The sequence below is a fragment of the Aethalodelphis obliquidens genome, unplaced genomic scaffold, assembly GCF_003676395.1.
Source record: "Aethalodelphis obliquidens isolate GAN/ISIS:26980383/991018 unplaced genomic scaffold, ASM367639v1 scaffold66, whole genome shotgun sequence".
NCBI classification, from domain to species: Eukaryota; Metazoa; Chordata; class Mammalia; order Artiodactyla; family Delphinidae; genus Aethalodelphis; species Aethalodelphis obliquidens.
The window spans coordinates 2,331,110-2,445,737 of NW_020838010.1; the positions used below are offsets into that span (position 1 = coordinate 2,331,110).

Below are 114,628 nucleotides of genomic sequence, written 5' to 3' on the forward strand. Positions count from 1 at the left end.
AAAAAAAAAAAAAAAAAAAAAAAAAAAAAAAAAAAAAAGACTTTGGCTAGTCAGTGCTCACTTTACAGGGCCAGCCCAGGGGCTAGACAGTCCCCGGGGCTAAAGCACTACACGATGTCTGGGAGAATCCTGATCCATGGCACCTACAGCTGCAGCCTCATTCCCCCTACCTTGCCCCCCAAAATCCTTCCATATTCATATAAGAGGGCAGTACCACCTCCTCTAGGAGAAGTAAAGTCATGTTTTAAGTTGGTACCTTTCTCTGAAACTTCCCTCAGGCTTTGCCTCTTTCTAGAAGTCTTAAAAGTTCAGCTTTTGACTGAACCTTGCCACCAGTAGAAGATGATATTTCATGTCTCCTCCTCCACTGCCATGTCTAGAAAAAGGGATTAGAAACTCAGTTCGAGGAGATTGAAAGGCAACTTGAGCCTTTTCTGCATCCTCTTGAACAGCGTTAGTATAGTAAATAGACCACCCTGAGGCTGAGAGAAGTGAGCTTCTGTGAAGAGAGTAGTAGTCCAAGGGCGCTTTGACTGAAGATTGAGGGAAAATGCTGGGAAGAGCTTGTGACTCAGATTCGGGGTGAGCTGATAATGGAAAAATTAAATATTAGTGAGAAAGGTATCAAATTATACCTTAGGCATTTCTTTCTTTAAAAAGGTTTGTTCTAAAAGAATTAACTGCTTTACTGGCTGATATGTTTGGGTTCAGCTGTTTTAATAAAGAGATTATTTTTTATAATAAAAGAGAGGAAAAGCTTGCTTAACTATTTTAAACATGCCTGTGACTTAAGCCTTATTGCTTCGGTCCATGTGACTGTGGCAATCCACTGCCAATAACCCCTTGAAAGTAGGAAAACTAAAAGAATAAAGTAAAAGCAAATGTTCAAAGGGATTTAGTTTAAGAGCAGGGGTAGGGGCTTGAAAGGCAGGGTGGACAGGGGAAGGGAGGGAAAGTACCAAACTGTAAGGGAATTGCTCAAGTCAATCTACGACCGCTATATCTTTTACCCTAACAATATCTCTTACATCTCTTCCCTCATGTTGAGAATGTGACCCTGAGGCCCAGTGAGATACTCACCTAGCAAGGACAATTCAATTGTGTTGCCTAGATTCTCCTTACTTAGACAAGAAAAGAGATCATGACAGTTTTGGAAAGATTTTGAGTAATAAGCAATCAGAAAACAAAGGAACTTCTTCTTAGCCCTCAGTTATCCAAACAACACAGTTAACCAGACTCTTCTCCCCCCTCCTCTTCCCTATGCATTCCAGCCAACTGAGGTCACAGTGCACTAGGATTCAGATGTATGTTTGCTAGAAGATGTTTTTTCCTGGCACTAATCTCACAGCATCTGAGTTGTAAATTGTGCTCATTAAATACTTTCTAGAGATTCAAACGAAATGAAAAAGAAAACAAAGTGCCTCCTACTTTTTTTCTGTGAAAACAGAGAGCTTCTTATCTTAGTCCAAGTAGGGTCTGCTCTTTTAGAATGACTAAACTTGGAGGTGGTTCTCTGCCCTTCCTTAGGGTTCACATCCATTGTAGTATACATTCAAATGGCCTTTGGGTGATAGCTGTGTAGTGAGCGAAGCTTATTAAAGTTACTTCCCAGGGGCCCCCTTACAGTGGAATTAGGCTTGAATAACCCTAGACATTGGTCATCATCCTCAGAGGTATAGTCATTCACTAATTTCTTGCCCAGGCAGAACAATTTGTTGAACTGGAGTGAGCTTTTCCATTGCCTCACCAAGAGAAGATGCCAATCTTGGAGCCATTTGCTCCTGGGTGGGAGAAAGAGAAAACAGTAAGTATACCTTCTCCATCCTAGGCCTTTCACAGGATTTCAATATGAATGATTCCAAGCCCTGCAACATCATGCTACTCCACCAGCAGTTTGCAAATTGCTAAACTCTCCTGGGTTGTTGAACAAATAAACATTATTACATTTGTCAGGATTCCATAATTACAATCGCATAATGTTGCTATTTACAAGGTTTTTACAGATTTAACAAAAAAAAAAAAGAGGAGGCACATTAATATATAGGTAATTCTCAACTTCCTAATGAGATGTGTCCTAAACATTTATAAGTCAATGACTTGGAGTTTGGAATGCCTTGCTGCATAGAAACTGTGTTACATATGTGGTGGTCAGGTTTCTAGGCCAGTACACAAAAGGCTGATTTAACCCACATGAAGCAGAGTTATATTAGCCCTCTGGCTGAGGTCCTAGGTCCTGAGAGCAGAAGGCAAAGCATTCTTTCTTCCCATTCTTTGGGTCCAAGGAAAACCCAAAGCAAAAGTTTTAAAGTAGAGGAATCTAAACTGACTTTTCCACCCTCATACTTGTTTCACCCTTCACACATCTCCTAGGGATCCATTGCTCGTGTCTTGTCCCAAGCCTTCCACTATAATCCTTCATTCTTCAAAACTGCCAACTTCGGGCTTCCCTGGTGGCACAGTGGTTGAGAGTCCGCCGCCGATGCAGGGGACACGGGTTCGTGCCCTGGTCCGGGAAGATCCCGCATGCCGCGGAGCGGCTGCGCCCGTGAGCCATGGGCGCTGAGCCTGCGCGTCCAGAGCCTGTGCTCCGCAGCGGGAGAGGCCACGGCGGGGAGAGGCCTGCGTACCGCAAAAAAAAAAAAAAAAAAAAAACCTGCCAACTTCTTCTTTTCTCCTAGTCCTGATGAAAATGAAACTTCCCAGTCCTCCTGAGCATCTAGCTCAGTTCACCTTCATTATGATATTAGTGATGAATCGCCCCTTACCCTCCAAAATGTATATCTGTGGTTGGAAGAGGAGGCTTATGAACCCCAGTTGGTGAAATTTAAGGGAAAGTAACAACCTCTAGGAAGTTTTAGGAAGTGGTAGATATTGGAGGACAGGAGGAAGAAGCTACTAGGTAGGCAGCAGGGTGCAGCCTGAAAGGCAAGCCCTGCAGTCACTTCGCCAAAGCTATACCCCCTTTCACAGTATCTTTCCTTCCTCCTTGTCTGACACCACAATGCTCTCTCAAGGTTTCAAGTGTCTCCTCAATGGCTTCCATGGTAGCGGCAGTGCGTGTGAGGCATTCCTAGATCTTGTGGGTATTTTATAAGTTGAGTCTATCTCACTAAGAGTCAGCCTGAAACTTCATAGAAAGTTGGAAACATTCTGGAATAGGTGGTGTTAGTCGGTGGCATCAACATAGGACATTTAATGAAAGGTAAGTGAGATGTCTGGGAGTTCTTGGATTTAGGTCAAGCCTTCTGAAATTTGTTAAGGGGGCTCTTTTTTGAGGACTTTTGTGATTTGTACAGCCTGCCAACGCCATTGTGGTCAATTAACACGCTGGTTAGAGCACAAGTGCTGATGAGGCCAGGATCAGAGGTCAAATCCACTTTGGGGCCAAATGGCTTCAATCCGTTCCACAGATGCACAGCCCACGGAATCTTGCCCTCTATCAAGGGGATTCAGATGAGTGAGTGTAAATGGCCTCAGCTACATCCATCTCCAGTGCTGGGAAAGCGCTACCAAGCACACAACCAATGACGGCGAGTCAGCTGCAGTGTTTTCTGCTGCAAACTCCAACACATTCTTAGGAATGGATAGGTTCTTGTATGGTACCTCCAATGCCTGTGCCACCCTGCCAGAGGGAAAACCCTTCAAGAGCTTCCAAACCCTTTCCTGCTGTGAGAGAGAGACAGAGACAGAGGCAGAGACCGAGACTGACTGTGTGCTGTGTGTCTTGGGTGTTTCCTTCCCCACAGGAAAGAATGTCTTGGAGACTGGATGAATGTATGTCCCAGTTGATCATCTGCTTATATTGGTTAGGAGGAAAGAACAGAGCCGGGTCCCAGGTGGCAGGGGGCCGCAGGGCAGCCACATGTTCAGTACAGAAGCTTTCTGAAGCATAAATGTTACGACACATAGAGGGTACCTGTGATAGTCACAGAAATGAGGATGCATTGGGTTTTCTTAGGAGAAAAGCAGTCATCGAGAGCTGACAAAGTCAACAAAGGCTAGTGGAAATGTAGGAAGAATGTGGATGCCTTTGGTAGCTGCTGTTGGAATTGTGATTATTCTGGAACATGTTAAAAAGACAAGGGAGCAGGAGTGTGTGGAGATGCCCTAATGTTTACTTTAGAATCGTGTGATTTCCACGGATATGTGGAGAGAGCAATGGGTCTGAGGGTCAGTGTCTCCATGAAAGAGAGAATAAGAAAGCAAGATAAAGAAGAGAAAAGATACTGACAGGAGCCCAATAAAGCAATGGATTCCTCAGAAATAAATACATGGGGAGAATTCTTGATAATTAGGCCGTTGTTGCTGCTTCTAGTAGGGGAGGAGGGATGAGGGAAATTGTCCTGAATTCAAGCCAGGCAGTCAAGGAGTTGCCAGGCAGAAGCAACGGGGCAGGGCCTGCAGAGGAAATGACATAAGCATCCCCTCGAAGATGATCTTGCCAATAAATCCTGGGAAAAGGGGGTCGTTGCAATATTGCTGTGTGGCTTAAATAGAGGTGAGTCTCTGAAGACCAGAGGTGGCCCACCGTGAGGCCCAAGTGCTCACGATGAGACAGATGGGCGCACCTGCCTGATAACTGGATAACAAGGCCAGCCTCATTAACATTCAAATACGTTATCAGTGAAGAGGTGAAGATCTCTCTAAGGCCGGGGCAGCTGACCTCCCTCAGATGCAGCTTGCTCTGCAACAGGCCTCCCCACAAGGTTTTTGCACAACTCAGTGGAGCTTGGAAATTCACCAACTCCATCACACTCTGCCAACAGAATGTAGGCTGAGACTGGCATCCATGCCAAAGGGAGCCCCAGCTTTGAATATCTGGCCAGTTCCTGGGCTCTGTTCTCCTGCTGGCCATTACCTTACGGCTTGTTTCTCACCAGCTGCTTTTCTGCTTTTCTTCTTTGGAAGGCTGCGATCTCCACTGGTTGCAGGCCATGGCCCACTTGCCTGCGGGGCAGGAGAGACACAAAAATAGTTAACGAAGAGAGTGTGGCAGAGAGGGGCATGGGACGATGCTAACTAAGTGTGATCTCCACTTACCCATCTTTGCCCACTGGTGGAGGCACGGGAAGGGGCTTCGTGAAGCCTTTTTTTCCAACCAGCCAGAAGGTCTCTTCTGTGCCTTTGCCCTTATTATAGAAAATACGGAAACTCTTAAACGTGCTATAACCAATTTTCCTAAAGAAGTCCTTCTGTTCAATAGGGCGCAAACATTCTGTTTGGCTCAGAAACTGCCTCTGCTTTCCCCTTATCACCACTCGCTGGAGTCTTCCTTCCTACACGGCTTCTTTGCCATATATACCTAAGGCTCAGACAAGCTCCATAAGCTGCCACAGAGGCCAGATGAAAAGCGAACAGCATTTCAAGCTGTCATCCAGATGTTTTGTCTACCCGCTGACACGCAGCTCCATCTTTGGGAATACGTGGACGTTCCGCTTCATAGCAACCAAACATCTGTACATTCAATCAAAGATTCCGTTTGTCATTTTTGCCACGGTCTTTTGGAATTAGGCAACCCATTGTCTTTTGTATCTAGAGTACATACATTCAGAGTCCACCTCCATCCCCAACACTCCACCATCCAATGGCTCTCACAAAACCCAAAAAGGGAATAGAAATGGAAAGCACGCCGTGCAACTTTGATCTTAAGCCCAGGGCATCCTGGCTGCTTTGAGAAGTCTGCATTTCTGCAATGTTCTTTTCTTCCTGCCAAGGGAGTCTTACAGAGAGAGACCCCAGGGAGGCCTCCACCTACAGCCCCATTAGTTGACTGTCAAGAACCACAGGTCTGAGAAGAGGAAGGGAATGTAAACTCAAGTTCATTGCCCCAGAGCCTGAGTGATGACCTCAGAAGAGCCAAATTTTCTGCCTCTGCGCTGTCCTCCCCTCTTTCCAATCAACCCTCCTCAACAACATGGTTCTCTCTCCTCCTTTCAATTCTCTTTTCTCTGTCCTGTCATTTCCCCCAATCCGTAAGGAAAAAATGTGTTTACTAAGACTGAGAAAAGTAATGGGATGTGTTTCCAACTCAATCTGAAATATGGTCTCACTCTCGGCAGATCTCATTTGGAACAGTTCTAAATAGTTTAACTTAGAAATTCCAATTAGGTTTGCCCCCCTTTAAATATCAAATCCATTATTCTCTATTTTACATCACATATATCCATCCCTTGACAATCACGACAACAACCATAATAAAAATTAGCACATTTAACTGGAGAATCTCAAAGCGTTCGCAAATATTTCGTTCAAGGCTCTGAACGAGCCCTCCATGAGGCAAGTAGGAAGAGAATACCACAACAGCCCAACCTCCATGAACAGGCAGCCAACCCACCCTAAACCTAAACCTCAAATAATTGGACTGTTTGGGGCCACTCTGTTTTCAGAAGAAGTGAGCAACTTGAAAATATGCTCCCATCACTCATTCTTACATTTATTCCACCCTCGTTGTGTCAGGGCTGGGAATACAGAGATGGCTCTGTCCTTAAGGAGCTCACAGTGTAATTAAATAAAAACAATTATCACGGGCTTCCCTGGTGGCGCAGTGGTTGAGAGTCCGCCTGCTGATGCAGGGGACGTGGGTTCGTGCCCCGGTCTGGGAGGATCCCACATGCCGCGGAGCGGCTGGGCCCGTGAGCCATGGCTGCTGAGCCTGCGCGTCCGGAGCCTGTGCTCCGCAACGGGAGAGGCCACAACAGTGAGAGGCCCGCGTACCACAAAAAACAAAAAAAAAACAAAACCCCCCCCCCCCAATTATCAGGCCATGTCTTGGGCCCTAAACAGAAGCACAACTCTTCTGCTTCCTCAGCTCTTTATTTTCCTCACAGAACCTAGTACAGTGTCTCGTACAGAACAGGTGCTCAGTAAATAGACTGTTCCATTAACTGGCACTCTCGTTCCTTGAGTGCCTGGAATACTCAAGGTGTCGTTGGACCTCATTTTGGTAAAACATACTCTCAAAACTTGACCCCAACCCCCAACCATAGTTGACTGTTTTTCTTGAGCTCTAGGGGCTATGAGGACAGTATGCCAATCCCCAAGGGAGATCTGCAGATGCCAGGATTGTCTAGATATTTGGGTGAGTCCTGGGACATACTGGCATGCCAAAACCAATGGTTGCAAAATAGGATGGAAGTGTTATGGACTCAGGCAAGCTTCCAAATCAAAGAGTATGCTGGGGAGCTCCAGGGGCTCTCTGAGGTTTTGGAGCCCATCCAGGAGAATTCTTAGAATCCTAGCTCTCTGTTTACCCACCCTACTTTCAAAAGTCTGCTGAAGGGAGGTGGGGGGGGGAACAAGTATGTAACAACTGAAGCCTAAGGCGAACTCTCTGACTCAGTATCAATCCCTAGGCAGTCCCAGAGACCTCCCAAATAATAGCACCTTACTTTGGCCTGACACTTTTAAGATACTTTGGCACTCCTGTCTTATTTAATCCTCACAAAAACTGTGGAAACTAGGTTTATTATTAACCTCATTCTGCAAATGGGGTCCCTGAGGTTTATGGTGATAAAATGACTTGTCAATAAGCAGGCATAGCTGGGACTTGAACCCAACCCTACTAGACTACAAATTTTCTTTATTTATTTTTTACTATGACTTTGCTATATTTTATTGAGGTATAATTGACATACAACATTATATTAGTTTCATGTGTACAACATAAGGATTCGATATTTGTATATATTGTGAAATGATCACAACAAGAAGTCTAGTTAACATCTTAAGACTCCAAATTTTAAGTGTTCTTCCCTCTACACCATATAGCTTTTCCAACACACTGGAGTCAAGGGGCAGGTCTAGAGGCCAAAAAGCAACTGCAGGGAATTTTAAAGCTTGTGATTAATGATCTGCCTGATAATCACAGGTCAGAAGAGGCCTCCATGTTGAGAAATGGAAGCACAGAGAAGATGAAGTTACTTGTCCAATGTCACATATTGAGTCATTGATGGGACAAGAATTATGGACCAGACCTTCTGACCTTCATGACTCTGTCAATACAACCTCATTACTTCTTAGCTCAGTTGCTGGTGTGTAAATGTCCACCTCTGGCAAGGACAACAGAAACCAGCTAAGAACAACCATTTGGGGAAATCTTTTCAGAATGTAAAGCTACCTAAGAGGCCCTGGCAAATATATGTGATAAGCCTAGATATATACAAAGTCTCAGCAAGGAGCTTCAAACTTGTTAGGAAAACAGTAACTGAAACAGGACTCATTCATGTAAGAGAAGAGGTAATAAGATGACTTATCGCCAGGCCATTAGGAGAAAAATATTGAAAAAAGCAGAAATGGCCCGTTAAGCACTGATGATTCTGTGCCAGTATAGTACAAGGGGAGGTCGGAGTGGGCAGGGGAACAGATTCCCAGAGAGTATGAGCTTCTTGTCTCTAAATGTGTCCTCCTCTAAGCTTCCTCATTTTGGTCTCTTTCTTTGTACCCCCCTCCCATCCAATTACTCAACTTCTCTGTGTTCTCCTCTCTCAGCCAATCCAATCCACATCTTTGATCCCACTAAAAGAAACAACTTAAAGCGTCATCACTCCAGTGAAGGAAATGGGATGGGGGGTAAAGGGGGGAAGAGTGTTGTTGTTACTGGATCCAAGCCTTGAGCTGAAGAGAAGAGGCTCTGATGGAGGAATTTTAAGCATCAGCCAGCTGGAAGGAGAGGATGTTTTTGGCCATCAGCTTTGAAATCACACCTGGCTGGCCATCAAATGTAGTCCTTCTGACCCAGGCACTAGAGCGATTCTTGCTTTCCAGCAACACGGTGTGGATGGGGGAGGGGGGCCGGGTGGTGGTGGAAATGTTAAATCAGAATTTCTAAAGTGTGCTGGTGATGTCGTCTTATTGGGGATATATTGCATGCCCTCAAGGGACAAGGAATCTTCTGTCCCCAAGTCCCTACTAGTTAATAGCCAATACCTGCCTCTGGTGGGGAGGCAGAGGTACAGAGCCAGAAAAGATCTCCCCTCCTCTCCCTTCCTTTCTGTGGGTCTTACTTCCTGTCCTTATCCTTCTTTTCATTGGCCCTTCCTTTCCCCTGGGGCACCCTCTCTTCTTCTCTCTCAGTATCTCCCTCTCGATCTCTCTTCCTCAGGAGGTCTCTGCCACCCCAATAACCAAGGCCTGACACGGCCTTAGGGGAAGCCTCTCCCAGCCCCTCCCCCCAAATTCCCTGGGGTAGGGGAAACTGTGAAGTTGCAAAGGGCCCTTCTGAAGCAGTCCTGCTTTTGTATGTGAACCACCCAAAGATGTGATTGCTCCTGACTGGTATTTAGGGGGCAATAAAAACCATGGGGATGGGGGTCTATTTTTCCTTTTCAGTTTCAAAAGTGGCACCTCCTCAGCTCTTAAATTCTCTCTTAAATGAGGGAATCTGTGTCTAGTAATACAGGCAGGCAAGTGCTTCAGGAAGCCAAGCCACCTTCGTCCTCTTCTGCTGAGAAATGTCCAAATATACAGAGGGATCACAAACGCCTTGGGTGATTTGATTCATTGCCTAAGTAATATCGTCCCCCACATCCTATCTTTGCATTCTCTGCAGAGGTGGGAAAGAAACCTCTGTCCCCTAATAAGTGACCCATCCCCCCTGCTAGAAGATATTAAGGATCTATTGGAAGGGACAATCTAGGACTAGCCATTAAGGGAATTAATTGATCAACTAGAATCAGGCCTTCCAATCTTTGACTTCTGAAATCCTTTTATATGTAAATTGCCACTATTTGGGGTAGGCATGCAAATGACAGAAACAAATTGTGCATCACTCAGTGCCCGGATTTTGCTTTGCCTAAGAATAATCACTGAGGAAATAATTTTCATGGACAGTGGTATCATAGAAAGACTACTGAATGGGAAGTCAGGCTTCCTGGGTTATGGCCTGACTCTGCTATCAACTGACTATATGACCCTGATCAAATTACTTCACCTTTTTGGGCCTTGGCTCTTCATCTGAAAATGGAGTTAAATTATCAAATCTCTAGAGTTTCTTACAGTTGGGACGACCAGGGGCCCTGGGGTACCCAGAGGAAGATGAAAAGAATCCAGTGGAAATGGTGAAAAAAGAAAAAGGAATATTACTATAATCCTGAATCCCAGATCAAGTGATAGTCCTAACAGAGAAAAGGCACTATAAAATGTTTGTCTTTCATCAGAACTGACTGGTCCCTGGGGAAAGACATAAAGCCTCTCTGTAAACAGGGGGTCAATGTTGTGGATGAAAAATCAGAAAGGAGAGCCACCAAGCAGATGGACAGAAAACCCAAACTCCCCAATACTGTAGCACTGCCACATACTAAATGAAATGGAAGTTAGAAAATGTAAATAATAGTGCCGCTCACTGAAATGCCAAATTCTGGGCAATTTTTTAAGAGAGAAAAATGCAACTCCTAGTCAGAAAAATGCAGAGGGATTTTAACGATCCTTCTCACTGTAGCCATATTTTAAAGGAATGAAAGGTGAGGCAAAAAGGAACAATCTTTTGGGAACCAGAAATGGAGCTGGAAATTCGGCCCAAATTATAGTCAGACACCCAGGTAAACTCTTTCAGCAGACCATGACCTCTCCAGGAGCAGGCGTGTCCAAGTGGTTTGACTCAAAAAACAAAAGGACATTATACCTTGAGCTCTGTCCTTCCTCGAAGCTCCACTTCATAGCCTTCACTCAGGGTTCGAAGAATTGTCACCGTGCTGTGACTGACGTGAATGCGATAAGCTGTAAAAGCAAGAGAGGCATGACTTTGGATCTTTTCAGGTAAAATCAGTGAGAAAAATATTAATGTAATAAATGCCCCCACTTCTAAATGAACTAGACCCTAAGCAAAGTCCCTGAGAGAGAGAGAGAGAGAGAGAGAGAGAGAGAGAGAGAGCTTTAGTTAGAGTTTCACAGGAGGAGGGGACGGAGATGGATGGCCTTTCTCACCAGGCAAAACACCAAATAAAACATTAGCTGTAGCACCTATCAGCCTCCTAGACTCTATCTCAGATGAAAGACCATGCAATAGAAAGGTGTTCATTCAACTTGAGGTTTGAGATGAAGAAAAAAGCAACCACTACTTTGCTCTTAGCTGAAGCGTGACCTCCTCTGAGGGAAGTTAAGCTTCAGCAGCTACTCTCACAGGCTGCTGCTGGATCTGAACCCCCAAGGTCTGCCCATCCTACTTAAGAGGCAAAAGGGTGTCTCTTCCATATACATCCATCCAACTGTCTTTCAGTATTGCTGAACTTAAAACATCAGTGAGAAATGTACCAAGACCTCTGCCAACATTCTGTGGTGACTACATCTATAGCTGTCCTTTGGGTGGGTGGCTCTAGCTGTGTACACACATGAATGGATTATTTTCCAACTAATAATCCCAACTTAGGATGAGAGCTTTATATGAGGAACTATGACTAAAACTTCTTTTTAGAAATTAAGTGTAATTCTTTGGTGAAGAACATTTAACTGAGGTAGGATCCTTAACTGTCCTGAAAACTGTCATCCTGTGAAGTAAGACCTTGTTCAAGTTTTGTTCAAGAAAAGTCCAAGGCAGTCTCACACACATTTGAGAAAGTAATTCTTTTAGAATCTGAGTACAATCTGAGTAGCAAGTCATGGCTGAAAAGAACTGCAAGAAATTTATGCTGTGTTCTACAATGACTTTCCTTCTCTTGACAGCTCAGTATCGTTTGTATCTTCCGCACTACCTCATGGTCACCCAAAACCTCTGCTCCGAAAAGGTTGTCCCATCCTTAAAATTCAGCTAGTGTGTCCCGAGCCAGCCCTATGTGTGACATTCCACTAGCATCTTGTTGTGAGGGAACATTTCAGTAGAATAATCCTACTGATGGGGAACACACAGCTCAATACAGAGAGATGGCTCATGCCAACCACCATCCAGTTGTGTGGCAAGGAAGGTCACTCCAGGGCTGGGTTACTAGTCGCTTCCACTCCAGAATCAGTAGATTCAACTGAGCATAAAGGAGGTATTGATGAGATTGATTTTTAAAAAAAATAGACCTATGACACGTCCTAGTCTCATATCCAACATGAAGTTAGTCTACCTCTTTACAGATCTTCACTCAGGAGTGGCGCTTTAATGTCCTATTTCAGTCAGTCATTAGCTTCCAGAAAAGCACTCTAACCAGTTCCTGTAGTGCAGAGACCACATACGTATGCTTCTTTGTATCCCTCACAATGCCTTCCTTGCATAGTCAGTGCTTAATACACACTGCTGTGCATGGTTCACTCCATTTGCTCCTTGCTAGCTGATCCCTGGACGAGGTGCTGCCGGAATCTGAAAATTCACTTTCTGCTCTCAACTCTGTATTTCCAACGTGAAATGTGTGGAGTGAGTTTCCCTGGTGCAGACCAGAACATGACTTCAGCGTTCTCCAAGCTTACATCAGTCCAGAGCACTGTGCCAAATCTGCATTGCGTTTCCATGATCAATTTCACTTCATCTCGGGTTGCACTTCCAGAGCAAAGTTATATGCGTGCGGCAGTTCCTGGATGACTTCTTCCATGGCCTCTGCCATATCTGTGGAGTTCGAAGACTTTCCCAGATGTCAGAAAATGTATTCTGACAACAGCTTCTAAGTTCCATGCTGCCTCCTTCATCATGGCTGCACAGGCTAGATTGACTAAGACTGGACCCGTTGTGCAAGGCTGTTTCCACACATGAGTGATGAGGCGGGGGGGTCACGCAGGGCACCACCCACTGTGATATAGGCCACCATCATCAGGGACTTGTTTACGTATATTGCTGAAGTTTGAGAAGAGCTTGTCTTGCTTAGTAGCTGCCACAGCCAGGGATGCTAAGGGCTTAAGTGGGTTTTTTTTAATGTAAAATCCATGAAAACTATATATAGAATCTATTGTGGTTCTTGATGCTTTTTTTATACTAGCTGGAACAAATCGCTTTGCTCAACCATAACATAGGTAAAGCACATTTTGATTCTGACATTGCCTTAATAGTAGCAGGAAATAACCAAGGAAGAGTTGCCAGCGGCGCACAAGTGACTTAATGGTTTGTACAGTTTTCTTCTCAGAGAAGTAGGGAGAAGTGGTATCTTTGATACCATGCCTGTTTTGATAGAAAGAAGCTAAGAGTTTTATATACAGGCAAGTTGAAATTAATTATTTCAGAATTCCAAGCTCCTTAGATTGAGGGATTATTGCTAGCTAAATTTGAGGGCACTATTGGATGAAGCCAGAACTCCTGGGGTCGTAACGAGTTCAAAAAGAGGACTAGAGCAGCAAACAGAAGCTGGCTGAGAGACAGTTGACTCTGGGTGTGTCTCCACAAACTAGCTGAAAAACTGAAAAATGTCAGTCCCTTACCTATTTCCTTTTTCAATATGACGCTCCCAAACCTACCGGGTTGGCCAATTTGTTCCTTTACCCAAAGGATTTTTTTGAGTTGTTTTGATCAAATTGTCTGGCTGTTTCAGCGTCACCTAGCTACAGCTTCACGTCTAGAACAACATCATGTTCAATCCAACATCACCCCCTGCTGGTTTGTCATTAGAGACCAAAATAATGTGTGTTAAATCTTCAACTTCTCAAGTTATCTTTGATTTTTCTTTGAAACAGTAAAACATCTCTCTGCTCTCTTTCCCCTCTCTTTTTTAAGAAAATATTTTTTCTTTTTTTTTTTTACTTGGCTATGCCGGGTCTTAGTTGTGGCTTGGGCGGTTTTTAGTGGCGGCACGTGGGATCTTTAGTTGAGGCACGTGGGATCTTTAGTTGCGGCATGTGGGATCTTTAGTTGCGGCACGTGGGATCTAGTTCCCTGACCAGGGATCGAACCCGGGCCCCCTGCATTGGGAGCGCGGAGTCTTAATCACTGGACCACCAGGGAAGTCCCTCTTTCTCCTCTCTTGACGAAGAATCACTTTGTCAGTAGCAGGAGGTTACCATCCCATCCATCCCTCTAGAAGTACTCACGTAACCCTGTCGATTCCATCCGAGAAGCTGTGTTCACAGTGTCTCCAAATAAGCAGTATCTGGGCATGGTGAGGCCCACCACTCCAGCAGCAACCGGCCCTATGGAGTAGCAGGCAATTGGGAGTATAGTCAACAGGTATGCATCCAATGCTAATAGAGGAACACTGCCAAGGGAAGGAATGCAGCTGCATAAAAGAATAAAGTTGCCACTAAATAGCTCTGGGCATCTGAAGGAAGTCTTACAGTGAGTAATGAACTCTTTGCCCTACCAGAAAGCAAATTTATAATGATGAAGAAATGATTACCCTTCTGATTTATACCTTTGTTCCAAGTAACAGTTACACCCAAGATGCTTATATCTGTCAACAGGGACAAATAAGCATTAAACCCAATCAGAAAAGCCAGGGCAGGGATTCAGGATCCAAACATGTTTGTTGCAAGGGAAAAAATGTGACTCTTTCTCGTGCCTTAGGGTTGGAAGGAGGGATCTCACAGGGCTGTCTCACAAATTGTGTCTATAAAGAGAATTATTGCTAAGACAGTTGGAAAATCTGAAAAGAAGTAGAGTTGACATTCAATTATTTGTGTTAGAGGCATGGAAGAGTAGTATATAAAGACAATCTGAGAATATTTTCTATTTGCCCTTAGAATGGGTTTTGTTCTTGCATTTTAGTACGATCATGTTAAGTGTCCAGAGAGTGAACATTACTTGAAAAAATCTCGGCAACCCTACTGAAAACCTAGTTCAAGATGATCTAGAAATTTCTCCACCTTCACCTTTCTGGTCTCTGTTCTATGTGAAAAGTGTTCAGCATTATCTTTTTGCTGTTTCCTGAATTAGAGAAAATAATTAAGTGTTTTTGCTTCAAAAAGTTCTTTCTGAACATTCATTTTTAAGAATAAAAGTTATGTTTCTCCTTTTAATTCATTTCTCACCCATTAAGAAGCATTCATTAAGCCCTGAGCTAGGCACCAAGGGGAATAAAAAATGTAGCACATGGTCTCAGTTCTCCAGGAGTTTATAATCTAATTGAAGAAAAGAGACTACCAAACTGGAAGCAATTAAGCAACAACCCAAGACAATGTATGGCTGAGGCAAGATAAATGGCACAGGCAGAAGTGCTCTAATAGTTTAGAAAATGGGGGAGGGGTTGCTTATTAAGACCTGGTTCAGTCAAAAATGGCCCAGTGAAGAAGGTAAGGTAGGGTAAGGTTTGTGGCTGGGACTGAGCATGGAATTTTGGGAAGCTCTTAGAGAAAGCAGTCTGCTTAGTTCATGTGCCTAAGGAGAAACTAGAGACAAGGTTGGCTATTGGGTTGTACAAGATGGCAGACCTTGAATCGTTAGAGAAGTTTGAGCAGGGAATTACATGATGAAAATCCTTTTTCTTTTTCTTTCTCAGGTCAGTGTATAGAATGCATCGAAAGGGGAGAAAGTAAAACCAGGGAAAACCGTTAAGTGTAATAACAGTAATTCAAGCACAAGGTTGTAAGTACTGGAAAGGAGGTGATGATGGACGGAGGGCAAGAAGGAGTGACAAAAGAGAGACATTATCAAAGGAGAAGTGTTGACTGTCTGATTGACAACCGTGAGGAAATTGGCATGGGCTTATGAGCTTACACTGGTTTGTGGGAAAAGATGACTTGAAGCTTTAGATATGCAGAATTTGAAGTAATGGTGACTCGTCCAAGAAGAGATGTGCTGAGGGGGGTTGTTGATGTGAAACTGAAGCACAAATGGGAGATGAAGGCTTTCCTTTAAAAGAAAAATACTGAACACCTGCTGTGTGCTAAGCATTCAGGATACAAAAATGAGTAAGATCTGGTTCCTGCCATCAAGGAGCTTACAGTCTAATGGAAGGACAGGCAAGCAAACACAGATGTGGTGATGACCATGAGAAGGATGGATAGAAAGAAGCAAGAGTGGAAGCAAGAAGATGCTATTGCAGTGATCCAGGCAAGAGATGCTGGTGGCCCAGACTTAAGCAGTGAGAGTCAAGAAGAGAAAGACAGAATCAAGAAATACTGAAAAGGTAAAACGTTTAAGACTTAGTAATTGGTTGAATGGTGAAGGTCAGGGTGAGGGAGGAGTCGAGGAGGATGACTCTCAAGACTAACTGGAATAACTAAGTGAATGGTGGTGACACCAACTGAAATAGAAAATAAGTACAGGAAGAGGAGGCTGTTTATGTGGGAAGAAAATCATTCTGTTTTGGATCTGTTGAGTCTGAAGTCTGTGTGGAACATTCAAGTGGAAATGTCAGTAGCAAGTCTGCTATACAGGGCTGACGCTTAAGGGAGAAGACCGGTGCTGAAGTTGTAGAGTTGGAAGTCATCAGCACACGAGTGGTAGCTAAACTCTAGACATGGATGAGATGACCCAGAAGAGCATATAAGGGGAGAGAAACAGTGGATGAAAGACAGAACCCTGAGGCATATCAATATTTAAGGGACAGATAAAGACAGAAGAGATTATCAGACAATGGTAGAAATGAAAGCCAGATTGGAGTGGGTTGAGAAATGAATTCGAGGTCAGGACATACAGAGAGCAAGGAGATCACAGCTCAGAGCTTTGCAGAAAATGTGGGAGCAGTTAGAGAGCAGGGATTGCTAAGAGAGCCAGTAAATGAAATGGAGAAGAAGAATTCAGAGACTGAGGAGGAGGTCATAAAAGCCAATTGAGGGAGAATCGTCAAGAATATCAAACGCTGCAGAGGTAAGGGCAGACTAAGACCAGGAAAAGTGGTAGGGCTAAAGCCAGATTGCAAAGGGGTTAAAGAGGCAATGGATAGTGAAGAAATGGCCTGATAAATGTCAATCATTCTTCTACAAAATTTGGTAGGAAAGGGATGAAAATGATGGGAGAAGAAAAGGAACCTAGAAGAACAAAGCAAAGATAAAGAGGAGGGGAGCAAGAGGCTAGTAGGTGAGAGACCTGTGAAGATACCTATGAATGTGAAGATAGGTGGAAAGGGTACGATGAAGGGGAGTCCTGAAGATGTTCAAGCACGTGAAGAGGCGTGTGGGAGAAGAATACTCCAGGAGTTGAGATTTTAACGAATTAAAGCAATTATCCTAAATACCACATGTGCAGGTTGGTCTTGTATCATAGTCAAACATGGAACTGTTGGCTCTAACAGGAAAGGTAGACTGGAAGGGTATGGTACCTAGAACAAGGGTGGCCACCCACTGGGGTAGGGCAGGTGCTGGGAAGAGAGTAAACTTGGGGAGACATAAAGGAATGATGTAGCACTAGACACCTGGATAATCCAGCTGCCAATAATCAGGGGAGAGCTACCCTCTTCCTCCCGTTTCTAGCCTTCCCTTGAGGTACATGGGAATGTCTTCTCTTGCTTCAGCTGCTGGTTGTTACCTGAGTGCAGGCCTATTCGAATCCGGACTGGCACCTCTGGCATGTGCCGCATCTTGAAGGTACCCACGGAGCTGAGGATATCTAGGGACATGTTTGCAATCTCGGCTGCATGCCTCATGCCATTCCTCTTTGGGAGGCCTGAGGCCACCATGTAAGCATCTCCAATGGTCTCTACCTGGAGATCAGGGGAGATAGAATTAGCAAGTAAATAACGTGTGTGTGTGTGTGTGTGTGTGTGTGTGTGTGTGTGTGTGTGTTTTCACAGAGCTTAAAGGGTATGATGGAGGCCAAGTGTTCTTCTTGTAAAGTGAGGAAGCCAGAGAGAGGCTGTCACTGCTTCACAGTCCTGCCTGTACATTAGAATCACTTAAGGAGCTTCACTTAAAAAATACTGATGTCTAGGTCCCATACCTGTAGATTCTGTAGTTACTTCTCAGGTCCCTGTCTGACCCTAGAGAATTACCAGGCTCCAAATAATTCACCTAGGAGAAGGTGCTTTCCCAGCAAGCATTTCTCTAGATGATTTCGGGTCAGTAAGCTAGAACAGCCTTAAGGAAAGTATAGGGAAAAGGAAAGGAAGGAGGTGAACGATTCTGTTCCTTCTGCTTTGCCTCACTAATATGATGGAGTTAGTTTTGCAGTCTCCTTGGGTGTGAGAACTCAGTCTTTTCCCACCAGCTCCCTCCTCCTGTCCTACTGCCACCTCTCAAAGGAGCAGCAATAGTAGCCCTCAGTTGCTTTGCAGGGGCAGTTAGAGCTGGACCCCTGTAAATAAAGGCAAATGAATCTGTGCTCGTCTTCCCCACAGAAGTGTACTCACTCTTTTAGGTGATTAGTAAGGTGAAACTTTTCAGGTAAATCCGAAAGATAAGTAAGCTGAAGGGACTTCTATGAAATGTGCCTGTCAGACTCTGCTAGTACAAGTTTGGATCCAGTTAAAATCTATGTTCTCCTAAAGAACTGAACTCACAGATTGCCATAGTTAAGAGCATGAAATTCTGAAGTCATACAGCCTCGTTCAGAATTCCAGATGCACCATTTACAAACTGTGTGGCTTTAGTCACGTAATTTAACCTCTCTGTGCTTCAGTATCCTTACCTGTAAAACAGGGATAATGACAGCACCTACCTCCTAGAATTTTCTAAGTACTAAATGATATCAAAGCACTTAAAACCTGTCTGGTGGATAATAAGCGCAAGCCATTAGCACCACCGCCATCATTATCACCACATCATCATCGTCAAACTGACGTGTCTTGAAACAAGTCATAGGATTGTGCCTATGACTCAGCTCCAGAGACAATATCGTAATTGGCAATAGGCCCCTCATCATGACTTCCCATATGGCCAATAACAGCGATCCTTTGCACCTATAGTACTTTGTACCTCAGGATGCTTCCATTCAGGGCCTTCTATACCTGGTGCAATTTGAGAAAAGGATCCCTGCTCTCAGATAAGCATGCCTGCCTGCACAGAGGAAGGCAACAGTACAATGCAAATACTATATGGGAGGGAGAAACTCACTGGCGGGCCATTATCATTGACTGGTGGTTGACACTTCAGCTTTAATGAGTCAGTCATCCAGGAGCCCCCAGGAATATGGATGAGAAAGTTAGAAAGGCAGGGAGCACGGGCACTGTTTGGCCTTGGTGTGAGACTGCTGTGGTGAACTGTGGGTTGTATAAACCAGCATAAGGACACAGAAAGGGAAGAGAAGGTATAGAAAGGGGTCTGGTTGAGACGGAGTGGTAGTAGGAGAACTGAAACTGAAAACAAATCACTAACTTCATAATTCTGCAGCAGCCTTCTTCCTTCCATTTCAGATTATCAAGTGCCAGGGGAGGTGACTCCAATTTTACAGGTAAGGAAAATGAAAACACAAACGGTTTTGGTAACTCGCTGCTGGTTCAATTTTTATTTCCTTTGCACTGTGTTGTTTTGATTAAAAATGACTGAAAACTTAGATTCCATTTTTGGATTTATATAGCCCGACTCTGTCCTGAAAACAGCCCACTAGCTTCTTACTGCAGCCGTGAAGTATCAAAATACCTAACAATCTCATTCCCAAGACCCCCAACAATTGTCTGAACAGTATCAGCTGGATTGATTAAACCAGTGGCTGTGTTACTGCCCACACTGAGTCATCTTTGATTTTAGTTTCAACTGAATTAGCTTCCAGTGATTTGTTTTTCTCTTCAGGCTGCTTGAGTTCAACAAGTTAAGACAGGTAGTCTGATTCCATGGATTTTTCCTCCACCGTGGTTTCCATGTGTGCTTCTTGATTAGTTTGCAGGTCCTGCTGATTGACAGGTATGATGTCTATTTCTGAGCCCTATTTAGGCAGCTTGGCCTAGCCCCGAGGCTCTCTACTTGACCTGAAAGGGCCCTGTCTAATCTGAGATAAACACACTGCCCTGTGTGTGATTTGAGAGTTGGAACATTTCAGACTACTGTGAAGGATCCAATGAATGGAGCTACTCATTCTCCAGCTCTACCTGGGTTCCTGGGACAGAGGAGCTGTCTAAAGTGTGGGATGCCTGGGGCATCTTTCTCCATCAATAAAACAAGTAACCATGTTGCAGACGTGGAAACGTTCCTATGTAGCTATGAGACTTTTAGTCATTTTCTGCCTAGAGACAGGACAGCACATACAATCAAGGGTAAAGAAGCATGGCACTGAAATGAGTGAATGCAGTCATCTGTTCTGTACTCATCTTCTGCAACCTTTGAAAGGAAGAGTGGAAACTGACAGGCTGGAGGGGTGGGGGGAAGTGGAAGCAGTAGGTTGCAACCTCACAATTAATCACTTCCCAAGACCTCAGACCACTAGGTGGGCTTTAGGTTACCCTACAGCAATCCCAGAGAGCCTCAGGTCCAATAGCTCCTTGACATGTATAATGCCAGAGTTCCCTCCTGTATAAAAACGGTACCTAAAGGAGGAAACCAAGTTTTAACAGCACGTATTAGATGTACACAAACTTTACCAGGATGAACTCTGTCATAGTCATCAACTATGGGCCAGACACCAGTACTTTCTGTATCCCCTTCCGTGTCTGCACTGTGGGTACTTAGAAACTGAAGTGCAATAATGCTTTTTGGCCCCAACCTCTCCTTAGTCCCAGTTCTAGAAAATAGCTCAAAAGAAATCTGACTGGCAATCTCTTGCCGGGTTGAGATTGTTGTTTTGGAAAGTGTGAAATTCTATGCATTCTATTTGGCCTTCATTTCCAATGGGAGACCAATGGAAGTAGTGTACTATTTACATTTTAATTCCTAAATAACAGCATTCAATACAATTGCATCCTTCCTTCCATTTTGGAGTACACATAAGTGAGCCTCATATCAAAATTTCTCTCTGGAATATACTGCTCTGCTAAGTAACGTACCTTGTATACATCATGACTGCCAATGATGGCATCAAAGAGCGTGTACAGGTCATTGAGAAGATCCACCACCTCGATGGGCTCACTCATGGCTGAGATGGTAGTGAAGCCCACAATGTCACTGAAGTACAAGGTGACCAAGTCAAAGCCCTCAGGTTCAACCGTGCAGCCCTTTTTGAGGGATTCAGCAACTGATCTGAAAACAGACACAGCTATTCCTCAGAGGACACAGGTCTCCCTCCAGGCCACACAAAACATCTGCTAGAACACAACTTCTCCAAAAATCACTACCAAGTAAGTGATAAGGAAGAAAATGTCACCTGGATGCAAACACTCATTCTTTCATCTCTTTTACAAATAGATATTGAGTGCTTACAATGTGCCAGGCACTGTGACAGGTGCTGGGATGCAGCATTGAGCAGAGAGCCCTGATCTGTACCTTTGTGGAGTTTTTTTCAACTCTCTATCCTTCCTCAGTTCCCTCGCCCCAACTCCACCCCACATGAGGGGGAAATGTTCCCAGGCAGCTGCCTTTGCATGAGACTAGCTTCCCCAATTATCTCCTCGAAGATCATGTTACAACATGATAAGGTGCCTTGGAAATTTTGGAAATTGTAGCAACACATAAGGCTTTCACCTAAGGAAGGAAAAACATAGAAAAACAACACTGCTACTTTCCTCTAGGAGCTAAAAAATCTGCCTCCTTTTAATTGGTCAACTTCCAGGCAAAGTCATGAAGTGACACATAGAAAAACCGAGGCATCAAAAACTTAAATGACTAGCATTATCCACAAGCAGTAGAAAATTAGGAAGTGCGCTCTGCCCCCTTGGCTTTCCAATTCTTCTTTGATTTGAAGGTGTGACTCAAACCTACTGGGAGTAGAGAGTGTACAGGACAGGGGGAGGGAGCAGTTAGTTGATGGGTAATTTTTTTCTATTTTTAATAGAACACATTGTTACAAGCATTCACACCCCTCAGGTGTTCACACGTACGGTGGTAGCATCTGTGTTAGAAGCTTTTCCGTCTTCTGTTTTTCAATTTCCAGCTCTTCAGTCCGCTCCCGGATCAAATCTTCCAGGTTGTTAGAATATTGCTCCAGCATCCGAAGCATAGAGTCAATAATATTAGTCTTCTTCCCTTTATTGAAAGTTTTAAACTGGAAGTAAACAGAAAGAGGAGCCAGGGAATTCTTACTTCTTAAACTTAGAGATGATGGAACAGGACCCCCTTATCATAAACCCCTTCCTCTAAAATGAAAAGGCAGGAGAGGTGACCCCAGGTATAAAGAGGAAAAGTCACTACCCACCCTTATTGTCACCCTGGCCCACTCACAGGGCTCTTCTTCCCTGAGTAGTTCTTCCCCTACCCTTCTGGTTCTTTCAAGTCTAAGCAAAGGTGCTCTCCAGGCAGGATCCTTCAGTTCTGAGATGCTAGCACCTGAATAGTTAGCCACTTCAAAGGCACCAGGATTTGGTCTTGAGCTCAGGCCAGTTGTGAGTGGGGTCAGGGGAAGAGGGCAGGGAGTGGTTTTTTTGTTTGTTTGTTTTTGTTTTTTGCGGTACGCGGGCCTCTCACTGCCGTGGCCTCTCCCGTTGCAGAGCACAGGCTCCGGACGCGCAGGCTCAGCAGCCATGGCTCACGGGCCCAGCCGCTCCGCGGCACGCAGGATCCTCCCGGACCGGGGCACGAACCCGTGTCCCCTGCATCGGCAGGCGGACTCTCAACCACTGCGCCACCAGGGAGGCCCAGGGAGTGTTCTTTTACTCTTCTAGATCATCAACCTACAAAATCATCCTTATCTTCTAATGCTACCATGTTGCCAGTTCTCGGACAGTGGGAGGTTCTTTGACCTCTTAAATACGACCCAAGCTCGACGTGGTAAGATCTACCCCTATTTCTTAGCATGGGGTCCAAGAATAATGGTGTCTCCTGGCCTTCATGTCAGTCAGGGTCATGTAGAAATTCAACTGGTCTTGCCCCTGGTCCTTTAGAGGTGGCTACATGCCACAGATTTTTAATAAGCCCTCCCGGGACCCTGTTCATTTACAGAGACAAGGAGCTTGGCATAGCATTGGAATCACGAGGGGTAACCCCTCCTTATTGCTGTATTCAGCATGCAAAATGCTGGGCTGACAACAAGGGAAGACTGGTGGTAATTTTGCTCAGCACATGCCTAGGAATCTGTCCCAATGAACCCTTTTATACAGCTGAGCCACACGTGCTCTATATAGCACTCAATGTCCCAAGGCTAACACTAGGAGTTTCCTTCTTCGCCTGGTCCAGATCTAGGTGTCCACCACGGTCCTACAGTAGCCAGCTCAGATGCTTTGGGCGCCCCCTATTGCCTAACCCAGGGAGCCTCCCTCTCTTCCTCTTCCCATTTCAGTTTTATTAGCTGCAGGGAGTTGGGAGGCTACCCTTGTCTTTCAGACAGTCCAAACTTCCACTGAAGCATTTCAGTGAGGGCAGCTCCAAGCAATCTTGTTTGAAGGTCGTATGATGTGCACTCGTTCTATCTATCACCGGCTTCTCTGCTGCCTTCTGAAATAACATCTCTAGCATCAACACCAGGGCAAATGCTTTTTCTCCTGCCTCATGGTAAGTTTTCAGAAATTTGACCTTCATGGTCCTTTGCCTTTTCCATACTATTGAGTACCTGTTTGAGTGTCCTCAAAAAACTCAGCCGGGCTAATGGAGGCATTGTTACCTGGGGACACGGATGACTTCATATTCAGGGCCCCTCAGGCTTTCAATCCAAGTCTTTCTTTTTTCCGCCTCAGATACCTGCCACTCACAAAGCATCTCGGTGCTGTACCCTAGCCAGGCTCCAAAGCCTCTCCGCCAGAGCTGACACAGCACTCCCAGAGAGCACCCTCAGCTTCGGTATCCTGTAGCTTGAACAAATCCCTCAACAGCGTGCTCCAACAGAGGAACCACACCCTAGCAGGGCTCCCTTAGCAGGGCTCTCTCTGTCTGCTCCCCATTTCCCCCTTTTAATCCCCAACTCTAGGGAAGGCGTCAACCTCTTTAGAAACTCAGTATCTTAAGGAGAGAGCTTATCACTTTTCGTGCACTCCATTGCCTCAAGTCATTCCCCAGAAACCTGAGGAATCCCCTGCTCTTGTACTCCACATTTGCACTTCCTTCCATCTGGAACACTGTTTCAAACACCCCATATTTTCCCTGACCCTCCAAAAGCAATCTGGCTTCACTTAAATGGGATACTCATCAGAGTTCTCTGGAATTTCCAAAGCAAAGGGGGCTCTACGAGGATTCCCATCTAGTCCAGGATACATCTATTCCATCTTCTAATGGTCTCAATGCCATTGTCCTGCAAGTGCCTAGTGGCTCAACTCCATCTTTGAAAGGTCAGTTAGATCGGATTGTGGATGGTCTGGAACAGAGGTTCATCAGATAAAGAGCACAAAAACCTATCCTTGTGCTCTTGGAGGATGTGCTGGGGATGCTCCAGCACCAAAGGCCTTCAGATAGCCAATTCCACGCTTCTTCCCCAAGACGAACGCCTTTTTCTCTTGCAAGAGGTTCCACAGTGTGATGACACCCCACGGAGTTCATTTTAGGTGGGCTGGTTTCAGTACGGCTTCTGGGCTGTGAGTGTTAAGATTCACGGAGTCCTTACCTGGTTAAATATTTCATCGAAAGTTGGCCGCTGTTCTGCAGCCTCAGCCCAGCACTGCTTCATCAGCTGGAGACATTCTGGAGGGGCGTGCTCGGGAGGAACCACTGGTCTGTAGACAGGAGGAGGCTTCTTAAGTCTTTCTATGATTTCTGTCCAGAAGCAAGAAGAAAAAGGTCTACAGATTGTGGGGAAAGCACCAAGATTCGGCAAAGATAATTGAGTTTTAGCCAAGAATAGGGTTGGTCAGGAGAAATTACAAAAAGGCAATGTCTTTTGCTTTCTCCTTAGGTGGCCTGAATATAAATTGTATCTGAACAAAGCTACATCAATCAATGGAGGAAGGACTGAGAAACTAATCAATTGAGCTATTGGTATCATTTAAGCACAGCTTTATTCTGCTTCTGCTAGATATTATTTATGTTTTCATTGAAGTATAGTTGATTTACAATGTGTTAATTTCTGGTGTATGGCAAAATGATTCAGTTTATATATATGTGTGTGTGTGTGTGTGTGTGTGTGTGTATATATACACATATATATATTCTTTTCCATATTCTTTTTAATTATGGTTTATTACAGGATATTTAATATAGTTCCCTGTGCTATACATTAGGACCTCGTTGTTTATCCATTGTTTCAATGATCTGGCTCCTTTCACCCACCCCCAAATCATCTAAGCCTCTCAGTCTCTACAGTAGACCCAATTAGCCCCCGCTGAAGGCCCAGGCCCAGCCCAGTTCCGGGCTATGGGTCCTGCCTGGCCCCTAAGGTAAGGGAATTAAGAACTCCAGTAAAGGGACTTCCCTGGTGGTGCAGTGGTTAAGAATCCACCTGCCAACACAGGGCACATGGGTTCGATCCCTGGTCCGGGAAGATCTCACATTCCGCGGAGCAACTAAGCCCACGTGCCACGACTACTGAAGCCTGTGTGCCTAGAGTCCGTGCTCCACAACAAGAGAAGCCACCGCAATGAGAAGCCCGCACACCGCAACGAAGAGTAGTCCCCGCTCGCCGCAACTAGAGAAAGCCCGCGCACAGCAATGAAGACCCAACACAGCCAAAAATAAATAAATAAATAATAAATTAAAAAAAAAAACCTCCAGTAAATAGTTCAGGGCCCCATTGGGATCCTTCTGGCTGCTGGTACTTGAACCCCACTTTCAGTGGAACATTAACTGTGTATCAGACTATGGGCCGAGCACTTTGCATGGTCTCTCTGCTTCCAGCCTCGCCTTCAACAAACCATTCTGAAAACATGGATTTGGCCGTGTCACTTTTTTGCTTAACATCCCTTCATGGATTTTTATTACCCACAGGATAAAATCCAAGCCCCGACTATCTCTTCGGCTTCTTTTTTTTTTTTTTTTTTTTTTTTTTGGTTGAAGAAAGATTTTACTGCACATAGAAGTTGGAGCTTCCATTTTCAAATTTAATGTCCCACATTTCTCGGAATAGCTTTATTATTTATTAATTTTTACTGGTGTATAGTTGCTTCAGCTCATTTCTTACCCCTAGTCCCCTCTCCACACCCTTGACTTTAACATCCTCATCGTGAACCAAACCTTGCTTCCACCACCAGTGTGCCTTTCCCACCCCTGCCTTGGCTGTAACACTCCAACAGCACTGCTTTATACCATTATAAGTGTCCCCTTGCCTCCATGAAAGAATTTCAGTTGTTGCCTCTGACTTCTCAGCTCCTTGTGACACCACACCTTCTGCTCTGTTAACCCAGGTTGGCCCACACCAGTAATGGTTTCTCCATCACATCTCTCACCCTGCCCCCAGTGCAATAGACTCCATGGACGTCGACCCCTTGGAGTGCAACCGCCCCATCCAACTCTCTGGTAGAGGGAGTCCCTTTCTGAGAACACCAACGAGTGAAATAGGTCACCTCTCTGCTTAGGCCCAGCATGATTTAGGTCCTCAAGGAGCTCACAGTTTAAATGGGAGGATAAACAATGACCAGCAATATAAGTGCTCTAGCAGATATATGCACAGGAAAACACAGAGGGGACACCTGACCCACACTGAAAAGGTCAGAGAAGGTTTCCCAGTGGAGGTGACATGAGCTGGATGAGGCAAGGTGGGGAGAAGGTAGGGGCAACACGTGTGGAGGCGCAGAGGTGGGAGGTAGTGATTTCAGGGCACTGCCAGTCACGTGCCTTAGCTGGAGTATGGGGAGTGACAGAAGATAAGCCTAGAGAGGTGGCTAGGGACCAGATTGTGAAGGGCCTTGTACCTCATGTGAGGAGACTGGGCTTCATTTAACTTGTGATGAGGAACTGTTGGGGGGTTCTAAGTAGAGGAGTGAACTAAAACTCCGAGTGGGGCAAGAGACAACTAAGTATTTTAGGTTTGGTTTGGTTTGATTTTGCAGTTTTTAAATCTTTTATTTTGAAATAAATTTAGACTTCCAGAAAAGTTGTAAAAATAGTACAATAATTGCCTATATATCCTTCACTCGGTTTCCCCCTAATGTTAGCAAATTATTATTTTTTTCTTTTTTGGCCATGCCATGTGGCATGTGGGATCTTAATTCCCCGACCAGGGACTGAACCCATGCCCCCTGCAGTGGAAGCGTGGAGTCTTAACCACTGGACCACCAGGGATGTCCCCGAATGTTAGCAACTTATAAAACTGCAGTACAAAGGAAGTTAATATTGGTACAATACTATTACTAATCTAGAGTCTTTATTTGAATTTCATCAATTTCCCCCTAACGTCCTTTTTCTTTTTTTCTTTTTTTAACATCTTTATTGGGGTATAATTGCTTTACAATGGTGTGTTAGTTTCTGCTTTATAACAAAGTGAATCAGTTATACATATACATATGTTCCCATATCTCTTCCCTCTTGCGTCTCCCTCCCTCCCACCCTCCCTATCCCACCCCTCCAGGCTGTCACAAAGCACCAAGCCAATATCCCTGTGCCATGAGGCTGCTTCCCACTAGCTATCTACCTTACTACGTTTGTTAGTGTGTATATGTCCATGACTCTCTCTCGCCCTGTCACAGCTCACCCTTCCCCCTCCCCATAACCTCAAGTCCGTTCTCTAGGAGGTCTGCGTCTTTATTCCTGCCTTACCCCTAGGTTCTTCATGACATTTTTTTTTCTTAAATTCCATATATATAACGTCCTTTTTCTGTTTCACAATCCAATTCAAGATCCCATATCGTACTTAATTGTTATGTCTCAGTCTCCTCCAATCTGTGATGGTTCCTCATTCCTTCCCTGTCTTTCAGGACTTTGACACTTTTGATGAGTACTGGCCAGTTATCTTGCAGAATGCCTCTCAGTTGGGGTGTGTCTGATGTTTTCTCATGGTTAGATTGAGGTTATGCATTTTGGGGCAAGAATACCACGAGGGTGGTATTGAGCCCTTCTCAGTGCATCATGGCAGGGGTACATGATGTTGATGTACCTTGATCACTTGGTTAAGGTGGTGTCTGCAGGATCCTCCACTAATAAACTTACTCTTTTTCCATTTGTAATTAGTAAATATCTAGTGATTTCATACTTTTAGAATACGTAAACATCCTGCTTCCCCTCAAATTTTGCCTGGTAGCCAAAGATTCTGATGGGAGATAAGGATGAAAGACTATGGCATGTCACAGGGAAAGAATGGGAGGACTTTTGACATCCAGGAGCATCACTGAGGGGGCACTGAAATGTCTGGCAGGGGGTGTCTCAAAGGAGTAGTAGGGGGCTGCTAAAAAAAGGACTAACGTAAGTCCTGTAGGCCCTTGGCTTATGTCACAGTTTGGAAAACGACCAGCTTCTTGGGTGAGGGTTATTTCTTCCAAATGCCTAAAGCTGTCTGGCTCCAAGTCCCACCTGCACGCAACAAGGGCTGCTTGCAGACCAGTGGGCAGTTAGCACAAACACGGAATCGTGTTCACTCTTCTGGCTTATCGCAGCAGCCTGGGTTGGCCTGATGATCTGGGTCATGGTGGGCTCCTGGTACCCTTTTCTCACCTCCCGCTTACCTTTGGCAGGCAGATCCATCATGCAGAATGGGGTGCCCCGGACCATCACTTCTTGCATGATGATGGCAAAGCTGTAGACGTCTCCTGCAAAAGAACGTAACCTGCTGCCCCTCGGGGCTCTCAACAGTTCAGGGGCCATCCACAGCAACTCTGAAAAGAAAGCATTGTGTAATGAATACAGGGCGGATTAACTGACAGCATCTGCAATGCCCTCGAGGGCTCCAAGGGTGCTGTTTCATTGACTGCTTTATATTGGTATTAAGACAGACTGGCATGCTAGTGCCTCCGCGCCCCCCCTCCCCCTGGAGTCTGCATTTATGAATCTAAGGAATTACTCTCAGAGAAAGCATACTACTTTCCCCACACCAGGACCACGCAGGCAGACACAGCGGAGGTGTGGGGAAGGGCAAAGAAGCTCGAAATAAAAAAACTATCTGGTGCTGACTTTCTTGCTCTCTTGAGCCTGCAAGTAGCAGTTGGCAGGCTTCCAGGGAAAGGCGAGTGCCCTGCCCGACTGGTTGCCATGGATTTGCTGTGTGCTGAGATCTATATGTGTCTGATAATTTGACTGTGCTGGGGCTCGAGGAGTCATAAGTTGCTTTCTCCAGGTCTTATCTAAGAGGATTAGAGGATCCCTAAGTCTCCTCTGTTCCTTGCAGAGCAAAAGGGTGCAGCAATTCCTTCAACTCAGTTCTGCAAATATTTATTGAGGATTTACTATGTACCAGGCACTGTGCTAACGACAGGGGCAGTGCCAGAGATGAATTAGACCTTGCCTTTGCCCTTGCAGAGTTCACAGACCAGTGGGCAAGACACACACGTGTACCCCTAACTGCAATACAACAGAGATAGTGATGAGGGCCACTATATAGTGTAAGGAAATGAATCTATTAAAAGCCACTATTGAGAACCCACTGTGTGCTCTGCTGCATTTCAGACCCGAACAGGGAAAAAAAGATATTATCTCTGCTTTCAGAGAGTTATGGCAGAGACTCAGAAATTTGGGGCGAGGGCCCCTTAAGCAATATATAAAGAAATACCAGTTAATAATATAAATTGAGTAGTCAAAAATTGGAGGGAATGCTTCATATTGAAACATATGAAATTCCATTTCTGTAGATCAAAAATGGTTCAATATTGGCAATTCCATGAGGTTCAAGCTAATAAAAAAACTGAGCTGATCAAATTAATCCAGGAAGGCTTCCCGGAAAAGTTAAAGGAGCTTGTTAAGAAGGTCAAGGATGCAGTTTCCTAGAGCCGACGACAGGGTAAGGGCTTTGCAGGGAGAAAGAACAGTATGTGCAAAAGAACAAGAGGTAGAAAGGAGCAAATTGTGGATGGGGGTGCTGGTAAGCAGATTAGCTTGGCTGAAGAGAAGGGCTCTGTTAAGGAATAATGAGAAATGAGAAATGGGGTTGATGAAGTGGGGGAGGGAGGGTGGCTGGAAGAATGAGGGCAGAAGGTGAGAGGCCCTGAGAGCCAAATGAAGGCATTTGGAGCGAATACAAAAGGCAGTAGGGGTGCTGGAGCTGGAGAGGGATTTGATGAAAGCCGTGTTCGGGAAGATTAATCTGGCAACCTGCACAAACTGGATTGAAGAAGGAGAGAGGCTGGAATCAGGGAGACCGGCTAGGAAGCTATTACAGTAAGAGCCAGAGGCGAGGTGAAAGGGGCCTGAATGGGGGCAGGGGCGACGGCAGCAGGATGGGGAACGAGATATATAGGTAGGCTACAATGGACAGGGAAGGGACAGGGCTGGGGACAGGCTCAATATGCTCTTCCGAGGGGACAGAGGTAGAGTAAACAGCAGGTTGATGTCCAGATAGGGAGGCTGGAAAAGAGTGCCTCCTGAGGGTGAAGGTGGCATGCGGAAAGCGCTGGCTAACTTTTCATCTTCTCAAATTTGGGGTATTGGGAAGGGAGCCCAAAGGACAGGTCCTATGAAGCAAGAAGGAGGATAAAAGGTCAGAGATGATTTTGGTTTGTTAGCGAAATCCAGGAAAGAGAAACTCACCCTGGAAATTCTTACTTTGAGGCAACTCTGATCAAAATGGTGGAACAGGGAATTCTAGCCTCACCCCGAATCACATACTCATCTCTCTTTGCCCTCCAGGTGTCCTCAGCCTTTGTCCCCCAACTCGCCTGCCCCACCACCCCTGTGAGTCTCTGATACGCTCACTATAGTGGTTTTGCCCTTCTATCTCCTCACCTAGGAGAACTGATATTTGCAAATAAAGCCAAAAAGATTGAATAACACTTTAGTCAAAGGAATACATTTCTGACCATGGGATTTCAGGCATACGGTTTTGGGGGGAGGGAAAATGGTATGCAGCTGCTTCTTCCTGGCATCCTCTCTCCCTGCACATTTAAAAGCACAAGAAGGAAAAAAAAAAGCACAAGAAGGGAAAAGAGGACATGACTCTCTGGTAAAAAGCTGGGTTATTAAATACAATCACTACCAAACAGTATTTTCAGAGAGCACTTACATGTATGTTGTTAATGGCTAAAATGAGGCTTTATCCGCACTATACTTATGTAATTGAGAGTGGGCAGTAATGAATACACTTACAACCTGCCCCCATTTCCCATTCCCACTCCAGAGCCAAGTAAGAGCCACTACCTACCATTAGACTTGAACTCTCAGGAAAAAAAAAAAAACTAGAAAAATCACTTTGGCTTGTTTTGTGTTTGCTGGAGCTACTACTAACTCTTGAGCCCTGCTATGGTGATAAAATCAACCTTGGAGAGCCAGTGTGGTGTGGTACAAGAGAACACATGATGGAAGTCAAGAGACCTGGGTTCACAATCTCAACTTGGTCACTGATCAGCTCACCTTTCTGAACCTCAGTTTCCCCATCCATAAAATGGAAATTGAACCAGATGATCTCCAAGGGCCTTCCAATTATAAGATTCTATTAGCCCTGTCGTCTAAGGCAGGGAGCCTCAAATTTCTTTATTTTATTTTATTTCATCCATTCATTGATTCAACAAACATTTACTCCACCAAGTACTGTGAAAGGCACCGAGGGAGGCAAACCTGTTTCTCACCTTCACAAAACTTACAGTTTGGGGAGGGAGAGAAGACAGCTAATTAAACATGTAATACCAACAAAATGTGGTATTACAACAAAGTTCAAAGCCTTAAAGGATCATAAAGAGGAGAATTTAGCCAAGCCTAAGGGGTCATGGAAAGTCTCTTGAATCAGTGGTATTTAAGTTGAGCCCTGTGGGAGGAGGAGAATCTAGCCAGACTCAGATGAGTGGGTAACAGAGTAGGAAGGGAAGAGTGTCCCAAGCAATGGGCACAGCATGCGTGAAGTTCTGGAAGTAAGAGAGAGCCTGGTGCAAATAAACAACTGGAAGGCAGTCAGCATTGCTGGAGCACAGAGACAGAGGAGGGAGTGGTCAAGCACAAGAGGTCCTCACGGCCCAGACCATGAAGGGCTTGTAAGCCACGTAAGAGAGTTTGAACTTTATCCTAAGAGCAATGGGAAGCCATTCAATGAATTTTGGCACCGTTGTAACATGATCAGATTTGCAGTTTAGGAAACTCCCTCTGGCTGCAGTGTGCAAAGAATGGACTGAGCATCCAGATTGCCCTTGCAATTTGGAGAATGGAATGAAACGTTAAGAGGGAGAAACAGGGAAAGAGACAGACACAGTCCACCAAAAATAAAATAAAATAAAATAAAAATAAAAATAGGGCTTCCCTGGTGGCGCAGTGGTTGGGAGTCCGCCTGCCGATGCAGGGGACACGGGTTCGTGCCCTGGTCCAGGAAGATTCCACATGCCGCGGAGCGGCTGGGCCCGTGAGCCATGGCCGCTGAGCCTGCGCGTTCGGAGCCTGTGCTCTGCAACGGGAGAGGCCACAAGAGTGAGAGGCCCACATACCGCAAAAAAATAATAATAATAAAAAATTTAAAAAATAAATAAATAAAAATAAAAAACACCCACTGCAGCTAGCTTTCCTCACTCTGAAACCAGAGCTTCTTAAGTTTGAAAGTAGCCAACCTGTGAATTCAATGGAATTCTGGGAAGCTGGACATTGTGTTTTATCTTTTATAGATGAGTAATTTTGACAGGAAGCTAAGTACCTCCCACTCTACAGCGGTCGTCCCAACATCCTAGCACTAACACCAGGCAACTACTCCAAGCTTTCAAATTGGGATTAGCCAAATAATAACCATACAACTAAGTGGTCAACAAGAACAGGCCCACAGAGAGAAACAGACGAAGAGAGAGACAGAGACAGAGAGAGACAGAGAAACAGAGACCCAGAGGAAGACAATAGCACCTGTTGCTATTGTGATTACCATGAGCTGCAAGTCCTTCAAAGCATGGATGGGCAGAGAAAGAGGAAATTGTTACTAAATGTTTTAATTTAGCTGCTAAGTGGCTGCACGATTCGGGCAAATCTTGAGACTCAGGTGTCTCATCTGTTAAATGAGCAAGTTGGACCGGATGACTCCCTAAAATTTCGTATTCCACTAGCTTTGTAAAGCTCAAAGATGATGCCACTGATGACTGGACTGTGTCTCTATCCGTGCATGTGTCTCTCTGTGTCCTGCACTCTTCATTTCTCCTATAAAGTCAGCAATTTTAAAGCTTATAACACCAAAGATCATTTTAAGAATATGAGTATATGTTTTCATTTTGCATCTCTCCCTCTCTGTGTCTCTTCTGGGTTGTCTGTTTCTCTGTGTTTTTGTGTCATTATTTCTCTTCTTCCCCCTTGCAATACCGGTTAAAACTTTTAATGTGCAAACTTCCTATATGTATTTAACCCTATTCATTTTCTCTCCTTACTCTTTCTCTTTCTTCCTCCCTCCCTTCCATCAATTCATTCCCTCATAGTTCTCAATCACCCACTCCCAAGCCCCATCTCAGGTTTCTATTTCTTTGATCTGTTATGACCTCTACAGGCATTGTTTGGTGTTGCCACACGTGCACTAAATAGAAGACAAAAACACAAAGTGGACATTACAGGCATGCCTACTGATTTACTAGAAGGCCATAGTTCGGTCTGAAGCCATCCCACACAACCCACAGAGCATTTACTTGCTGCCGACCCCCCCCTTGCTTCTTTCTCTCTGACAGAGACAGTGAGGGTAGGCTCTAGTGACATCCCATTCCAGAATGGGCTTTGTGGGAGTCCAGCTACCAAATTACCTTCCATTCAATCTGACAAGTATTTATTGAGCACCTACTGTGTGCCTAGTGCTCAGCAAGTTCCTCCAGGGACACCTGGGGTCTCCACACAATATAACCTAATCCTGCCACAGCAGGAACTCAACATTATTGCACTGGCTTTGTTCAGAAGGCTTGGCTGCGCTGAGATTACAGCCTGCAGACTTCATTCAACTCCTTTGGCTTGGAAATGAGGCTGCTTTTCAACAAAAGTGGGGAGTTGAATCAGCCTGAGGCTTTAATTCAGGGCATGTTCTCATTTGAACTTTGGAGTTACCTTGTGTGCATCAGAAGGGTACAATACATCGCTTACCTTCCGCAGAAGGTTCCTCTTGGGAGAGTCTTAGCGTTTCCAAGATGTCATTAAAGCCATAATCTGTCACTTTGAGTACAAAGCGCCCATCTACCACACAGTTCCGAGACTTCAGCCTCCCATGAGCAAACTCTCTGTGATGTAAGTACTTCATGCCCTGCAGATGATACAAACAGGATTTATTTAGCAACTTATTTAACTATTTGGGGCTTTTAGAACCACTTTCTGAGATTGTTAATGGCATGAGCTATTATGATCTAGAATTCAGCCTTTTTCTCTTACACGCAGGCAAAGCAAAACTCTGACAACAAGAATCGTTTCCAGGTCCCTTCTAGCGCTAAAATTTTACATTTTGATGAAGAATCATATCTTGTGGGCATAAAGAACTGTGTGTTATTGGAAGATTTATTGACATTTCAAACACAGATAGATCTACACATATATAATTGTCAAGAATTTGAAGATTCTGATTTTCCCCCAAAAGGTCTAGCCAAACTCTCATCTACTACTGGCAGGAATGGAAATTGGTACAGCCTTTTGGGTGGGTAATTTGGAAATAGCTATCAAAATGGAAAGTATGCGTACCCTGTGACCTAGGGATTCTACTTCTCCAAGGAAATGCTTGCACATGTGCACATACACAAGAATGCTCCTTGCAGCTCTGCTTTATATTATATAATTGGATGTATAATAAATATCGAGAAGGGACGTCCAAATTGTGGTACATCCAACCTATGGAATATTCTGCAACAATTAAAAATAATAAGATCAATTTGTATGTACCGATAGGGGACCATATCTAAGCCATAAAGTAAGTGAAAAGGAGTAAGTTGCAGAACTATGTGACAGTATGTATTTTAAACAACAAACAAAATCTATAATGTATGTAAATACACGAAAAATGAATTGCAAGGCTAATCACCAAATTGTCAACAGTGATTAATTTGGGGGGAAGATATGAAGGAGGATTGAGTAATTGTCAGTATTTTCCCAATATATTTATATCACTTGATTTCTAAATTTAATTGAATGCATTATTTTTATAATTAGAAATGTCTTATTTTTATAATTTATATAAAATATATTAAAATTATATAAAATATATACAATTTATTTTTTATATATTTTTAATTAAAAATAGACAATAAAAAAGAAAGCTGAAAGCAAGAAAGCTGATACTGACTGCTACAGTTTGCTTGGCAACCTTATATGACATTCAAATGTGATCTACCAGGACTTTACCAGATGGGTTTAATCATTCACATATAAATACATCCATTTTCTAGTGCAGTCATCTCGGGACTGTTTATGCTGAGCCCTTTTAAGTATCTGGCTCTACTTTGCCACCTGACACCCCTTTGTATGTGTATGCTTTACATCTTGCACCCTAGGAAATTCTGTAGTCCCCAGTACTTCCAAGCAGAGTCTATAGTGGGGGAGATTTCTCCCTAGGTGTCTAATGCTTAGGTTTCATTCATCACGGGTCTGAGAGGACTCATTTAGAGGACTCTCCCTTAACTCACGGGACTTTGCTTACAGAGTGAGTGGAAAGAGTATTAGAATAGGAATTAAGAGATTTAGATTCTATTATTAGCTCTGCCACTTAATAGACAGCTGGTAAATGTTTATTGAGTATCTACTATGTGTGGTAGACACTATATAACAAAAACCTCATTTAGTTTCTCTGAGCCTCTGTAAAAGGAGGATAATCACACTTCTTTTATAGAAAATTGGAATGAGATTATGTCTATAAAGCTACCTTGAAAAGAGTTAGGCCACAATACAAGGGTCAAGACTGTGATTAATATGCAGGAAGCTCAATGACTATTGGCTATCCAAATCAGCCCACTACAAGTGCACACAGACACAATTTTCATATCACTCTAGGGAGTTCATAGACTCCACTGAAGCCCATCCATGGACCCATCTGTGAACCCCGTTGGCTGTTAATAGTCCTTGCCTCTGAGAATGGAGGTGCTGCCTGGTAGAACCGATGGTCTTTTGGCTTTCTGGTCATGCTGAGTTCCACATCTATACCTATGGTATAGACCTATGCAAAGACCCATCACCTAGTTCTAGACTGAACCACCTTTTAGAACGTGAAAGCCAGGAGATGGGGCTAAGCAGAACCAAAGAGCCTGGGAATGAGCACTTTCCCACATCCAGAAGGCAGAGAAATGGGATGGAAGAAAGGATTGCTTAAGGCAGAAGAGTGCTCAATAGCTATAGGAAGTAAAGACAAAAATCTGGCCCTCAAACGGGAGCAGGTGAGGAGCAAGCAAACTCTTTCTGTATCAGGACCTTATAACAGATATGGACAAAAGGGCTATGAGAAGAAGTGAGGGCAGACACAGGGAAGGAAAGTGGAGGAGTAAGAGCATCATAATGATCCAAGGCAAGTGAAACATCCCAAAATATTGAAGTTCTAATCTACAGGGAAAATCCTGGATTTTCAGTCTTTCCATTAACCTTGATGAGATCCAGCAGGAGTGATGATTTAAACATCCAATCTAGTTTCACATCCTGATTTGTCAGTATGTCTTCCAGGCTCCTTCGGGAACAGAATTCTGTCACAATGGCAAACATCCCCGAATCATAGAAGAAGCCCACTAAAGGGTTAATATTCTCATGACGTAGGTCCTTCATCTGGAAACAGAGGGAGAGAAGAGAGTCACAGCTGTTCTGTCTCAATTGGAGCTGGGGCCTTCTTCCTGATTCTTTAGGGACACTGTGGAGTGGAGCTCAGTGACCCAGGAATACTAAAGAGGTTAGTACAGTAAGAGGTTGAATAGATTGTCTTTCCGTGAATATTCATCTATGCAGCATCTATTAAAATAAATAGCTTACATAAACATCAGGCCAAAGCTTACAAAATTTGTTTCAGAAGAAACACTTCGAATTTTGACTACATTTTACCTTTGTATCCATTCATTTTTTTCCACTAATGTGAGAAGCATTTAGTGTGTCTCAACAATGTCCAAGGCATTGGACTGCATGCTAGTGATATAGAGATAAACAAAATGAAATCAATATCCTGAAAGAGCTCACATTTAAAGAAGGGTGATAGACAAACAAACTGACAGCTGTATTTCCCTGTGAAGTGGTTTCTTATGGGAGAATGGGATGCTGGTAGAGTTCAGATGGTAAGTATCTAATTCAGTCTGGGAGATCTGGCTTCCCTGAGGAGGTAATGTCTAGACCATCATGAAGCGCAAGTAAGAGCTGACCATGTGAAGGTGACATGGTGGGAGGGGTTGAGAGTGAGAGCATGTTATGCTGAGGAAATTGCAACAGGTTTAGGGTGGCCAGAACACAGTGCAGAGGAAAGAATATGAGACACAAGGCTGAAGAGATAGGCTTCCCTGGTGGCGCAGTGGTTAAGAATCCGCCTGCCAATGCAGGAGACAAGGGTTCAAGACCTGGTCCGGGAAGATTCCACATGCCACGGAGCAACTAAGCCCGTGAGCCACAACTACTAAGCCTGCGCTCTGGAGCCCATGTGCCACAACTATTGAGCCCACGTGCCACAACTACTGAAACCCGTGCACCTAGAGGCTGTGCTCTGCAACAAGAGAAGCCACCGCAATGAGAAGTCTGCACACCACAACAAAGAGTAGCCCCCACTCAAGACAACTAAAGAAAGCCCGTGTGCAGCAATGAAGACCCAACACAGCCAAAAATAAATAAATAAATTTATAAAAGGCTGGAGAGTTAGACAGGCGCCACATCCTGTGCAGCTTTGAAAACCGTGCTATAGAATTCGAAATTAATATTACGGTCACTCAATAATTGTTATCTATTATTATTACTTTTTAATGGGGGATGAGAGAGAAAAGGGCTCCATTTTTGCTTCTAGATTTCTACTTGGATTCCTGGATAGATGGCAGTGATATACATCAATATAAGAAATTCAGGGATGTTTTAGTAGTGGATATGTTGGTGCCCCACCTATATCCCCTTTACAGTGCATCCTGCAGCTGCTGTAAATGTTGGCTGGTAACTCACAGTCGCTCCATTCTCTGGAAAATTGTCCTAGAGGCTAAGCCAAAGGGGAGCTATCTTACTTGAAAGGTTAGGGCCCACCCACAGACCTCTGCTAATGATTGACTGACTGGGAAAGGTACAAAAGTTCAACTCCCTCACCTCAAAGTGGAACTCATGGTATAACTTGTGCTCCAGTATTTCTCCCATAAAATCATACTGAAGCTAGTCTCAAGCTGAGATCACATACTTGCCGAGCTTTTGCTTCTGCCTTATCCTGCATCCTCACTCCTTTTCTCTTGAGAGCATTCTCTCAATGAGTAATTTGAACAAGAATCTCCATCTCAGGCTCCGCTTTTAGAGAATCTGACCTAAGACAGTGGGAAAGCAAATTCTGGGTGATGGGGGCAGCTGATTAATTCAGTTTGAGACACATTAAGAATGAGGTGCCTGTGGAACATCAAGGTGGAACTATTCCAAGGAGATAGTGTGTTCTAGCTAAATAGACTTGGGAATTGTAAGCATGTAGATGGTAGATGAAATTAATGGGAGTGAATGAGATAACCCAAGGGAAGCATATAAAATAAAAAGAAAAGCGGGGGGTGAATATCAACATTTAAAAGATGGGAAAAGGAAGAACATCCTGCATAAAGACTTAGAAATGAGGCTAGAGAAGTGGAGAAAGGCTTATTTAGAACAACATTATGAACACCACAGGAAGAGTTTCAGGGAAGTGAGGTAAATACCAGAAGGAATTTCAGGAAAATGTGATAAATACTAGAGAGGTCAGGTAAGATGAAGACAGCTACACCTAGACACATCATAATTAAACTCCTAAAATCTAAACTTATGCAGGCAGTCAGAGAATATACAAAAACCTCTTCATGATTAAAAAAAAAATTCACAGAAAATCAGAAGTCAAAGGGACATGTGTGAAAAAACCTTCAGGTAACATCAAACCCAAGAGTAAAACATTAAATTCTTTTCCTCTAGAGTCAAGAGCAAGACAAGGATGTCTTCCTTCACCATTTCTACTCAATATTGTATAATAGCATCAAAACATTGATGAGAAAAGTTAAAGAAAACTTAAATAAATGAAGATCTATACCACATTAATGGACTGGAAGGTTCAGTATTGTTAAGATGTCCATTTTCCCTAAATTGATTTATAAATTCATATAACCCCCTATGAAAAATTCCAGAAGGCTTTATTGAAGTAATGAACAAGTTTATTCAAGAACTTATTGAAAATTAAAATAAACTACCCTATCCAAAACAATCTTGAAAAAGAACAATTTGCAGGAGCTTATACCACTTAACTATAGGAGTTACTCTGGAGCTGTGATAATCAAGATAGCGTGATATTGGCAGTAGGGTACACTAATGAGTTAGTGAAACAGAGTACAGAGTCTAAAAATATACCCACACATATATAGTCAGTTAACTTTTCACCAAGTTGAAAAGTTAATTAAGTGGAGAAAGGAAAGGCTTTTTAAAATAATTGTTACTGGAACACTGGATATCGCTATGAAAAAAAAATTAACCATGACCACTATCTCAGTCCATACATAAAAACTAATTCAAAATGGATCATAATCCTAAATCTAAAATCTTGGAATTGGCAAAGATTTTCAAGCCGCAAAATAAAATCATAAATTGGATTTCCTCAAAATTAAAAATTTTGCTCATCAAAACCATTAAACAAACAATCCACAGACTGAGAAAAAATATTGTAAAACATATATCTGACCAAAGGAAGGTTATATAAAGAACGTCTACATTTCAACAATTAAAAGGCAAAACCCTCAATTTTTTTAAATGGGAAAAAATGTGAACAGACAATTCACAAAAGAAGATATACAAATGAATTATAAACACATGAAAAGATGCTCAATAACATTAGTCATCAAGAAAATGCAAATTAAAACCACAATAAGATAACATTTTATACACCGTAGAAAGGCAAATATCAAAAAGACAAATGTTGCTGAGAATTTAAAGCAATTGGAACTTTTGTACATTTCTGACAGGAGTGTAAAATATTGTAACCAATTTGGAGACCTGTTTGGATGTTTCATATAAAGTTATACGTACATCTACTCTATGACTCAGTTTGTCTATTCTTAAGCATTTACCGAAGAGAAGTGAAAATACATGTTCACAAAAATATCAATACTTGGACAAAAATGTTTATAGTTGCCTATGAAGAAATACTCAACATACTAATCATCAGAGAAGTGCAAATCAAAATGGCAATATGATATCATCTCCCACCCATTAGGGTGGTTACTATAAATTAAAAAAAAATAACCAGATAATCACAAGTGTTGACAAGGATGTGGAGAAATTAGAACTCTTGTGTATTGTTGGTAGGATTGTAAAATGATGCAACTGCTATGGAAAACAGTATGGAGGTTCCTCAAAAAATTAAAAATAGAACTACAATATGATCCAGAAATTCCACTCCTGGGTATATATCCAAAGAATTGAAAGCAGGATCTCAGAGAGATATTTGCACACCCATATTCATAGCAACCCAAATGTCCATCAAGAAATGAATGAATAACATAAAATGGAATATTGTTCAGCCTTTAAAAGGAAAGAAATCTATTCACACTTTACCACATGGATGAACCTTGAAGACATTATGCTAGGTGAAATACGCCAGTCACAAAAAGACAAATACTATATTATTCCATTTATATAAGGTGTCTAAAGTAGTCATATTCATGGAAACAGAAAGTAGAATGGTGGTTAACCCAGAAGAGGGGGAGGGGAAAAAAGTGAGCTGCTATTTAATGGGTACAGAGTTTTATATTTGCAAATTGAAAAAGTTCTGGCGATGTGTTTAACAACAGTGCAAGTATATTTAACACTGCTGAATTGTACATTTAAAAATAAAGATGGTAAATTTTATGTTATGTGTTTTTTCTTAATTAAACAAATATTTATAGTTGTCTTATTCATAACTCCAAAAAACTGGAAACCCAGCCAAATGTTCATCAACAGGAAAATTATAAACAAATTGTGATATATTCATAAAATGAAATACTACCCAGAAATTTAAAAAAGTGAACTGCTACTGATACCTGCAAAAACGTGGATTTAATCTTAAAAATACTATGTTGAGAGAAGAAAGTCAGGCACAAAAGAGTATATAGTCTATCATTCCACTTATACGAAATCCAAGAACAGAAAAAATATTAATTCATGATGATAGATATCAGAACAATGATTGCCTCTGAGATAAAAGAAATGACTGAGAAGGGAAACAAGAGAACTTTCTGGGGTGATAGACATATTCTGTATCTTGTTTTGGGGAGAGGTTACACAGATATATGCAATATATGCAATTATCAAAATTCACTGAACAGATAATTCATTCATCAAATTATACGTAAATAAAAAATGTCTTTTCGAAACACAATGAGACATTATACTATGTGAAATAAGCCAGTGACAAAAAGAGGTGTCTAAAGTAGTCAAATTCATAGAAGCAGAAAATAGAATGGTGGTTATCAAGCATTGAGGGTGAGCGGGGAAAAGGAGAGTTTTGTTTAATAGGTACAGAGTTTCAGCTTTGCAAGAGAAAAGCTGTGACAATCTGTTGCCAAAAAATGTGAATATACTCAACACTTAGAGATGGTAATTTCTGTCATTTTATCATAATTTAAAATTAAAAAAACACAATGAGATACCCATAGAAACCTACTAGAATACTAAAACCAAAAAGACTGACAAGACTACATCATTGGTGATGATGTAAAGGGAGCTCTCATAACTTGCGTGTAGGAAATTAAACTAGGAAAGGTTTGATAGTGTCTTATAAAGTTAAACATATACTATATTTTAACATAGAAATTCCACTCTTAGGTATTTACCCAAGAGAAATTAAAATATGTGTCCATAAAAAGACATAAAAAGCATATTCGTATCAGTTTTCTTCACAATAGCCAAAATTGGAACCAGCCTAAATGCCCATCAGCAGGAAAACAGATAATTACATTGTGTTATATTCATGCAATTGACTACTACTCAGCAATGAAAAGAGCAAGCTATTTATACACATGATAACACGAATGAATCAGTCAGTATGCTGTATGATTCCACTTATATGAGGTTATAGGATAAGCAAAATTAATGCAAGATAGACCAAAAACCCAGAACAGTGGTTTTCTTTGGTTGGGGCGGGGGGACGCAATAATTTACTAATGAACACAAGGGAACTTTCTTGAGAGAAAGAAATGTTTTATATCAGGGGTCAGCAATCCTCTTCTGTACCTATAGTAAATATTTTAGGCTTTGCTGATCATGTATAGTTTCTGTTGCATAATCTTTGTTTTCTTTTTTTACAACCCTTAAAAAATGTAAAAAACATTCTTAGCTCCCAGGATGTAAAAAACAGGCCAGGATGTAAAAACTCTGCCGACCCCTATTCTATATCATAATAGAAGTCTAGATTATATGGGCATATCTCTTCATCAAAATTATATATCTATGATATGAGCATTTCAATGCGTGTAATTGTACCTCAGAAATACAGAACTGCAAAATAACAACAATAATAACCAAGCTAGAGATGTGAGAAGTGGGTGGAGGTAGAGATGAAATAATAATGGTAGAATGTTGATAATTGTTGAAGTTGAGTGATGGGCATATGGAGTTTGTTTATATCATTCTGTTTATTTTGTGTGTGTTTGTTATTTTCTATAATAAAAGTTTTTTAAAAGAAAAGAAAAACTTCCAGGATGTAGCTGAAGCAGTACTTAAAGGAAGTTTTCTAGCTTTAAGTGACTGTATTGGAAACTAAGAACGGTTAAAATCAACTATAAAAACTTCCAGCTTAAAAAACTAGAAAAAGAACAACAAATTAAAAGCAAAGAAACTAGAAGGAAAGAAATAACCAGAATACAAATCAATGAAATAGAAAGCAGACATACAACAGAGAAAAATCAACAAAGCCAAAAGTTGATTTCTGGAAAGGATTAATAAAATTGATAATCTTCCAGCAAAACTGATCAAGAAAGAGAAAACACATATTGTCATTATCAGAAATGAAAATGGGAGCATCACTACAGATCCTAAGGCTACTTAAAAGATTGCATGAGCATATTATGTACAACTTTATGCCAGTAAGTTCGACAACATATATGGAATGGACAACTTCCTTTTAAGACATAACTTACTGAAACAGGTATAAGAAGAAATAGAAAGTTTGAATAGTCCAATATCTATTCAAGAAATTGAATCTGTAATTTAAAATCTCCACACAAAGAGAAGAACAATAGGAATCTAATTAAAGAGATTCAAGCAGAGAACTGACAAGATCAGGTTTGACTTTGATTCAGATTGCAATGTGGAGAAAAGATTTGACAATGATAAAAGTGGGTATGTGTAAAGACAATTGCCAGTGGTTGCCAGGGTTTATGGGGAGGAAGGTGTGAATAGGCAGAGCATAGAGGATTTTTAGGGCATTGAAACTATTCTGTATGTTACTATAATGGTAGATACATCATTATGCATTTGTCAAAATGCATAGGATGTACTACCCTCTGAAGCCTAATGTAAGCTATGGACTTTGAGTGATAATGATGTGTGAATGTGTGCTCATGGATTATAACAAATGTACCACTCTGGTTCAGGATGTTGATAGTGGGGGAGGCTCAATTTTTCTGTGAACCTAAAACTGCTCTAAAAACTAAACTGTCTCTTTAAAAAAAAAAAAACAATAGACAATTGCCGTAGCTCTAGTGGGTGATGACGGTGGCTTGGACCAGGATGGTAACAGTAAAAATAGAGGAAGAGAACATTGGACTTTTAAGGAAAATGGAGAAGCTCTGAAATACAGGTTGTAGAAAGTGAATTAACTAATGAAGTATTATAATGGACTTAAAGGATAATTTTAAGGGACATTTTAAGATGGAAACAATATACCTTGTTGCATGACTTTCTGCCATAATACTCAGCTGTTCAGATGCAGGCACAAAGAAAGTTAAGAGTTAGGGTCATCCTGAATATGAGTTTTATGTGTGTCCAAAAAGACAGAAATAAGAATGTGTTCAAACGGTCAACTATGAAATCTAAGGTGGGCATGAAAGAAGATAAAAGAAGGGCTTGTGGGATGGGAGAAAGTAGAGGTCAGTAGACAGGAAGACCCAATGTAAAATATAGGCACAGTTGAAAGAAGAGAAGGCTATAGTCAGAGAGTGTGATGTTTGAATCTATGATTTTGGAAGTGAAGCATTTTCAGTAGCAATTATAGATAATGACAAACCCCGAGGTATAATGATAGTAGTGGATGGCCAAAGTGAAATGGAAGAGAAGATGATTAGAGATTATATGGCAAGGAACTAAATAGCCAAGGTATTAGAAGGTACAAGGAGTATGCCACTCAGTTCCAGATGATGGGAAAGAACATGAGACTGAGAGACAGATACAGCCTGATTTTCCTGCATACGTCTTTGGAGAAGTTGGGACCCTAAAAGATGTTGGAAGTCATCAGTCCTTTGGCCTTCTGACTCCAGCTGTTTCCCTTTAAGGAATATCTATCTGACTGTACACGACTCCCTTCTATAGCTGGCTCACCAAGATGTGTTCTCCAGTCTGGCCCTTGATACTCAGTCCCAAAATTTTAAAATCATGAAGGCACATAGTAGTCAAAGCAGTGCTAGACTCACAGTGATAGCATCGTCAGATCCACTTCCTGCTTCATAAAAGTACTAGAAAGGAATTAGGGCCTTTCACATGGTAAATTCTGGAAAATTGGCCTTCACCCTAGAATTGAGTTACTATCTGCACCTGACATAGTAACACAAGTTAGTAAGGGGACACAAAAAGATGTCATGAGGATAATGGGAGCCAGTTTTCTAACTGTTGGAGAAAGGAGTTACAAATACGGAAAGGGAAAGGATAGAATGAACTCTGTGGCATTCAATTACAATTGGAGGTATTATGGATGATAGATAGATGATAGATAGATAATTGAATAAAATTAAAACCACTGGTATAAATGTATGAATAAATAAATAAACGGTAGAGAAGGTAAGGCTCTTTCTTACAATACAGAGCCAACAAATAAACATAGAAAGAATGCTAGAGTTAGAGAATCATCAATGGATGCTAAAATTAGTAGGTAAAAATTTGATCAAAAAAACAGGCTATGTATACAGACTCAAATGATCTCTCTACAAATTATGTATTAATTACAATGAGGAAAAAAATAACAGTAGCTCTACAGTGGCAAAATCTGGTAGACACCACCTAAACCAAGCAATAAGAGTTAATATCACTAATAATGGGACAACCAACATTATGTGCTTCCTAATACAAAGCACTGAAAAGAACACTGCATCACTTCTGTAGCATTCTGGCTGAAGATGCATAACCTAAATCTAACCAGAAGAACATGGAAAACACCCAAATTGAGGGACCATCTACAAAATAACTCAGCTGAATTCTTCCAAAAATATCAAGATAAAGAAAAACAACAACAACAAAAAGCTGAGACTCTGTTTCAGATTAAAGGCAACTAAAAAGACATGACAACCAACTACGATGTGTAAACTTGGATTGGAAGCTGGCCCAGGGAAAAATTAGCTATAATGTATTATGACTAATGATAAAATTAAAATATGAGCAGTAGTTTAGATAATATTACTGTATCAATGCTAAATTTTCTGATTTTGATGATGATACCATAGTTATATACAAGAATGTCTTTGTTTTTAGGAAATAAACACTGAAGTATTTAGAGGTAAAATGGCATGATGTCTACACCTTACTCTCAAATGGTTGAGAAAAAAAGAATATATAGTCAACCCTCAGTATGCACTGGGGATTGATTCCAAACCCAGGAGGATACCAAACTCCATGGACGTTGAAGTCCCTTATATAAAATGATACAGCAGTACTTTGAATTCTCCCTTGAAGTGGTTGTAATATCTTCCTGATTCCCTTATATATTTAATGATTTAAACAAAACCTTTGACATGTATTCATTTTGTATTTGTGCGAGAATCATGATTTTATCCTCTAAAAAAATAATAGTTAACACATAATATTGGTTGTTATCAAACAATGTAATAAATACTTGTCAACTTAAAAAAAACAAAAATAAAATAAAATAGTACAGTGGGCCCTCCGTATCCGTGGGTTCTGCAGCTGCAGATTCAACCAATCTGAAGTTGATTAAATCAAGGGGTGCCGAACACATGGACTCTGAAGGCCGACTGTACCTAAATTTATAAATAGAGAATGAAAAGCACTAGGAAAAATGTAAACAATTGCTGAATCTGGGTAGCATATACAGTAGTTCCTTGAATTATTCTTGCAGCTTTGCTGCAAGTTTGAAATTATGTCAAAATTTTAAATTACCAAAAAAAAGGTATCATGGACACACTCTACCTTGGGTCTTCTTATTTCCATACTTCTCGTTTATCAGACGCCCCAGGCTTGGCATCGTTTGGCTCCATACTTTGGATCTAGCTCTCTGTTTAGCATCCCAGATCATCAAACCAGTGTGGGACTGCTTATTCTAGCTCTGACCTTAGTCACCCCTTCTGGATTCATCTCTCATTATTTTTCCTTCAGCTCCAGGCATCAGCACCACATGTAAGGGAAATACCAAATCCTAACATCTCATTCTGATCCATGAGGCACATTGGGTCCCTCATGGGCTGCACCTCTTCCATTTCCCCATTTCCCTTGTTTTCTCACTTGTACAGCAGTCTGGATGTAGCAGGTGTCTCATTCAAACCTATTGGATTGATTTGAACTTGCCTGATTCATAAATGTGAAGAAATATATCATTATCTTCTAGAAATCCCACTTTCATGAGTCTGAAGGAACCAGAGACAGTCTCCGTAAATCTTTTATGAACTCAAAGTTCAAGGAGGAGTCAATTTTAAATGGTTTGAGAGGAAGCATCATCATCTCTGCCTTATGTACAGACTGCTTCCTTAAACAAACTATCCAAGGACTTTTTTTTTTTTTTTTGCGGTATGCGGGCCTCTCACTGTCGTGGCCTCTCCCGTTGTGGAGCACAGGCTCCGGACGCGCAGGCTCAGCAGCCATGGCTCACGGGCCCAGCCGCTCCGTGGCACGTGGGATCTTCCCAGACCGGGGCACGAACCCGTGTCCCCTGCATCGGCAGGCAGACTCTCAACCACTGCGCCACCAGGGAAGCCCCCAAGGACTTTTTTAATATAATTGGTGGCATTGGGAAATCACCATTTTTCTTATGTAAATAGAAATTACCAGATGACTTTTCCAGGCCTGGCAAACGGAGATTTTGAATGATTATGGGATATGTACTTAATAATAATCAGATACCTACCATTTTACGAAGAAGCTATATGTCAGGAAATGTGCAAGATGCTTTACGTGTATTATCTCAACCCTGGGAGGTAGACCTTAATATACTCCTTTTACAAATAAGGAAAGTAAAGCTCAGGGAGTTTAGGTGACTTTTCCAAGTTAATGTATCTCTTAAGTGGTAGAGCTGAGAAGTGAATCCTTCATGTCTTTCTGACTCCGGAGCCCATACTTTTGCCATTGCATCATACGGTCGTAATGAGTCAGTAGCTACCCTATAGTTTCCCTGCACTGATCTGTTAAAGGATCTTCCTAACAGCTGGTATTAGTTACTTTGGAGAAACGATTGGTGGTTTCAGTGGGAATATATATAAGAGAGGGTTTCTCATACCATTTCAAACATATCACTTGCACTTGATTTGATGGATTTAATGTCTCCAAAATCTCCAGAGGGGAACTTTTTCAGCCACACCCAATCACCCTAGAAAGAAAAGGTAAAGATTGTTCGTGAGCCTTAGTTGCCAGCAGCTTTAGAGCAATGTCCCTTCCACATGAAGAGTCTATAGTTAGACCATCAACCTAAACAAGCGTTGTTCCTCCTCTCTCACCCTCCACCCCATGGACATTCTGTATTCAGAGCTAAAAAGGAGGTCACACAGAGAAGTTAAAGTTTAAAGTTCCAATTAACTAAAGCAGGGCAACAATTGCAGGGATGCAGATGCCATCAAAGGAATGATACTGCTCTCTGCAACGACTTCCTCAACTAACTGCAGAAAGTCCCGGGTCATTTCACTCATTCATAGCTAAGTGACGTAGCACCAGGTTTCCTGCGATTAATGGTGATGGTTAGTGGTTGCAATTCTCACTGCCTTGAGGCGTCTATGTCGAGAGATGTAGGGCAGGAGATGTAGTGCAGCAAATGTTTCCTGCATTTACCTTGATCCATTTTTCTCTTGTGGGACAGGTCATTTTGGGAGCCTGTTATGCTTTAATCATAAACTGATTGGCTTAAACATCGATTAAACATTTTTTATTTGGATGTACAAATGTACTACCATAGTAATAGAGTAATCTAGACTCTTTCAGAAGTCTATTTCTGACTTTTTAAGCACAAAACAGCTATTTCTAAGGCTGCTGTCAAGTCAAAAACAACAATTATTTTACTGTCTTCACTTTAACGCCAGTGCCTGATAGATAATTTTCTTCTACGTGCATAGCCTCAAGGATTCGTCAGTCACCAAGCCCTATTTAGTTTCTGTCCAGCCCAAATCTGAAAAAAGCAACACACAGATTCCTTTTTCTCTGTAATAATAATAATAATGCCTTACATTTGCACAGCGCTCTCTCCTCTTCAAAGTGCTTTCACGTCTATTACCTATAGTCTGGAGATTCCATTTCAGGCTGCACCAATTTGTCATCAAGTAGAGATAATAAAGCAGAGAGCTCTGTACAGTCAAATTCCGAGAATAAGAGAGTGTAGCCACTATCTTATTATGGAATATATCCAGCTGTGGCACTACATCTGGAGACCAGCCGGAGGCAAAGGCTAATAATGGGAGCTGCAGGCATCTGAGTTACTCGCCGTACTGGGTGTTAGAGGGTATCTTCTGGCCAAGGAGCTCAAAACCCTTTAACTAGGAAATGGCTTCTAGAGACCTTCAGAAGCTGAACAAAACTGTGCCAGCCAGGCTCACGCCCACAAAATTCAGACAGGTAGTCCAGGACCAGTGCCTGTCTGTAGCAGATTGGTCAAAGTACCAAAGGCAGCTTTCCTGGTCTCTTGCCCAGCAATTCCCTGAGTGTGGCCCTAGACCAGTTACATCATAGTCACTTAGGAACTGGTTAGAAAGGCCCATCGTAAGGCCCCACAAAATCTAAAGGATTTTGCCCTTTAGAGAGATCAAAGGCTGAGGTTTAATCTGAAAGAATAAACTCTAACTGGGAATATTTACAGTCAGCCCATGTGTGGGTTGTACACTGATGTGTATATAGTAAAGCCTTCCCAGCACGTTTGCAATTATATTACATGGACCATGGTCACCGCTAGCTTCTATGGCAACTTTGTGCTAATTAGCAAGGGGTGCTTTCCCTCAAGTAAAAAAATAATGTGAGAATATTATTTTGCAGCCTGTGGCAGCCCTGTGATGTTGGGCAGCAGCCCCAGCTGTATATATCTGTGCATGTACCACACTCTCGTTGACTCATACATCCTCCAGACACCAGGGAAAACACTCCACTAGCAGCTTCAGTATTCTGCGTACCACCAAGCCCTGCCTGCCAGGTAAGGCCTCTTTGTCAGGCCCGCTACCTCATTCCAGAACTAGGCTGAGAGGCCAGAATCTCTTTGCTCACTCCTGCACCACTCTCATATACGTTACTATATGTCTACAATGTGAATAGTACCCTCTTAGAAGTGGTTCCCTTGTGCAGTGTACAGCCTGAATATCAGTACTGGCAGCCCTGACTCTGCCTATAGCCAGTGCCTAATACCTTCTTCCTGGAGTCCACCCTATTGCAGATATGGGTCCGCTTTCTCTCTTGCTTATTAACTTTTACAAGTAGTTAAGCAGAGCTTTTTTTCCCTCCCAAATCACCAAATTTGAGGGCTTCATATTTAAAGTAATTGAAGCCTGAAGAGATTAAATGACTTGCCCAAGGTCAGAAGGTTAGGTAGTAACAGAACCAAGGTCTTCCATCTCCCACTTTGTTGCTCTTTCCCCCCATGGGCTTTCTTTGGTTTGGGGGATTTGTGTGTGTTTGTTTCAAGATTTAAACAATTCTCATGAACTTTATAAGCAAATGTTTATTAAGTCTGTGTGTATCCTACTTTATGAGTAATGAGGAAAAGGGAGGATATGGGCCGGTTTTATCTTTACCGTGCATGCACTATTTGTTTTGTTTTTTCTTTTAAGAGAAAGAATGATAAAATACTTCACTCATCATTCACTTTTTAATTAAGAGGAAGAAACATCAAACTCTAACCACTAAAGTTTTTAGAAGTAATTTAAAGTCCATCAGTTTTGCACTAAGGCCCTGTTGTATTAACTAAGAGTCGAGAGAATTAAGTTCTAGACCTGGCTTTGCCTCAAATTCAGGGGTGGTCTTAGGGTAGCTACCTCATTGACCTGAGCCTCAGTTTCCTCACTGATAGAGCTGGACGACTTAGATGATTTCTAAGGTCCTTTTCAGCTTTGATGATCCAATTCTGTGATGAGAGAGAAAAGATGGTTGGTGCAAAGGAGAGGAGTGGAGAGAGAGCTATATGGGATATAGAAGGTGGGAAGATAGAAAAAAAGGCTCTGGAAAAGAGAGATGAATGGGGAGGGTGTGTGGGGGAGAGACAGAAATGAGACAAAGAGCAAAACACAGGGAGAGGTTGAGGGACAGAAGGAGTCAGAGAATGAAAAGGGAGGATCAGTTCAGTGGGTTCTCTCTGAGTGTGTCAGGATTGCACTACTGCCCACCTCACCCCCTCTCCCCTAGACTGTGGCTATTAGAACAGATCCTGACACGTCCCCATGGCATCGGCCAGTCATTGCTCTTTCCCCAGCAGTCTGCTCAGCCGGCTTTCCTTTTACATCTCACAGAGTATCTCTGAGATAAGGGCTGATTTTCCTGTACAGTTCCGAAGGCTATGCATCTGTGTGTCCCAACAGAGTGTGAATCTGTGTCAGTGTATTACAATGTTATGGCATGTCCTAAAGAAGCCTGTCCTCTGTTATTAGGTATCTGCTACTCCAGGCACATTGTCTGGAACTTCCACACCTTCCAGTAAAAATTCTTATGAAAATTCGGTTTATTCTAAACAGAAACTAGATAATGAATCTTTAAAACACTCCTAATAGAGGGCTGTTTCAGAAGGCACACTGGACCTCTTTCTTTGGTCTGTTGATTCGATTGACTACCGCTCTCTCCCGGAGTCCCCGTTAGCTCTAGCTAGGCAGTTTTCTAGCTTCAACTGTCTTCCTTTACACCCTGCCATCAGCCTAATCTTGACCTCATGGCGTGGTATCATTCTCACTAACACCTTCCTTTTGTGCAGATAAAGTCCTCCTTTGGCCTACACAGTTCAGAAACACCCATGATCTGACTGACCAACAACAGGCATTATGGGAACTAACTCAACTGTCTGCTTCCTTCCAAAGTGAGGAAATATCTGACAAATTCTTAAAGGCCAATTACATACAGATGTTTATTTTCTCCCTTCTTAATTCTACACTATCACCTTCCAGCTCCACCAAATAAAACATACCACAATTAAACACATAAATTCTTCCACAGAATCAGAGATTCATAGCATATCTGGGCCAGAAGAGGCCTTACTCTTAGTTCAGCAATTCTCAACCCTGGCTGCACATATAGGGGAACTTTTAAAAGAAATACCAATGCCTGGGTCCACCCCATACCAAATGAATCAGAGTTACTATGCCTGGGCATAGGTATTTTTTTAAGTTTCCCACAGAGATTCTAATGAACAGCCAAGTTTAAGAATTTAGTTCAACCCCTCAATTTACAGATGAAAAACCAAGAGACTGCCATAGGTATTGAGATTTACTTCAGAATCTTAGAGATGTCAATATATTTGTAAAGCCATCAGCCCCATTCCATTTGACATTCAGAAGATTATCTTGAGATTATCTTGCCTTTGGTCTTTGAGAGAGTAGAACTGTCAATTCCCCAATACCTCAAGTTTACATTTGAATCAAATCTCCTCTTTGATTAAATTAAGTTCAAGGCAAGATCCAGAGGTTTCCTGCTCCAAATTTAAGTCAACACACTTCAGGTACACTGAGAAAATATATGCCACGCTAATCTTGGTGTTTTTATGTAGCTATAAATTATTTATCCAATGAAGGAGAGCATTCACTTGGAAAATCCAATGGTGGACAACCTAAAAACTCATTCTGGCCTGTTTTGGACTTTCTTTGTAGTTACTATTGAAGTTGAGAGTGTTTGCTGCTTTGGGGAGTACCTTCAAACAAAACAAGGAAACCATACTGGGAAGGCCTTACTTAGGAGGGACAGAAAGGCAGTCTAGTTTCCCTTTTACCCCCTGCTTAACTCTTTCCTGCTGAGAAGAAACAGTTCGTCTCTCTAACTGATGCAAGATTTGTTCTGGTTGCCAAATTCCAGTATCTTAGAACAAGGGGTTGGGGGTGGTCTCTTAAAGCTTGAAAGACAGAAATTTAAGTGAAATAAAAAGGATTTCTATTTTAGACATCAGAAGGTAACCTTTTACTGCAAGAGCAAGTACAGGCTGAGGAAAGGAAAGAAATGAATAATTTTTTAAAGATTTCAGTAATATCAGAGAATAACAGGTAAAGGAAGAACAAGCAGTATTTGAAGGGAAGAGCTTGCCCCAAGCCTTACTCTATATAAGCATGTCTCTAGACATCCCATCACAAACAGTTCACTCAGGAAGTCATTTCTTCTATTATTATATCTATGTCTTCTGGAATAAGTGACATGGTTAAGTGTTTGGGCCTCACAAACTTTTTTCTGCATTCATAGTAAATACATGGTGTTGAAAGATCAATGAAGTTGGAAGTAAGTAGATTAGCTGCCGAGGAAAATCATCGTCAAAAATGTCAACCAAACAAGTCTGTAAGGGGATAATGGACAAAAAAACTTATCAAAAGGAAAGACTTACCAAAGGCCTCAATATTTTGGCACAAAGACTAAGTAAGTCCTACGTCACTGTCTCAATTTAAAACCCAAGAAGGCAGCAGATTAGATAGCTGTTGGATATCCTACCTCATAAATTGCTATGTTGGAGTTTTCATAGATAGCTGGAGTTAGACTCCCTGAAGAAAAGGAGAGCCTTGGGTACCTTCCACTTTGGACCTCCGACGTGATCTGGAAGCTTACACTGACACGACTTCCTCTCTGTGAAAGGATTAGAAAAGAAAGTTTATGAACAAAATTATCGTGATTAAGGACAGAGCATTGAGCTATGGAATAGACACTATGCTTACATGGTATTCTTTTTCTTTTTTAATTCCTAATCGAGTAACTCTATGAGTTGAGCTCTATAAACCTGAGATTGATTAATTTTTCCTATCCCCAGCATTTTTTAATGCTAGGATTGGTTCTGTGCTTCACCTCCGTATACCACAATTCACCTCCATATACCACAAAAGAAAGGCAAAGCTTTGCAGATATTTCCATCTCCTAGAGAAGATTAGAGCCATGGATTTTGGGGGACAAGAAAGAACGCCTGTCATAATTTAATTTGGGACCCTCATTTTATAGACAAAAATGAGAAAAAGATGAGAATCTAACATTTTGAAAAAATCAATAGAAAAATTAGGACAGAATCCCACTGTTCTGGCTCTTAGGCCTAGCTCTTTATGTTATACCATCTTGAATGGCATCCTTTTTTGTGCAGGCAAGATTAATGGCAGAAGATATCTCAGAAAGCTATAAGATGGTAGAGAGTGAGAAGATCATCTGCCCATGATTTATAAGTCTGATGTTTAAATAGGCCAAATTTCTTATTCCTTTATTTGTTAATTAGTACACATAAGTCTGATAAGAGAGGGCTAGGAAGTGTACAGTTGAATGACAAAAGGAAGGGTTATCTCCAATCTGTGTTAACTTTTAAAATTGAACATCTTCAACTGAACTTAATATCTTCAACTGAACCAGCAGATGTACTTCATATGAAGAAATAATAAGTCAACAAGTTCCTCATATCCTTCTCCACTTCTCTAAATATACCTTTCTTAAAATTATAGCAATTCAGAGTTAGCAGTTACATTTGGTATTGTCTAGGCCATTCCCCACCACCAACTCCAACACTCTCATTTTACAATGAAGAAACAGAGACCTAGAGAAGGACTTAGGGACTGGAAGAGGAACGTAGATGTTACGTTTCCGGTCTTGTGTTCTTTGTACCACATCATGCTTTGTTTCTCTCTTGCTTGCCAATAAAAATTAATCTTAAGTAGTTTCACACACTCTGCCCTTAACAGTCTTTGATAAACTGAAGATCACCAGTTGATTTAGCCCCGAGTTCAGTTCATTCTACCAAGACAAGACAATCACAAAGCTCCAAGGCAATAGTAAACTATACTTAGCCCCTAATGTGTTGAAGTCCCAACAGCTCAAGATTCAGACAAGGTGGAAAACGACTCTTCACATATCCCTTGCATCAACCTGAACTCTCCTCAACAGAGCAAGGCCAGAGAGGAATCCACTTCCCTTTCATTCTTTATTTTCATATCTCAGCAGGAGCACCTAGATCTGTATATTGAGATATAAACCTCTCCATGAAGGGCAAAGGAGAAAGCAAGAGAATCTGCCAAAATCCACATATATTTGGGCTTCAGCTTCACTTTCTTCTAAAAACTTCCTTTCCTGACCTGACTTCTACTGACCTGCCAATTTTTCTAGACTGAATTAATTTTTTATTCACCAAGAGTTTACACTTTCAGACATTCCATTTGGATGGAATTCTTGCCTTGGCTTCTTGACTGATTAGACACTGCCAGCTGCAAGTTTGTGACTACACAGCAGTTAAGGAAAATATATGCTCCCCTTATCTTCTTCCATAAGAACCCATGATACAAGCCAAGTGCCACAAAGGATCTGGAGGCCAAGGGCTATGTTCTTCTAGGTAATGCCATCCCTTTCCACCTGGGCCAATATAGCAAAGAAAGAAGAAGAAGAAGAAAGGAGAAGAAAGGAGAAGGAGGAGGAGGAGGAGGAGGAGGAGGAGGAGGAGAAGGAGGAGAAGAAGAAGAAGAGGAAGAAGAAGAGGAAGAAGAAGAGGAAGAAGAAGAAGAAGAAGAAGAAGGAGAAGGAGAAGGAGAAGGAGAAGGAGAAGGAGAAGAAGAAGAAGAAGAAGAAGAAGAAGAAGAAGAAGAAGAAGCAGCAGCCCTGTAAGGCTATCTATCCCTGTTGCTATTAATTTTTATCACTCATATGGTGAGAAGTGGTGATGACTGTTTTTTTTTTTAACTCTCATTATGTCAGAATTTATGCACAAGTAAAAGAAAAGATCTATTATCATGAACAAGATTTTAAAACCTTGGGCACTTTGCTCATCTGAAGGTAGCACTATTCTGCTATTTATGGTGATTTTGTGAGAACTGGTATGAAACCCAAATATATTTTGTGTCTCAGTAGGAAAGAGAGAAGGCATAGGTGGAGGAGATTTTATATTTACTGGACTACTGCAAGGCCTATAAAAAGGAGAGGCTAATTCAGTCCAAAATTGAGCTATGTTTATTGTTTTGACACTTTAGACCCAAAACATCTAGTTATATTGAATATGACAAATCCAGACAAATTCCACCACTTGAGTTCCAGTGTCCTCTGGTGGCTTCAAAAATAGAGACTAACATCAATAAGTTTTGATGGCATAAGGGTAGAATGTAGCTTTCAGCCACAGTGATCATTTTGGCATTCAGCAATACATTTCCAGGAACATGATATCAACCTTACAAAAGGATCTGGTGATTTAAACAAGTAAGAGTTAGGGTTGTAATTGAGACTTAAAGCAAACAGCTGAACTTTTCATTTGATTCCAAATGCACAGGGTATTATCATGTAAATCCACTCTCACCCAGCCAACTAGTTAAAGCATACCTTTTAGCGTCACATTTAGGCAAGTGATCAGTTCTGTCACAGAGATAATTAATTCTCAGATCTGGTATGCTGGTGTAGCAAAAGTAAATAGCACATAAGAACAATGTGAGGTGTGGGAATCCTCTCCCTACGCCCTGCCACCACCATACTAGAGTTTGCAAAGACTAATGTCTTTATTTTGACCACATATACTGGGCACAAAGAGGCACAGTCTCCTACTACTAGCTGCATTGGACAAAACTCTTCCCTACACATTTTCTTTTCCAAGTTTTTGTTTGTGCTGTTTTCTCTGCCTAGGAGGCCTATAGGGGCGAGGCAGGTAATATAAATTGATGAATTAAGTTGAGTATTAAGACAATAGAGAGTGATGGGAACTGTGTCAAACTGCAGACACCGTTTTTGCAAATTCTTCCCAAAATGGCAACTACTGAAGAGTTTCAGCCAGTTGCCACAATGATGCCCAAAGCTGATAGATCTTCCAACCTATAAAGAACATCCAGAAATCCAGGTTTTTATGTATAATCTCACAATTCCAAAATTCTGGCTACAATTTTTTTAAACCATAAATGTCAGACAAAAGTGGTTACCAGTTTGTGACCTGGGACCTAGACAAATCCTCTCCCGCCTTCTTTAAGACCCAGATTCGGTGCTGGGTCTCTAAGAAGCCTTCCTCCACTGATCTATCTCCTCTTAAGTTCTACGGTATTTCTAGTGTCCTTTGTGCAATATGGCATCTACCGACTCGTATGATATGATTTGTCTCTCTGACTTGACTGTAATCTCCATGAAGGCAGGGACTACATGCCATCTCTTACAAAGCCTAGCCCAAGGCCAGGACATAGTGGCAGGCACTCAGTGAAAATAGCCAATTACGACACAATCACAATCAGAAGAGGACCCCTGGTGACGCTTAACTTTCTTTCACTAGTTGATTCATTCACCACTTTTAAGAGCACCTATTACACTATCAGCACCACATCAGGTGCTATGGGCTAACATTAAAACAAAAAAGATGTACCTCCACCATTGAGGAACTAGCAATCACATGTTGAGTCCAAATGTACAAACAAGGGCTATATGTAGTCAAAGCTACACTATTGCTCAAAGTGCACTGCATCACTTTCTCAAAACTAAGACAGCACTATCCAATAGAAATGTAACATGAGCCACATATGTACTTTTAAGTTTTCTAGTAGTCACATTAAAAAACCTAAAAAGAAACAGGTGAGGTTAATTTTAGTAATATATTTAACCCAATATTATCTAAAGTATTATCATTTTGACATGTCATTAATATATTTTAAAATTTTAATGAGATATTTTACATTTATACTGTCTTCTAAGTCCAACGTGTATTTTACTCTTACAGCACATCTCAGTTCAGGCTAGCTACATGCCAAGTGCCCAATAGTCACTTGTGGCGTGTGGATACCAGCTTGGGCCGTGCAGTAAGAGCAAGGGATGCTCCTTACCTTACTGCCAAAGTGGGGGTTGATAAACGTCACATCCTCCAAAGTCAGTAGAATTCTGTTGGGTCCTTTAATCAACTGGATTTTATTTATACGACGTCTGAAAGAAGCATACAATCAGAAGGTCACAGGGGGCTGGATGTTTTGCAAACCAGGGGTAAATTTGCCCTATGATAGAAGTTTAAAAATATACAAGATAATTGGGAGAATAACCACACATAGATGTTTACCACAGTATCCACAGCAAAGAGAGAGAACGAGCCTGGTCCTCATAACTTGCAATGTTACAAAGACCAAAAGAGAAAAGCGAAAATGCTATTAAAGAGGTATCAAAAGGGAAAGCGCTGCATGGGGATGGTATCTCAGACTCATAAAACAGTGATTCCACATCAAGGGTACATTCAAAACAACACCTCTGAATACTTTTAAAGAACTCAACAACTTTTCTCATATGCCATAGTATATATTCTGATAATACCAAGGCCAAGAATCATTAATCTCCATTTTATAAATACAAAAAAACACATTAAAGAAACAAAACAAAATTAAGCAAATTATGTGAGATTCCATAGCCTGAGGCAGAGCTGGGACTTGAATCCTTGGTGTCTGGCTGTGGGCCCAGATTTCTGCCCACAGACCACTTGTCTTGCAAAGTTGCATCTGTACGTTGCCAAAGCAACAGGTTGAAAAGTGGAAAAATTCAATCAGTTGGTTGCTTTGTCTACATGATTCCAAACAAGTGGGCTGACTGAGTTTTTTTTCCTTTGACTGAATTGGTCTCTTGTTTAAAGAGTCTTGCCTCACAGTTTAAACCTGATTCTCTCCAAACATGTCCATTAATTTGCGGTGAATGCAATTATTTCTTACAGATCAATTACTAGACACATAGGAGTTTATGATGTCTACCCACACAGCCAGGTGGGTCCTCAGTTGAGCTAACTGAGCAACCTGAGGACCTGAAGGGAACCTTGGATTAGTCCGTGTGGTTGTTTTGTTCTGTTTTGTCTTGGGGGCTCTGATAGCTACAGTTTGGCTTCACTTTTTCCATAACCCCTTAATGGTCACCCTGTGGAATGTATTAAAGCCGACAGCCAGAATGGGGAAAACAACCACTGAATGAAACTGCTTTGTCAAGTTGCTCTAAGAAGTCTACAGTGTCACTGTAGCTTTAAGTACCGGCAACCCAGACAGTTTTTCTCAGTGATTCTACTGATTTGTAAACAAACAATTAATGTGTTTCTAATTGTCTGCCAACAAATATGTCCCTTATCACTGTGGGAGCTGCTGCCCTGCAGAGAAAATTAGAAGAGCCCTGTAGTGAATTCTTGGGTAGAGCACATGAATCTTTTGGCAAAGTAAAGCATCACCCCCTAACTTATCTATTTCATATGTGCAGTGAATTGTCTTAAAACAGGCACACCTGTAAAAATAATCATGCTACAGAATACACTCTAGTAGAAAAAATACTGGACTTTCAATCCAGATTCTGTCATTAATTAGCCAGATTACCTTGGATAAATAATTTAACCTCTTCATGCCCCAGTGTCCTCATCTATCTCGCCAGATAATAGTCCTTGCAATACTCGCTTTATAGAGTTGTTTTGAAAATCAAATGAGATAATATATGTGAAAGTGCTCCGAAAAGCGCGAAGCACTATGAAAGTATAAGAGCTCATTATTTTCATTATCATCATTAGTATTACAGAGCACGGGAGAGCTTTATAGAAAGGCGAGGCAATCTGGTTCAGAGTAGGGAGAAAGGAGGAGTTCAAAGAATCCTTTGTTTTGGGGTGGTTGGGTTCTTTGCACGTCTTTCTTTCTGAAGAAAGAAAAAAACTTAAACAATCAAAACACAGAGAAAAGGAAGGAACAGAGAGCCACTCTCCTGCAAGTAATCACCATCTATTACAGAAACTCATCAGCCGCTCAGCTCTTCTGATTGCAGCCGCGGTGGGCAGCGAGAGGCAGGAAGGCAGCAGAGAGAGGGCACCTTTTGTGCTTTGTTAACTGAAGAACCAAGGCCCAAGTGACTCTGGGAAATGATGTGCCTCTCTCCCATCTCTGAGTTTTCTGTGACCACTTGAAGTACCAATTGTCTCACTCATTTTCCTCTCCAATCATTTTCCTCTCCAGTCTTCTTTGCCCTTCGGCCCACAAGATCCAAACAAACCCCCCCCCCATGACTTTTTTTTCTTTTTTTCCTTCCCTTCCTGAGAATTGCAGGTTAGGCTCACTCTAAGCCCAAAAAACCAGTCCATTCCATGGGAAAGACCAGTGAGATCAGTCATTTGGGGGAGAGTGGGGGGGGACTGACAAATAAACAGCTAAGTGATTCCATTTTCCACCTTGCCATGGCATCTTTTGGCATTGGGGAACCAGAGCCTATTACTCTTCAAATCTCCCTAGAGGGGGAAGATTTTGATTGGAGGGCATTTATTTTCACTAAGTATCTCATGATGTTAATTAAATACTTCATTCTTTGGCAGCAGCTAAAGACATTAAATTTCTGTTCTGAGCAGAGATATGTCACAGTCATAGAAACTGAAAGAAAAACTTCCTTTGAACTACACTATTGTCTTTATCAAGTGTGCTTTAACAATGCATAAGCTACCTACTATTTTGTGTGGCTTTATCAAGTTTCTAATACTGGGGAGATGGATAATAGTGGTTTTTCATAGCGATGCTAACATTCTAACACTAAGAGTAACACCTGTTATAGTTTCAATCCAGGATTTTGCAGACTCATTAGAACATCAGAGCTGGAAGGGCTCTTAAAGATCATCTAATCCAATTCCTTCATTTTACAACTGAGAAAATTCTGGCCAAGAGAGATTTAGTGTCTTGTCCAAATTTACACAGCTACTGCGGCTTCCCTGGTGGCGCAGTGGTTGAGAGTCCGCCTGCCGATGCAGGGGACACGGGTTTGTGCCCCGGTCCGGGAAGATCCCACATGCCGCGGAGCGGCTGGGCCCGTGAGCCATGGCCGCTGAGCCTGAGCGTCCGGAGCCTGTGCTCCGCAACGGGAGAGGCCACAACAGTGAGAGGCCCGCGTACCGCGCAAAAAAAAAAAAAAAAAAAATTTACACAGCTACTTAATACACTCTAGACATTTTTCTTCTTGGAATTTTCCAAAATAGCTCCACTCCGTTCCCTACCAAGTTCTTGTCATATTGTTGTTAGGACCACCCCCAAAAAGATAACAAAGGTGTGGTTCGCAGGGCGGAAAGGGTAAAGTGGGAGGGGTATGGCTGATTTCATTTTTCATTTTTCCCAAATCATCCTAATGTGGGGAGGATCCAACTGTTAAAATGCAAAGATTATAAGAAAGGGATGTCATATTAAGCCATCTTCAGCCATTTATCCCTGATCCTGAATTAGTTCATCAGAGTAGTTGGTCATGTATTAGATGATCTGAGGGAGAAAAACAAGGACTTGATGATGTTGACGATCAGCTAGGATAGTTTTTGTCCAAGGAAGGAGGACAGTAAAAATCTGGACTATGATACCCTGGGCAAAAGAGATTACTGTCAAAGTGAGGATCCTGGGCTCCCAACAATCAGCAGGAGAGTCCCACGTGCTTGGGAAGCAGATGAGATTTACTGTTTCTTGAGCACCTACTGTGAGTCAGGTATTGTTCTAGGTACAATACTCGCTTCAGCTTATTTAATCCCCACTACAGTCCTGTGAATTAATACCATTATTCCTAAATCTTAGATTCTAGCCAAAGTCTGCCTAATTCTTGGAACTTGTTAAAATATCCCAGTCCATACCTACCAGTCCATACCATTTGAGGAAGGAAGTGGTTATAGGAGACTCTGCCAGTGGAAAAGGGAGCACAGCTAGGGAGTAGGCAGGCCCTAAAGTATTAGTTCCCTTATTTCATGATAGTGTTGACAGCCAGATCTACTCACAGGGGACAACACTGACAACACAGCTGAGGAAGTTATTCTTGGCATCATGAAAACACTTCACTCTAAATGGGCCGGTGGGGATGGTAAATCACTACGGAAAAAAGAAAATCAGTGGGTCATGTAATGAGGCAATTGTACTGAAACATGACTTCCCAGAAATCAATATTAACAAGGCTATAATGGGCTTGTGTTTTTACATACAAAAAGAAAAAATGTACCTTATAAAGTAAGCAAATCCATTAATAGATAGCAGGGCTATAAGCAAGGCAAGGCAGACCATCACAGCAAAGGCAGGGTCGATGCCTGCAGAGAGGAAGAGGGAGAATGGCATCAGAAAGAGGCTGTAAATAAAGGGCACCACTGAGTGACTCCTCGTGCTTTCTGGTGACTCTAAAATCAAGCTACACCTACCTAACTTAATTCTATTTTTCTCCAGCACAGTCTGTCTTGTTGACTTTATGGACACAGAAAGCAATTTCACTGTTCTGAAGCAAAACCACTCACCACTCTGCCAATAACAAATCACATGAATTAAGGCTGACCCGGGTGTTTCTTTGGAGAAAAAAAAGTCCACGAATGGAAAACTTTGAGTACTTTAAGTTGGACAGCAATAGAGTTCTTGAGAATAAATATATTATCTCATCTGCAAAGGGTATTATGTTGGCTTCATAAAATAAAAGACCTTTTTAATTCACCTGAGCCCATAGACCTTGTGAGTTATAGACGAAAAACGTAACACTTGTCCTTCAAGGGTAAGTCTGTTTTGGATAATTAGTGTTTTCACTAGGATGTAAATTGTTCTCTGTAAAATCTAAGTATTTGGATAGATTACTAAGATTTCAGAGGGAAATATATGATGAGGCAAGTAAAGAGATAGCTGGGTATGTCATGCTAAAACAAAATAGAAGTTGAAGTCTATTTCAAATAGATGCATTTGGTTTTAGAAGGGTGTGGGGTACACTTGCATAGGAATAGTATAGATCCTTCCAAATTTCCCCTCTGGCTCTCAGAGATTGGATGGAGTTTCCCCTCTTCCACAAACTAGAGGAGTTCCATCAGTCAATCAAATGCAAGTATTCATGGGATGCCAACTGTGTTGGGTGGTTGGAGGGTATAAGAATTATTAGCTCTGGTCCCTGCCCTCAAGGAGCAGTCCATTTGGGAGGAAGAGACACAATCAATACACAAGAAACAACTGAAAAGCAATTTTGTGCTAAGCTGTGAGGTACAGACTTTTAGTTCAATGGGAGTTCAGAGAGGAGAGGGTGGAAAATGGTATTTCTGTGGTGGAACCTGATTGAAAGGATTTGGATACATCAAGGGAAGGACAGGTGAATTTTCTAGCAGGGGGAACAGTCACAGATCACAGCCTAGGAAAGACCAAGAAAAAGCATCATGCCTTCCTCTTATTAGAAAAACCTCTTTGGGAGTGGGATCCTTTTAAAAACAGGTAGGGGGGGGCTTTTAAATTGTGGATGGTTATTTAAGGCTGCAAAGTACCTATCATTGTCCTTATTATTTAAAATTAACTATGTAGAGTGCCAAGATGTTTATGTCACCTAAATGCAAATGACTGATTCTATGAGTGTCCCCATATTAAAATATGCCTCCTCCTAAAGAGGTTCCCTGTAACCCAAGCTGAGCCAAATTGACTACCATTGATTTTCCATTCCTTACCTCCTTGGCAGATCTTCCCTTCTGCAAACCAGCATTTTGCATCTGCTTGAGGGGGCCTGCCACCAGGGAAGTGAATTGGGGTCTCTCTGAATCGTAGGAGCTCTGTTTCCATGTCCACAGTGTAAGTACTGTGGAGTTCCCATTCTTTCCAGTTGGTGTCCAGGATTACATATTCTGAAATTCCATTTCCATTTGAATCTGTCCTTATCAACTGGTTGAATCCATAGAACTGCATGTTTCTGGAATGCTGAACCAGGCTGGCAGCGCTAGCCCGTCCATTTTCTTTCATAGCATTATTCATGGCTTGTGCAATAAAGTAAATTGAATTGTAGATGGTTCCAAACAACGGTGAAACCTAGTTTTAAAAATTACAATTATCTTGAGCCCTAGTCACCCTAGAGCAATCTCAGAGTGTATTCCAAGCCTGTGTTCATTATTAAGGGCTGCACGTCTGAGTGGAGGTGAGCTATGAAGACCCAGAGGAAAAAAAAAAAAACAATTGTTTCTCAGGACTTGCTTGGTTTCTCCCCTGAATTTTTTCTGTTTTTCTCCCCCAGGCCTTCACATCTTTAAATATATCAAATATGACAATTTTATGAGCAAACCAAGTCATACACAATATATTTTTATGCTCCTAAGCTAAGATAGTGATTTAGAGTTATAAAGGGCATTAAAAAAATAAGTATGAAATAGACAAGAGGCACGCAAAGGAAATTGACCAGGTTAATTACTAGTGCATTATGCACGGTAAAATCTTTTTTTAGACAAGAGGCGTGCAAAGGAAATTGACCAGGTTAATTACTAGCGCATTACGCACGGTAAAATCTTTTTTTTTTTTTTTTTTTTTTTTTTTGCGCGGTACGCAGGCCTCTCACTGTGGTGGCCTCTCCCGTTGCGGAGCAACAGGCTCCGGACGCACAGGCTCAGCGTCCATGGCTCACGGGCCCAGCCGCTCCGCGGCATGTGGGATCTTCCCGGACCGGGACACGAACATGTGCCCCCTGCATCGCCAGGCGGACTCTCAACCACTGCGCCACCAGGGAAACCCAGTAAAATTGTTTGGTTGGCACTACTAGAGTGGTAGGTGTATGTGGTAAGACTATAAATAATGTGTCTCTACAGTCCAGGTCTGTGTCCCGACTTAGTTCAAAATGGCTATTCTCGGGCTTCACTGGGGGCGCAGTGGTTGAGAGTCTGCCTGCCGATGCAGGGGACACGGGTTCGTGCCCCGGTCCGGGAAGAACCCACATGCCGCGGAGCGGCTGGGTCCGTGAGCCGTGGCCGCTGAGCCTGTGCGTCCGGAGCCTGTGCTCCGCAACGGGAGAGGCCACAACAGTGAGAGGCCGGCGTACCGCAAAAAAAAAAAAGGCTATTCTCCTAGACACGTGCTCCCCAGAGAAAGTGAACACTAGAATACAGTTTTAAACATATACCCCAACTTATACACATGCAGACATGCACACTGACACACACACCCACAAATACAGAGCCAAATGTTGTGTATAGAGAGAGTAGGTTTTAATCAAGAAATCCCATATCCTATTGCTGTGCAAAGTGGCAAAGCTTTGGTGAGAAGCCACTGTAAAGCAACAAGGCTGCTACAATGGACAGCATGACTCTTCCTCTCATATAAATATGGTAAAAGCAACAGCATTTGTGTCCTGTGTCTGATACCCTGCTCATTAACCTGGTAAGTTTATTTTTGGAACAAACCTTGTATTCTTTTTCCAAAAAGGTGGGGAAGAAGAGCAAATGATCCCTCCCTGCTTCCTCGCACACTGGCCATGGCTTTGTGGCTTTTCACATTTCACTTCTAGGATGGAGTTCAAGAAAGCTATGGTGATGCCATTTTACTGAGCTTCAGGGAAAGCTGATACTTGCTACTTTGGTTTCATAAGGTCTAGAAAGCTATCCTCCTGTAACAATCTGCATCTGAATAAAAGGGTTTAAAATTGAGTGAATCATTTTTGTGTTAGAAATACAAGTCAAGATGCAGAGTGGTGTAGCAGCTAGCAAGACACTGCCATGCCTTGTAAATGTAGAGCAGAGGGTTTTCAACCCTGGCTGCACATTACCTGAGGAATGTCAAAAATACTAACGCCAAACACAACCCAGCCAACAAAATGAGACACTTTAGGTTAGGAACCCAGTAATCAGTATTATGAAAAGCTCCCCAGGGATTCTAATATTCATACAGGGTTCAAGACCAACAGTATAGAAGAAGACACACTGGCCTGAGGTCTTTTCCTAATGCCAGTATGTTGGGCGAGTTACTTATTCCCTCTCTCTGGACTTCAGTTTCTTCCTCTCTAAAATGAGGATATAGAATCATGAATGTCTAAACCTTGGGAGTCATCTGGTCTAGCGATCTTACTTCCTAGATATGAAAGAGAGACCCAAAGAAGTTAAGTGATTTGTCAAGGTCGATTAGCAAACACTTAGTCCTGTCCAAAATAGTCATAAGATTTTGGTCCATGCCAAAATGTCCTTGAGATTTGGTCATATTTAGTCCTATCCAAAATGTCCATAAGACATTTGGTCCACACCAAAACGTCCTGGAAATTTGGTCCTACCCAAAATGTCCATGAGCATATTTGGTCCATGCCAAATGGTTTTGGAGAGGACCAAATATCAAGGACCTTTTGGCATGGACCAAATGTCTTATGGACCAAATGTTGATGGAAGTTTTGGTCAAGACCAAATATCAAGGACTTTTTGGTGTGGACCAAATGTCTTATGGATATTTGGGACAGGATCAGATGTCCTGCAGTGGTCATGGTCACTCACCTAGGCATAAAATCAGGACTAGAACCCAAGTCTCTTGGTTCTTAGTTTATTTTAGCATTCTTGGTTGAAATAGATGTTCTCTGTGGTCTCTTCTAGTTCTAAACTCCTGTGAAACTTCCCAAATCTTGATCTAGTCCAGGGAGCAAATTTAGCTTGCAGACTTTTTTGTTTGGTTTGTTTATAGTTTCTTCTTAATTTCTCTGATCTTTTAACATTGGCGTGCCGCACAGCTCAGTCCTTGGTCCTCCTCTCTATCTACACTCACTCCCTTGGTGATCTCATCTGCTCTCATGGCTTTAAATACCACTCTATGCCATAAATGTCAGGTTTACACTTCCAGTTATGACCTGTTTCCTAAATTCCAGTCATATAGTCAACTGCTTACTTGGTATCTCTACTTAAATATTAAGTTTCAGTGTACCCAGAATCAAACTCCTGATCTTTACCCCAAATCTTCGTGCTCCATTTATGAGTTTTTCCCATTTTTGTTAAAAGCTACTCCATTCTTCCAGTTGTTCAGGCCAAAGACCTTGCCCCAGTAATAGAGCATCTAATAGCAGAGCAGAAATCAACATCTCAGTCTCCTGAGTTCTATTCCAATGATCTCCCTTCACCACCCTGCTTTAACACACACTATAGATATAGGCATGGTGAATGGATGACATGTGCTGCCACCATGGCATCCACACTTAGTTGCCTAGCACACACTGAGGTCCCTTCAGGGGTTTTTACTAACTCCCCTTCCTGACGTTCTCAGATGATCCATTTAATTGTATTTAGGATTGCTGCAAGAGTCTGCCTGTTTACTGGGGCTTTGGTAGGTTATGACGATAAGTGAAGGCTGGAAGGTAGAGTATAAAATCAATACTAGTAAAACAAATGAGTAAAAAACCACAGGGCAGCAAGACCCTGAGAGCAGGGAGAATGCTAGTATTCTGTTTTGAAAGGCACAGAGCCTTCTGGGAAAGGGACTGCATCTAACCTACAACGAAAAGCAAAGATTAAAACGCTTAAAAACATCATCCTCACCTCTGAGCTGACCCATCGCACAGAGTTTTCAGCTGGCCAGCCTATGCTGCCCTTGGTGCTCTCGGATTGACCCCTGCTAGAGCTGACTGACAGCAACTCCCCAAGATGAATGAAACCTGAAGCTTGTTCTTCAGGATTCTCCAGCCTCCACCACATACCACACACATACACACACATGCACGTGTACACACACATGCGTGCACGCACGCGCACAGAGCCACAGAAGTATGGTAGGGGGACTTGAAGCTAGGAAAGAACACAGCTGTAGCAACAGCACTTGGTTGCAAAAGAGGGGCTGTCACTATGCCCCACTCTTGTTGTGAGGCCTTAGATTTGTGTTCTAGCTGGTTTGTGTTGCCATGTTACCTGCTGTGCCTTTCAGCAATGGTAATTGCCCCTTCCCATAAGCCAAAGGCATACTCTGTTAGCGTTGGTAACAAAAGCTCTATAGTTGCAACTGCTGCAAATAATGAGAAAAAGAGATAGAGGATTGGACAAGGAAAGTAAGGACCCTCTTTACAACCCTCTGTCTTGGTTTCTGACTAGGTTCTAAAGAAGCAAGACAGGATTGGCAAGACCTTCTGTCGGGCAGATGGCCTTGTTATATCACAGGCCAGAATGGTGAAACCACTGATGACTCAGTCTATTGGTTTGGAGTGCTGTATAGAGACCTGAGCCTGAATGAACGAATGAATTGTGAATAAATGAATGATAATGGAAACTTATCTTTCATTATTATTCAGTGACTTTAGCTAGCTCTACCCTAGGCATTTTTGGAGCTTGTATCCAAGAGAACAAGGTCTGGGTCAGGAGCAGTGATATTTGAATTTGTTCAGTTTAATGGTTCATGGTGTCATCAAGTTGACTATCATCAGTTCAGATTTACTGTGCTTAAAGGACACAAAACGGATTTCCAAAGAACTTTGTCCTTGGAAGTGTACATTAAAACACCTGGCTTGGAAAACACCACTTGAAGGACAAAATGGCAACATCACCTTTGAACAAAAAGCCAGGTGCCTACAGAGACCAAGAAGCCAAGGGGTAATTGAATTCTTGTTATTAAAGGTGGTACCTCCAATAATGCATGATCTCAACCCTTGGACTTAGCCAAAAAATGTCTAATAGCCTAATCTGTTTGATATGATGATACTCATGAAGATAACACTCTTATTTTACATAGAAAGCAGTACAAAGACAATTGTAGCCACTGTGAGCTGCAGGCAAGCTTTTCTGACAACCTGTCTAGTGGGCCCCATCCTGGAATGTTCCAGTCCTAACCACATCGCCTTCGGCCTAGCATCCCCCTGCCAAGCACCCATATTTATGGTAATGGAAAACAATAGGTGTAGGAGCTTAAGGTCCCCCAGGCTGGCTGAGAAATCCAGAGGATTTCTTTTGCTTAGCCAAATAAGGCCACATTTGGAAAAAATATCCAAAATGTGTGTTCTAGCAATATGCATTTGTAGCCAATAGAATTTCATTGAAAACAAGCATTGGGAATACAATGAAAGAGAAGAATGCAGGAACTAAAATCTTATTTCAGAAGTCTTTTTGTGCCAACATATAAAGGTACAAAGTGATAATCCTTGCCCAATCATGCTGAGACCAAATTAGGAAATTTTTCACTGATGTCCCACCCCCACAATCTCTCCATTCTGATCTATTTTTCTCTTTTCACAGGTGCTCATAAAGCCCTGTCACCTCCTATATCAGAGGACAACAATCCATTCAAATCAAATACCCATTCAAATCAAAGTATTAGTCACTTAGCAATGTTACATTGAGTAAAGCACTAGACATGGGACATGATGTAATTTTTTTTAAAGGCTAATGTGTGGTTAAATGGTCAGGTTGTATTACTTCAGGTAGTAGACTTAGGTTGGAATCCCAGCTCTGCCACTTGCCAGCTGTATGACCTTGGACAAGTTACCTTGAGCCTCAGTTTCATCATCCATAAAATGGAGTTGATAATACCTAATTTGTAGGCTTGGTCTGAGGATTCAATGGAATCATTTACGTAAACTACCTGGTGCAGAATAATCACTGACTACATGATAGCTGCTATTGTTTGCATTTAAGAAGAGGAACACAGGGCTCTGGTAATATCATCATGGAAGTTAGTGTTCAAGACCCTTGTCTCAGTCGTGAATTTGTCACAAATATGTAATAGAGTGCCAGTTTTGGACCCAGTGTCCTTAGCACCCTGAAATGGTAAAACTGTTCCCCTTCACTGGAGGAAAGATCTTGCTTCTATTTTGTTTTCCATTATATCACCAGCAGAGTGCCAAGGCCATCATAATAATAAAAATAACAACATTAACAATAATAATGAAAAACATTCATTGAGGAATCATTAGGTGCCAGGCAAGCTCTTTATGTGTATTAACTTATTTAATCCTCACAACAACTCTATGAGGTAGGTACTATTATTATTCCCAATCTAAAAATAATGAAAAGAAGATACAGAGAGCTTAAGTAAGTTTACAGCAGTCTGCCTTCAGAGCCCATGCTCTTAACTACCATGTTATATCTGAGCTTAATAAATAAATGCTAAGTTAATTCATGGACTGTCATTAAACCCACCAATAAAAGAATATCATATATACCTTTTGTAACTTCTTTTTTTCCTTTCATGACTTCCCGATTAATGATAGCAAAATCAAGACTTTTTCCCTTCACTCTCTTCCTCCTCTCAAACATCACTCCCAAGCAACAAGGAGAACAAGAAACAGAAACAATAAACCACCATATTTAATGGCACTAGAAGACAAGTATAATCTTGACCACAGAATATGAAGATAGAAGGCTGCTACAGGAGTGGTAACTGATTTAGCAGAGTGGAGGGTGATTAAATCTAAGTATCTGAAGAGGGGAATATTGGTAAGCAGCAAGCAGATTTTCTCCCTGTGAATCCTGGAAAGACTTAGGAATTAGAGGCACTATGTACAGAAGTGGAGGTTAGGCAGAGCACGAAAGAGGGATGGCTTTGGATGTCTGTGTAAGGAGCAGTTAGACTTCTGCCATCCCACTTGTACTAAGGAGAACCAGATCTCTGCAGGAAACAGGTTAAACTGATTCAGAGCAGCTCTAGAGCTAGGACACTTGACCCAAATGACAGTGAGAGTGAGGTGGGCCATAAAAAAAGAGCGATGAAGTTAAAGTCTTCATACTTAATGATGAGAATCCCAGTCTACTTCCCCCAACATGGCTCCTAGAATAGTGACAACCAGGATTACAACTCCCAGGAAGGAGGTTGAAACATTCTTCTCTGGAGAAAGTGACTGGCTCAAGAGGCAAGATCTACAGGTATTGGGGGAAAAAAAAATACAACAGCTGGCAAGCCAATTGCACTATACTAAAGCCTACAGGTCAACATAACCACCATGTACATACACTTTCAAATTCTCCTTTTAAAGCTTCACTCTTAAAAACATACAGATAGCCAGGATCATCAGACATTTAAGGAAAGCTTCCAAGATTAAATAGAAAGAGCAAAACAAAGAAGCATGAAAAATTAGGAACTGAGGGAAACACAAAGAGCAGAAGAAAACTTCAAAGAAATTATAATGAATATCTTCAGAGAAATATGAGAAAATACCATATTCAAAAACAGGATGCTATAAAAATAGAATAATCAAACAACTAGAATCAATTATTGAACTTAAAAATATGATAGCAACAAAATTTTTTTAATCAGTAAAAGAGTCAGAACACAAACTTGAGGAATTCTTCAAGGAGGAAAAGCTTAAAACAAAGATATGGGTGATACGAGAGAACTAATAATACAATTAAAAAATCAACCCAGGCAATCTTCTATCCAACTAATAATATTTTCAGAAAGAGCAAAGACAATGTTGTTGAGGAAATTATCAAAAAAAATAACATAAGAAAATTTTCTAGGCAGAATGAGCTTCTAGATTGAAAGGTCCCACCAAATACACAGCATAATACATGTCAAAGACCCAAACATAATCATGAAATTTCATTACTTCAGGAATAAAGAGTTAACCTTAAAAGTTTCCAAGGGAGATAAGGAGGAGTGAAAACAGGTTGCTTCAAAGGATCAGGAATAAGAATGACATTGGAGTTCTCAACACCTACGGTGGAAATAAGAAGACAATGTGCCATGTCTTCAAAGTGCTAATAGAAAATAATTTTTAACCTAGATTTATATATTTAATCAAACTATCAATCAATAATGAAGCTAGAATAAAGACTCTCAGTGCAAAATTTCAAAAGTTTACCTCCTGTATACCTTTTTCAGAAGCTACTAAAGGATGCGCTCAACGAAAATGAGAGAGTAAACAAGAAAATGGGAGTCATGAATAGTGAATCCGGCACAGAAGAAAGAGAAAGCGAATTTCCAGGGTGATGAAAAGAGAGATCCTACCATAACAGCTGTACAGCAGCCTTAGGGAACAACAAGTTTAGATTGGAATAGGAGGACAGAGAGCCTCAGGAAAAACAAATGAAATTGATAAGGGATTTAACAGATTTTACTGTGTATAAAATTGTTTTCATGTTTTTGTTTTTTGTGTTTTTTTTTGCGGTACGCGGGCCTCTCACTGTTGTGGCCTCTCCTGTTGCGGAGCACAGGCTCTGGACGCGCAGGCTCAGCGGCCATGGCTCACGGGCCCAGCCGCTCCACGGCATGTGGGATCTTCCCGGAAGAACCGGCGTGTCCGGTTCTTCCCGGCACGAACCCGTGTCCCCTGCATCGGCAGGCGGACTCTCAACCACTGCGCCACCAGGGAAGCCCTAGTTTTTTGTTTTTTATAATTTTTGAATGGGCAAGTGTATAAACTAAAAGAGGATGCAAACCACTTCTATAAGCAATATAGCCTATATATAGAAATTTCAATTCCACTGGAAGTTATTGGGCAAGGGAGAAATATAGCCATCTTTCTCATACATTTGTTTACTCATTTACAATCTCTCTTTCATTAGAATTTAAGCCCCATAAGAGCAGGAACAAGTGATATGCTAGTAAATGTTGGCAACAGCTCTATGAAAAGGGAAAAAACTCTTATTTGTAGCATTTACCAATTTCTGTGGTGTTAATGCTCTCAATGCCTGATTCAAGCTACCAACATGATGCCACTGAACACAGTGTTTGGCAAAGAGGCACACAATTAGCTTTTATGAACTGGCTCCAACACACTACTGACAAAAATCCTGTCTTGTTTACTGTTCTATCTGAAGTTCAGCATAGTACATGGCACATGGCAGGTGCTTAATACATAGTTGTTGATCTGTTGGCTGAATAGGAAAAAACAACAGGAGCCAAGGGATAAGCAAACATTGAGCTACATAATTTGATCTGAGAAAATACCATTTGGAATTCTGAAAGTGAGATAATTTTGAAAGCTGGAACTATTGAGCGATTCTGTGCCAGTAATCATAAAACTTCAAGAGAGCAGGAAGTTGAGGTCAGACTGTAACTTAGATGCTAGGTCACCATCAACCAATAAGGTCATCCTGGCCCCAAAAAGAAAAGGTGGAAAGGAAGTAGCTATAAGCCAGGCACTCTGCTAGTCACTTCACACGTATTACTTTGTTTAATCTTCACAATAATCCTAGAAGCTGTAGATCACTAACCCACTTTACAGATGGTAAAATTGAGACTCAAAAATCTAAGTAACTTGCCCAAGGACACGCAGCTAGTAAGAGTGAGAGCTGAGATTTAAACCCGAGTTTGTCTAACTCCTTATCATATGTTCTTTCTGCTATACTAGCTCCCTTCAAAAATACCTTTTAGCAAGGTAATTTAGGAAAAAAGGGGGTTTTGTTTATCAGAGATGTGAAAATAATTGTCTCACTCTTTTATCATTCTTTGGTTATGAAAGTAAAGCCAAGGCACGTGCAAAGTGGGGGTGGAAATGTATCCAAAAAAGCTTTTTTTTTAATAAGCTTTACAGTCTTTGTTTTCACTTTCTCTATTTTTTTGTCTAAAGTAGCGTACAAGCTGCCTAGCAACCACACTAATGGCGTCTTTTTTTACCTTAATTACCTTATGTTTTCCACAAGCTCGAAGAGATTGGATCAAACATTAAGAGTAGAAGGTCTGAATTTTTTTTTATCAAAATATCTGCTCATACATATGATACACACACACACACACACACACACACACACACCTTTCTATTTCCCTCAATCCTGTGATTAAAGTAAAAAGATGACTTAGTCCTGTATCTATGTGATGTGCTATCATTGGATAAAAAGTACAAAAATTCACCATATGATTGCTTGCTTATAAATACACCAAACAACTGGTTTGAGCAATCATTCTTAGCAGTTTGAGGGATTCTTGCCTTTCTTGACCAAATCAATGAATTGTTTTCAATTAAACATGTGTGTGTCTCCTAAAAGAAAGATTTATTACAAACATATCTGTGGCAATAAAGTTTAAATCCAACACTGTTAATATCTCTGCTGGTCACTTTTTTTATTAGAACAAGAATCTGCAAAATCTTTGTTATCAATACTCAGGACAGAAAGAGATAAGAAAACCTAAGTTTCATCTGAATCATTTATTCAGATAGAGAGGCAGGGCACAGGATAAAGGAATAAACAGTATACAAAAAGGAGAAGATCATGGAGAATGTGAGAGTTGGGTACAACCACCAGCCTACCTGATAGCCTTCTTCCTTGCTAATGGAATTTCAATTTTTTGCACACTTTTCCAGCAGCCATAGAGTCAGTCACGATGATCTCATTCCTCTTTCTAAATTATTAGTTTGGGTATGGGTATGGGACACAATTGTGACCAGGAAAGTGTGGGGAGAAGTCTGCTTGACGAGCATTTGGGCAAGATTTCGTCACTCTTAAAAAGAGACACAAGAGAGGGACATTCCCCATTTTTGTCTGTAGACAGTTGCACTTGGACATGATGTCTGGAACTGTAGCAGTCATCTTGGGACCAGGAGAAGACCCAGATCATGAGGGCAATTTAGCATGCTATCATTATAAACTGGAAAGATGAAAAGAACCTGATTCACTGATAACATCAATGAGAGGCTGAATTAACTGACCCTAAAGCCCCCATATCTTCCAGTTTTGAACAAAAAACAACTACTTGGGCCATTTTGTGTTGAGCTGCCTCTTAGTTACAGCCAGAGCATTATAACTAATACATTATAACTAATGTATTAGTTATAACAGAGCATTATAACTAATACAATATGTTAGCAAATGCTAGAATTTTTAAACTTATTGATGGGCCATTCTGAAAATGACTGCCTTCTACATCTGGCCTCTAACCTATAAAAACCCCTTCTGTATTTTTTCTAATCTAACTATCTTTGGCCTTCCCCTCTTCCTCTCATATTCCTTGTCTCTTTTGTATTTTTCCCTCTTTGTTTTTGTCTTTTGTCCATTTTTGGGTCCATTTTACTCTTGTCCATTCATTTCCTTGCTTTCATCCTGTCCCCACTGCTTTTCCTTCCACTAGCCCTCAAATGGCTGTGATTTGATCTGAAATACGTTTATACATATATTCATCTATACATACATAAATATTATTTCTCGTATATTATTAGGGAGGAATTCTTCCCCATTCCAAATGATTCCTTTCATATAGAGATAGCTCTACTAACAAAAAACACCTGACCTCTTCAACCCCTTACTCATTCCTTCCCACAAAGGAGTGACTTAATCTGACTGGTTAGTTTGGAAGGAGAACTGAACATGTGTAGCCCAAGCCTTCCTAACTTCTTTCTCTTGGGAGTAAGCTCCACTATGCTCTTTCAGGCTGGACGTTTTACAAAAGGCATGTCCTCACGGGGCAGAAATATAGGGGTCCAGCAATGCTGGTAACTAGATGGAGAAGTCTGATCAACCCCTAGATTCAATACTGGGAAACTCAAATGCATGTAGACAGAAGCCGCATTCTCCAGCACCAGCTTTATCAATAATAATGGTAATATCTTCCTACATACCAGCTCTCCTATTGTTGAATTGGTTCCAAACTCGGGTGAGAAACAAGATTTCTTTTTACTAGGCCCCTTGAACGGCACTAGTATATATTAAAGTTTTGTTTCCCTGTTCTGAAACACATTTTATTTCTTCTTCATGGCTGTATATGTTATCATTGCAGGTTGCTTGAAGATTTAAAAACAAAACCTCCAATAATGTATCTTTGTTTTATAAATGTTTTCTGCAAACAAAAGGTGTTTTAAATTTGTGTGTGGTTGCCTGCTGTTGACTGAGTTTCCTATGGAATAGAGGCACTTGATAGGAAAAATATTTACCTTCCTGATTTTTGAGGTTTTCTGTTCATGATTAACTTGTGAATCTGCACTTACTTGATCTGACTCCAGCTTCTCAGGAATTTCACCTCTAGCTGCTGCCTCCATAAAGGCTTGATAGAAGGTCTTTTCTTGGGACTCCACTGTAATGGTCAACACAGCATCATAGGCTTCCCGGAGTTTTGGATTGTTCCTTAGAACCTGGTAGGGGGTATGCTTATAAGGTAAACTGTAGAGCAGGGCGTCATAGGGAACAAAGACATAGGTTCCATCAGTCATTTTCAGATCGTGAGCCCATTCCAAGAGATGCGTCTGAGTCTCTCCCCCAATCAAGGTCGAATGCATACACATGATGATTACTGAAACCGACAAAGCAGGGAGGTTATGGTGGCAATATGTCAGTAAAATATAGTGCCAAAAACTACAGACTGGGAGAAACAAATAATTGTATTATAACCAATTTGTAAATGATATCTATCTTATGTCTTTAGATGAACAAGATGTTGAAACCCTGAGTTGAGGCTGAGGTATTTCAGGGACTCTAATTAGGCAATAGGGAAAAATCAGACACGTCTACAGGCTGCAGAGACTGGTACTAGACTGAAATAAACAAATATAGCAAGTGGGAGGTAGCATAATGAAGAGGCTTTGGAGTTGGAAAACCTAGGTTTATATCCTAACATCACCAGTTACTAGCTGTATACCCTTAGGTAAATTGCTTAACCTCTCTAGTAAATATGTACTTCGTGGGGTGGTAGTGATGACTGAAGGGGGAATACATACAATGGGCTTAGCACACAGTGCTCAATAAATGGTAGCTATTATTATACCTAAGAATAAGAAGGCTAGAGGGAGAAGATGGGTGATACTCCCATAGCCACTGTTGCTTTTTATTGCCTACCTCCTACAGACATACATTCTAACAGATGTTGACCAACTGTTCCCACCCTTACCAAGGCCATTATAGACAATGAATGGTACTAACTCACACTCTGCTATAAATGCTACTAATATTACGGGTGATATGTTCAATTTTAAAAAATCCAACTTCCCTATCATTGGAATTACTTTGCACTCACTTTAATTCTTCCTAGACTTATGAAACTATGTTGTTTGGCAAGGCTATGCTAGAATAGAGTGGATTAGTGGAGGCCACGGTTGAAGAGTGGCAGCTAGACCATGAGACTGAAAGTCTTGTATCCAATTTCGCCCTTGGCATGCTAAATGAGTTTAGTTTAAGCCCACTTGTGCTTCACTGCCCACATCTTTAAAATGTAGATGCCAATGCATTTCACAGGTACATTGAGTAGTTTAATTAGATAATGCCTGGCAAGTATTCTGAGCTCCTTGAAGAAAGGCAAAGACCCTACTGCCTTTGGTAACTATTAATTATACATGCTTACATGGAACCTTTAATCTCAGGAACTGAGTATGCTTAAACTACGTCCAATGACTGGTCTTTGGTATTTACGTATTGCCGCATCTATTTTCCAAAACCTTCTTTGCACTTGTTAGATACCCTCAGAAAATTTCCCCTTTGAGCCAGAGATGGTACCCTTCATTTTTTAAGGTGTACCTAGTAAGTTATGAAGTGGATTTAGATACCAAACACACACACCATAACTTGAGTTTTCAAATGACCATTAGCTCCTTCAATATAATTACCCTGAGAGGTTCTACACGTATTCTGATGCGCAAACCTTCCTTTGAATACTCTAGGGATATCTTTGGAGCTAGTTCTTGAGCCCTTGTTCATAATCACACATTGTATGATGGGAAAATGGAGTGACAGAGAGGTCCAACAAGGCAATGATTGGATTTAGAAAGAGAAACTAGAACCGAAGGCCCCTAACTCCCTAAGTTTGGCTACATCATTAAACATGAATCACTTTGGTCAAATTAATTCCGTAACATGTCCATTGAGGGGAAAAACTGAGTTTAGTCAGGTGCTTCGGGTAGCTGGTCAGTTCTTCCAACAGTATCCTTGGCAAGCGGGTCAGTATTGGGATCTTCTACAAAAACAGAGATTAGATTATGAGACCAAGGTTACCCAATAGAGATAAAATTCATTTAATTAACTTAAAGGAATATTAAAATTACTCCCCTGGATGGGAAATGTTAAATAGAACTAAGTGCTTTGTGTTGGTTGAAATACAGCAAATATTTTAACATATACTACGTGTATTGGGCGCTGCGGTGTGCCAGTCAGATGCAACCCTCAGGAATGAAGCATTCATTCTCCTAGCTGCTGGGAATGTTTGGAGATAATAGCTGATACCTCTCAGGGAATTGCCCTCAGCTGAGGAGAACCACCGTAGTGTGTGGGGAGCTGGCTTGTGCTGGTTCACAAAAGACTATGGTTAAATTTTCAGGGATATTATGAACTAGTTAATGTCATGTTGGTAGCTTGAAATTGGCCATGGTGGGTGTTATAACACCATGGAAATTAGCAAATGCTACAGATCAGGGCTTTCCCCTCCTCCCCCGATAAACTGGCTATTAAACAATTATTATCACATTGCACCCCTTTCTCTGTATCTGCCTGTACCCAATGACTGGTCAATATGGAGGCATAAAGGCCAACACTCCTTAATTCTGGACAACACTGAAGGGCCACCCCAGCTCCAGAGCTCCCACAGGGACTGGCTGGGACCTTTGTTGTGACTGCATGACAGTTTAATTTTTCCAATCCTACTGCTGCCTCTCCTTCACAAGTGTTATCCTTGAAAGCATTCCCCCAATAAGCTTCCTGCACACAGATCTCCATCTGCCATTCTTTTTACTAGGGTACCAACTTGTGACACTGGTTTAGAGCCCCACTGTACCCTGAACTGACTTCCGTCATGGCAGTTACAAGATTCATTGCCCTTATTTATTTATGTCAGCCTCTACTATGAAACCATGAGTTCCTTGAAGTCAAAAACTGTATTTTATTTCTGTATCCTGGTACATATTATATACCCAGTGAACAATGAATGTTTGAAAAAATTTCAGAAAGAGAAGTTTTGTATCTGGGTATCTTTCGTGGGTTCCTTGAGATGCAAGACATGGGCATTTTGGGTTGCTAGCATGGAGGAACAATTCGAAGGGATATTTGCTGGGCAGGTAGATAATAACATGCCTGTGTTTAATGTTTAGTGTCATTAACTGTGCTCAAGACCTTACCCTCCCGTTAATTTTCCTTTCATTGGCCCACACAGAGGACATTTTAGGCAGAGTCAGAATTTTTATTACTGTAAAGACCCTTTGAGACCATCTAGCCTGTCTTACTCCCCCATTATTTTACAGATGATGAAATGGAAGCTTCGAGGGAATGATCACAAGCTACTCTATTTTTTGCAAGGTAAGACTTTTCCATCGAACACGATTAAAACAGAAAGCATAAATACTGAATTCAAACAGCACCATCTTAATTTAATAGATTGAGTGCTTTGTCAATAGGGATTTGTAGATGCATCTGTTCTACATGATTATTTTACTAGATAGCTTTATTATCTCAAAATGACATTCATTAAAATGGGATTTTACCTGTAAGTTGTCAGGAAAGGATTAGTGGACAGAAACCGTAAATCCTTGACAAGACCTGGGTCAACAGGTGATCACTGAGTAACATTAATTTGTAAGTTTCCATCCTGATTGTTAACAGTCAAGCCACTCTATAGCCTAAACAAGGACCAGGAGATACATCCTCCTGAGATCCCATCTCACTAGGATATGATATTAGCACTTTCTCTGAGCCACCTGAGCCCCAACTGAGTCTAGTAGCTATGTCTTCATACTGTGGTACCCACTATGGCAGGCTGCTCAGGACCCTCCCTTTCACCCTCAATGCTAGCAGCAGGAAATGTCTAACTCTAGGAGAAGCGAATTCCCAAGTCACTCAATTCCTACCTCTCTTCCTATATTGAAATACTCTATCCAATACTTCCTCGAGGTGGAGGAACTATGTTTCTCCAAAAGCAAATTTTATTTCTCCCAGATTACTGGCTATGGAGTGCTTCGTGGAGGAACCTGAGCCCAGTCTCACACCTTGTGAGATGAAGATGGTTTCACTAGCTATTGCTGAAGAAGTTCTTAGGAGTCATATTCATATTGTGAGCCCACAATACTGCTCCCAATCCCCAGAAACCCTCCATTCTATTGTCCTTAATTTTCATTTTAACCCTTTTGCGACATTTCCTACCACTAATCTTCATTTTAACCTATTTTGTGTTAACAAGTGTTGAGAGATGGGAGAGTAAGCAGGTCAGAGGAGGAGGGGGGCATACAGTGTGATTTATCCCACGTCTCACATTCCCCCAGGATTCAGCCCCATCTGGCCACACTCTGAAACAAGTAGAGTCACACCTTCCTCCCCTCAGTTCTCCCCCATGCACTCTATAAAATGGATACATAAAAAGAGGGAGGGAGGCTCTGGAATCTGCATGTTTCCCAACCACCGCCCAAAGTGTGATTCAGTGCAAGAGGCCCTCAAACCACACTTTAAGAACACTGTAGTACACGATGTGTGGCTATTTCTATCGACTGAGGACACTGCACACATTTTTGGCCTTAAGTCCTGAGACCACCACTTAACTTACCTGCCACCAGTGTCAAACTGGTCCAAGTAGCTCAGCATGCTGTCAGACACATATTACATTCAATGGCCATTCTGTCTGCATCAGATCGTGTTTTTTCTTACCCAGTAAAACTGTTATTACAAGTACTTTTATCGCCTTCACATTGCTGCCCAGCTTATGTTTTTAATATTTCTCCATACTTTGCAACGTATGTTTTCTTCAGCTTTTCCTAAATTGCTATGCAGGTAAGGCCTCCTAAACGCAGGAAGCCTAGATGTTTAGAGATTTCCTCCTGGGCTGGGTCTTCAGTAAATATATCATTACTGATAGTGGACCCATTCAAGAGAGCAAGTTGTCCTTTCACCATTTACATTTACTTACATTTATCTATACCAAACTGTATACCAAATTCCCTATCATCACTAAGGCTCTTGGCCATAGTATTACAGTATCACTATTCTTACTACTGTAGGAAAACTGGGGCGATACTTGTTACCTTGGGGCACTTAAAAGAATTTCATCAGTGGGCCCAAAAGTTAAGAGAGAAAAATGGAAGGGCTAAATTATACACCATGGAACACAGGGTGTCAAGTGAGTAAGCTTTAGGGGCATCCCTCAAGTGGACAGGAGGCAGGAGAGCATGTCTTTCATTAAACCAGTGATTCTCAAAGTATGATCCCTGGACCAGCAACATCAGCACCACCTTGAACTGGTTAGAAATGCAGATTCTGGTACCCTATCCCAGCCCTCCTGAGTCAGAAACTCTGGAGGAGGGACGCAAGCCCCCCAGGGGATTCCGGTCACACTTAGGTTTGAGAGGCACTGCTTTAGATCAACCTGAATACATATCCTAGTTTTCCCACTCACTAGCTGTGTGACATTAAGCAAGTTATTTAACCTCTCTCAGCCTCCAAAGTCTCATTCGTGAAGTGCATTAAATAGTAATTGGCCTTACTTTATAGGGAGGTTGCAAGAATTGAATGAGATGGTCCATATAAAACCCTTGCAAAATGACTAGCATATAACAAATTCTCAATAAATATTAGCTATTATCATTGCTATTATTATTATTGGGTTTTTTTTTATGTCAAGAATCTTCAATAGATGGAAGAGGCCAGCCAGGTCCCTGACAATAAGGTAGTAATAAAGTATCTGACTTTGGAAGAACAAGAGGGAAGAGATATGGGAACATATGTATATGTATAACTGATTCACTTGGTTATAAAGCAGAAACTAACACTCCATTGTAAAGCAATTATACTCCAATAAAGATGTTTAAAAAAAAAAAAAACAAGAGAGAAGGACATTCTGACTGTGTCCTAGTTACTGAACATCATACTGTAATGAAGCATTCCCAATTTGGAAGGATTTAAAGAAATCCCCAAATGGTTCAACAACCTTGTAAACCCACATTGAAAGGATTTCACAATCAGCCAAGCATTGATAGGCAAAAAGGTGAGGAGAAGGGAGGAGGGCTCGAAATAGCCATTTGAAAAGTTCTCTAAAGAGCTTTTTAGCGGGGCCTCCTGCTAGTCTTTGTTGAGAATTAGCAAAAGAACTTCTGGGTAATTGCAGTCCCTCAGGTGCTCTGCCTGGTGAGTGATGCTCTTTTGTGCCATTGGATCAAAATCTCCAACAGGACTCATGGTTTAAGGAGCAGAGAGTGAACTGAATTTTGGCCCTCAAGCCCACTCAGCTAGAATCCCTTGGGCAGGGAAAGCCACACACAGCAGCCCTGCCTGTAAGCTGAGGCCTTTGTCCTTGATTAATATCTCTCCTATATGACTTTGTCAGACACAAAGTTAATTGGTAATTGCCTCTGAAGCTTAAAAGAAGTGAGCTGACAATCTGGGAGAGGCTGAATCCCGAATCCCCCCTTCTCTGGGACTTCATTTACCCCATTCTTTGGTGTTAATAATGCGTACACCTACCTACTTGTTATGTGAGATTCACAGCTGTTGTAAAACTTGGAAGAAAATACCTTGCTCCTGGATAACCCTGAGGATTAAATGACATTATCTATATGCAAATACCTTGTAAACTGTAGAGAGCTGTTCACATGTAAAGTGGTATTATGGTTGCTTTAATTGTCTCAATGGCAGCCTCTAGTAACACCCCTGCTGTTTCCCTTCCCAAGAGCCCACAACCATTATTATTGTTATGATCATCTTTACTATTAAATTTTATCATTGTCCTGCTGTTGTGTAAGCAAAATTTAGACCAGTTTCTGAGAAAGACATTCCTTCTGATTCCAGTAATGTGCCAGTGATAATTGGAAACATAAATTTACGAGGAAGAGAAGTGGCATAGCAGCTCTACCCTCCCTCCCCAACACTATCTCTCACTGCCGCCACCACTGCCACTGCCACTGCCACATGGGGCTTTGGTCACTGTTATAGTGAGTAGGTCAGACAAAACCAGTCTTCCAGCTATTTCCATTACTTCCAAATATTGCCTGTCCTCTCCAAAGGGATCCCTTTCCACTATATTTTGTACATCACAAAAGGTCCTTCTCTGAAGGTTTACTTGGGGGTCCACAGTGTTAAGAAGTAGTCTCATACCCAGCAAAATAAGGAAGAGGCCAGGCACTGCCTTCCTCAGCCCTTCTCAGCTGAGGTCACCACAAAAACCTCAGTGCTCTTTCAGTCCCAATAGTCAACAGCTAGGAATACTTTCACAGGCTCAGCCCTACCAGTTGAAAGGGGCTAGAAGATCAGCTAGAGATTTGATCTAGTAGATGCTGGATATGGTGTATTGTAACCGTCCTTACTGCTCAGTTGGCACAATCCATACTCATTAACTTCTAGCTCAGTTTCTCACCAGATCTCCCATTCTCTGATTGGACTGGAGATGTGCCCTGAACCCTAGGCCTCGTGGCTAAAGTCCTGATACTCTATTTATATTCATACTCTGAATCATGCTCCTATTGGCTGGGGCACTAGTCTCAATGGATGATCAAGTGGACAACAAGCTTACCTTACTTTAAGACTCACTCCCCTTCTGCAAGTCCTCCTGTCATATCGCACCCATCACTTGGAGTGCCCTCAGATACCAAAAACTAGCTGTGCCAAGTGTGAGTACCACGCACGCTTTTGGACAGTGCACACTCAGGTGCCCGAGGTCCTACTCAGGCCGCAGCTCAGCCAACGGCTCAGTTTCCCTGCATCCGCCCCAACCTACCCACGTTCTGATTCATAACACTGAGTTCCCAGCACACCTCACCTGAGTCTGCCTATGTTTTGTCAGAAACCCGGGGCAAAATCTTGGAGAGCAGAGCTTTGTCTTCACTCCCTTTTATCTCCCTTTCTGAGTCCCTACTGCGCTTTCTGCTGCTTTTCTCCCTACCCAGGGTCTTTCTTTGCTGCATAACCACATACCTCCCTCTCTAGGCTTCCAGCCTCCTACCTACCCCCATCTTAAAATTTTCATTCCCTTAGCGAGCTGATCCACACTGCTATACAGAAAGCAATCTGATTAAACAAAGTCATATTAAGACAAAAATTTGTCTGGTAACTTAAAGTAGGGAACATTTATTTGCATTTTCTTGAACTTGAAGCAGTGGTTCTTGACTCTGGCTACATTTTACAAGCACCTGGGAAGCTCTTTAAAATACCTTTGCTGGGGCCTCACCACAGACCATCAGAATGTCTGGAGGTGGTACTCTGGCCCCAATCATTTTGAAAAGATATCCAGGTATTTCCAGTGTGTGGCCAGAGTAAGAACCATTGACCTAGAGGAATGCGTCTCTAATAGTACGGCGATAATATGTACATTTGCTACCTCCCTGCCTCAAAAGAATTGTGGGTGGTAAACACTCAATCCTAACTTCTCTCAGTCTGACAACCCAAAGAGCCTCGGGGCCTGGATTTATTTAACATTTCATGGTAGAGGCCAAAATGTCATTTCAAAGAGTATACTATTTAGAATGGGTGGGATGTGAAACACTCATGGAATGTAAACTTGCAGGAGACACTGGGCTTCATGAAGATTTGTAACATAAAGTTATGATATTAAGTATGTTAGCCTATTTCTGGCATGATTCCTCCCTGGAAATGGTTGTATATCTTTAAAAATAATTCTGTGCTCTGCTTTGAAAGAATCAAGCTCTATTATGAAGTAATCAGAGCCACACTGATTGCTTAACATTTATAGGATCTTGTAGACTGGAGCTGGAAGCAGACTACTATAGTTCCTGGAACTAAAAATTCTTGCCCTCATCCTCCCATAATGATCATAATTAAGGTCCAATACTGGAGACACTTGAAACTTAAAATGGGCTCCTGGGTATAGGCCAGCCCTAAGCTGGACCATTCTCTAACAAGTCCATTGCTGTGTTAAGGAAATGACTGGGACCAGGACTAATCCTAGAAGTAATCAGTTTGACAAGTAGTTTCTGAGCTATCTGTCCTAAAGCGATGGAGTGACTGCAAGAGAGGATGAGCAGTGTCCCCACAAATCACTGCTACTTTCCAGAAAAAAGGTAAAGTGGAGATTAAAAAATTCAAATAGAAAAAAAATCAAAACCAAGTGTCACAAAGGCTTGCAGTATGTATATGTAAAAGACTTCCATCTGATTTAAGAGGACCAGGAAGAGCCCTCCCCTTTCCCAAAATGCACCCAACTCGCCCTGGGTCAGTGGGTCAGTCCTTTGCTTTACACTTGGTCCATGGTCTCTGCAAGAATCATCTTTGTTTGTTTGTGGTTTTTTTTTAAGAATCATCTTTGAACATAAAACTTCTCTTGGGAGGGGAAAGGTTACAATTTAGGCAGGCTTCTCATTTTAATATGCTTTTAATTATCAGCTAGCTCCCTCCACATCGGCTTGTTGTGTGCTGCAGAGAGAGAAGCCCTGCTTTCAGGGAGTGGAAAGTGAGAAGGGGTGGGTGTGCATTTTTGAGTCCAGAGAAGACAGGTTCTAAGTGAGATGTGATGACACAAGGGCACTGAGCACCTATGAGGGAAAGTACCCAGAAGAGAATCAAGGGTAAATCTCCCTTCAGTGACTAGACCAGACAAAAACAGAGCTATAAGAACACCGCTTCTTGGCTGATCTGAAACTGCTGGGGTCCTAAGGGCATGGAGGGTGTGTGACCACAGCTGCTCTTGATGCTAATCTTCCCCACCCAGGTGCTGAGATAGGCTCTATTGAAGCAGGAGAGTCTTGGGGCCCGAGTGTGACTGAAAGGGAGCAAATGCATGAAGAACTGGAGAGTGATGTGCTATCCTAGGGTGTGAGGATAGGAAAACTTTGGACATTGTCATATCCTTTCACTGAAGCCACATTTAGAGCTGAGCCAGGAGAAGGCACTCACTGAGAATTCTGTCTGCCTGGCGAATCCGCTGTAGAGCTTTCTGGATGCTTTGGCTGTCTTGTCCTGTGGTCAGGACGACCCCTACAGGTAGGCCGCGACTCCGAAGAGCACTTGCAACTCGATGGGCTGTATGCACCCAAATGTCTTCATCTGAGGAAATGACGCCAGCGTGAGCCCACTGGAAATATTTCATGACGGTTACCAGCACCCGGATGGGAGAAGGGAGTGTCCGAGAAAAGGTCGGGTGGCTATTTTTATTGTCTAATTCATAATTCACACAGGCCCAAGAGAAAATCCCTTTGTCCCAGCTGTTTCCCAGGAGTGAGGCTGCCTCGCAGTAGCCAGGGTTGGCAGGGCCAATAAATCCTGAGGCCATCTGGTGGTGGGAAATGAAACTGGATAGAGCCCTGGAAGCCTGGCAGTCTTCGTTGAGAATCACGTATTCAAAAGAGTAACCCAGGTCAAACGATGGGTCCTTGTTGATCCGCTCAATGGCTAACCGAGCGGCAACCTCGGGCAGGGCCTTTGAGAACAACGGATCACAAGTCCAAGGGCCCACCACCCCTATCTTGTAGGGGGGTGCCCATATCCGCTGTGGGAGGGACGTAAGGGCCAGGAGGCACAAACACCACAGGAGCTTGAAGGATGCAAGGCCACGGAGCCCTCGCTGTCTTCCGGGAGCCGCAAACCAGAGCATAAGGTGAGAGAAAGGCCAGGGTCCCAAGAACAGAGCTCTCCTGCTTCCAGCAGGCTAATGAAGAAATACTGGAAGGTGAGTCTGCTGTCCCGAGATGGACACTGTTGTTTCCAAATGCCTGTCAATCAGAAGCAAAGGTATGTTACGCACATTATTCCTGAAACTTCTGGAAATAACAGTTATGAAAGAATGGCAAAGGAATGGCAGTCCCTACACTAGAAGATTCTCTCCCCTACCCTGACCAAAAGTCCTCCTCTTCCTCTACTTCCTGTAATCCTTATCTCAGGAGATGGTGCGTCCATCTACCCTTCACCTACTTGCTCCGGTCAGAAACCTGGTAGTCAGCTGAGACTCTTCCTTCTTCTCTGCCCCTCATTCAATCCATCACCAAGTACTGTTGATTCAACTTCAGTAATAGTTGCTCATCTCACAGTGTTGTAAGGATTACATGGATTAACATACAGCAAACACTTTTAACAGGGGTTGGCAGGTCATTAACTTTATATTAGTGATATTTTTATCATTATTATAGTTTCAAATATGTCCATGTTTCTCCACCACACCGCCCTCTTGGGGACAGACACAGATGTAAATAGATAATGGCAAAGCAGAGTAAGAAGTGCTATGACTGAGGTAGCCCAGACAGAGGAAAACAGAGAGGATCACCCAAACCCAAATTTCAGGGGCGGAGAAGAGGGAGGGGGAAGGACGTCTCTCTGAGTTAAGTATTGAAAGAAAAGTTAGCCAGCTGAGTGGGGTTGCAAGGGGGTCGTTGCTAAGAGCCTTCTAGGCAGAAGGAACAATATACAGTAAGGCCCAGAGGTTAAAAAAGGAAAAAGATATGCATTTGTGCTGCTCAGGTCTGTGATGTCAACCAAGGCAGGGGCCAGGTCACCAAGAGTCCTATATGCCATTCGTAAGTTTTTAGATTTAATCCTGTAGATAATAGTTTTAAGCAGAGAAATGATGTAATAAGATCTTCATTTTCTAAAGATTACTCAAGTAGCAGTGTGGAGAATGGGTTGGAAGGGGGCAAGACTGGAGGCAGGGAGACCAGTTTGGAGGCTGTTGTAGTAATCCGTATGAGAAATGATGGCAGACCAAGAGAGTGGTAGTAAAGACGTAGAGGAATGGAGATGAATTCCACCAAGATTAAAAACATCAAAGAGATTAAGAAGGTAAAGCCAATAATAACTTAGTGACTGACAAGATGCAGAAGGTAAGGGGGAAAAAGGAGGACTCCAAGATGATTTTGGGCTAGGCAACTGGTTAGAAAATGATATAAGTCTCTGAGATAGGGAACACTAAAGGAAGGGTTGGGAAATATAATGTATTCTATTAGACACGTTGAACTGATGATGCCTGTAGAATATCCAAGTAGCAAGATCCAGTTGACCATTTGACATACTGGATCCTGTAACAGAAAGCTGGGCCAGAGATATAAATTTGAATGTAATCAATTGATAGAGGGTAATTGAAGACATGGCAGTGTATAAGATCAACAAAAGAGACTTGCAAAGTAGAGAAAGAAGTCAGAGGACAAAATCCTGAAAACCCACGACAATTAAAGGTCAGGCAGAGAGAAAGGAGGTTATAATGAAAACTTCCATGAAAAGTCCAGAGAAACAGCAAAATCCAGGAGACAGTGATATCTTACAATACAAGGAAGATGACACTTTGAGGATGAAGACTGTTTATCACATCTCACACTCTGTTGAGAAGTCAGGTGAGCTAAATATAGAAAGGTCTCTGTCCATTAGATTTGGATTCAGAGAGTAAGGCTGCAAGTGGAAGGAGCCACAATGAGTCAAAAATAAACGCGGATGGGCTTCCCTGGTGGCGCAGTGGTTGAGAGTCCGCCTGCCGATGCAGGGGACACGGGTTCGTGACCCAGTCCGGGAAGATCCCACACGCCGCGGAGCGGCTGGGCCCGTGAGCCATGGCCGCTGAGCCTGCGCGTCCGGAGCCTGTGCTCCGCAACGCGAGAGGCCACAGCAGTGAGAGGCCCGCGTACCGCAAAAAAAAAAAAAAAAAAAAAAAGAATGGGGATGAATGAAGTGGAGTCAGTAAACGTGGAGAGCTCTTTCAAGATGATGCATGCAAAGCCTTTCTCCACTTGGCCCTTGTCTTTCCCTATACCCCCCATCTCCCTGTTCTCTCCTGATGCTATAGTAAATTTTTTGCAGTTCTATAGACATATGTCACATAGTTTGCCAAGCATAGGATTTGGAAAATGCCATTCCTTCTGCCTGAAATGTCCTCCTCCTTCCTCCCATACTCCACTTCCAGATTCTCCTGATGAACTCTACCTTCAAGACCCAAATAAAGTGTTCCCTCCTCTGTGCAGCCTTAATTAACACCCCCAGGTTGAGTTCATTGTTTTTCCACCTGTGCCTTATACCCATTAGGAAAGGCGTTCCTCTGATTTATAAACTGTCCCTGTTTCTGGTCTGTGTTGTGACAAAGCTACCGAACTGTTTGCTATCTCTGTATTTACAGGACCTCATAGTTTCAACTACAAGGGGTAGGCAACGAGGGAAACTCTCTATGGGGAACAGAGCCCATTGTACTGGGATTTCCTAAGGATCTTCTTCATCGCACTAATGCCTAGCCAACACATAGTAGGTACCAGATAAATGTTTGTGAAATGAATTAATAAAACACTAAAGTTGCTCCAAGGCCAAGAATAACCTCACTAGATATAAAAAGAAGAATTAACTGCTTGGGGGAGATAGTAATGAGGAAAATCCTTAGTGAATTTTTAATTCCAACCAAAGATCAAAATAATGGCATGGCTCTCTTCAGGGTTAATAATTGGCTCTTGTGTGACTGGGCTTGCCAGCAATAATTCTGTCTGGGCCGGGTCTGTTGCTTATCACCTTGACTTTCACCCCTAATTTTATGAGAAAGCCTGACTCTTCAAGAAACCACTCAGGGGCACATCTGCTGGATCTTACAGACGTACCACAATAGTATGCCCCATCATTTGTACACAGGTTAAAATGGAGCACTACTCAGCCATAAAAAAAGAACAAAATAATGCCATCTGCAGCAACGTGGATGCAGCTAGAGGTTGTCATACGAAGCCAAGTTAAGTCAGAAAGAAAAAGACAAATACCATGTGATATCACTTACATGTGGAATCTAAAATATGGCACAAGTGAACCCATCTGCAAAACAGAAACAGACTCACAGACACAGAGAACAGACTTGTGGTTGCCGAGGGGGAGGGGGATGGGGGAGGGAAGGACTGGGAGTTTGGGATTAGTAGATGAAAGCTATTATATATAGGATGGATAAACAACAAGGTCCTACTGTAGAGCACAGGGAACTATATTCAGTCTCCTATGGTAAACCATAATGGAAAAGAATATTAAAAAAAGAATATCTATATGTGTATAACTGAGTCACTTTGCTGTACAGCAGAGATTGGTACAACACTGTATGTAAATCAACTATACTTCAATAAAAAAATAAAAGAAAAGCAACTAATGATAGTAATAACTAAGTAAAATAAACATAAATAAATAAATAAACAAAATCGACTCGTGGCAGCCCTTTGAGGTAGATACTATTATTACCCTCATTTATTAGCCTCATGATGAACCTGAGGCTCAGAAAGGGTAAGTAATTTGCCTGAGGGCACATGGTAGCAGGATGGGGATTTGTATCCCAGTTGATCAAGCACTGCCTGCCAACAGCCCCTAATCTATGAAGTCACTGAGACAGTCCTTATTATACCTTCTATGCTACCCAGATAGAGCTCGAATGATTCATTGGTGGTTTTTTTAAAATCCCTTTGTTCCCTATGAAATAATAAATTAAGTAATGAGGGGGAGGGATGGAGTAAACTAGGAGGAACAAACAGAAATTTATTATCCAACTAGAAGAAATTTGCCACCAGTGTTCCGGCCAAACCTGGGGACCCCTCACTGAGGGTGCAGTATTGCACAACTGGGGGTGCGGGCCTCCAATCACATTGTACTCTATATGAAGCTAATCCTAGTCTTTGAGAACAGAAGTCTTGGGAGTACGACCTTTGGCACGTTAGTTCTGCTTCTTAACTGCTTCATCTACAAGATGGAGGCAAATTTAATTGAACGCTTTTGAGGTAAGGGATTAAATAAGATAGAATGCTGAGCACGCAGTTGTCCTTCAGTAAATACTAGTTCTTCCTTGCTGTTTGGAAAGAGGACTGCTTTGGGAATCGGAAGGCCTGGATCTTGAACCCAGATCTGCCACTGACTCACCATGTGACACTGAAGATATTGTTCCCCCTTCTAGGTCTCTCTTTTTCTCCCACAGCTGAACTAGAGGATCTTCAAGTCCCTTTCTTCTCTGATGTACATTGATCCTGGGATTCTGTACTTCTTCCAAGCAGTGACTTTTCTAAACCTCTGCACTATGAAACTGCTTTCTGAATTCATTCAACATTCCCTAGGCTCTGCTGTTCTAATTAGATTTTGCTGGAGTGGTTTGCGCTTACTCCCATCTGGCAGATCTAGTTCCTGATCATTTTAAATTTGGGTCTAGAATCCTCTATCAAGTACCTACAATGTGGAGTGCCACCCCCATGCTGTAGTTATACTATTACTGAAAATCTGGATTCCTAAAACCATTCACTATCTTATCACTATGAGCAAGGATACATTGAGAACCTGTTCTGTGCTAGGCCTGTAGCTACGAAATAAAAAGTGGGGGACTATAGGGCCTGGCCAAGAAATCTTACCAGGAAAAGAAACTATGTACATCAGGAGGAAGAGAGCAATAATATCCACCAACATGGCTCATGTGTAAAAGGTCAAATTTGTAAGTTCCCTGCTTGCTTTTGCTCACCATGGTATCTCCAGGACCCTGCACAGGGCCTGAAACATAATAGGTACTCCGCAAGTGTTTGTTGAATAAATAGTGAAGAGGAGATATGGAGCACAAGTGAAAGGTTTTATTACCATGTTCTTGAACAGGCTTTTGTTTCAGGCCTTGCAAACTCTTAATGGGAATGTAAGATGGTGTAGCAGCTATGGAAAACAGTATGGACATTCCTCGAAACATTAAGAATAGAACTACCATATAATCTAGTAATCCAACTTCTGGATATACATATCTAAAAGAATTGAAATCAGGCTCTCAAAGAGCTATCTGCACTCCCATGTTCATTGCAGCATTATTCATGATAGCCAAGATATGGAAACAACATAAATGTCCGTCGATGGATGGATGGAAAAGAAAATGTGGTAAATACATAAAATGGAATATTATTAAGCCTTTGAAAAGAAGAAATTCCTGCCATATGCAAATACATGGATGAACCTGGAGGATATTATGCTAAATGAAAAAGCCAGGACAAATACTGTGTAATTCTGCTTATGTGAGATGTCTAACGTAGTCAAACGCATTGAAGCAGAGAATAGAATAGTGGCTGCTGAGGGCTATGGAGAGAGGGAAATGGCAAGTTCAATGAGCAGAGAGTTTTAGTCCAGCAAGCTGAAAAGATCTAGAGATTTACTGTACAACATAGTGCCTATAGTTAACAATATTGTATTTTGCACTTAAAAATTTGTTAAGAGGGCAAATCTCATGTTAAGTGTTCTTATCATAATAAAAAATTCAAATTCAAATTTTGCTCCTTTTGTGTGGCATTTTTCAAGTTTACACATTTACAACATGGGTCCTTCCTCAAGCCACACACACGTCAGAGAGTACCTCTTGCTATTTGTCTAGGTTGTTGTTGCCCTTTGTTAAACAACTCCCAAGCTGAAGATTTGTCTCTCCGTTCTTCCTGGGCTCTATTTCATGCATTGGGTGGTGTTTCTAGCTCTGCTAGCACTCCCTTGAGAACCAGAAAGTTCTGTGTTGCTCTAGAATGTAGTCTTGATCCCTGATCCCAGGATTCTGCAGAAGGAAACTTAGTCTGAAAAAAAAAAATAAGGAGACAGAGAAGAGAGGAAGATGAAGGGAGGAAGGGAGGGAGGGAGGAAAGAATGAAGGGAAAAAGGAAGGGAGAGGGAGGGAGGGAGGGGGGAGAGAGGATGCCCTAAGCCTTCTTTTTTCCTGCTGATTTGGGTTTAAAAACAAAATTATAAAGCTCTTGTGTCAAAGACACTGTCTTCGCAACAAGCCTGCTGAAGCCTTCTTTGGGATTAATGGGAAATGTGGACGTAACTAAAAGTTTGAAGGTATGAAATTTTGAAAATAGAATACTACTGACCCACAGCTCTTCTGGGGCCGTTGCCTAGGTAACTCAGGTTTGAACACCTGCATGGAATCGGGCTTCCACAGAAAGGAGCATAGGGATGCATCATTTTATTTCAGGTAGCTTTCACAATGTGATGCGAAGCCTGATTTCAAAAGGGAAATGACTGTTCTTTAAACATGTACAAAGAAAGACTATGACAAATAGCTCTGAGGAAAATGGTTCCTCAACCTAGCTTGTCAAGCTGAGGACTTCTATGGATGATAGATCTTCGCAGTTACAGCCTGAATCAAGTTAACAGCTTGTGTAAGACAACATCAGGATGAAATAAAAAAGAACCACGAGAGAAACTAAATGAAAGCTTGGATGAGAGCCTTTGAGCCCAAATCTTTATTTAAAGTGTCTTGAAAGCTCTTTTTTCCCCCTTTCTCTCATTCTTTCTTTCTCTCTTTCATTTTTTATTTTGTTTCTTTTTTCCCGCCACACATTGCAGTAAAACTGATATATCTCAGTCAGAAGATTGAGCTCCCAAGTGGGCTATGTTTTTTCCCCACTACAATATTTCTAATAAACAAGAGCTGTCAACTACTCACCATGTAATTCACCACTCAAGTCTTCAATTTACCATCTGCGCATGCAAATCTCTGGCTACCCCGTGTGTCCATTTCAGGGCATCCTCTGCGTTCATAATCCTGCCAAGGACTCCAGTCTGTTGATAAATTCCATTAATGGGGAAATAATTGAGAGGGAGAGTACACCTTTTTTTTAAATCACTCTTCGGCATCCCCAGCCCAAGACCAGGATTAGGATTTAGAGAGACACTTCTAATCCTTTAAATTGATCCCACCTGTAGCAGAGTTAGTGCTGACCTAAATGCATTGACCCAGAGATTAACAGAGTCCTCTGGATAAATGCATCCTCCACGGACTACTGCCTACTTCTACCTTTCAAAGTTGGACTCACATACCCTCGGATTTTGCCTCTGTGTTCTTCCTTTTTCTCTTCTGTCCAATAATCACACATGATGTCCTTTTTCCAGGATGGCTTTAAATGCCAGAACATTCATCAGTTGTGATTCCAGTCCAGGATATGAAAGATGATCCAGGCTGACTCCCTGCAAAATTGGAAGTAGGTGAAGTTTGTCTCCTTCTGTCCTCCTTAAATGCCTCACTGCCTTTCCTTCCAAGAGAGACCCCCCAACTCCCTCTCCCCCAACTCTGCACACACGCCCATACTTTAAATCTATCCCCTTCCCCTTAGCAATCCTCTTTGTCGCGAGCATCATTCATTCAGGGACCTGTTCTGTATTCCTAAGGTAAGAGCTGAGGGGTTGGAGGCTAAAAATGATTTCTGTTAAATTATGGTTACCATATGTCAGACATTTAAAAAGCTAACAGCTTTACTGAGACATAATTCACATACCATAAAATTCACTCTTTTAAAGTGTACAATTTGGCGGGTTTTGATATATGTAATCGCAAGGTTGTATAACCATCGCTACTATCCAATTCCAGAGCATTTCTATGACCTGCCACAAAGAAATCCCGTATCCATTTAGCTGTCATTCCCTATTCTTCCCCTCCTCCCAGCCCTTGTCACCCACCAATCTACTTTCTGTCTCTGTGGTATTGCCTGTTCTGGACATTTCATATAAATGCCCATGTACAATATGTAGTCATCTGTGACTTAGCACAATGTTTTCAAAGGTCATGTATCTTGTAGCATGCATCACTACTTCATTCCTTTTTACGGCTGAATAATTTTCTGCTTTACTGCATATATCACATTTTGTTCACTCATTTATGAATGGATAGACATTTGGGTAATTTCCACTTTTTAGCTATTATGAATAATGCTTCTATGAACATCGTGTACAAGTTTTTGTGTGGACATACGTTTTCAATTCTTTGGGGTATATACCTAAACGTGGAATTGCTGGGACGTGATAACTCTATGTTTAGCTTTCTGAGGAATTGTCAAACTGTTTTCCAAAGAGGCTGTACCATTTTACATTCCCACCATCAATATACGAGAGTTCTTGTTTCTCCACCTGTTCTTGCCAATGGTCATTATTTGGCTGCTGGTTTTTAGTACGGTAGGCATTTTTACATGTACATTATCTCATTTTATATTCACAACAACCATGAAAGTAGCTATTATTCCCCCCATTTTGTAAATGAGGATACCAAGACTCAGATAAGTTAGGCAATAATAATATTTATTGAGTACTGATGATATGGTAGGCATTCTTGGAATCCCTATATCTCCCTTTATCTGCACAATGATCCCATAAGATAGGTACTGTTTGAATTGCAGAAGTAAAGAGAGGTTAAAGTGACTGACCCAAAGTCACACAGCCACTAATCAGTGGAGCCAGAATTTAAGCCCAGAGAGTTGGATTCTGAATAAGTGGTGGAGTCAGAATTCAAACCCAAGGCCATTTGGCTCCAACAAAGCCCACTCTTAGCCTTGCCACATTCCACTAATGCATCTCTTGTGCTATACGTCCAAGGCTGCTTGCATTTTAACAGGGGGTCCAGGAAATCCTGGTGACTACCCAAAGGAAACAATCCCCAGTTGTGGAATGTTAGGTGACGTGATAGAAATATTCATGCAAGTGAGGGCCCTCTAGCCTTCTCTACCTACGGGGACAGCAGATTCTTCACAGGAGAGTTCTGATAAGGGCTAGGATGCTCAGGGGGCCACATTCAAGGAATGCTCCAAAATCCTGAATAGGCATGAGATTCCAAGTTTATAGGTAGGAGTAGCTGGGAATTAACATATAAATAAAACTTCTAAAGTGATTTTTTTTTTATTGAGTTCCACAAACACTTGTCTCTATGTTAATAATTATAGCTAACAGTTACTGAAGGCTCACTATGTGTTAGTCACTGCTCTATGGGCTTTACATATACTAAATTGCTGAATCATCACAACAGTCCTATAGGGTTTGTATTATTATCATCCACATTTTATACATGAGGAAACGGAGGCAGAGAAAAGTCAAGTAACTTGCCCAAGGATACACAACTAGTACGTGGTGCAGCCAGATTGTGAAAACAAGTGGTCTAGTTTTAGACTCAAGGTCCTTAATGACTGCCTCTTAAAAGAAACTGTAGGGCTTCCCCAGTGGTGCAGTGGTTGAGAATCTGCCTGCCAATGCCGGGGACACGGGTTCAAGCCCTGCTCCGGGAGGATCCCACATGCTGCGGAGCAACTAAGCCCATGCACAACTACTAAGCCTGTGCTCTAGAGCCCGCGAGCCACAACTACTGGGCCCAAGTGCTGCAACTGCTGAAGCCTGTGTGCCTGGAGCCCGTGCTCCGAGGCAGGAGAGGCCACCGCGGTGAGGGGCCCGCGCACCATGGCTAGGAGTGGCCCCCGCTCACCGCAACTAGAGAGGGCCCGCGCGCAGCAATGAAGACCCAACGCAGCCAAACATAAATTAATTAATTAAAAAAAAAGAAATTGTAGGGTGGGGCCATTGGATTTATCCATAGGCTCAAAAATACTCATTGGATCTCTAGACCTCAGTGACAGTGTAATTAATGATGATAAATGATAATGATTCAAAACCACTAGGGTTCCTTGTGAGTCTAAAATTTTACAAAAACCTTAAGTTCATTCACGAGTACAATCTTAGGGGTCATTCCTATGGACCTTTTAGAATCGCTGTGTCAGAAACATCAGCTACACTGTCTGGTTAAATATTGTCCCTCAGGGGTCTTGTTGGAGAATATTAGTGGGATTCTACTGGATTTTATTGAAACTTATACCAGTTCCCATTCTATGTTCCCTATATGGAAGCGTAACAATTTATAGAATTCAAGCATCTCTGGATGATCTTTACTTCCTAAGGAGCCATGGAACAAGGATCCAGAATGGCACCCTCTCTCCCCACAAGACCAATTGTGAAGCCAGACACATGTGTCCAGGTTCCCTCTTAACTTTAGCTGCAAAGACAGAAACACAGCCCTTTAATATTTAATATTTTTTTCACTACTAAACACTACAGGAAACCCCCAATTATATACATCATGGGAAAGTGGGAAAGGATTTCCATGACATTAGCCTGGGATCTATGTACTCTTTTTGAGACTGAGGCACAGGATGAATAATTCTGCAGGGCTGGGGCCTGGGCTATAAAAATAAGTCCAGAACGGTGTGTTCCTAGTTAATCTCCCACTCTCTGTCATCTTCCCCCACCTCCCTTGCTCCCTAGGTTCTCACGTGACTTCCTGACTGCAAACGTCCACATTTTGCCACAAGGGCTGCCATGTCACATATAACCCTGCTGAAGATAAGGAGGAAAATAAAATTTAACAGTTGCTGTGAGCTCTACATGCCAGTCACTGTGCTACAAGCATGAAAGGTGCTCTCTCGTTTCAATCATCACAAAAACTCTATGACGCATGTAATATTATTTTCTCCATCTTTGACAAACGAGGCTTAGACAGAGCAGGTACCTTGCAGGCTTAAGCCAGATTCAAAGCCAGATCTGCCTGATTCCAGTGCAAGCTCTGAAGTGCAATTTTCCACCTCTCTTTAAATGTTTCATATAAACCCTAACCCACTGAAAGTTCTTTTGTGAATTCAGTAGCAATAACAAAGTTCTCTCTGCTTATGATGCTCAACAAGATACATGTTGGTTCTTAAAGGAAGGATAGCTTTGGGTAGCAGGCAATATAATAATTACTGATTATTAAGCACCCCCCAACTAACACTATAAATGTATTATTTTATTTATTTCTCTCAGAACCCTAAGATGTGGGAGACAATTCTTATCCTCACTTCAGAGATGGAGATAAAGATAAGTCCAGAGAAGTTATGTGACTTGGCCAAGATCACATAGCTAGGAAATGGTGGAGTCAGTCCTCAAATTCAGGTAGCATGGCTCCAGGGCTGCGAGCTTAACAACTTTGCTATATTGCTTCAGGATACAGAGAAACTATTAGAGGGTGTTTCATTTATCTATTTATTTATCCATCTATCTATTCTATTTCTTTATGAGTCAGTGGCAGCTCTGCTTCTTTTTTTTTTTTTTTTGCGGTACGCAGGCCTCTCACTGCTGTGGCCTCTCCCGTTGCGGAGCACAGGCTCCAGACGTGCAGGCTCAGCGGCCATGGCTCACGGGCCCAGCCGCTCTGTGGCATGTGGGATCCTCCCGGACCAGGGCACGAACCCGTATCCCCTGCATCAGCAGGCGGACTCTCAACCACTGCGCCACCAGGGAAGCCCAGCTCCGCTTCTTGTGGTCTTCTCTCCAGGACCCAGCTGGTGGAGCGTCCTGTCTGGAATATGCCAGATAAAGGCATTAGTGACCTTTTTCCTAATGTGGATTCCTGGCAATTTTGTGGAGCTTACAGACCCTTCCCAGAATAATATTTTTAAATATAATAAAATTACATTGAACTATATTTAAGTACAATTGCCAAAAAATGACATTATAAATGGGTTTATTTTTCTCCAGTTTTGAGAGGAAAGGTAGAATCCTGACCTAGTTTTCGGCCACATTCAGCCCACAAATCTTGACCAGCATGAAGCTCAGTGCTGCCCTCTAGTAGTCAGGTCCCAAACTGAAATTAAAACTGAGACTGTAATGAACCCACACATAGCCACAGGATGTCACTATTATACAAGTATTCTCAAACTCCTCAATTTTTTTTTTTTTTTTTTTTTAATTAAAGTGTTGCATGACTTGTAAACATATTTTGGAAAATGCAGAGCAGTAAAAATCAGAAAAATTTTGTTTTTAATGAATACTGTATTTTTTCTAAAAATCACAATCAAACTACATATACAATTTTGTAAGCTCCTTTTAAAAAAAATTTGACACCATAACATACATAAATTTAAGGGCTCAGGATTTGGATTCAAGCCAACCTGTCTTCAAATTCCAGCTCTGACTTTCCTAGCCATGTGACCTTGGGCTACTTGCATAAGTTCCCTAAAGCCTAGGTTTCCTCCTATGAAAGAAACGATGATTAAACAGAGCTACAACCCAGCACTGCTGTGGGGATTAAAGATGATGCATATAAAGTGCCCGGAACTCAGTGGGTACTCAAAACATGGCATTTTGCCTTTGAAATGTATTAGCTATGACTTCTCAGCAGAGATTATATATACTCAGGAACTCTTACAAACTGATTCAATCTAACCAACAATTTTTCCAATGTATTGAAATGTTTCTGAGTACAAAAAGAAGTAATTCATAAAATCGATGTGTTACATTTTTTGACATTTACTTAAACATGTATTGACTTTAATTTTGCAGTTACTTACATATTTTGAAGCCAATAATATTCATCACGTGTCAAACACCTTTGCAGGTCTTATAAAAGTTCATAGATCTTAGACATTGTGCCTATAGTGCTTGATGGATTAAAATAAAAGTTTCTGGCTAACATTTTTATCATTACACTTATGCATTATTTTATGGCTGTGGAATACTTAATTTTGTGTACGATCCAAAATTCACTCAACCATTCCCCTATTATTATATATTTAGGCTGTTTCCAATTTTTTTCTATTATAAGTGATGTTATAACGAATATCTTATAATATAAACTTCTCTTCAGTATATTAGTATTATTACCTTAGGATAGATTCCCGGAAGTGAAATTACTGGGTCAGAGTATATGAATATCAGTGATGATTTTTGACATGTATGGTATTCATTTTCCAAAATATTTGGGCCAATTTATGCTCCTTCTAACAGTGAATAAAATAAAAGTGTCCTTTTTATCGCTCTGTCATCAGCTCCAGCTTGTCTCAAATTTATATTTGTTAATTCCACAGGCCAAAAAAAAAATCTAGCTTTAATATGCATTTTTGGATTACTGGTGAGTTGTTTAAACATTCTTTTGCCATAATTTTATAAGTCATATGCATTTCCTGTTTTGTAAAGTGTCTCTTTGTATCTTCCCCCACTTCTAAGGTCCAGTGGTAGACAGAGAATAGCCCAAATTGGTGTCTTGCCCAGCATTATGCAGAATTGGGTAGTTAGTAATGCTATATAGTAACTACAGACTGTGGCTAACAGTATGCATTGGTTTACTCCACTTGCATTCCACCCCAGAGTCCCATCCAGCTAGGGCTTTGCATGTGAATTAGATATCACCCAGTAGATGCACTTATGTGAAAGTCTGGCAGATGGAAATTGGCTGACAAGCTAGAAATTGCAGTCCTGCCTGTAGAAATGATTTTCTGCAGTGTTTCTTCTCCAGCTTCCTGGGTATCAAGAGGAACAGAGGGGTTACCCCCAGCAAAGGCAGTAACAGCAGTTTCTTGATGTGGTTTCTAATCACTGGATCGCAGTTACGGATGCTCTTCAGCTAGCTCCCTGGGTATTCAGAGAGAGCTGCAGAGGTGACAATGGCAGCTCCTTGATTCCGGCAGGGCTCTAGAGGTGACATCAGAAGTAAGAGCTCCCTTGAGGTTTCAGTTCAGTATTTTTTTGTAACTATTCTTTTAAATCCAGCCTACACACCACTCCTTTAGACCTTCCAGCAATTCTGTAAGTACTCAATTCTCTGTTCTAAATTCGTTGCTGTAAATTGTTATGGACTTTCTGGAATGTAGTTTAACTATCTATTATGGTTTTAAAATATTTGTACCCTTTGACCCAGCAGTCTTATTTGGAAAATTCTATTGTACAGAAATAAGAGCATCAGGGTCCATTGCCACAAAGACATTTATTGCAGTGTTATTTTTAGTGGCAAAAAAAAAAAATCCTGGTGACAACCTGAATTTCCATCAATAGGGGAATGGCTAAATTCATACAGTACATCTCACTATGAGATATTTTAGACCAAACTGAAAAAAATGTTGTGTGTGTATTGACATGTGTATGTATGTCATGATATATGATGTATTCAATACAACAGGTTGTATGATTCTATTTCTGTAATAAAGAGGTAGGGACATCTCTTCCTGCTTAAACTTCTTAGAGTGGCTTCTGTTTCCTGCACTAAAATCTGACTGATACACACACTGTAACATTGTCACCATCATTAAACATTACATATTTAAGGTGTTGTAAACATCTGGTTTCCAATTCAGTTATGGGCCAGATAAATGAGGTAAATATATAAGAAATTTCTTGGAGGCCCAATACTTATTAAAATATTGTACCATACAAGGGACTTCTGCTTCAAGATGGAGTAACTTGTAGCAGACCAATGTTGTTGCTGAGAGTAACTAGAAAAATCAGGTGAAATTCCAAAAAACAAAATCCTTTTCGAAAATATCAGAGAACCAGGACTTGAGAAGGCAGATTCCAGAAAGAAGGGAAATTCATCAAAGCAAGCCCAACTTCCTACATGTTGTTTTTCCCTTAGGATATTTGTCAATTCGTGGCCCAGACACTGGGTAGAGGGTGACTCTGAAGAGGCAGAGAGGCCACCAGAGCTTTAGGTAATATCACAGGACTGAAGCGACAAAAATTGGGGTTTAAGTTCTGCCAAAGCCAACTAGGATTTGAGTGGCCACAATCTGGAGGGAGGAGAAGCACAGAAAAGTGAGCCTGACACTCAGCCCAGGTTTTTCCTTTCAGGAAATTGCCAATTAAGTTACACAGGGCAAAATATTAGAAGTCAAGCAGAGTGGCCAAAAAGTAGAGTGGAGTTTGGGGAAGTTTCAGAGAGCTGAGGAAATAAAGGTCGGAGTCCAGGACTTCTCACAGAGGAAGGTCCCTAGGAAACATCCAGCCCCTGGCTCTCATTTGGGACCCCGTAAAGAGCTATATCCTTGGAATGGGGCAAACTAGAGGTAGGCTGAGTCTAGCAAGTGCTGTAAAACAGCCTCAAGTCACTTCAGTGGCTGATTGGATTAAGGTAATTTGCCCTTCTGCTGCCTCGCAGAAAATGGGGGGAAACCTCTTTGGAGGGACACACGATCATCTAGAGCCTGTATACCTTTGCAGGCACAAAGTCTTGCAGTCAGTAAAAAGTTAACTGACATACCAAGAAATGAGCCCAAGAAGAGAAAAATAAACCAAGCAATTGAAACAGACTCATAGTGATCCAGTTATTGCAGTTGTATGACAGGAACTATAAATACTCAAGAAAAGAAATGCCAACATAGTGAATTTCACCTGAAAGCTAGAACCTATAAAAAATAATCAAATGAAAAATCTGAAATTGAAAAATACAATAAATGAAATTAAGAATTCTCCATGGACCACATAAAGACTAATGTTTACTGCTACTTTTCAGGACATTACAAGCGCCAGCTGTGTTACTCCCTTTGGAAGACTCCCTTCCCCCACTGTGTGTAGCATTTGAAGGACGGCCAACCAATATATCCTGCGCTTCTCTGGTCAAGAGGTGGGCATGAGGTCCAAGCCAAATCAATTGGATCCTCTTAGGAATTTAAATTTTGAGCCGAGCAATGCAAAGATGGGAAAGAGTTGGAGCTGATTCATAGTGCCAGTGTGCCTAGAAAAGTGGTCCATTAGTTCCCTCTATCTAGATCCTGCAAGATGCCTTGTTTCTGAGACCTGGTTGTTTACTTTTTCCTTCTGTGAGCTAAATCATTGCCTTCCAGGTGTATTCCTTGATTAGCCAGTATATTCATTTAGGTAAGTAATAAACAAACTCCTAAATCTTTGTGGCTTAAAAAAATGTCTATTTCTTAATCATGTCCAATCCAAAGTGGGTTAGCAGGAGGACTATTCTCCATGCTACTCAGGGACCTAGGCTCCTTCCATTCTTTGGTTCTGCTCTCCTCTAGGTCTTAGGAGTTGCTATGACTGAATTGTTGTGTCTCCCCAAAAAATCATGTGTTGAAGCCCAGCCCTAATCCTCAATGTGATGGTATTTGGAGTTGGGGCCTTTGGGAGGTAATTAGATCATGAAGGCGGAACCCTCATGAATGGGATTAGTGCCCTTATAAGAAGAGACACAAAAGAGATGATCTCTCTCCACCATGTGAGAATACAGCAAGAAGGTGGCCATCTGAAGACCAGGAAGAGGGACCTCACCAGGAACTGAATCAGCCAGCACCTTGATCTTGGACTTCCCAGCTCCAGAACTGTGAGAAATAAATTTCTGTTGTTTACATCACTCAGTTTATGGTATTTTGTTATAGCAGCTTGAATTGACTAAAATAGGCATCCTCTGCATTCAGCTGGCAGGATCAAATGTGGGAGGATTTTATGGAAAACAGCACATGTCAATTCTGTTCATATTCTGTTGGCCAGAACTCAGTTACATGGCCACACTTCACTGCAAGGTGGGCTGGGAAATGTAATCTAGATGGGCATCCAGAAAGAAAAGAACACTAATATTGATGAGCACCTGCAGTCTATACCACAGCCAAAGTTAGTTCTAATGCTTGCAAAGGACCCTAATCAATACAGATACATAGGACTTTAACAGACAGCTTGAAGAGGGGGGCAATTAAGCTAGAGGAACTAGTGTAAACAAAGAGAACAGAGCGTCATCTGGTTTGGCTGGAGTATTAAATGGATGACTGGTGTTGGCAGAGGTCATGGAGAGGATGTGACTACCAGTTGACCTGCAAGCTGGACTCGGGCAACTGGAAGCTCCTCACCCCCGCCCTTATCTTTGGAATGTGCATTCTGCTCGCTTTCCCCATGCTACAAGCTATCCCAAGGACACAGCCTTGAGATAATAATGTGTTGAGACCATCTGGAGCGTATACGTGACTAAACCCAGTTAAGGCCTGTATATAAACTTTTAAGATTCTGGAGAATGGATGCAGAGATCTACTCATCTTGCGGACGCCCCCCGCCCCCGCCCCAAAGATAAGCCTAGTATGTAAGTTCCCTTGCTCATTAAATCTGTCACCTACCAATCTGGAGTGCTCTGCCGCTTTTTTGATGTCTTTTTGCCCTCTGTGTACAGGGGTCAGTCTGTGAACCAACAATTGAGAGCAAGTGGGAACCAACAACTGAGAGCAAGTGGGAGGCAAGGTTGAAAGAGGCAGGTAGGGACATGAATGCCAAATTAATTCTGTAGGCCAAGGGTTGACAAACTCTGGCCTGTGGGCCAAATCCAGCCCTCCCCAGGCTTGGCTTTATAAGTGAAGTTTTATTGGAACACATCCACTCACACTGTATTATGTACTTTCTATGAATGCTTTCACTATACAATGGCAGGGATAAGTAGTGGCAATGGAGAACGCATAGCCCACAAAGCCTAAGAATACTTACTATCTGGCCTTTTACATAAAACATTAGCCTACCCTGCTGTAAGTCCAAATACAAGTTTTACCATTTGCTTTCTATATGACCTTGGGCAAGTTACTTAACTTCTCTGTGCCTCAGTTTGCTTTTTCGTAAAATGATGGTGATATCAAAATGATACCCTCTAGGGTTCTGGCAAGGATTGAATGGATTACTGTACATAGTGCACTTAGGACAGTGCCTGGCATTTAGTAAAGACCATAAACACATTTGTTCTTCTTTTTGCAAACCTCCAAATCTTGGCACGCCCCAGAGCTTAGTCCAAGAGGCTCTTCTCTTTTCTAGCCACACTTCCCTTATGACTCTTAAGATTTCTTCCTCCTATGACACTTATTTTCCATTACCCTGTTTTGTTTTCATCAGGGTACAATCTGAAATTATCTTATTTATTGTTTTGTTCATGTACTTATAATCTGCCTCCCACACTGGAATGTAAGCTTCAGGAAAGCAGGAGTTAGTCTTGTTCATTGCTGAATCCCTAGGGGCTAGAACAGTACCTGGCACAAAGTCGATGCTCAGTAAATATTTACTGAATGAGGGCTTCCGTGGTGGCGCAGTGGTTGAGAGTCCGCCTGTCGATGCAGGGGACACGGGTTCGTGCCCTGGTCCGGGAAGATCCCACATGCCGCGGAGCGGCTGGGCCCGTGAGCCATGGCCGCTGAGCCTGTGCGTCCGGAGCCTGTGCTCCGCAATGGGAGAGGCCACAATAGTGAGAGGCCCGCGTACTGCAAAAAAAAAAAAAAAAATTACTGAATGAGGGAATGAACTCATCCAAGAAAGTGGCAGATATAGAATTCAAACCCAGGTCTGACTGAGGCCAATGTCTATGCTCTTCATCACCATGCTGCACACTATAATAGCCAGGAGACTAGACAGGGGAGAGTGGATGGAAGAAACATTTAAGAAGTAAAATAGACGTAACAGCAACTGATTTGGTAGCAGTGGAAGTAGGAGTGGGACAGAGTTGTGAGTCAGATATGACTTTGAGATTGAGGCCTGGATGATACTGAGCTGTAGATGTGGGTGTCATCTGCTTACAGGAAATAGCTGAAATTACAGTAAATACCTACAATTAAGGGAATTGGAGAAGGAAAAGGACAAGACAGAGAGAGGGAGGAAACAAGGAGAAGGGACATATTAGGGTTCCAATACGAAATGGATGACACACTCAAAATAGGAAAATTCAAGGAGGGTTTAATAAAGGGATTGTTTACAAAGATATAGGCAAGGGTGTGGCAAAACCACAAGGGATAACATTATACGTTGGAGCTGTTAAAACCCCTAGGTTGGAAGGAATGAGGGAAGTGATTACCAGAACTCACAAAGATTCATGTAGAAGGACCACTCTGAAAAGAATTGTGACCTTTGGTAGACTAAAGAACCAGCTCTAGGTGATCCTACAGGAAGGAGCTGGGAGTAATAAATAGCCTAACCTCACTCCCCCATCTCTTTAGGATATCCTGCCATGGACTTCCAATGGACATATCTAACTAGAAATTAACTAAAGGACAGGGATCCTGTTGATGTAATCCATAAAGGTCAGCCTCCCAGGGATTAGCGCAGAGTGAAGAAAAGTAGAGGAGTGCATCTGGAGGAGCAAGTGGAAGCTATCCAACACAGTCCACTCCTCATGCCCCCCAGTATCCACTCATCATCCTTCATCTAGGTGAAGATTTTGTTTCACAAGCACAGGATCAAAGTCCCACCAGCTACTGTATGACCACAGGGTGATGTGAATCCAGTCAAATTTCCACGTGAAACCTAAAACAGTGGTCACCACTACTGCTTTTTACATAGGGTGGTGGGGATCAAAATAGGGTTAAAAAAATAACATAAAACATAGCAGCTGCAATCTCTGGTTTTTGTAGTTTGCTTAAGATAATAATCAAAGCTGCCTTCTTCCACCACCCATTCTATATTCCCCTTTCCCTCTGCCAGCATCCAGGCTAGACCAGGTTCTTAAATTCACGGGAAAACCAAGTTCTTTATGTCTATAGGATGTGAGTTCGTTATGGTATTATCTATATTACTGGGTTGCTTCAGTTTCCATTTGTCCAATATAATTGGGCAAAGGAGTGTAATAAAAACTCAGTGAACCATCTGGGTTCCAAAAATAGTCCTCCTTTCTCCCATTGTGTGTCAGTCTCAAGTACTTGAGTCCCATCACATTCAATCCTGAATCCTGGGAGAGTACACCTCTGTCAATGTATTTGCCTTGACCAAACTTACATTTCCTTCCCTTTGATCTAATAAATTTAGAAAGTGGTAAATATATGAGTAAGCCAAAATGAACAGTGAATGCATAAAACAATGTCTAATTTATGGGGTCAAAATACAGAACAAAAACTCTGGTCAATAAATACCTATAAGTCAGAACCGGGCAATCTGAGTTAAAGTGTTCTGTGGTCCTTGCATTGTTTGGGAGAATGGCGAATACATTGATTTACTTTAAACTTTTTTTTTTTTTTTTTTTTTTGCTGTACGCGGGCCTCTCACTGTTGTGGCCTCTCCCGTTGCGGAGCACAGGCTCCTGACGCACAGGCTCAGTGGCCATGGCTCACGGGCCCAGCCGCTCCGCGGCATGTGGGATCTTCCCGGACCGGGGCACAAACCCATGTCCCCTGCATCGGCAGGCAGACTTTCAACCACTGCACCACCAGGGAAGCCCTACTTTAAACTTTATTAAATATGCTTGTTAACATTTCTAGGTAACCACTAAAAGAATAAAAACATAGCATATAACTTCCAAATAGAAAAAGTAGTTGAGATAAACAGACACATTTTAAAATATCAATCCAAATGGAAGCAAGAAGTAAGGTAGCGGAAGAGAATCAAGAGTAGCAGGACAATGAGAAATATCAAAGTGAGAGGTTAGAATGTATAATTAAATCCAAATATACCAGTAGCCATAATAAACATAATAGACTAACCTCTTCAGTTGAAGTCAAAAGCTGGATGGGAAAAAAGACTTCCAATCACAGCAGTAAGGGAGTAGCTTTTAGCAGACTAACTTTCCCACTGGAAATAATTATAAAAATTACACAAAATACATATTTTTAAAAGTGCTTGGGGCTTCCCTGGTGGCGCAGTGGTTGAGAGTCCGCCTGCCGATGCAGGGGACGCAGGTTCGTGCCCCGGTCCAGGAAGATCCCACATGCCGCGGAGCGGCTGGGCCCGTGAGCCATGGTCGCTGAGCCTGCGTCTCCGGAGCCTGTGCTCCGGAACGGGAGAGGCCACAACAGTGAGAAGCCCGCATACCGCAAAAAAAAAAAAAAAAAAAAAAAGTGCTTGGAGATGTTGACAAGCAAACAATACAAGCAGGACCTTATATGCTACACTCCTTAAATACGGGATGCATATATGGTTGAAACAAAACATACCAAAACTTATGGGATGCAGCAAAAGCAGAGCTACAATGTGGATGAACCTCAAAAACATTATACTGAGTGAAAGAAGTCAGCACAAAAAGTCCTGTATAATATTATATGATTTTACTGATACGAAATAGCCAGAATAGGTAAATCCACAGAGACAGAAAGCAGATTGGTGGTTACTTGGGGCTAGGAACAGGGGGAAATTAGGAGTAACTACTTAATGGGTACAAGGTTTCTTTTGGGAGTGATGAAAATGTTCTGAAATCTGATAGAAGTGGTGGTTGCACAACATCGTGTATATACTAAATGCCACTGAATTGTTCACTTTTCCCCTCAGCTTTATTGAGATATATTGACATATTACATTGCATAAGTTTACGGTGTACAATGTGATGACTCGATACAGGTGTATATTGTGAAATGTTTACCACAATAAGGTTAGCTAACACATCCTTTACTTCATGTAATTACTGTTTTGTTGTGGTGGTGCTGGTGGTGAAAACATTAAAGCTCTCCTCTCATAGCAACTTTTAAGAATATAATACAGTATTGTTAACACTAGTGACCGTACTGCTCACTTTTAAATGGTTAATTTTGTGTTAAAAGAATTTCACCTCGGGCTTCCCTGGTGGCGCAGTGGTTGAGAGTCCGCCTGCCGACGCAGGGGACACGGGTTCGTGCCCCAGTCTGGGAAGATCCCACATGCCGCGGAGCGGCTGGGCCCGTGAGCCATGGCCGCTGAGCCTGTGCATCCGGAGCCTGTTCTCCGCAACGGGAGAGGCCAAACAGTGAGAGGCCTGCGTACCGCAAAAAAAAAAAAAAAAAAAGAATTTCACCTCAATAAACAAGAGAGATTTTCAAATAAAAGTTGATTTTTTGCCAGCAGATGCACACTACAAGAAATATGAAAGGAGACACTTCAGGTGGAACGAAAATGATCACAGATGGAAGCATGAAACTTCAGGGAAGCGCAAAGAGCACAAACTGTTTAACAATGATAATGTCTTGTAGGGAGTTTTGTATTGTGATAAAATATACATAACGTAAAAATTAACTCGCATAGGGTTTTTACATACATAGAAATGAAGTATATAACAAAGATAGCACAAAGGATGAGAGGTCAATAAATGGAGTGAAACTGTTATATGGTTCTTACGTGTTCAGCAGATGGTAAAAATACTAATTTAAGATGGACTGGAATAAGTCAAGGATGCATATTATAATCCGCAGGGTAACCACGAAAGGAATTATAAAAGAATATACAACTAAAAAGTAATAAAGGATAAAATAGAGTAATAAAAATATTTTAATAATAAAAAGGCAAGAAAGAAAAACTAAATAAAGAATAGACAGAACAAATAAAAAACAAATAGCATGATGGTAGCTATAAGCCCAACTATCTTCAATAATTACTTCAAATGCAAATAGACTAAACACTTCAATTAAAATACAAAGATTATCAGACTGCTTTTTCTTTTATAGAAAAAATGCAACTACATGCTGCTTAAAAGAGACTCAGATTAAATAACAGATACAGAAAAGTTAAAAGTATAAAGGGTGGGAATATATACAATGCAAACACCAAAAGAGAAAGCCAAAGCAGTTGTATTTAATGAGGCCAGCAGAACACTGATACCAAAACCTAACAAGGACACAACAAGAAAGGAAAAATGCAGGCCAATATCTGTCATGAAGATAGATGAAAAAATCCTAAACAAAATATTAACAAAAGGAATCCAGCAATGTATGAAATGAATCATGACTAAGTGAGGTGTATCTCAATAATGAATCTTGCTTAAGTATTTGAAAGTCAACCAATGCAATTTATTATATTAGCTGAATAAAGGAGAAAGCTGCCAATACTTGCAGGACAGGTATTTGATAAAACTCAACACCCGATCATTATTTTAAGAAAAAAAAACATACACACCAAACTAAGAATAGAAAGGGACTTCTCTAAATCAGGGGCATTTTTTAAAAGCTAGCGTATTATTTAATGATGAAATATTGAACTCTTTTCCCCTCAGATCAGTTTACTTGTCCATTCTCCCATTGACTGACATTTGTGTTGTTTCCATTTTGAAGCTCTTATAAATAACGAATGAACTACTGCTAAAATGCAAGAACTTGGATGCTCTCACACTAACGTTGAGTGAAAGAAGCCAGATGTTAAAGAGTACATGCGGGCTTCCCTGGTGGCGCAGTGGTTGAGAGTCCGCCTGCCGATGCAGGGGACACAGGTTCGTGCCCCGGTCCCACATGCCGCGGAGCGGCTGGGCCCGTGAGCCATGGCCGCTGGGCCTGTGCGTCTGGAGCCTGTGCTCCGCAATGGGAGAGGCCACAACAGTGAGAGGCCCACGTACCGCAAAAAAAAAAAAAAAAAAAAAAAAAAGAGTACATGCTATATAAATCAATTTATATGAAGTTAAATAACTGAAAAAATGATCTATAATCATAAAAGTCATTACAGTGGTTACCTTTGGGGAATATTGACTGAGAGGGGACAGAAAGGAGCCTTCTGGGACACTGGAAATATTCTGTTTTGATGTAGTTAGTGGTTAGTTATATGGATGGATACTTTTGTAAAATCCATTAAGCAGTACACTTAAACTTTATGAACATTACTGTAGGTAAATTATATATCATTTTATTTTTATTTATTTTTTTTGTTTGTAGATTTTTTTAACATCTTTACTGGAGTATAATTGCTTTACAATGGTGTGTTAGTTTCTGCTTTATAACAAAGTGAATCAGTTATACATATACATATGTTCCCATATCTCTTCCCTCTTGTGTCTCCCTCCCTCCCACCCTCCCTATCCCACCCCTCCAGGCTGTCACAAAGCACCGAGCCAATATCCCTGTGCCATGCGGCTGCTTCCCACTAGCTAGCTATTTTATGTTTGGTAGTGGACTTGAGGATATGGGGAGAAGGAAGGGTAAGCTGTGACAAAGTGAGAGAGTGGCATGGACATATACATCATTTTAAAAGATTATCAAGCCAAAAAAAAATAGAGCTATATGCAATTTACAAAAGACACACCTCAACATAAGGACTCAAAAGGTTAAAAAGAAAATAATGAGAAAAAGTTTTGTCAAGCAAATACTAACAAAAATTTTTGTAGATCTATGTTGATATCAGGAAAACATATACTTAAAGGTAAAAAGAATAGAGAACAGTTGAGTGACTGCATTAAGCCCCTAGCAACATTTTCTTTCCTTTCCTTTTTTCTGTGGCAGGGGGAGAACTTTTTGTTTTGTTTATTTTTACTGAATACATGGGAGCAGAAAAAAGGTTGGAACTAGATGGCAGGGAGAAGGTAAAAAAAAAAACATAGGTGTTTAGTATGAAGGAGACTTCTCAGATAGAGCCAAGTAAGATAAGAAAACTTGCAGATCTTAGTTTCTCATCTTGTTAATTAAACGTATGCCCCTGTCTGAAGCTTACATTATGATGTCTTGACAATGATAATTCACATTTTTCTAAGAAATTTTCAGACTGTTTGAGCCAGAATGATAGTGGGACTTCCCAAAACCTGAGAGCTCAACCAATACAAAAGCCTTATTGTACGTTTTGCTTCTGAAAATAATTACTTGAAGAAAAAGTTTCCAGCAGAGTTGAAAGACTTGTTCTCTCCCGAAGATAAGACTTGTGAATATCCCATAAAGGAGGCAACTGAAAAGTAATGAGGTGAAAATGGATTATTCTCTCACTTCAATCATGACAGGAAGAAAAAGTTCCCTTTATAAGAAATTAGGTCACATCTTCACTTCCTTCAGAATGGATTCAGAATGAGGATAATAAAAAGGAATGAAATTTCATTTGGCCATTCACCTTTTACCACCTACTCCATGTAAGGTTTTTACTCAATACCTGTGGTATGAGTGAGTGTTTAATGTACGAAAAACACATAAGGTTAGCCACAGGCACTTAAAACCTTGTAAAGAATATAAATATATAAATAATAAAAGGCAGGCTTTTGTTATTTATTTATTTATTATTTATTATTAATGTCTTCAAAAAGATATGCATAAGGGCTATCTAGGCAGGGTTTCTGGAATGCCAGTGTGAGGACCTCTGTAAACCCACCCCTCCATAAAAGCAATAAAAACACTAGTAAAAACTGTCAAAATTAATTTTTCAGAACTCTAGAAATTAAGCAAACACTTGCAAAATCTGAGGAATACTTATTCAAGAAAACCTGCTGAACATCCATAAAGACAGCAGAGTTTGTAGTGTTATAACTTGACCTACTCACCTATTCCCATACCCCTCTCTACAGCTCCACAGTAGTGAAAAGACAATCCACAGAATGAGAACAAATGTTTGCAAATCAGGGACTTGTATCTAGAATATATAAAGATACTTAAAACTCAATAATAAAAAGACAAATAACCTAATTTTAAAAATAGACAAAGGATCTGACTGTACAGATTCCAAAGAAGATATACTAATGACCAATAAGCTCATGAAAAGATGCTCAGCGTCATTAGGCATCAGGGAGATGCAAATCAAAACCACAGTGAGATACCGCTTTGAGCTCACTAGGATGTCTATAATTAAAAAGATAGACAATAACAAGTGTTGGTGAGGATGTGGAGAAATTGGAACCCTCATGCGTTGCTGGCGGGATTATAAAATGATTCAGCCACCGTGGAAAACAATCTGGCAGTTCCTTAAAACGTTAAACATATGTTTAAAAATGAGACAACAGGACCAAAATGGAGTTGCTTATGCTAAGCCTCATGTCACCAGACCAAGACTTAATTACAGTTTGGGCTCTCCCAAAAATGGAATATTAAACCAATCAATCAAGAGTCACCTGATCATCACTAGTTAGGTAATCTGCCTGACAGACCTCAACCATCCCCTAAAGGAAACTAACCTTGCAATAACCAACTCGTTTTTTTACCTAGTATAACTTCCTTATTCCTGCTCCCTTCCAACTATAAAAGTCTTACATTTCATATAGCTCTTCGGAATTTGTTTCTATCTGCTAGATTAGATGCTGCACAATTCATGAATTGTTGAATAAAGCCAGCAAGATCTTCAAAATTTTACTGAGTTGAATTTAGTTTTCTAACATATAAATTACAATATGATCCAGAAAGTCCACTCCTAGGTATATACCCAAGACAACTGAAAACATGTCCACACAAAATGTTTATGGAAGAATTATTCATAATATCCAAAAAATGGAAACCACCCAAATGCCCATCAATGGATTAATGAATAAATAAAATATGTTATAGCCAAACAGTGGAATATTATTCTGCAATTAAAAGGAATGGAGTACTGATACATGCTACAACATGGATGAACTTTGAAAACATTATGCTGAGACACAAAGAACCACATTTATACAAAATGTCCAGAATAGGCAAATCTATTGAAATAAAAAGTACATTGGTGGTGCCAGGAGCTAGGGTGAAAGAGGAATGGGAAATGACTGCTAATGGGAAAGTGATTTCTTTTCAGGGCATTGAAAATGTTCTAAAATTTCGTGGCGATGCTTGTACAATTCTGTGAATATACTAAAAACCACCAAATTCTACACCTTAAATGGTCGATATGCATTGTATCTCGATAAAGTTGTTTTTAAAAGCACTACTTAATGTGAACAGGCCAAAGGTACCTGGCTAACTTAGCCGGTAGAGCAGGAGACTTAATGTGAACAGTCTGGTTGCCAGTTAGAGACCTGAGAAGAGACTGACTGCTCACATCACTTCCCTGATTGGTCTAGACTAGTCCTTCTCAAGTCAAGAGCAAGGCGAAGGTTGAGATAGGGATATTGGTAACTCCAAAGAGGTTTATTTCCATTAGGTCTACACTTGACCAGGAGAAATGGCTGCACAGAATAGCCACAGCAATCCTAATCAACCCAATTTATTGCTCCTACAGTCTGCTCTTCCAGACCCCCCAACCATCTCCTGAACTGTACTGATGCCTCTCAACACACCAAAATTTATCTAATCTGTCCCAACTTCGTACTCTCAAATAGGGGGCTGGCCGCATAATCTCTGCCATGGGTAGGAAAATAATATTCCTCAAGCAGGGACTGTACACCAGGCACTGACTCATCTAATTCCCACAACAATGTTATGAAATATGTATTAACATTATTATTTCCATTTTATAGATTGGGAGACTGAGGTTAAGTAATTTGGCCAAGGTCACAGAGCTGCTCAGTGGCATGGCCAGGATCTAAACCCAACTGGTGCCAACAACAATTTATTTAACCAAGATGCCATTCTATGTTCCAAGAAAAGCCCTTTCACACCCTTCCTAATCACTCGCCCCACTTTTTGCCCATGTGCAGTTATTTAGTGAAGACCAATGCTGTGTTTTATTCACCTGGTTCCCATTTGCCCCCCAAACATAGTTTTCATATGGTTTAAACTCATTGCTCTGACCAACCAGAGCCCAACAGCGCGTTTTGTGTTTGTTACCAAACCAAACATGGGTCCATTTGCCCGACATGCAGCGAAGTCAATCTACTGACACCAGGTTGTGGAGAAGGAAAGTACAGTGTTTACTGCAGGGTCAAGCAGGAATGGGTAGCTCATGCTCAAAAGGCCCAAACTGCCAGACAGCTTTCAGGGAAGGGTTTTTAAGGGCAAGGTAAGGGAGAGGGTCTCAGGGTGCCTGATCAGCTCATGGACGTTCTTCTGATTGGTTGGTGGTGAGGTAACTCGGTGGTGCTTTGGAAGTCAACACCAACATCATCAAACTTCTGGTTCCAACTGGTCTGGGGTCTACATGTTGGTGGTCAGCAGTTAACTTCTTCTACCTGATGGGGGTTTTAGTATCTGCAAAACAACTCAGGATATTATCTATAGCCCCTAAGGAGGAACTAAAGGTCTTTGACTTTGTTTTATGGCTACATTCTTATTATTTTGTCTTACCTGACTGTTTTCCTTTGTTTCTTTATTTCTCTGATTAAATTTGTTCTTTAGAACACAGGGAAGGGGGACTTCCCGGTGGTCCAGTGGTAAAGAATCTGCCTTCCAATGGAGGGGACGCAGATTCGATCCCTGGTCGGGGAACGAAGATCCCACATGCTGCAGGGCAACTAAGCCCATGCGCTACAAATAGTGAGCTCGCACACCTCGGCGAGAGAGCCTGCCTACCGCAAACTACAGAGCCCATGCGCTCTGGAGCCCATGTGCCACAACTACAGAGCCCACGCGCTCTGGAGCCCATGTGCCACAACTACAGAGCCCACATGCCCTGGAGCCCTCACGCCACAACTAGAGTGAGAAAACCCACATGCCACAACTAGAGAGAAGCCCACGTGTTGCAACTAAGACCTGATATGGCCAAATAAATATTAAAAAAAAATAACTCAGGGAAGGCCTAGGATGCTAAAGCTTTTCTACAAACAAGAGGCAGGAGACATAGGATGTTTTGTCCCCAGGAAAGCCCCTCAGGGTCCTGCTTGGTTTCATGTTATCAGTTTACCCAACCTCCCATCCTTGTAGCACATCAATAAAAGTGCACAAAATTCTGTGCAAACATTCAGTGCAAAACTCTAAGCCTTCTCTTTACCTCTAGCTCAGTTGTCCCTTTTCAGTGTTCCCAATGCTCCTCTAGCCCCCAGCACTATTGCCCCACACCAACAGCCACTCCTCATAGCCAAAGGACAGGTCACATCTTCTGGGGTTCTGGGGACATGAAATGAGGGAAGGCTTCATGGAGGAGGCTGTACCTGCCCTGGTCCCTGAAAGGCAGTTGCAAATGGAAGGAATAAACATTCCAAAATAAACATAGTATAAGCAAATGCATGAATAGCAAAGTGTCTAAGAACAGAGATTCTGGGATCAGACAGCTGTGAGTTAAAATCCCAGCTCCACTAGCTGCGTCACCTTGGCCAACTTAACCTCTGTGAACTTCAGTTTAAATTCTTAAAAATGTAGATAATATTTCCCTCTCCAGGGGTTGTGAGGATTGAATGAAATCATAATAAATCCAGACACATTCTAAGCTCTCAATCAAGAAAGGCAATTACCTATAAAGCAATAAACATGAGTCACTTTTGGTAAACAGCAGTTTAACAGCAGTTAACTTTGCCAATGTTGGTGAATAATGGGAGAGAAGTCTGGAAGGGTAAACTCAGACCAGACCAAGATAGGTCTTTAGAAGATTAGGAGAATTTTGGAAAAATCAGAATAGAGCAATCAAAGTCAAAGTTTGTGTATAGAGGAGAGAGAGAAAGAGGGGAGTGAGAGAGAGAGAATTTCTTTAGAGAATGGGCAGAGGGCTTCCCTGGTGGCGCAGTGGTTGGGAGTCCGCCTGCCGATGCAGGGGACAGGGATTCATGCCCCGGTCCCGGAGGATACCACGTGCCGCGAAGCGGCTGGGCCCGTGAGCCATGGCCGCCGAGCCTGCGCGTCCGGAGCCTGTGCTCCGCAACGGGAGAGGCCACGACAGTGAGAGGCCCGCGTACCGCAAAAAAAAAAAAAAAAAAAAAAA

At 41.7% G+C, this 114,628-nt stretch overlaps 1 protein-coding gene across 1 annotated transcript; it reads right to left on the reverse strand.

The window, feature by feature from the left end:
* Positions 1 to 1,687: 1,687 nt before the first annotated feature.
* GUCY2F (guanylate cyclase 2F, retinal) lies at positions 1,688 to 92,353 on the reverse strand. The gene is made up of 20 exons (XM_027089470.1): positions 92,166 to 92,353; positions 84,683 to 85,497; positions 74,869 to 75,170; positions 62,750 to 63,104; positions 61,291 to 61,375; positions 57,165 to 57,261; positions 52,855 to 52,986; positions 47,492 to 47,581; positions 36,277 to 36,453; positions 33,808 to 33,964; positions 28,308 to 28,457; positions 24,323 to 24,471; positions 21,675 to 21,838; positions 20,685 to 20,877; positions 17,300 to 17,474; positions 13,927 to 14,025; positions 10,619 to 10,713; positions 5,041 to 5,129; positions 4,859 to 4,947; positions 1,688 to 1,781 (listed from the first exon to the last, which is right to left on the reverse strand). The coding sequence occupies exons 2-19, from the start codon at positions 85,377 to 85,379 to the stop codon at positions 4,860 to 4,862; spliced, it is 3,294 nt and encodes a 1,097-aa protein (XP_026945271.1). The 5' UTR covers positions 85,380 to 85,497; positions 92,166 to 92,353; the 3' UTR covers positions 1,688 to 1,781; position 4,859.
* Between the last annotated feature and the right edge of the window lie 22,275 nt (positions 92,354 to 114,628).

Excerpts from the sequence above, each read along its gene's own strand:
- GUCY2F (XM_027089470.1), bottom strand. The coding sequence starts at position 85,379 with ATGCTCTGGTTTGCGGCTCCCGGAAGACAGCGAGGGCTCCGTGGCCTT. Across the intron at positions 63,105-74,868 it reads AGAAGCTGGAGTCAGATCAA|GTTTCACCGTTGTTTGGAAC; the intron begins GTAAGTGCAGAT and ends TTTTAAAACTAG. Across the intron at positions 17,475-20,684 it reads GCAGTCATGATGTATACAAG|GTAGAGACCATTGGAGATGC; the intron begins GTACGTTACTTA and ends CCTGATCTCCAG.